The sequence below is a fragment of the Phyllostomus discolor genome, chromosome 3, assembly GCF_004126475.2.
Source record: "Phyllostomus discolor isolate MPI-MPIP mPhyDis1 chromosome 3, mPhyDis1.pri.v3, whole genome shotgun sequence".
Taxonomy (NCBI): Eukaryota; Metazoa; Chordata; class Mammalia; order Chiroptera; family Phyllostomidae; genus Phyllostomus; species Phyllostomus discolor.
This window is the reverse complement of record NC_040905.2, coordinates 113,638,371-113,754,715: the sequence shown is the minus strand read 5'-3', so window position 1 is coordinate 113,754,715 and position 116,345 is coordinate 113,638,371. Positions and strand designations below refer to the sequence as shown.

At 48.3% G+C, this 116,345-nt stretch overlaps 2 protein-coding genes, 3 long non-coding RNA genes, 1 other non-coding gene and 1 pseudogene across 8 annotated transcripts; 4 read left to right on the top strand and 3 right to left on the bottom strand.

Annotated features, from left to right (window-relative positions):
* The first annotated feature begins 1,861 nt into the window (after positions 1-1,861).
* LOC118499277 lies at positions 1,862-21,859 on the top strand. 2 transcript variants are annotated; one of them, XR_004901803.1, is made up of 3 exons: positions 1,862-1,909; positions 19,853-21,640; positions 21,721-21,859. It is a non-coding gene; the product is annotated as an uncharacterized LOC118499277 (long non-coding RNA). The 2 variants fall into 2 exon arrangements; XR_004901802.1 differs by having other exon boundaries at positions 19,853-21,859.
* Positions 16,296-18,376, top strand: LOC114509103 (annotated as a pseudogene).
* Positions 21,860-25,664: 3,805 nt separating the features above from the next.
* On the bottom strand, positions 25,665-105,158 carry PDPK1 (3-phosphoinositide dependent protein kinase 1). 2 transcript variants are annotated; one of them, XM_036019961.1, is made up of 14 exons: positions 104,993-105,158; positions 73,155-73,424; positions 70,468-70,510; positions 70,068-70,205; positions 64,655-64,799; positions 63,772-63,869; positions 53,663-53,738; positions 47,705-47,773; positions 47,378-47,474; positions 46,145-46,318; positions 42,504-42,721; positions 32,660-32,717; positions 31,603-31,755; positions 25,665-31,210 (listed from the first exon to the last, which is right to left on the bottom strand). In XM_036019961.1, exons 1-14 carry the CDS (start codon positions 105,014-105,016, stop codon positions 31,094-31,096), a joined length of 1,680 nt encoding a protein of 559 aa, XP_035875854.1. In that variant the 5' UTR covers positions 105,017-105,158; the 3' UTR covers positions 25,665-31,093. The 2 variants fall into 2 exon arrangements, with proteins under 2 accessions (XP_035875854.1, XP_035875855.1); XM_036019962.1 differs by lacking the exons at positions 63,772-63,869; positions 64,655-64,799; positions 70,068-70,205 and having other exon boundaries at positions 104,993-105,157.
* Positions 65,531-70,057, bottom strand: LOC118499282. Its single transcript, XR_004901809.1, has 2 exons — positions 65,818-70,057; positions 65,531-65,778 (listed from the first exon to the last, which is right to left on the bottom strand). It is a non-coding gene; the product is annotated as an uncharacterized LOC118499282 (long non-coding RNA).
* LOC114495652 (U6 snRNA-associated Sm-like protein LSm4) lies at positions 74,905-75,267 on the top strand. Its single transcript, XM_036020002.1, has one exon. It carries the CDS (start codon positions 74,941-74,943, stop codon positions 75,265-75,267), a length of 327 nt encoding a protein of 108 aa, XP_035875895.1. The 5' UTR covers positions 74,905-74,940.
* On the bottom strand, positions 89,353-94,643 carry LOC118499287. The gene is made up of 3 exons (XR_004901815.1): positions 93,977-94,643; positions 92,374-92,378; positions 89,353-89,403 (listed from the first exon to the last, which is right to left on the bottom strand). It is a non-coding gene; the product is annotated as an uncharacterized LOC118499287 (long non-coding RNA).
* Positions 105,159-112,357: 7,199 nt separating the features above from the next.
* LOC114513794 lies at positions 112,358-112,464 on the top strand. Its single transcript, XR_003685873.1, has one exon. It is a non-coding gene; the product is annotated as a U6 spliceosomal RNA (small nuclear RNA).
* Positions 112,465-116,345: the final 3,881 nt, after the last annotated feature.

Here is a 116,345-nt window from a genome sequence, read left to right as displayed (position 1 = left end):
TGGCAAGAGCTGACATCTACCTTGAGCTTGTCTTCGTGTCCACTGAGGGTGAGAATATCTGGAGAGGGGCCAGCAATGGGCAATTATCAGCATGTATCAAAAGTCTTGAGGGGAATGCCTGTGCTTTGACCCAGCATTTCATCTGCTAAGAAGTTAAAGTAAGGAAATAAATAAGGGTATGGCTGTATTTAAGCGCAGGGCCTTGTTCATGGGGGAAAAGGCTGGGAACCACTTCACTATAAGGTAGGATAGAGCTTTATCAACACATGGATCTATAAGCTTTGGGCTGCTTCCAGTAGAGTTCTCCTGGATGATACTTTGTTAAGTGAAAGGGTGAGTATCAAAGGAGCAGGAGACCTTCTGGGGACAGAGGTTATCCCTGCCTTTTGTTTATTTTTATTTTGTTAAGATTGTATTTATGTATTTTTAGAGAGGGGAAGGGAGGGAGGAAGAGAAATATCAATGTACAGTTGCCTCTTGAGCACCCCTACTGGGGACCTGGCCTGCCACCCAGGCATGTGCCCACACTGGGAATTGAACTGGCGACCCTTTGGTTTGAAGACCAGTGCTCAATTGACTGAGCCACACCAGCCAGGGCATTTTTATTGTTCTTAAAGATAAGTAAATGCCAAGGACTAGAAGTTTGGACAAACACATAGTGGTCCAAGGACAGCCTCTGGCATGTGAGTATGAAGATCCTGGGTCTGGCACTCCAAGACCTAGGGCAAGGCACAGAGCTGCTCTATGCCTCAGTTTCCTTGTCTGAAAAGCTGGACAAGGTAACTGGATGCTTATTTAGAGTAAATGAGATCAGACATGAACATTCCTTACCAAGACTAAGTGCTGCTGAGTAGATGTTAGTGAGGCTATTACTGCTACCCAACAATTGATGCTGGCCAGTGTGAATTAAGGACTCAGTTATTTTATAGTTACTTCTGTATTCCCTAAAGTGTTCTTTTAAAAAAATACATAGAATTTTGGATATGGAAAAATAAAGGTTATTTTAAAATATGCATACACTCAGGTAACAAAGATGACTCTAGTTTTGCTTAAAACATCACCTTAGCCCCACAATATGAATGTAGTTAATGCCACTAAAGCGTTCACTAAAAACGGATATGTGGTAAATTTTATGTGCATTTTACCACAATTTAAAAAGCCAATAGCATCATCATCAACAATAACAACTTTCAAAGGAATTCAATATCATCAACTACAAAAAATGATGAGTAAACCAGTTCTGAAAGTGTTCCTGGGACTATTAGGAGAGACGAAATGAGGCTTGTTTCTGCCTTATAAATACGACTTGAGAGCCTAAATTTCCTACAGCGAACACTTCTTAGTTTGGAAACTAGTAAAGGTTCGTTTTCCGCTGTTTACGCAGAGCCCACCTTCTGAGTCCGAGAGGAGGGCTGGAGCCCAGCCTCGCCTGTTACTCGGTTATGACCTTGCCCAGCCCGGCGGGTCCAGGCCCCTGCGAAACTCATTTTCCCCGCCTGGGAGCCTGGGATGACAGCTCGCCTCTTCCACAGCCCGGCACCGCCCAGCGGCCCTGGGATTGGCTCCCACTGGGTCGTGCCCCCGGTCCAGCGGCTCCAGCCCGCCGGCCTCGACCCGGAAATGGGGCTGGAGGTGTCAACCAGGCCCACTGGGGCTGCGGCGACGCGACAGGCGGGCACCGCCAATGGATGCTGTTGGCAACGGCGGTTCGGCGGAAGTCCCGCCCAGCGTCGCGCGGGGAGGGGGCGGTGCCGGGGGTTGTGAGCGGCTGGGCGGGCGCAGGATGAGGGCGGCCTTTGCTGGAACTCCGCCGCGGGAAGGAGGACGCTGAGGAGGCACCAAGCCGCGCAGCGCTGCGGTGAGGTGCCCGAGCAGACGCGGATCCTAAGCCAGGACCACCAGCCAGCTGGTGAGCGCGGCCGCAGCAGCCCTGGCGCACCGGCCTGTCACCTCTCCGAGCGCGGCGGACGCTTGGGTCCAGCGAGGCGAGGCGGGACGGGGTTCCGAGGGCCGGGTGGCGCCTCGTCTGGGGTTGGGCAGGAGGGCGGAACCGTGAGCACCGTGGGGACGCCGCTCAGCCGCCGAGGGGAGCCCGGTCCGGGTGCAGCGTGTGCCGGGGGCAGCTGGGGCCTTGACAGCGCACGGAGGGCGGGGGAGGCCGGGGAGTTGTCACAGGCCGTTGCGGTGGAAGTGTTTGGAAAGTTTGTTTTCGGCGCGACCTGGAGCCGAGCCTCCGGGGTTACCTTTGGTTCTGTGTGCGGGGTAGCCGCTGCGAGCCTTCGCCTGGGAAACGGAGTCCCCGTGCCTGTATCCGCAGCAGAAGCGGGAGGTGCGAGCTCTTGCTCGAAGCACCAGGTGCCCCGGGCCTTCCAAATTCCTGGTTAGCTTGGATTCCGACACTCCGCGTTCTGCCCGGTGGTGCTTTCCTGTCTCGAGTCCGCGCTCCAGCACCGGCACAGGTGTTGTGGGAAGCCCCTGGGAGGCTGGCTTTGCTGGAAGCTACTGCGGGGGTAGGAGGTTAGCGGGGAGAGGGACAGTGACAGGGAGGAGGGAGTTTAGGGGGAAAGAAAAAGAAAAGGCTTGTGGGGTTCAATGTTTTGTTAAAAGTATCGCTAGTGTTTCTGTGTTTTCCCTGTGTTGCTAATTGTATCCCTCGTGTTTTTATGGTTCTTTTTTTTTTTTTCTTTTTTGTTACTCCACTAAGTTTTGGACTCTTGGGAAGACAGATGAAAGATTTATACCTTGTGTGCGAATGTGAGGTGAGTGATGGAAGGATGTCTAGACAGCTTGCCAAGTTTGGTTCGAAAGGCAAATCCCTTAAATGAAGGAAGACCCTTGAATGCACGTGACCCCTTCTCTTTTGGGAGGAGTTAGGAGCCTCTTTGAGAATCTGGTGGAAGGTGTGCATCCTGGCCTGAGAAAAACACACAGCTGCACCGAGTTTTGTAATTACCCCAGGAAGCTCTTGAACCTTCTGCAGCCCGTCGGTGAACTTCATGTTAAGAACACTTGGCTTGTAGAGATGGGTGATCTCTACAAGCCAAGATCCAAAGTCTAAGAATGGGACGAGAGGACCTGTTCTGTTGAGGAAGATGGTGAAAGGCAAGAGGGATATCTTCGATCATTGCTACACGTGGTGCCTGAGCTAACAGGCAAAACTCGATTTCGGATGCTTGGCCAACTGCAGTGGAGGCTGAGGCCGAGGATAATCCTGGACGTTTGTAAAATAAACTTTGCACAATGATATTGTTGCAATGCAGCGTGTGCACTTTGATGGCGTCCATCGAAAGAGGAAAGGAACACATTTTCTCCTAGTTTTGGTAGTTCCATGTGATGCATGTTTGTGTGGAGCATTCTTCCCATAGGGCAGCTTTTTAGTGCAAACAACGCTGGAATCCATACGGGAAGAAATGAATTACAGAATAAAGGGTAGATCTCCTGTCAGGAAAGTGAGAGGAACGAGGTTTCTGTGTCTGGAGCTGGGTTCATCACATGTACGTTTGTGTGTGAGGGTATGCCGTGTTTACCACCTGTTTCCGGCAGAGACGCCCCCAGTCTTGGCTTCTTCACGCAAGGACAGGTAGAGTTGCATGGTTCAAGTGAGTTTCCTGTTCAAGTCCGGAATTTAAGTGTCACCGGTGTGAGAATCCCCTGTCCAATGATGAATTTTCCCATTTTTTGAAGTTGGTGTACAGCCACAGGGGGTCACTAGGAGTTGTGAAGTCTGAAAATGGCCTAGCCCAGCTTACAGGAAGGTGAGCCCGATGCTGTAGTACTACTGATTGAGCACTTCCCTTAAGGCAGGCACTTGTCTGGAGAGCTCACATGTGTGGCTTGGCTTCTGCCAACAGTGTTGGAGGGGGGTCTGGTTCCCGCTTTACAGATGTGGAAACTGAGCCATGGCAGAGGCCCAGCTGCCACCCTGCCCCTCAGGTGAGAAGAGCCAGGGGGAGTGTCTGCTGGGCAACTCAGTGCAGCATTCCAGTCTAAGGAAGTCCTCGGGGCCACTGCCCAGGAGGTCTTTCCCGGGGATTGTGCCTGAATGTGCTGACAGTGCTGAGGCCGGAGGGACATCGTCACATGGAAGGACCGCACATGTATTCTTTGGACAGATAGCTGAACTCTGTGACCCCCGAACCTGTTGCAGCTCACACTGTCAGAAAGCAGCTGTTTGGAAAGAGGTTCTGGTCATGCTCATTTGAGGGCTGATATTCTGAATGGGTGAGGCTTGACATCTTCCCTTTGGAGAAAGAACTATGGAGTTGGACAGTTTTGTTAAATGTAAAATCGGCGTCTGGACCGGGTGGCTGTGTGTTTGCAAGGATGGGTGTAATCTGTGCAGACCTGTAGCGGGGAAAGCAGAGAACATGGAAAGAAGTGGGGTCTGACTTTCACTCTCCCTATTAGGTAGCTGCTTCTCATGTGGCCTCATGTAGCGTGAAGTATCCCTGTCCCCGTGACGCCCCTGCAGCAGTTTCCTGAGCCAGGTCCAGAGCTGGCGAGATGAGGGCCCCATGCTGACCAGAGGCGGAAGTGTATGTTTGTTCCACTGTGCAGACGTGAGTTTCCTAAGAGGGGTCACAGCAGCAGCCTGTAGAGATGTGGGGCCTGGAAAGAGGCTTGGGGCAGCTGGTTAAAGCAGCTCTGTGTCTCCAGGCTTCCTTTAGCACAGTTCGGGGAGGAGAAAAAAGCCATGCTTGGATGTGTCAGCCTTGAGTTTGTGCCCTTGTCTCCTGAGCCACCTGATACAAGGTTTGGGTGCAGGTAGGGCAAGGGCGTGTGACCTGGGAAGCACTGCAAAAATGGCTGGGGGCCAGGGGACAGGAAGGTTTATTCGTTTTGAGCTGATGGTGTGTCGAGAGCCTTCACTGACCCTCCTCTGTGCCCCATTCTCAGGGGTCACCTTCTGTTCGAAGTGGACTTTGACTAGAGGAAGGAGCTGATGCTGAGGACACTTGAAGCAAAAATGACTCCCCCAGCAAGTGCGGGGGCTAGGGTCCCTGTTTTGTGCCTGCCTCTGTGATGTCAGCTGGCTGGCCATAGGGGGTGTGGAGTGCAGTTGTTTTGAAGGCAGGTTCAAAGGGCAGATGACCAGGGAGGAAGTTCTGGTGTGGAAACTGAAGTTTTGGATGAGTATCAGGAGCGCATTTGTCTTTGACCAGGTAGCATTCTTTACTTTTCCAGTGTGACATCAGGCCCTCAAAAATTTTTTTCAGTATTGAGAACTGATGTGCATCCTCATTAGCTGAATCAACACAACCCGACAGGCAGACTGCGGTTTCCCCAGAGTAGTGGGCAATATGTTGTGATGCTAGAGTTTTAGAGGGGAAAGGCCTGTGGGTTCATGATGGTTCTTCTTTTTTTGAAATTGATTTTAGGGAGAGAGGAAGATGGAGAGAGAGCAAGAGTCAGACAGACATCATTCTGAGGGGGAATCACGGATTGGTTGCGTCCTGTACGCACCCTGACCAGGGATGGAACCCACAACCTAGGAACGGGCCCTGACTGGTAATCCAGCCTGCAACCTTTTGGTGTATGGGGCCACACTCCAACCACCTGAGCCACCCAGGCAGGGCCATGATGGTTCTTGGAGTCTGTTTTCAGGGCTTGATGCTGGTTGCACTTATATAGTTGCGCAAAGTCTGTTTCCATCCTTTTAGTCTAGGAAAGTTTTCAGATTTAAACTGAAAGTGTTACTCCAAGAAATTCCACTTTGTTTTGATTTTGTTAGGGGGACAGTTCATTCTGAATGATTTACACTTACGGGCTTCAGATGCCTTAGCAGAGCAACTGAGTCCGGTTTCGTTTAAACAGTTGGGTTACACACAGGCCTGCAGAAGCGGAAAGCGACCACACTGTAACCCGTGTGCGAAAGACGGATGGTCCGACATCAGAAGCCCGTGACCTGGCGCATGGCCCACAGACAGACAGGCACGTGCACCTCCCATCGGGAATGTTGCTGAGGGGCCTGACAAAGGTGGTCGCGTAGTTGCTGCTCCATCCACAGACAAGGTCGCGTGCCCTCTGGACCAGCCTGCAGGGTATGGAAACATTTGCAGGCACCGTTCGAAGGAAGGTCGTGCTGCCGAGAAGTTCTTCCAGAGGTCCTCGTCTTCCCAGTGTTTGTGGAGCTGGTGGCAGGCCCGCCCACGTTGGAGAAGCTGATGAGAGGCTGAGTGCAGAAGGCCTCGTGTGTCTCTGCAGTCTTACAGTCAGAATTCATCTGGCTGAACGCTTGGCTTTTATAATGAGTTCATTGTTAAGGTCTCATCCTCCAACCTGTTTTTTCTCTCTTGGAATTAATTTTCCTGCAGCAGGAGCTGTATTCAAAGTGACAGCTGTGTATTGGATGTTGTTGGGGAAAGCTAATAAGGTTGGTAGGGAAGCTGGAATGCAGCCTCCCTGAAATTTCATGAAGTGCTTTGACCTGCAGTGGAAACCTGTGGGGAAAGGGGTTGGGAGTTAATGTTTCCGTCCTCCCTCCCCGTTTTTGGGAGATTGGGAGGACAGCACCTGCAGTGGACCTGAGAACTCTGCCCCACCCAGGAGGAGAAGGCTGCATCTTGCAGACCTTGTTCTTGAGCCTTGTTCTGCAGTGTGGTGCCTGGGCTGGGCGTTGCGTGGCTGTGGGTGCCCTCCTGCAATAACGAAACAGCTACATCTGGGCAGGGACCGCCCCAGTGCATGGCCTGGTGGAGCTGAAAACATGGACACACGGTCTTTCTTGTTCCCCCTTTCCTGGTGAGGGGGGAAGCAGGGTTAGGATTTTAGGCTTGCTGCTGTGGTCCCCAGGTTCCAGCACTCCTGTGACTTCCCCCTACCTTTCCTGGCTTGCCACTTTTGCTTTTCCTTGGTGAGGGTCCCTTGTCAGACGCCCCTGCCATGTGGCCCCTGTTTCCAGCCTACATAGCCCAGGACAGGGCCAGGATGTTCCTGGCTGCCAGGCTCTCTTTAGGCCCTTTCTCTTTGCCTGAAGAAGTTCCCCTCAGTGCAGTCTCCCTCCGCTCCCCCAAGCTGGCTGTGAGGTCTCTTCTGACCAGTCTGCTTCTTCGTGACACACCCCCACATCTCCACCAGGTTTGTCATATATTTAGTGCTCTGTTTCTCTCAAACAGGTTCTGCACCTCACTTTTCTAAACCTCGAGTCCCTACATGGCTTCTGTTACTCCCTATCACACTTTCTCCTCCTGCCTCTCCTAGCTGGGCTCCTGTGGGTGTATTTGTCACATGTCTGTCCATCTTACCATTTGCGAGTTTATTAACAAAACCCTGTCTGCATACTGCGTGTCTGTTCCGACTCCCATGCATTCTGAGCTGTATTTGTTATTTGTTTGAGGGATGCAGGGTCTCATGCTAAACTGTTGGTTGCCAATTTCATGCCTAATATGAAAGCATTGCAAAGCAGAAAAGAAGTCAGAGGGTTGAAAACATGGACCTCTTGTCCACTTCTTCATTGTCTAGGAAAGAATTTAAAAGGGGGATGGGTCCTTTTTCTGTACATGCATTATCTGACCCTTGAGAGCCTATGTTTCAAAGCCATTGGTTCCTTTTTAGGCTGCAGCCCTTCCTGGGAGTCCTGGCGATCACATGTTGGGTGAAGTCTTGTTTAACCAATGGTTAGTATCAAGCACACAGTATGTGGGCTGGAGCTGTCCGTGTTGGCACTGCCACGTGGTGGGTGAGGCCTGCTTGCACCACTGTCCTCACATAGCTGGAGCCTGGGTACCTAATCTGCAGAGGAGCCAGCCCTGGGGATGCAGACCTAGCATAGGAGGCGGCCCCTCCATGGCAGCTGTTTCCCATCTGGAGCACTGATTCTTGAAGATCCCCGAGCTTCAGGATCACCCTAGCAGTCCCTGAGACCAGAAGCCAAGCTGCTTTTTTCTTGGGACAGAGGGACGTGAGGGGAAACGGTCCCCATGATGATGTTTGGTCCCTTTGGCACACCTCTCTCTGCTACCTTGGGCAGGGTCAGAGAGGGCTTTTCCCTGGCCTCAGCTTTGCTCTAATTTCTAAGTGCCCTGTCCAGTAGGGGCATGTGCTCCATGGGTGGGCACCAGCCACATACAGACCCCGGTTGCACCCCCAGGTGTCAGAGGCCTCAGGTGCTAGAGGTGCCACCCTCCTGAAATGGTTGTGTAGCTGGTCATCCTGGGGACTTCAGGACTCTCGGTCTCAGGAGTAGCCCACCTTTTCTCCGGGTTTCCCGCATGCATCCATGCAAGGACATGCAGTGAGCGAGCATGGTGAGCCAGAGCACCCTCAGCCTGGCTGAGAGCAGGAGTAGAAGGGAGCAGTAGACCCGTGTGTGCTGGCACTGGCTGCCAAGCAGTGCTTCGTGGATTCTCCTTTGGGAACTGATGGGAAGAGCCCAGGTTTTGGCAAAACTGCCCGAATACTGGCTTTGCTCATCCGAGTTTTGTTTTTTGGTTTTTGGTTTTTGTTTATTTTTAGAGAGAGGGGTAGGGAGGGAGAAAGGGAGAGAAGCATCAGTGTGTGGTTGCCTCTTAAGGAACCTGGCCTGCAACCCAGGCATGTGCCCTGACTAGGAATCGAACTTGTGGCCCTTTGGTCACAGGCTGGCACTCAGTCCACTGAGCCACACCAGCCAGGGCTCATCCGTGTTCTTACGCTCTGTTTTCACACATCCATTGTCTTTCCATGTTCTGGAAAGGCACGGCAGCCAGATGCTGGGGAAGCAGGTAAGTTAGCAAGCTAAGAGGCTTGATAACTGGTCATTTATGAGGTCTTGTCATTATTAACTAGCTTCCTTCCTTGAGGGTGGGCCCTCAGCCATTCTGCATTTTTCTTTCCCAGTGGCCTGTGACTTAAGCTGGACTGGAGGAGGAGAGAATAAACTGTTCTCTCAGTGCGCAATCTCAGAAGCTTAGCGCTTACTACCCTTGTTTTCATTGTAAGCTCCTTTTTTCTTCCTGCAGTTTGGCATTTTCTTTCATTGGTCATAATTATAGTCTTCTGCTGATTGTAAGTACCTAGCTGGTTCCTATCAGATACGCAGCTTCAAATTTAAAAGTATGCATCTAAATACAAATTTTATTTGTGAACATGTTGCGTTCCGACTCCCTTAAGAAATAGCAAAAGTTATCATCTAAATGCCTTCTTTCTGACTCCCCTCCACCGCCACTTACAAAGGAAAGTCTTAGAAAGGTTTCATCCCAGAAGCTGCTGCCACTGAGCCTTGTGGCTCTGGGGTAGGAAGGCGTGAGGATGGGCTGGTGGTGGGTTAGGAGAAGAGGCATGAACAGAACAGGGCTCCACACTCCTGGCCTGAAGGAATCCTTGGGTGAGGAGGACTGAATCCACAGCTTAGTGGGTGGGGCACAGCCCGTATGCGCTGCCACCACTCTGTCAGCCCCACAAGCACCACCCTGCTCCAGGGGCTGAGGGGAAGCAGTCAACAGCATGGCCACTACAAACGGTGCCTGAAGGGAGGGCAGTGCCCTGCCAGGAGGGTTGGCTGGCCTTTGCGGGGCTGCTCCAGAGAGGAGCCAGAAGAACCTGGACCCAGAGTGTACCTGGCAGGGGCCCCCAGAAGGCAGGGGCCCCCAGAGGGCAGGGGAGCAAGGAAGTAGCCAAGTGTAGCAGGAGTGCGAGAAGGGAGGCAGCTCCTCTCCCCGGGGCGACGAGGGAGGCCAGCCTTGACCAGTAATGCTCGCCCAGGGAGACTTGCTCGGCTTCATACACGGAGGTCTTTTGGACAGTGTGAGCTGGCAAAGGTGGTGGAGTTAGGAAGTTTATACTAAACTTTTACTGTGTTCGGCTCTTTGCCCTTTTCAAGTGTACTATTTTCCTTTGGTGGCCTTCTGTTTTTCAAATTAGTGTTGAGCAGTGACTGTGATTCAGGGTTTTAATGACACAGGATGTTTTCAGGTCCTTTAAATGTGCTCGAAGCTATCAAAATGGCCTCCAAACAAACTTACTTTTACCAAGAACTTGATTTTGGAGTAAGTTTAGCTATATAGAAAAGTTGCAGAGACAACACAGAGTTCCCAAAATACCCATCACCCTACTTTCCCTCACGTGAAATCTGCACAACCACCTGTCACCTGTCAACACCAAGAAGTTGTCATGGGCACCACTGTTGACTAAATTGCAAACGTGTTTGGGGATTGTACCCGTTTCCCCCTCAACATCCTCTTTCTATTCCAGGGTCCCATCCAGGGACCACATTGTGTTTGGTCGCCATGCCCCTTGGTCTCCTCTGGTCTAGGACGATTTTAGACCTTCCTTGTTTTTCACAAACACGATGCTTCGGAAGAGTAATGGTCAGAGGTATTTCGTGGACTGTGCCTCAGTTTGGGTTTGTCTGATATGTTTTGGTGACGAGGCTGAAGTCTTGGGCCCAGGAAGGACCGCCTTGGAGGTGGGTGCCCTGGTGCCTCCTGTCAGGGTGCCTGCCTGTCACTGCCCTGGTGAAACAGGATTCGTGCTGATTGCCTGGAATTGGGCCCAGGGCCCTGACGTGTTGTTTGGGGTCCTAGCATGACCCCAGGGTTCTTATTCTGGGAGGACCTTCATGCTCGTTACCCTGTTAGATTCTTCCCGTTTGCAGATGAAGACACTTGGCACCTGGAGGGCTTCGGACTTCCATGTACTGGGTCACTGGGTCAGAGGCGGAATGGGGCCCAGGTGCCTGCGTCTCTGGCCCCTTTTTGCACACACGGACACTCCCGGGAACTCTGCAGGGACAGAGGTGTCCCCAGGTGCTAGTGGACCTGAACCCCCTGATAGAGCTGGTTTCCAGCCAGCAGTGGACTGCGTCCTTCCAGAGCATGTGATCCCCTCGGCATTTGTGTGGCCTGCAGCTCAGGTCTGCATACCTGGTTTCTTGGCACTTTCTGTGCAGGTGGGAGGATGCGTTTGTGCTGCGGGTCTTTGTGAGAGTAGGTGGTAGGCTCTCAGATGTTGTTCTCTTCCAGCTCTTTTCTGTCCCGTGAAGCTACATGTTGTTTATCGTCTGAGGGCCTTTGCCTCCTGCCACAGAGTAAGCTGTGGGCTGGTACATTGCGGCTTTTCGATTGAACCAAGAGCAGAGTATGGAGTTTCTGCTGGCCTGACTTCAGGAGCTAGGCAGTTTGGGAAAGTCGTGAGCTTGTTTGTTTTCCCACCCATCTACAGCTTTGCCCTCCCGTCTCCTTTCCGCACCACCCTCGGAAAAGCAAGCGGTTATGAAGCTGGGAATGGTTGGAGGAAGATGGGACACTGACACAAGGGGAAAAGCATTTGGGGAAAATGATGGTGACGGCTCCTGGCAGTGGGCAGAGAGTTCTCAGGCTGTTGAGGGCTCACCCGGGACTGGGGCCAGTCTGCAAGCGTGTGTCAGGTGCTCGGAGTTGGCCAAGACGAGGCAAAAGATAGGCTGGCTTGGCTGCCAGCCCTGCTCATCTTCCTCTTCCTCCTCTTCTTGGTTCTGGCAGGCAGGCTCGAAATTGGTGAGCGGTGGAGGTGTGCCTGAATGTCATGTTAGGCACAATAGATCTCTCTCTGCATGCTGATGACGTTGGGAAGTTTTCTTGTGGGAGGTGGCCGTTAACATTGTGACAAAGTCTCTGTGTCTAAGAAAGTCATTCAAAACTTGTGCTGAAGGAGTGCAGGAAAGGAAAGCGTCTCTGTTTATGGTGCCTTTTCAGGTGTCAGGATAGGCATCCTTGGTTAGAAATCCTCGGTCTTCTGCATTGCAAGCCAGGGAAGTTTACATTGCTTGGAGGGTTGTTCCTGCCAGATGACATTTATTTCTATGGCCAGTGGCATTCTAGGGTCTGTTTGTGTGTTTTTCATTTGCTTGTTTGTTTGTTTGTGTTGTGTTTCAAGGAGAGAGAAGCTTCTGATTTTTAAAAAGGGAAAGTCTGGCATTTTCCCTACAGGACAGCCGGTTGGGCTTATTAGAACACTTATCCGTGTCACCGTGGGCATAAGTTGATGTGTGGGAAACGTTGATGCAGGGGAAGGGAAATCCAGGGCCTTTGAGGGCAGTAGGAAGTTCCCGCAGGTCCCTGTGCCGCTCTCAAGGATCTTGCACCTTGCCTGGGGAGCTGCCGTTTCTTCGGGGGTACACAGGCCGTGGGCCAGCAAGGGCAGAGTGCAGCTCAGTCCACACTGACGTTGAAGCACACAGGAGGACAGGGCAGAGCTGGTGCGTCAGGGTCAGTGAGGGGAAGGTGATGGGGCTGCTGCAGCAATGGGAGGGGTGGGAAGTGCCGAGGGTCCCCAGCCCAGCAGAGGGGACCAGAGAGGGGGAGGGGTGCTGGAGAGGAGGGGTTGGCAGGGCTGGAGCCCCACAGAAAGACTCTCATTTCACTGGAAGTACCACGTGCTTTAGGTTTCATTTTAGTTTTTGGCCTTGTAGTCTTGGAGGCTGAAGAGGGTTTCCTGTAAGGTGCTGGGGTCAGAAGCTGGAGAGTGGGAAAGAGGAGGGAAACGTGTTGGCCCAACACCTGGTGGCCTCACCTTGTCACTTACTTACAGATAATCTATTTTTGATCAGGTTAGGTGTTGCTCAGATTCCCAAACTAGATCATGGGGGAAAATGTTTGCTGCATAAATGTAATTCCCAAGGAAAGGTTTGTGTTGAACCGATGTGTAATTTACACGACTTAGGTTAGAAACTCAGTTTCTCCTTTAGTTGTCACCTTTAATATGTTATTAATTTTAGCAAAAGAGAAGCACGAGACTGTCTATAGTATTGTTTTCTGACTGATAGTAGATTTTACTGGGTAAAGCTTTTTATGCATACGGGAATCTTCAGTGTATGGATTGAATTAATTACCTTTGAAGTGCTGCTGCTTTTTTCTCATGCAGCTCCAGGATGACAGGCTTGAAAAGCATAAGTAGGATTTCCATGCCAGGTCCCCACTGATTTCTGCTCCTCCCGTAGGATCCGTGTCTGACATTACTAATTTAGTTGTCTGCTTCTTAGCAAAAACAAAAACAAACTAAGCCAACAACTAGAGCAGGAACAGGACCACAGAAATGGAGATTGCGTGGAGGGTTATCACCAGGGGAGCAGGAGAGGGAGAGAAGGGGAAAAGGTACAGAGAATAAGAAGCATAAATAGTAGGTAGAAAATGGACAGGGGGAGGGTATGAATAGTATGGGAAATGTAGAAGCCAAAGAACTTACATGTACAATCCAAGGAGATGAACTAAAGGCGGGGAATGAGGATGCGAGGGGGTGTGCAGGACAGAGAGGAATAAACAGGGGAAAATGGGACAAGTGTAATAGCATAATCAATAAAATATATTTTAAAAAAGAAATGGATGTGTAAAGTGAGTGCATATATTTTTCTGAAATAACAGGAAAACCATGGCTTCAGAGAGTCAGGTGTTCTCTGAGATGTCACTCCACAGCCTGAGCTGTCTGCTGGGCGACTTACAGTCTCAGGGCTGCCCTTGACCCTCCCAGGACTAAGGATGCGGAGTTGTGCGGCATGCTGGAAACTGTGGCCAACAACGGAACGTGCCTGCCAAGCTGGGTGCAGGGGAGGGACTAGAGAGATTCCCAGGGTGATTCTCGGAGTCGTGGGAGTTTGAGGTGGCGCCTGATGGTGGCTGTGCACCATGGGTGCTGCCAGCGCCCTCTCCCTGCCCTCCTCTCCTCCTGTCCAGGGTGCCACCTCCTCCCCCTCCAGCACCTCTGCACTCACTGTGGTCTCTCCCCGGACTCTGGTCCCCTGAAATCAAAGCAGGCAGGGCTCTGCTCAGACCCCAGAGCATTCCGCACCTGCAGAGCATGCTGATGGTGTGGGCCAGCTGCCAACAGCAGAGTAAGGTGACTGACTAGTTTATGCTAAATTACAGTAAGGTGGCCTGTGTCCCTTAAAGGAGAGGCTTATTAACGCCTCTGAACCTCTTGCTGGAAATGTGCTTTTGGGCTGAATGAACTTGCCAGGCATCTTGTAAAGTAAGAGTTAGCATCAGGTGTATTACCGTTTACAGGTGGGGAAAGCCTTGGCTTAAACCTATCTCATGGGGCAGAGTCTAAGACGCACGGGTGTCAGGCTCATTTTCACTGGGGGCCACAGCAGCCTCACAGTTGCCTTCAAAGGGCCGAATGTAATTTTAGGACTGTGTAAATGTAACTACTCCTTAACTAGGGACAAGGAGCTGGGTGCTGCCACCAGGTAGAAACAGGGTGCCGGGCTGGATCAAACAAGGTGGAGGGTGGATTCGGCCACAGGCCTTGTGTTTGCCACCTGTGCTGTGAGAAGTACGCAGAACATGCAAGATCTCAGTCCTAGACCACCCACAGGGGACAATGCTAGGAATAAGGACAGGGGATTAAGTCTTAATGCTTTTTACCTGCCTGCTGTCTGGGGTGGGGGGGGACTCCTTCCTAGAGAGGTGCTTCCCCATGGGGAGGGACAGGGTGCCTGTGCTCAGACGCTCCTCCTCACACGCAGTTTTCCCGGCCGGGTGTGTTCTCGTTCTGCAGCGTGGCTTGCTGTGTTGTGGAATGATCAGGGTGTCCCTCGTGGCAAACAGAGGGGCTCCTAGTTGTGTCTTTGGAATCCTCATTCTTGTTTAAGAGCTGTGTCATTAGTAAAAACAAACTAACTAACAAACAAAAAGCTTAAATCAGAGAAATTATTGGGTATACTGTCACAGCAAGTGAAATGTCCAAAGCCGGCATTTGGAAACAGCCACGTCAAGCCGAGTTCCAGCCCAAACTTGTGGGTTTCGAGGCAGGAGTCCAGGGAAAACTGAAAAGGGGAACAGGTGCGGTCCTTGCACCTTGATGGCGTGTCTGTGGGCCATGACTCTGGGGCTGCTGTTGGGGTCAGGGTTTGCTTTCCAGGAGCAGGGGGTTGTGCTGAGATGTTGGGATGAATGCATCTTCACCCCGTTGGTGCCTTACCCTCTTGGGAGTTGAATGTGGATGTGACTGCTGAGGAAGTTGGGTATCCCCTCACCTCCAGTAGGTGTGCCCACTCCCCACGACCCCTGCCCCCTTGCATGACCATTTGGCTCGGGAGGGCCATGAGTACTTTCTTCTGCTCATTCCTGTCTCTCAGTGTAAAGTCACAGCCCTGGTTGGCCGTCTTAGTGTGAGGCCTCATTAATACTTCCATTTTATACTGATTAGGTCATAGGTGTGTTTTTTAGTTTTTCCCACACACAGCACTAAGTCCAGGTCACCTCTGTGCCCTTTTCTCCCATAGGCCGGGCACCCAGCCCAGTTTCCTGCCACCACCTGCTCCTTTCTGTTCCCTCACTGTCCCCCGGGGCTGTATTCCAACTTCCCAGATTCCTCCTTGGTCTCATTCCTCCATCTAAGGAAGTTCTGGCCACACACTGTCCCCCAGGCCCCTTCTTTTCAGCCCCATGTCCTCGTTTTGTTCTTCAGGCAAGGCAAAAGAGTCCACAGACCAGCTTGTGGACAAATATCGCTTTAGCAGCCACCGTACTGGTGAAAATATATACCATTTCCTTTTAAGGGGCCGAGGTCTGGAGCAAGCAATGGTGCTACCATGACGTGGAACCAAAAGGCTTTGCCCCACTGCCGACTAGACCCAGTGTGTGAAGAGAGCTGAACCATGACGTCAGCATATCACCAAGCTCAGGAATTATTTATCAGCTCGCTGCTACCTCACAGGCAGCTGGGAGAAGGTGGGGGAGGAAAGATCAGATGAGACAGCCTTATCTCCACCCTGAAATATCCCACGAGCCTCCTCTGTCGCCAGGTGCTGAGGCCTCAGGGCCAGGCTAGTCAGGTAGGACACTGGCCTCCACGCCACACAAGCCACAGTCTATGCATTGCACTTGGAGCAGGGACCTGGCAGAACAAGAAAAGGACATTTATTGAGTGCCAACAGTATGTCGAGTAGCATGATATACACAAAGGTCAGCCAGATCTAAAAAGCTTGGAGGGACAACGGGATGGGACAGAGGGAAGAAGGCAGGTGAGCCAGAACAAACTGCGATATCCAGGTCCAGAGGAACACCAGCCCAGAATGAGGGGAGGGCACGTGGGGGCGGGCCCTGCGCTGAGTGAGGCTCTAAACATGAGGATGATCCAGGGAAGGGCACGAATGGGGAGGGCTTAAAGGGACACTGCATGTCCCTTTCTGAGGCTCAGCAGCTTCAAATAAGTGAAAGCAGTGCCCTGTGTGGCTTACCTTAAAAATCCATGTGAATTTGCCCTGGCTAGTGAGGCTCAGTGTTTCGAGTGCTGGCTTGCAAAGGGGTAGGGTCACCTGTTCAATTCCCAGTCAGGGCCTATGGCTGGATTGTGGGCCAGGTCCCCAGTCGGGGGCATGTGAGAGACAACCACTCACTGATGTTTCTCTTCCTCTCTTTCTCCCTCCCTTCTTTCTCTAAAAATAAATGAATAAGTCACAAAAAAATCCATGTGAATTTTACACTAGAATCCTTGTTCTATTTTTAAAAGAAAAATGTTTTTCGCAGAGGCTACACTGAGAGACTAAACACATTGATTTTAAAAACTTGGGCCAAGGCCACCTCTAGAGAGAGGTGCCCAGGGGCCGGGCGCTCAGACACACACGGAACCCTGACCGCCCAGAGCTGGGCACGCTTCCACACTCCCGGAACGCAGGCCAGCACTCTGGGGCCTCCAGAACCTGCCAGTCACTCCAGGCACACCTGCTGCTGGGCGGGCCTGTGTGAGGACACGCGCAACCACAGTGGGCCTCAGAAGGGACCCTCGTCATTCTGCGCGTCTCCCACGTGGCACAACTCTCAGCCGCAGGTCTGCCCAGCCATCACCAGGCTCTGAGGGCAACACACTCAGCCCAGAAGCTGCCTTCACACTGGTCCCAGCAACAGGGGCCGCAGCATTCCCTCCCAGGAGGGATAAACCACAGAGCCCACTTCCCAGACCTGCCTCGAGGCCCACCTGCCCAGGCCCGGGGCTGCAGATTCACAGGGGACCCTGGAGATGCCAAAGAACAAGTGGCCTTGAGTGACCCGCCGCACCATCCCCTGCCAATGACAAGCCAGACTGTCCAGCTTTGACTGATGAGCAGTTCCCCTGGAGTCATGTCAGCACGCGCCAGCTTCATTCTTCCTGGGGACCTGTTGTGATTGGATGGCCTCATTAAGAAACAGGGCCGAGATGGCAGGGTTAGGACAGAACACGCAGCAGCCTATGGGAGCTGTGCCCTCATCGCTCAACTGCCAGAAGGAGATTTGACCTCTGCAGGAAGTGCCAGGGCCCCTACACCAAGACCCTGCAGCTCCGCAGGCCCTGACGCCCAGCTGCAGCCCAGAGGATGGCAGGCTGGCTGTCACGTAGACGCGCGTAAGCAGCACTCTGTCAGAGCCACGTGTCCGAGCGTGAGCAGCGTGCTCCAGAGTCGAGGAGCGCTGGCAAGGGTGGGCCGGGGACAGGCGCCCTTGGGCATCGCTGCCAGCGAGCTACCAGACCGAGACTGACACGTGTGCCAGGCCTGGGCCCCCTCCGCACCTCACGTGCTTGTGCTGCTCAGGTGGAAATAAGGAAAAATACAGAACACAGAAACACAAAAACCCCCAAGTCAGGAGTCAGGCTCACATGTGCGCAGCACAGAGAGGACCGTCCCGGTGGCATCTACACTAGCGACCGGGGCGTGACTGAGGCACAGCTGTCGGCAGGCTGCGCTAATGTTACTCCCTGACTCCACGAGTCTGCATCAGCCCCAGGAGGAGACCCTGATGATGTACACTTGAGGTGGTCACACTCAGACAGCAAGGACGTGGACCAAGACTTAACAGTGGCCAGCTCTGGCTGCTGTGGCTCCGTGGATTGAGTGCCGGCCTGCAAATCGAAATGACGTGGGTTCAGTTCCCAGTCAGGGCGCATGCCTGGGTTGCAGGCCAGTGTTTCCCTCAGACGAGGGCTGGGTTGGCGGCATAGCCTGCAGCGGTTGCTCCTCGTTGCAAGGACTTTGCCTCTCAATCCCAAACCTTTCCTCAGTGGATTAACGGGAAAGCCAGGAGTGGTGAAATTTAAGTGGGGAACAGAGTACACAGCCTGCCCGCTATCTGCGGAAGCTGTATGGACCTGCAGCTTGCAGACAGAAGAGGACATAGCTGGAGCAGTCGGGACACCTGGGTGAACTTTGAATAAAGTGTAATAATGTCCTTTATATCAGGGGTGTTGGAGAGGAGGAAGAACATGGGGAAATGAGATAATAGCATCCCTTTATGGGGAATGTTTTAAATATATATTTCTAGACAATAAAAGTTTGTTTAAAACAAACAAACAAACAAACAAACAAACACTGGCTGGGTGGCCAGACTCCTGGATCTCTCTTTCTCCCTCTTGCTGTCCTTTCCCAATTTACATAATGAGCCAGTGCTCTATTTACAGAATGGTAAGTATAGGATACCCCTCCCCTCCTCTCCCCTCCCTCCCCTCCCTCCCCTCCCTCCCCTCTCCCTTCCTCCTCCCTTCCAGTTCTCCTTTCCTTTCTTTTGGTAGAAGAGCCACAATTAAGACCGCATTCTCCACATAACTGCATTCAGGACAAATCATTTCCCTCTGCTGACCTTCCCCACTTCCCAGTGGATTAGCATATGACCTACTTGTGAAGCACTGCCTTCATGTCTACCCTAAAGGCATAAAAAAACATAAATGCTCTCTCTCTCTCTCCTTTCCCCTCTCTCTCTAAAATCAATAAAAAAACATTCTTTCAAATGAAAAAGATAAATGCTGGATTTGGCTCTTGAATATTTAATGGAGGCCAGCACACTGCCCCCTCCAGTCCACATACTGGGGAGTGGAGGGTGGCTTCCTGATGGCAGGCTGACTGAACGCCCGAATCCCACCCCAGGGGGCACACAGGGGTGTTGATTGCAAATGTTTGTGCATAGAAATTCCTATGCCTTTGCGTTTAGATTTCATTGAGGAAATTGGACAGAGAGATTCTATCCTGCATTGAGCTCAGGACACCCAGCCCCCTTAATTTCAAGTCTCCAGTGGCCATCCCTGTTCTGTTGGCGGCAAAGTAGTGGTCCTGTCTATTTTCTGGTGTGTTTGTGGAAATCCAGTCCAGCCACCAGGACACAGAGATGAGGCCTTGGCCACAGCCTGGAGCACGGTGTCTGTGCTCACTTCTCAAGAGGATGGGGTGGGCAAAGGCGGGGCGGAGCCCAAGTCCCTGCTGTCTCAGAAGACCCCTGACCTGGGTTCCCAAAACTGAGGGAGGACGAGCAGACAGCCCTGACTGGGAACCACGGAGTGAGCCCCGCCCCACCATTCCTCTGAGCCTGCCCAGTGATGCTCTGAGGACCAGTAAGGCACCCGGGCCACTCCAATAGCCCCCGACCGAGGTTCCCTGCCCACGCTGCAGGCCCAGCAGTCAAACCCGCCCTTACTGGGAGGCAGGAAGCAAAGGCAGAATTGAATGTACTGCCCAGCCAAGCATCGTGGACAAACTGGGGACCACTTGTCCCTAAGGGCTGCCACTTAGGGACAAAACTGCATGGTCTTGAAAATGGCAAGGGATAGGGGTTGACAATGTCAGGCTCTCCTGCAAGATTCCAAACAAAATAATTGTTGCCAGGTCCCACTCTGCCTCCTAGGTTTACATTACAGGGCGTATGCACTTGGCTCCTTCCCATCCCTAGGAAATGGACAAGACCAATACTTTGTTGCAACAGAACAGGGATGGCCGCTGGACACTTGAAATTAAGAGGGCCAAGCATCCCTCCTGAGTTAAATGTGAGACACACTCTCTGCCAGATTTCTCCCGTTGAAATCTGCATGCAAAAGCCCAGGATTTTTGTGTACACAAGTTTGCAGCCAAAGTAACTGGAAACACTCATTTTTTATTCTGAAATTATCTATTTTGAATTTGCACGCAAAACCTTCATCTCTGCCCTGTCTTCTGCAGTTTCTCAAATCTTCGACCCGGAAGAGGTGGCAGACATCACCAACTACAAATGAGGAGGACATGGAGGCCCAGACACCAGAGGCTTGTCCCAGGCACCAGACGCGCAGAGCGGCGCTGTGACCTCACACAACAACTGTGTGGCACACGTACAGGACTGTCAGCTGGTTCTGAGTCAGTTGTACCTACAGGAGGCCCCACGATGCTCCGTGTGCACCGGGAGATCTGAAACCTTTCAGCACATTTGGACAATAAAAGGAAGGCAAGGGCTCTGGCAGAGACGGGATGCATGTGCCAGGGCTCTGGGTCTATTCTGACCCTCAGCACTGACCCTGGACACCTCCCCTGGACACAGCCCCTCAGACATCAGGACCCTGACCGCCAGCCTGGCTCCTCAGCCCCAGACAGACACCATTCAAAGGACTGCAGCTTAGCCAAACAGGGACGGACTCACAGATGGAGAGCAGGTGACAGCTTGTGGGACGGTGGAGGTTACGGGATGGAGGGATTGATCGAAAAGGAAAGAGGACGCATGGACAACAATGTGCTGATTGCTGGGGAGAGGGGCGTATAAGGGGACTAAATGGTAATGGGAGAAATACAATAAAGCTCAAGTAAAAATGATTAAAAAACACTATTGTTGCTTAGAAATCCAGAATTTAGCATGACACATGTGACTCAAAGGAGGCTCACCAGAAGCAGAGGCACCCACCCAGGAGGCTCCTGAGGCTTCTCCTGGAGCAAATGTGTCTCAGACTCACCTGAGGGGGTCCCACCAGGACAGGGCCTAGCGCACATGGTTCACAGGGCCCGTCTATTCGGCGGGACCAGACCCACTTAGAGAAGGCCGCCCCGAGCGGGGACGGGCCGTCAGCAGAATGCTGTGGTGAAGCTGCAAGCTCCAGGACACCTGCCCAGGTCACAGCTGTTACGAACATTCACGTCACAAGGCAAAGGGGACGTCCAACTGCCCCGTTTTCTCAGGTACTTCCCTCCCTAGAGACACTGCAGGGACAGAACAGCTGCACCTAAATCCCCCACAGATGTCACACTGCTTATCTGGGTGGTGTGGGTGTGGGTGTTTACCATAAAACTGCCGGCATTAGAAAGTCAACTAGAGATGGGAGCAGGCGAGAACTATGACCCCCAGGGCAGAGGCCTCAGCTGGAAGAACCCAGAGTGGTCCCGGCCGCACACACTCTGTGGGGCTCTGCCAGCCTTGGGTGAGGCCTCCTCAGGGCCAGAGTCTCCAGCCCCCTGGGCACTGGAGCACAGCAGCCAGGATGCCGGCCAGGGGTTCAGATCTGGCCCACTGCTCCCTCCAGGCACCCGGGCCCTCACCGCCAGCTGTCTCCTCAGCCACCGCCCTGCTGGCTCCCAGGTGGCCTCTGCTCTCTTCCTGCGCCCGGCCCTGCCAGCAGATCAGTGCAGAGGCCACCCTTCCTGGGCTCTGGGGCTGAAGGGCAGGCCCTCGGCTCCTCTGCTCCCCAACGCCCTCTCCCCGAGGACTGCCTGGCACTCAGAGCCCCTCCATCTCCCGCTTTGAAAAGCCTTCCTCAGACCACCTACCGACAATGAGTGGCTGGTTGGCCCAGCTCAGCCTTCTGGAACCATCCCCATCCACCCAAGCTGACTTGCAAAAGCCGGCCAAGACACTGGAGGCCCAATGCTGAGGAAACCAGAGCCCACAGGACCTGGGGGAGGCAGTGGGTACGCCCCTCACTTAGGTGCCTCGAGCCCGTGCCCACACACATGACGATGGCATGTGGACTCTGGGGCAGTGTTCTCCGGGTCCAAGGCATCCAGTTTCTTGCAAGAAACTTCAGTGACTGCACAGGCTCTGGTGCCCACAGTGGGAGCTGGCCCTCCAGGGCCAGTCCTAAGAGCAGCCGGGGGCTGGGAGTGGAGCAGGAAGAGGCAGCCGGGGAAGTGAGGAAGACTGGGGGCAGGCACCTCGAGGTCTCAGTGAGCCAGTGAGCCGGTGGGTATGTGTAAGAGAGAAGCAATAACCCAGCACCAAGCACTGGGCGGGACAGGTGTTCCATCCACCATCTTCCTGACGGCTCACAGTGCCCCCTGACTCAGAGAGGCACACAGCCAGGTTAGCGGTGGGCGGAGTCAAAGTCAGGACCAGAGTGCCAACTGGGAAAATGCTCCCAGCCACCCAATAACCACATCCCACCAACTCCAGACTGGAGTGTTCTGGGTGCTCTGTAGTGTGGGGAGCGCTACCCAGTTAAGGCCAGGTGAGAGCACCGGTGCCCCAGGTGGCCTGCCTGCACCCTGGCCACACGCACCTCCCTTGGCGCCAAGCATCAGCTCTTTAGAGGACTTGAAAGACTGCTGGCGCAGGGACCGCTTGCCTGGAGAGTCCCTGGGAAGGAGCCGTGAGCACCCACTCACAGGTGAAAGCAGCCACTGACACCCTGGCACAGGTGGTTGTCTGTGTCCCCTATAACTGTCGTTGCAAAAGCAAAATCAGCCAGACCCCAGTATTCTGACTGCTGCTCTAAACCAAGACCAGTCACTGTCCTGCTGGAGGACAGCAGCAGGAGGGCGCGTGTGCATTCTGCAGAAAGAGGAACTGCTGTGCAGCTGACACCACTTCCTCCAGGGCCACCCTCAGAGGACTGAGGGTGGGACAGCTGATGGCCTGGGGGGCTGATGCCCTGAAGCAAACTCTTCTCACTCTTCCTTAGGACTTTCCCCAGTGGACTCTGAGGCAGGCTCAGTCCCAGGAGCCTTCGAGATAGGCACCTTGTGAGGAGTGACCCTGGCATTCACTGGCAGCAAGCACTGCTGTACTAGGGGGAGAAAAGGGTTGGAGCCCAGCAGGCAAGGGGACCGTTTCTTCAGGTCCTGAACAAACCGTGATGTGTGGTCGGCGCTAAGAACATACCCAGAGCCACATCCTCAAGCAAAGTGTGAACTAACACCCACTCGTGGCCCCAGACAGGCTGGTGCGGCTCTCGTGGGCGCACGAGACACTCGCAGCAGTTCGGCAAGTCGGCCCTTCACCTCTGATCTCATTGCACCAAACACAATGTGCTGTTTCCACTCAAAATAACCCCCACTCCTCTTGCCAAGGGCCTTAAAATTTCATACTTCCGCCCCACTCCCCCGTCACTTAGCCCTTTAGCCGTGTCTAGAAAATTCCTTTCACTGCCTTTCCGGTCCCGAGACTTGCCAACACCAACTCCACCTGCAGTGAGCACGAGCAACGAACTGCAAGGGGCACGTCAGCAGAAGCACCCCACTGGTCCCGCTCCTCAAAGACCCATCTGCCGCCATGACTCTGCAATGCCAAAGGCAGGAAACCAGCCCTGTCGGAGGACAAAAGCCAATGGGCAACCCACACTTTTCTCCAGGCCTGGCTCAGTGGCAGAGACCAAACCCCCTCAAATCCTACTTCATCTGAGTGGTTACCCACCAAGTAGCACTTCCTGTTGCTCTGAAACGCCTACAGCTTCTCCACACTGACACAAGGGCTGATTCAGCTCTAAACAAAGTCTAACCTGTTCAACAATACCTATGGGCCAGGTACCACAGAGTACAGAGACAGAACCGAAATGAGTCACACGTCAAGGATTTAGGAAACACTTCCGGGAAGGAGTACTGCAGCCTGCCGGCCCCTAAGGGAACATGGCAGAGAAAATGACCCAGGACAGCTGAAATGAGGGACACAGACTCAGACCCAGCCCCCATGCAGAAGACAATTCACACTTGCACTGTCTGCAAAGAGAACTTCATGGTAGCAATGGGCCAGAGTCAGAACTTGAGATAACAGGCAAGAGTTTGGAGGCTTGGGACATGGCAGTGGGTCCCAGGCTCAGTCCTGAGACAGGGAGTGTGAAGACTGAAGGGGAGGGGGGACCATTTCAAACCGTTTCCCATCCTCCCCAACAGCCTGTCTGTTGACTTCTTCAAAACACTCAATGTCCATGTCCTGTAACTCCACCTCCCCTGCTCAGCTTCCCCTGGCTGAGCTCCCCACCAGATATTCTGCGTTTAGCAGCAAGCCACACAAGCATTCTCCCAGTGAACTCCAAACCCATCAGGTTCCTGAAAGGTTCCAGGTCTTCCTGGAACTCCTCCCTTTTCAATCGCCCCACCCAACCCCTATCCAAGCACCACCTTCTGCAAGCCCGGGTGCTCAGTCAACACTAGTGACATACCCAGCAGGAGACCTTCCACCAGGCCAACACTTGGCTTCACCCCTAGGATTATCTGCCAGGTGTGCTTTCAGGAATCTTAACTAGGAGGCCAGGGCTGAGAGTTTTACACGTGAATCAACATCCTGTTTGTCTTCTGTTTTGTAATTAGGAGCAGAGCCAGTGTCCCACTCCAAACACCCCTTTCCCTCCTCCCTACAATCCTCAGATTGGTCACTCAGGGTCTAATTATCTAAGAGTCAATTTCAGGGGCATTCTTTCATCAGATCCAGGGGTGGGGAGCGGGAGGCGGGGACCTGAAAAGACCTAGTATCATATGTGCTCTCATTTGAAGTAAAAAAAAACCTACAACTATGACTAAGGTGAATTAGCATTACTCTTTCTGGCACATTTGCATTATCTGTGACTAAAACTACTCTTAATCTACTATCAACTATTTATGAGACAGAAACTGTAACTGCTACCTTACCTTCATGTTCTAAATTTGTCTTACATTTTAGAAAAAAAATATGGTTAAGTGGATAATAATTGAGAAAGCAACAATGTAAATACATTCTGATAGATTAATTGCCCTCTCCCAGAGGATTCCTGGTACAGTGAAGCGTAATTTTTTAAGTTGTCTTGAAACAGTACAATGAAAGGATGAATTGTCTTAACTGTAAACTAGTTAATTGGGTCTGAACCAATTGTTTAAGTGTTGAATATCCAGTGATTGGCCTAGAAGAGCCCAATGGCCAAGAGCAATTTGAAAGACAACTCAGTATATTGCCCCAACCATTGTGACTGTTGTTTGGGGATGGTCCTGCAAAGGAAAAGGTCACTCGTTCAATCCCTGGTCAGGGCACATGCCTAGTTTGTGGGTTCAGTCCCCAGATGGGGCACGTGCAAGAGGCATCCAGTCAATGTTTCTCTACCATTCTCTCTCCCTTCCACTGTCCATAATATAAAGAAATATTTTAAATAAAATCTGAATATATAAACAGTAATGCTGGAGTAGAAATGCTAGTGGATGAGCAGTAAGACCCACTGTTTTAAAAGAAAAAACAGTGAAAACACCCACGCTGAGAAAGGACAATCGTAGCTCATACAAGTCTATCTCCATCCTGGAGATGACATCTGCGAGCGCGGGGCAGGCCGTGTGCAAGCTAGGGGTCCTGGGTTGGGGGTGTGCACCTGTCCTGTTGACCCTCCCTTTCAGAGTCCAGGTTGGCGTGGGCCTGGAACAGATTTACAGGGAAGATTTCAGGACCTGGGACAGTGCCGCCAGTTTCTAAGGAAGTAGATGCCCACAAGGTTGAGCTAGACACACTGGGTCCTGGAAGCAGGTCGCCAAGATTCTCCGCCATGATTTCAGCGAGACCTGCCGCAGCTCCCTTGCACTGGAAGCACTGGCCTTTCCTAAGGCCCTCTGTGGTGCCCCACAATCATGAAGTGCAGCCTTGGGTAGCAGTCTGACAGGCTGTGCTGTCCCCACCCCCACACCCCCTAGCCACGTGCAGCATGGCCTTTGGCTTTGGGCTCAATAGGATCTCGCTGCCTCAGCCCAGCCTGTGGGGTGCACTGACACTGGCTGGGCCCAAATCTAGGTCAAGCCCACCGCAGACCCCCAGCAAAAGAACTATGCCAGCCAGCAACCCACACGCTACATGCTTTTTTATTACAAGACTACCGCGCATTACGTGTAAAATTCATCATCTGGCAACTACAGCTAAAGCACAATATTTGAAAAAAGAGGAACAGATTCATTAAATTATGATATGATTAAATCATTGACCACATAGAAAATTTATATAATAAAGCCAGAAAAAAGTTGTAAAATATAGATTACAATAATTATTCACATTCAAGGCTGTACATCAATACATATAACAACGTGGCCCCGAACATGAATTCAATCCAAACAATTCATATATTAGACTTTAAATAACACAGACTGAATTAGAGGCCAACAGTAGCCAGCAAATAACCTTATATAAGAATAAAAATACAAAAGTGTATATCCTAATATCATTGCATTATTTGTTTTCATAAGTTTTTTTTTAAAACTTCTTGCTTTGCCTGTACATCACAGTTACAGCTACAGACCAGGTAGAGAATATTATGCGTGTTCTAACTGACTGCCACCAACCTGAAAGACAGCTACCATCCCACCAACTCATCCAACTTCGTGATCAGGAACAGGTACGGCAGCTCTAAATACTGCAAAATTTGATTCTGTCAACATCCAATCAATCTTAGGATGGTAATAGAGGCTTTTCACCTGTAAAATGACTGCTATTTATAGCCATTCAGCCAGATGGGTTAGACAAGGGTGCATTACACAACTAAAAAAGGTTTGCCTGCACATCAATTTGGTGTTTCCTCATATTGAAGAAATGAGTTACGGGCACAATTCAGGCACACACGTAGGCTCGTTCAGTGGCACACCACAGCCGTCAGAGCCTGAGAGAAACTCTCTGTCTGCTGGACCGCTTCTGCCCCAGACCAGTCATCCACATGCTGCCTGATCGACAAACACCTGCCTGTGCCCCCCAGAGGCTCTCGGAGTGACCCTTGCCCTGATTTAAAGCACTCTGCAGGCAGGCTGCCCAAGAGCCAGGGCCACACCCGCTTGGGTCACCATCAATTCAGATTAGGTTTGGGTAGGAAAAGAAGCAACATGGAAACACGCATATGGCAGCATCTCCAAGAACAGTACCATCACCAAACTCTCCCCAGCGGCTGCGCCCTCTGCCGTCTGGGCAGAGAGCACCCTCAGTCCATGGACTGACCGTGAAGGAGGGGTTGCTTATCAGAGGAGGGCAGGAGACCCGACTCTGTGCAATTCAGCCACAATCTCGGCAGGGGCAAGTGGCACTGAGCACGGTACCTGGAAACACCTCTCGTGCATGTTTCCCTTTGGAATTGATGGGCTAAAAACTGAAAGTGGAGAAAGTAAGAATGAAACCAAATTTGGTGGTCTGGACTTGACAGTAGACGACCTGCAACACTGGGTGAGGAGTGGGACGTCTTTAAAAACCTGTACCAGCCAGGACAATCACATTCTCCCATGGAAAGACCAGCCAGGTGCTGTACTGAACCAAGTCCCCATGCCAAACCCCAGGGTCTGAAGGCACCAGGGCTGGGGCAGGGCACACACTCGGTAAACCCAACTGGTCTAGGTGGTTTCTTTTCAAGTAGGGCCTTTGTCCCTTCACTGATTCCAAATGGTTCAGCATTCTTTGAGTCTATAAACTTAACGAAAAACCCTCCTCCAAGCATGTGGCAAGAACAGTTCAACACATTTTCTATCTGCTGATTGTGCAGATGCAAATTCAGTACCATTGTGGACACAAAGTACAAGATTCTGAAATATCACCAAAGCACTTGAAAGCTGTAGCAGCCGGGGTGGGAAGTAACTACATGCAAGTACACCAGATTCTTTCAATGAAAATAAGGAAATTGGCTTTTGAAAAAAATCTGTCACAAAATAGACTGCAGTGATGACATCATTTTTAGCATTTAAAAAAAAAAGAAAGAAAAAGAACAGTCTTATTCAAACAGTGTTTGAATAAGAGTTTGAACAGAGTTTACCAAGAATTCATTTCTTTAAAACCTGAAGGAGTAACAGCAGAGCTCTGAGCATCTGAGCATCAGACCCAGATGGAAATAGACCAACACCACCTTGTACACAGATGCACTCACTGAAAATACCACTTCTGGGAAGGGGGGATTGGAGTAAAAAAAATCAAAGATTTAGGAGGATATTCATCACAGCATTATTTAAATAGTGAAAAACCAGAAACCATCTAAATGTTTTATAACGGAAATAAATTATGGTAAAATTTCTAATTAAAACTCTACAATTAATAAAAATATTTCTGAATCATTGTTCATGACACGGAGAAGTGCTTAAGATAAAATTATCAAGTGAAAAAAGCTGGATGCAAAAGAGTGTATGTTGTATGTTCCCGGTTTAGATAAAAAAGCAAACCTGCTGGGGGGTGGGGGGGAGAACCTGCTCTACACCGACACGGTCACAGTGGTCTTTTCTGGGTGGTAAGCCTAGGGTGGACTATTTTTTTAGAAGACAAATGTTTCAGAAGTAGAGTCACTGGAGCCCCCAGTGCTGGCACACTGTCCAGGGTGGGTGCGGGTGGTGTGTGTATCGCTGTGCCACGGGGCCATCTCCCACAATCCCTTCAGGCCTGGGCCACAAATACCACAGTGTGTCCCAAGGGCCTGGGGTGGGTGCAGCCCCTGCCAGTGTCGGCATGACCACGGGAGCTGTGTTTCCCAAAGCAAGCCTGTCACGAACTGCTGGAGAGTTGGTTTCGGAATCGCAGGCAGCCGGAGGTGCTGGTCTCCAGTGGGGCTCCGCACTCCACGGGGGCTGCCCACTGCCTACGGCCAGCCTGACAGAAAGAGGGAAGGAAACCTACGCAACCCAGGTTCCTCGAGTTCCCAGAGATGGGCAAGGCACAGCGGGGACTACAGAACCTCCTGGTAGCCCTCCCTCCCCTCCGTGCCGAGAGGCAACATGGTGTGGGACTGTCTCCAGCTGGCGGATACTGGGTTTGGCACTGACACTTGTCCTTGCCCTCTCACAGTGGGACACACTGCTCCTGGGTCTATTAAACAGAGCATTTTCTTTCTCACTTTGGATAAATCCGTGTGTATATTTCTGTGTGTGTCTGTGATGTACGCAGACCAACACCCTCATCCACAGCTCAGAATGTAAGGCACCTGCATGCCAAGATGATGGTTATAAGGATAAGTTGGATAAAGCTAGAGTTCACAGAAGTGCAGGGTGAGAAAATATGTATGGGCCAAAAAAAAAAAACCAACCCAAAAAACAAAAAACAAAAACCCAGACTCTGAGTGAGCGGAGAAAGTTGACTTACAGAGAAGGGCTCAGCTGTCACTGGCTCAGCTTTGAGCTCAACCCTGAAGCCCTTACTCTCTGGTTTCAGAGGTTAAGATGGAGCTTGTTGGTTAAGCCCGGGAGGTAGTGGCGCTATCCAGAGGGCAGAGTGCTAGGGGAGGACTTGTCTCCTGAGCAGCCCAGCTGAGTGCTCCTGATAAAGACAAAGACCATCCACGCTTGTTTCCTGCAACCAGACACCGCGAGAAACGCTGCACAGGAGTGCGTTTCCAACTCTTCTAACTGCACACGTAGGTGGGTGTTTTGAGAAGAGTAAAATGTAAATATAGGAGTAAGCCTGAAGTGAAATTCTCGAAAGGGACAAGTCAGGCTCACTTTTTGAAAAGCAGGTGAACACAGGCAAGCCTATCAAAAAGCAAGGAGGAGGAAGAGGAGGAGGAACAAGGAGGGAGCTAGGTCCAAGGGCAGGCACGCTCCAACACCTTGGAGCTCACACATAGACCTCACGGAACGGAGGGCAGGCCCGAGCAGAAAGCAGCACAAACCTGGCTACTACGTCTGCCCCCACATAAACCGCTCTCCCTGCCTAAACAGTGCACCTGGGCCACACCCACACTTTTTCCTAGTTTAAGAACAGCCACTCTGATCACTTAAACAGTGTGAAAAAGGCATCTTTCCTCTCCATTTGGACCACTGGTCACACAGGGTGACGGACCAGTAGGCCTGAGACAGGAGATGGGGCAGGGAAGTGGTGAGGGGGCCTTTCCTGTGTGAGCCATTGGCTGGTGCCTTGGTGATAATCTAAAGGGAAAGGGTGTTCATGCCCTGGGCACAGGGCCAGCTCCTCTCTCACCCGGCACCAGGGACTACCCTCCAGGGACACCTGGCCAGGATGAGGAACGGCCAAGACCCCCTGTCCGGGGAGCAGCAGCAAAGAATATGGAAGGACTAGTAGGACCTGGACCATGTGTACTTTACAGTAGGGCGGGCGCTGCCTGTAAGCAGCTCAAAGAGGGAACCTGAAACAGAAGGAGAGCAGGCCAGGCGCTTGGGTTCCCGCGTGGTGCCCCTGCCCCTCAGGCAGGGTGCGGAACCACTCGGTGGAGACCACACGGTCTGGCCCCACGAGGAGGTGTTTAGATTCTTACAGTTGGGATGTAAAAACGTTAGACTGCGAGAATGTTCAATCACATGAAAAGGATGCATGTGCTGGCCAGGAGCCTGCACGGAGTGCCATCCAATTTGTGAGGTCAGGAGTCTCTCAGCTCCTATTTAACTGACCTGGGGAGGCCTGCACACTTCACCTTTGGAACCAACTCTCCGGAGCGGCCCATCTGGACTCACTCCTCCACACGGAGGCTACCAGGCCCTGCTGCCCCGGCCTCACACAGGGCAGGCAGTGCCATCTCCCGGTGCAGCCGGTGCCCATTAGGCCCACTGCTAACTGCACTCCCTTCAGGCGTGTGCTCGTTTCCAACCGCAGAGGGCACACTGCTCAGAGGGATGACGGACTGGAGGGAACCTTGCTGGCGGTGGCTGGTATTTCACCTGGCAGCTGGTTCCACTTCTCACCACTGGGAGCCTGCCTGGCAGTCACAACATGTGGAGCACTCACAGACAGCAAAACCACAGAAATCCTGCAGCAAGAACTACTCCAGGAGGAAAGCGAGGGGCCCACAGCACAGGGGATGGCCCCGAATGAGGGACGTGAGGAAAAGTGCACGTGGACAAAAGCCAAGAACCCTCCCACCCCATGGATATCAGAGGCTGCCCCCCCACAGAGGCGCGCTCAACTCCCTGGTGACAAGTTCTGTGATAACCTAGGGCAGAAGGAGCCCGGACACACGCCCTCCTCCCTGGGCCACAGCAGAACCGGCAGGTGGCTGGGACGTGCTGTGGAGAGCTGGTGACACTGGTCCACGGCCCAGGTAGGAATCAGGTGGACGCGCTGATGGCAAGGACAGCTCGGGGCATCCTCCACAGAGCACAGAGAGCAAGCAAAGCGACCCTGAATTCCTGTTCATTATTGGTTTTGTTCTTTGTGTGGTTGGGTATTTTTTTCTTCTTTTCTTTTAAATAAAAAAGCCGCAAGGTTCTGCTGTCTGCATTCCCCTTGGGATGGCTGGCAGGTGGTCTGGAAGCGTCCCGGACGGCGGTGAGCTTCGCTGGGGCGCATGTCCTGGCAGCGAGGGCAGCAGCTGCAGGCTGTCACTGCACAGCGGCATCCGGGTGGCTCTGGTATCTGTGCCTCCACACCTCCTGGATCTTTTTGCACCATTTGTGAGCATTCCCGCTCGGGTCCATCAGGTAATACGTCCTGTTTGGCTGCAGAGAAAGAAACCGTTTAATGTTCTCAAGGGAGCCTCCCCAAGCCAGGGGTATACAGAAAACCGCTGTCCTATGGCAGCCATTGCAGGCACCTCCTGGAAGCACATGAACATGTGGATTTCCTCCTTCCACACATGTGCAGAGGTTAAACATGCGGGGGATGGCCTACAGATCACTCAGGTCACCCCCAAAGTGCAAAACAAGCACAACTGGTCTCCCAGCCCAACTCAGAACTGAGACATGGACGTGGGGCCCTGACACAGGGAAAGGGGGAGACGACTGCCTTGACACCAGCCTCCTCCTCAGGCTACAGCGTTTGGATGCTTCGGACAGGAAGTATAAAGGCTTCCAACTGCCCTGCAAAGAAGAAACCATAGAGACCAACTCACTGTGTGAACAAAGAAGGTTTTAAAATTCTTGGCCTCTGGTCGGAGTTCTTGTGACCACGGAATTTCACCTTTCAGAACTTTGTTGACGGGATCCACGTAATATAAGTGTGGCCCTTCTGTGAGCAGTAACTGTCGTCGTCGTGCAAACAAACCCTGGTCAGAAAACAAAAAAGAGGACCCTGCTTGTCAAGGCCCAGGGCACAGGGACCACTGCCAGCCACCCATCCGCTCGCCTGGGACAAAGGGAGCGTGCACACCTCCTCCCCCGTGTGCAGCCGGCCTCGGACCGGAGAGAGTGGGAGCACTCACTGCGTGGTTCCGGTGAGCCGGATAACCTCCCTCCCAGCCTGGGCCTCTCGGCTGCCACACGGGGGAGTGGTAGCACAGGTCCCCGTGGCGGGGCCAGCTCTGACGGGCCCACTGTCAGTGGGCAGCCCCCACTGCTTCCTGTGTCTTCTGCTCCACACCGAGGCACAGAGCTCTGCCTGCTGGCCGCTCACACCTCGTCCACCTTCAATGGGGTTCTCATCCGCTGAGGACGCCCCAGGGTGGGTCAGGAATGGGGGACAGGAGCCTGAGCTTAGATGGACCCATATCAGCAGATGGAGAATGTTTATGGATTCTGATATGTTCTGATAAAATTAATCTATTTGATTAATCAATAAAACATACTAAATAACAAGTTTCAAAAACAATTCTTATGAAGTGATAGGTGACTTGTGGGGATGTCAAGCGGAGCCTCCTCAACAGGACAGAAACTCTGACATGAGTGACCCCAGCCTTGTGGAGACACTGGAAGCCTGGCTCCGAGAAGGAGCGAGAGGCTCCACTCCTCTCACTACAGCTCACCGGTGTGGTTTCACACAGCCTCCTGTTTGACTAGCTGAAATCCTCCTTAGCTGTCAAACCTAGGGATGATCTCTGAAAGGGAACCAAAACGAAGGATGCTCTGTGCAATGAGTTACGGCAGGAGCCCGAGAGGAAGACGTGATCTTGAGTCAGAACCAGGAGGGAGACGGGCAGACGCACAGGCAGGAGGAATGGGGGTCTGACTTACCTTTCGCTTATCTACTGGGCCCATTTTTAGTATTAAATTATTTTCTACAAACTGATGCCTACAAAAGAAGAGAACAAGAATGAGACGCTCACACAAGTCAGAGTCAGAAATTCTCCGAACTCCTCCCTCCAAAACAAATTCCCCAATGGCATTTGTGAACTTTGCTTTGACCGAGCCTCTCCCTTCACCGCTCCAAACTCACTTCAGTAACAGGAGGAAACTCCGAATGTAACTGAGCACGAGAGCACCACCACTTTACAGAACTTTCAGTCTGTACTTGGACCGGATGCCAGAAACACCGCCCGCTGTCCCGTCTCATTCAGCAGCCTTTGCACAACCGAGGAAAGGTAGAGGGGGACAGGGCTACAGGGCTGAGCCTGCCACGTAAGTCCTCATTATTTTAAACAAAGTGGGACCGAGACACAAAACCCCTTTAAAAGGGCAGAATCCACTGGGAGTCAACTTGAGGATGAAGCGGGCTGTTCGTGTGTCACCTCCACAAACTGGGGCCCCAAGTCAGCGCTCGGAATCTACTGAGGCCACTTAGAATCATAAATCCCTAAAAGAACAAAGTTGGACTTGGTTTGAGAACATCTCATCTGGTGTTTCTACTATGGTAATAAAGCACTTTTACTCAAATGTGGCAGGAATTTGGAAGAGAAAGCTTCAAATACAGCTTTTGATTTAAAACATACAATTAGCAAAGTATATGTCACTTTAGGAGTTTTTTTTTTAAATACATAAATTTTATTATGTATTAGAGAGAGAGGAAAGGAGGGAGAAAGAGGGACAGAAACATCAATGCCTGGTTGCCTTTTGCACGCTACACCAGGGACCTGGCCTGCAACCCAGGCATGTGCCCTGACTGGGAACCAAACTGGCAACCCCTTGGTTTGTAGGTCAGTACTCAATCCACTGAGCCACACCAGCCAGGGCTGAGATTGTTTTAATGTCTGCAGGCTATCTCTTTTGGTTAAAGCTAACAGTTACTGGCTTATGTTCTGATTTTACTATTTGAAATTCCTGACCCAAAGTTCTGGAATTTCAAAATTCCAGAAACACAAAATAGTTCATATTTGAAAAACATGTAAGACAGCTGTCGTTTCAAATAGCAACAACTTTACCACATAAGTATCTAAGCGCATCCACATGCTACCCTGGTTCCTTTTGGGACCTAGTGTGTGTGCAAGGAGACTAGTTGAGCGGGTGGAACCATGTTCCCCCACTGAGTGTGCCTGGCCCAGCCTGAACCAAGCAGACCAATACCCACACCCTGGAGCCCACTGGGCTCGCCTGCTGAGACCCCATCACTGAGAAAGAAGCCTCAAGCAAACTGATGTAGCAGCATGTGCATTTTGAAAGCAACTAAAAAGAATTTTAAGAACAAAAGTGACTGTGACCACCTGTTCAAGGAAAAGTATAGTATACCACGCTCAGAGGTACTTAAAAAATAATAACAAGGCTTGAAAAAGAAAAACAATCAAGGAGAGCCCTGGCCAGTGTGGCTCAATTGGTTGGATCATCGTGCCGTAACCAAAAGGTTGCAGGTTCGATATCCAGTCAGGGCACATGCCTGGGCTGCAGGTTCAATCCCCAGTCTGGGCATGTATGATCCCCGGTCTGGCGTGTATAGGCGGAAACTAATCAATGTTTCTCTCTCTCCCTTCCTCTCTCTCTCAAAGCAGTGAAAAGGTGCCCTTGGGTGAGGATTGGCTAGAACCCCAAAACAACCAAAAACAAAACACAAGGAGATTTTTGGAAAGGCTCTACCGCAGCACAGGGTTACTGCACTCTGCCATGTAACCATTATGCCCAAGTATAACGTGCATCCTCATTTTCCCCTCAAAAATTTGGGCAAGAAAGTATACATGCTATGTGGCAAATACGGTACATGGAAAAAACAATGGAGCCTGACTGCCTCTTTCAACCCACAGGTCCTGTTAGGTGAGAACTCAGTTTGCAATGAAGAATCACAAATTAATAATACGGGGAAAACTTACACTGGGGCAGGGAGAAGGGGGTCAGTATAAGCCCAGGCCGGCTGAGAAACTCAGTTGGCCGGGTTGCTGGGGCACTGGGCCAGGGGCACATGTCACCAGGGAAGCCTCACGGACAGGCAAGAAAAGAAGGGATCTCCTGGCATTTCTGCAGCCTCAGATGGATTAACAGGAGAGACCGTTTTAAAATATTAAATCAAACAAGAGAAGAACTGGAAGAAAAAGAGAAGGAAATATTGGTCAAGCTTAACTGGGAGGGGTTACTTTTTAAGCTAGAAATAAAACAAGTCACTTAACATAGAGTAAACAGGCATGACTACATGACAACAAGAGGAACCTCTAACTGCAAAAATAATCAAAATTAACAAGAAAACGTACTGGAGAAGATTTTCAGAAAACAACCAACATCTATGAAGTGATTGACATAAAAGGCTTAAAACCTCAATAGCAAAGATACAAACTGGAAATTCCCAAAAGAGGAATTAAGTAACCCCAAAAATTCTCAATAAAGAAATGAAACCGAGCCCCACTTCCACATGCTCCGTTGAGACGCGCTGGTGTTCGGGTGAGCGCCGCACAGATGCTGTGGGAGGGGTGGTCCCACTCTGCACTGGCACTAGCAGACTTGAAATTAGGAGGACTTGCTGAAAAAGCAATTTGGAAATAATGTACTGACAAGGAGTCCCACTCTCAGAAATCTACCCTGAGGAAGAAAAGATAAGCAAAGACCAGGAGCACCCACATTCACTGTGGTTCAGCAACAGAACATTCTGGCACCACATGGAAACAGGCAAGCCCCTTCCTTGTTTCTGCAGAGTGAGGACCCCAAATGACAAGTACCAGTCCCTCCGAGGCTCATGGATGCACATTCCCTCTCCCTCTCACAAATGCCCACCAGCACACTGTCCCCTCTCCCTGCTTCTCTGATGACAGGACACAGGAGAGCCACTGGTGTCCCAGCTGGTGAGGGCTGACCCAGGCCCCTGACCAGCGGCTGGGGTGGGGTGAGCTGAGGACTCAAGGGAGTGGACTGAGAGGGTCAGAAGCTCCCTTATTAGTACCAAACCACAGTCTATTCATTCAGTTAATTATCCAACTAGCTTAAACAGGCTACTAGGTATTTATCTACTTTAACAGGTAGCAGGTACAGTCTGCAGATTCAGAGCTGAAAGCAGACTTAAGTCAGAGACATGCTTAACTCTTGGCATGTAGTTAGTGTGTATAAGAGGCTTTACCACTGCCCTGGGTCACACACAGCCTCCTGCCTCCCCCACAGGCCACATTTATCATCACTTCATTACAGATGTCAACACAGGGGCTGAGGGCCTCATTCCTGGCCCCCTGGCCCGCAGTCACTTCACAAGGGGTGACAGTATGAAATCCCCCTTGAGGGATTTCCTGATCCAAATCAGGGTCTTCTCCTCATCAACCTATCCTGCCCCACCCAGATTCTAAGAAGACCAGTTTCAAGGATGCAAGCCTGAAGCCACCATCAAGCCAGGTCCATTTCAGAATGCAGCCACCCCCAGGCAAGCCCAGCGAGGCTGCCAGAGTCCGATGCGGCCGCCCCAGGAGGGCGCTCCATACTTGGCTTCTACACAGGTGAGGGAGAGCCAAGTGACCAGTTTGCTCTAAAACACCAGCTCTCAAACCTTCAGGTCTCAGAACCCCTTTATATTTTTAAACCTTACAGAAGATGCCAAAGAGCTTCCCTTAAATTGGGTTATATCCATCGATACTTACTATAAGAAACTAAAATAGATATTTTCAAAAAATTTAATTCATTAAAAAATAATAAACCTGTCACTCAATGAATTTAATAAAAAGGAAAAAAGAGCCTTGGCCGGGTGGCTCGGCTGGCTGGAGCATCATCCCATACACCAAAAGATGTGGGTTTGATTCCCGGTCAGAGACCACACAGTAGGCAACTGACGATGTTTCTCTCTCTCTCTCTCCCTTCCTCTCTCCCTAAAAAGTCAGTAAACAGTATATTCAGGTAAGGATTTAAAAACAAAAAAGAAAATAAACAAAAATAAATAAATCCATTATGTATGACTACAAGTAACATTTTCATTCAAAAAATTTTTCTCCAAAACAATTACTGAGAAGCATGACACTGCCACACATCTGCAAATCTCTCTGCTAGGTGGCTTCACAGCAGACAGCTGGCCTCTCCCATCTGCCTCTGCCGTCACTCTGACGAGATGTGTGGTCTGGGCCAAATCACATGAGGCAACCAGCCTCACTCAGTTAAGTCACTGGAAAAGAGAGGAGTATTTTAACAGCCCTTTCAGATATTTGTGGGAATTCTTTGATATGACACCCAAACTCGATAAGCATAGCTTCTTAAAAGTTAGCTGCTGTGTGGAATCTGAACCCCCAACAATGAATTTTTCATACTCTGTGACATTGGAATCCATCAAGTGATGGATTCACTTGCACTTTGAACAGATCTTCCACTCTGTGACTGTGCAGCGCCATACACTGGTTATCTGGAAAACTGTGGTTCACTGAATTATGGAGATCTTCCAAACATTGACAAATTCCACGCTATCATATCAACAAATCCATTACCATCACTACCTATTCTCAAAAAGGTCTGTAAGTGTTGGGGAAATATCAAGCTTACAGTGACAGATAAAGTTTCCCCAAATTCTAATTTTTACTCAAAGATTTTGATTTATCATTGGTAACAAATACAGGCTCATTTTCCAGAAAAGTGTCGGCCAGATAGCCAAGTCTGAATAACTGGTTCGTCAGTCAAACTACCAGTGAAAGTGGACTTCTGTGAAAACAACCCCGACCATCACGCGAATGCTTTACTTGAGAGAACTGCCACACTTAGGCTAGCAGAAGTGCCTTATGCCTTCTTTGCATTTCATTATACAGAATATTAATAAAATCAATACTTTTTAATTATTCATTAAGTGAGCCTGGCTTTTCTTTTCTCCCTGTGAGCATGTGGCCGTGAAGAACCTGTGTCTCCCAGCACTGCTTGGCGCCGTGGCCTGGACCCGGGACCTGGCGCTGGGGTCTCACCCGCCAGTGCTTCTGTGCATCGGCGCACAGCAGCACACCTGCTCCAGAACTAACCACGAGGTGCTTGCCACTGGCTGTTTTGGCACCATTTGTACTTACTGCCTGCCACGTACTTACGTAAAAGAGCTTTTTTTCTGTAGTGCAAAGTAAATTTTTATTTGTTCACAAACACAAGCGTCTTGACATTTTGGCACATTCCAAGGACAGCAAGTCCTTTTGATTCCAGTTCCCACTCACTGAGACTGTACCATTTTCTCTTGTGGTTCATGTTTAAGGCATCTAATGTGGATTGTTGGACATGTTTTTAAGATCAAAGTGGAAGGTTTAAACCTTTTGACAAGAGATGACTTTTTAAAATATAAAAAAGCAGTCCATGAAAAAAATCTGTTTTTCAATGAGGGGACCCTTTATTTATATGCCCGATCCAGGATTAGGTTATAAAACTAGATTTATGTCAACCAGATCTGTTCCTCTGTAATGTATTTGTGGTCCATGAAAGTCTTGTGGAAAGTAATCACTGATTCTTCCTAGTGCAAGATGCCTGGCTGCCTCTTCGATAAGCCAGAGTATCTGCCGTGCAGAGCAATGCCATTCCCTCCTGTCCAAACCCTGTGTCCGGGCAGGGAAGAGAGGAGGGCTTGGTCTGGTGTGGGGTACCTCAGACTCTCATGGGTCTACTCTATAATACCTGTTCCAATGGTTCAACTAGCCTACTAAGCCCAGAGGATGAACAATTTTGTGGCAATGGGAAGGGAAAGGAAACAGGGAGAAAGATCTGCCTTCATTAACTCATTTCAAGGGCAAAAGCAGTTGTGGGCACAGGTGAATCGACTGTCCCAGGCAGATTTCCGGTGTAGCTCCAGTCACTCTTTCCTTAGGCGGGTGCATACAGATCTCGGGACAGCATGAAAAAAGACAGGAACAGCACCATCCCCGGGCACATCAGGGGAAACAAGCCGCCTGGGGACAAGAGTCACAGCAGCAGCCCAGAGGCCAGGCCCCAACTTCAACTGGTTCTTTTGCTGCTAGGGAAAAACTTAATGAAGTGCAGTCAATTCCTTTGCAATGGGTCTGGGCAGGGGGAAGAGGAGGAGACAGCTTCTTTTATGGTAAGCTGGGGCTGATCCCAGGCAAATACAAGCAAAACAGCTAGTCTAGCCCCATCTGGAGATTCACCCACTCTTAAGGCAAGAGTACAAGTCAAAGGGAGAGATACCAACTCACTCTTCCTGTCACTCCCTGTCAACTCACTCTCACTCTTTTATCCAGAGAGTTAGTGTATCATGGGCCGCGGAAATCCCAGGATTTTTCCCACCGACTTCCACCCAACAGGCACAGGGCAGTGTTGACAGCCCAGAGCTTTTCAGTCTCCCAGCTACTGTGTGCTTTTCTCCAACCTCAACAACATCACTCCTCTGTGAGACGCTTCAGTGACACTTTGCTATTTGGCTTTGAAAGAGCTCATCATGGGTATACTTAAAATATTCAATTCCTTTATCTTTAAAAACTCTAAATGGTATCATAATACCATTAACTGGTATTCAATTGGTATCATAATAGCATGCAAAATATTAACTGGTATCATAACAGCATGCAAAAACGTTCAGTTCATAGACACAAAATGGCAAAGTATTAATACTATAAAGCCAAGGGAAAGATAGCTTTGGGCCCATTTTTGTTTCATATGTACAGTCCCCAGTGTTTCTGGAGCAGATTCCTCCCTTCCACAAGGCAGAGAGAGAACTCAGGTATGTCAGTGTCTTCTTCTCAGCACCTATAGACTCAGGTGGGGCTGCTATGGGCCGAGGAAGCAAGTCTTCTCCTTTTTCAAGTCAACGATCCAAACTTAAATATGAAACTATATTATGAATGTTCTTTTAAAATAGCTCATTAAAATCTAAAGTAACAGCTGCAGATAACATTTAGAAAGGTTTTTTGGAAATTTTTAACATTATTGTAAAACAAGTCAACAAAGTATACTTCTTGTTGTATTTCATGTTAGTCACAAGGAAAACTCTAGGATTTCAAAGAAATGATTTACTGAATGATACAAAGTTACAGTAATCAGAGCAGGTATAACTGAAGACAGCTACTATGAGCCTAGTAGCAATACCAAGAACTTAATACTCTCTAAAAACACACTGTCGAAATTTATGACAGACTTAAGCAAGACAGGAATGGGTAGGTCCTGTGGGAGGAGCTCTCTCACACCTTTTGTCGGTTGCCCAAGGCCCTACAGGAAGGAACTCCGGGGCTCCAGCAGAGCTCTAGGGTTAGAGCGGTCCCTGCCCTCACCCCCATACCCTCTGTACAGAACTGCCTGGTTCTGGCCAGCAGCTCTCCAGGTCTGCATGTGTCAGACTGCAGTCCTTCTCTTGATCCCCTCCCAACCCCGTGAACCCCCTGTGCAGACAGAGTGCCTAGCTGACTTTCTGTTTAGGGTAGACAGCAAATTATTTATACCATAAACCTACTTCTTTACAAGACTCAAAAAAACAAACAAACAAAAAAAACAAGAAAATAAATTCCTTAGCCATCAACGCAAAAATGTCATCCCTACAGTGTGTAGCCTCTGAAAAACTCCTCTACTTATATTCATAGAGAGTAAAGGGAAAAAAGCAAATATCATTTTAATAGTATTCAGAGTTATTCTTATAGTCTGTGGGCCACACACTGAGAACCACTATTCTAAAGAACAAAGTACTTGACAGATTTCCCACTGGCCAAATGAGTGATGCCTCAAGCTCTCTGCAATTCATCAGCCTCCAACAGGGCCTGAACCACAAAGAGGAGCCCAGAACAAAAAGAGGAGGCAAGAGGCTGCACATTGTGACCTGCCATCAGTTGCTCCTGCAACTCAGCCCAAAGTGCAGGCCGAAGGGCCTGTGCATGAGGGGCCTCTTGAAAACGCCCAGGGCAAAGGTAAGTGAGCTTCTGAGGAGTCCCCCCACATGCCCACACCCGCACTTCTCCAGTGCTGTGCTCCCGGCCACACCCTTAGGAAGGGACTAAGCAGTTGTCCTAGGAAGCTCCTGCCGACCCATGCACAGACCTACCTGGAGTGCGTGGCCACCAGTGCTTAACTGTTTTGGTCACAGCCCCTCTCCTCCTTCTCAGTACATATTAATACTCCTAGTAATACCACTTTAGGAAATACAGATTCCTGAGAAGTGCAGAGTAGTTCAGCTGGCAACCATCAATACTCGTATTTTCTAGACACGGTAATTTCTAATGGCACACACCCTACCTTCCTTCACCCATGTGCTGCTTTCCCCCTGCAAACTCTCTTCCCCTTGCTTTCCACGTGACTGCTCCGAAGGTCACACACACCCTCTCTCATGCTGAGCCAATCCCTCAAACCCTGCCCTGCCTCTCCTTCCAGTTCAAGCAGCCTATCACTCCACCACGACTTCCTGGAAGACACTCCCCACGACCTCTGGCCTCGAGCTCCTCTCTGCCCATGCGGAAGGTGAAACCACAAAAATTCATGAGGAAAATGTCAGGGTGGAGAAGCTCTTTTCAATATCACCAAATGGAAAACAAAATAAAAACACAAACAGGTTTGCTTTGTAAGAATTTTCAACTTCCATACAAAAACATACACAAACAGATCAAAGAGATTAACTGAAGAAAAATGTTTGCAAAATAGATGACAGAGAAATATTCTTGTCAAAAGCTCTTAAAAGTCAATTTTTAAACAATACAACACAACCCTGCCTGGTCTGGCTCAGTGCATTGAACACCAGCCTGAGAACCAAAGGGTCGCTGGTTCGATTCTGAGTCAGGGCACATGCCTGGGTTGTGGGCCAGGTCCCCAGCAGGGGGCACATGAGAGGCGACCACATGTTGATGTTTCTCTCCCTCTCTTTCTTCCACTCTTTCTGTCTAAAAATAAATAAATAAACCCTTAAAAAAATAAAATAAAATAAATGCAACACTTACAAGAGGAAAAACAGTCAAAGGAACACAAAGCACCCTGAAAAATAAAATACAAGTGGCCAACAAATCTAGGAAATGTTCTCCTTGATAAGAATATAAACGTGCCCTGACTGGCGTAGCTCAGTGGATTGAGCGCGGGCTGTGAACCAAAGTGTCACAGGTTCGATTCCCATCCCAGTCAGGGCACATGCCAGGGTTGCAGGCCATGACCCCCAGCAACTGCACATTGATGTTTCTCTCTCTCTCTTGTTCTCCCTCCTTTCCCTCTCTAAACATAAATAAATAAAATCTTAAAAAAAAAAGAATATAAACGCAAATTCACATGGATCTGTTTTTAGAGGTCAAAATGCTCAAGGGCAGGCATAGCCACTGGGGAAGCGGGGCTCTCAAGCGCCACAGTGCAAAGTACTGCCTTCTTAAACGCACACACCTTCACTCCACCTGCTACCCCAGGACTCCGCCTTAAAAGAAATACTCAGACAAGTGGGAAAAGCTATGTGCAAAGGATAACTTACAACAGCAAAGACTCTGGAACACCCCAAACATCTTACCATGGGGCCATGGTTATTTAAATCATGTTGAATTCATGTCCAAACAGATGCCAGCATGCCTGGCCTGCTGAATCCCAAGAGCCAGGGCCTGGGCAGTCCCAAACACACTCACTCCTGGCCCAATGCCTCTGAATACTCACTTCCAGTTGTACCCTTTGCGGAGCCTCACCACAGTATTAGTGGTAGTTGTGGGAGGCCTGAGGTGGTACAGAGCCTCACAGGCAGCGGTGATGAAGGCTATTTATCACATCTCACATTCCCATGTAATTCCACTCTGCATTTCTAAAGGAAGCACTGATTTTGCCTGTAAATTCTTACCAAGGGTTTTCCACTGGCCTGCTTCTCCAATAATAGCTTCTTTTCATCTTCGGAAAACTGTAAGTCCAGTTCAAAGAATTAGTGTCCCAGTCATGGATATACTGCTCGATGTTGCTGCCTGCTCTCTGTGGCAGACCCGTGTCTGAAGCAGACAGGGAGTGGGAGGAGGATGACGATGACACCTGCATGCAGCCGAACTGGCTCAGGAGATTGTCGTACTGCACAGAGAAGAGGCAAAAGTGAGAACAGTGCCTTAATTTTCCTAGGGTTCAAAGACACAGACACACTCTGACCTACCCTGTACCAGCAAGCTCACAGTCTAAAGGCCCAAAGCCCAGGTGGGAGATAAGCCTTGAAGCCCCAGCCCAGCTCTGCTTCTCCCGGTATGTGGGCAGCTTTGGTCTCTCCTTCACTGGATGGCTGGCCACTGATCCAAGGGCTGGATCCTGCCTGGCCTGGGTCCCCCTCCTGAGGGGAACATCCGAAGATGCTTGCCCCAGAGAGTGGCTAACCCTCAATCTCCATCTCTAGGAAGGGAAGACTTCTGTGAGCCCCCGTGCAGCCCCACCTAGAGGGGTCAGGATGCCTTCTGGGAAGAGGAGGACTGGGCATCTTGTGCCCTGTAGGACTCACCCTGCCGGATGCAGAGGCTCAGTGGCAAGACCCTGGGAGCTCAGAGCCCTCCTCCTTTGACCCCGTGGTCCCATGTCTCTGAGTCTGTGGCTGTAACTACATATCCTGACTTGACTGTGTTCAATTTTTAAAAAAAAAAACACTCCTTTTAATCTCAGCAAATATTAATTAAGCTTGATATAGACAAAGTTGCCTGCTATTCCAGAGAGAGCTGAAAACCACTGGGGACACAGAAGATGGAATGCCTCACAAATGTGCCAAATGGGCAGGGCCTGTGCATCTGAACACTCCTGGGCTGCTGGGTGGGCCAGAGAGCCCAGCACAGACCTGGGCAGAAGTGGTCCCCTGGACAGCCCGCCCTCCCACGGCTGTCAAAGAGGAAAAGAAAAGACGCTACCAGGAACAGTGACAATGAGAGAGCAGTGTGTCCTTCCAAGCCCCCTGTGCCTCGACGGGTGGCACCCTCCCGCACACCCTGTGCCCACCTTCCCCATGTGTGCCCACGCAGCCTGCTCCCATGTGCACACACAGCTCCCTCAGCCCTGCCTCACTGGTTCCCAGGTGGGAGCAACCCAGGACACTCCTGTGACCCCTCCATCTAAGGCTTGGCACATTCTCCACTTCCTGTCTGAAAACTCCCTGACCAAGGCCATCTCTGGGTGGCGTCTTGCAGTTTACAGAGGCTTCTCCAAGTCCTCTCTGGGTGTCCTCAATGAGACTTTGCGAAGCCAGCGAGACGACTGTTACCATCATCCCCATTTTTGAAATGGGGAAATGAAGCTCAGAACTGACCCGAGGTCATAATCCAACAGCCAATGTCGAATTCAGAGCTAGTCCTCTGTGTCTTTCTAATGCAGTGACTGCCTCACTCCCACGGCAGAACCACTGGATGACCATCATTGACCGCTGCTTGCTGGGTGAGTCCTGCCTTGGGCTTTCCATTGTACTGTTTCCCAAGAAAAGTTCCAGATGCTCTACCTCTGCACTCTACTCTCCTTGCCATCGGCAGCACCTAGTACAGACCAGCAGCACAAAACCCCAAGCCCAGAAAGGACACATGACAAGGGATGACACCGGGCTGAAGTGGAGGTGTTCCCCAACGCACAGTAAGGAACACCTGACTGCGCCGAACACTGAACCTGCCCCCGGCAGCACCGCACCCGGCCCGGCCGCTTGGGAGCCCGGACACAAGCACCGCTGTCAGTCACCAGCACGGGGTTAGGAGCATAGACGAGAATAGCGCGCCTGCTCTCTTCATTCCGTGAATTAAGACAGTTTCTGCTCCTCTCATTCAGAGGGAAGTCCCCTTCCTGCTGAAAAGGACGCTGGGCTCTCTTGGAGATGAGACTGTCCCCTCTGTGACATAATGCCAACCCCTGCAGGAAGGGAATGAGTGTTTCCTTGAGCAGGTTTCCTTTGTATTTGATGCCTTTCCAGGCCAGTCTTGTTCAAGGCTCGCAAAACCATCCAAATGTGAAGTGTGGTATAGGGGAATCAGCCTGAACATCTTCCAAGGCTTTCAAACCAGACAGCTTTCAGAGCTTGGGGTGAGCCGTCTAGCGAGAGTAAGCTGCTCACACGCAGAGCCAGTTTTAGATGGCAACACTTGAGTCCTGAGAAGCCAGAGCTCTCACCATGGTGAAGGCAAGGGGACAGCAGACAGTGGGCTTGAAAAAGACACTCAAGTGTGTGTGTACCCACATACACACAAACACACACACACTCACACACACGCTACCTGAAGCCGAGCTCCCCAGGCACTGAGATCTGAGACAAGTGGGGCCCAGTCAGCTCTGTCCGAGCTCAACGAGCAGAGTGCACTGCTTCCTTGGGGACATCCCTACCCAAGGCACCGGAAACAATGACATGCTCCTTCTGGCTGTGACTTAGGAACGACAACTGCGGGGGAGCTGGGGCTGAGCCCTCTGCAGTTTGTGCCACACATGAAGGCTGCAGAGCGCTATGGCCACTGCAGTGCAGAAGCAGACCAGGCTCCCTTCAAGTCTGGGCACAAAGGATATTTCGGGACAGGCCAAGGGGGATGTGTTGCTTACAACAGTAGGCAGTAGATATAAGGAGCTCTTGCCCTCCGAGAGATGATACCGGTAATAATAATTTTAACTCTTAGATACAGCCTAGAATTTCCATTTCAACTAAAGTTACACGCTACACACAACTGGCTGCAATAAGCACAATGACAGGTCTCAAACCAGAAAAACAGACCATCAATGATAACAACACCTGAAGATGGGCGGTGGGTGCACTGCAGCCCATGGGGCTCCTCTGTCCACTCCCATCTGCTTCACATCGTTCATAAGAAAAATTGAGGAACAAAGGGGACTCAGACCCTACTTCTGAGATCAAGCTGGGGACTACACCTTCCCATACACACCCAGGTGCTGCACCCCTGGGCTTCTACCAGGCACTAAAAGCTGACACTGACCAGTGTCCAATCTCAGTGCTATGCCCCCAGAAGTTCCAAGCAGCAGCATCCCAGGCTTCTCTTGGAAAGATCAGAAACATTCCAGAATGTCTTTAGACACACGATTATAATAGTACCAGCCAAGAGCATAAGACAGATGCCACCAGGAGACTCGGTACCCAGGGGCCCAGAAGGGAAAAGTGGAGGAAAGAGGATGCTGCTCCCACTAGCTCCAGACTCCCCCACCCGACACCCGGCTCTGGTCTGATCCCTATAGGTAAAAATTAACTAGAAACAAGATAAAGGGACTCAACTACCCCAGGGCTGGGTGACCTACACTCAGGGCAGAAGTGTAGACAAAAGCCTCCTGGGGCCAATCCTGGTGAGAGACTCAGGCTTGGGCTGTAAACTGTTCAAATACCACCAGATCTATGCCGGCTTGCCCTTGAGACCTTCATCCCATGAATCAAAGTCCCGGAGCCCATGGGCACAAACTTCCTGTGCGCAGAGGAAGCACTTTCACAAAGCACGGCGAGCAGAATGCAACTCTGTCTGGGCTATCCCCGACATACACGAGCCAGCTTACATTTCCATAGCAGTCTTCGTCATCTTCTGACATGGCTGGTAAGTAAGCCGTGAGTTTTGGAGGTGTCTGATGATGCAGATTCTCCCACGTGATGGACTCAAAGAATGGGTGAGCCTTCAGAGGGCCGTACCCTTCCATTTCTTCACAGCCTAATCGCTTCGTGGCATCTAAAACCTTAAAGGAAAATCGAGACAAGTCAGTGTCAGGGGTAAAGAGTAATCCTGATAAAAGCTCTTTTTGAGTAGTTCTTTCCCGTTCCCAGTCTCTTCCAGAATTAGAAAGGGCCCATGGCCCATCCCACCTAGTCCCGCCTTGGGCCAGGGACAGAACGAGTCACTCTCTAGGAGTCCTTTCACTTCTCTTCAGTTTCTGCTCCTTTTCCTCTCACAGATAAAAAGGAATCACAACCTCAAAATTTAATAAATAGCAGCAAGTATTACTTTAAAATATAGAGTTGAAAATCCTAAAACAAGAAAAAATGAACTTCCTGGCTTTAATAACAAAGACAACAAAGAATTTATCTGGACGGTGATATATTGCAACCAGGGAACACAGAGCCGTGTCTCCCACCAGCGCTTGATCTCACGGCCCCATGACTATCTCCCCCAGGATCCAGCTGCATCTTCCCACTCCTCTACCCAGAGAAGATCAAGTGCACTCTGCCACTGAGGGGACAGACGCAAAGAGGCAGACTACAGTGTTCTCCCACTGCTGAGGCAGGACTGACCCTGCTTCCCCAAGATTACGTTAAGGAACATTCTAGAGCCAAAGCACCCCACAGGTAGGGACAGTGCAATTTCTAGAACCTAAGACACAACTTTTCTGGGTAAATCTGTTTACCTTTGCTATATTACCTGGATTGATCTTGAAAATCTCATGTACTCTAGAGTTGATATCCACAGATATCACTAAGCAGGACTTACAGTCATCTGCTACTGCAATGCACCACCTGCTCCAGCATCAGGTAACTTGAAATGCTATACACATTGATGAGCAAATACAAAATGATACAGTAATTTCCTGTCTGATTAAGGTCAAGAATCAGGCATTTGCAACTGGAAAGAGCTTATGATGAGAAGAGATAAGAGATACAAATCTAACCTCTATCAATCCTAAAATAGCCTTTTATTAAACACAGTTGCCTTCAAGAAAGCCTCTCTGACCACAGGCTCAGAGGGACTCCGGGTAGGGCTATTCAGATCATCTCACCAGAAGAAAATTCAAAATATTTACCAAAAGTTTTTCCACAAGGTCTCTTGCCTTAGGGAAGAATTTTTCAGGAAAGTCATACTCCAACTTTATGATCTTCTGAAATATAAGATATTCATTTCTGTAAAATAAGATAAACCATTATGCTGGGCAGGGTCACGCAAACCTCTCAGAACAGAGCTAGACCTTTTCTGGGACAGGCCTCCCTCTTTCCCCACAGAGCCGCTGTATTCATTAAAGACTCGTAAAAGTCCTCCCACCGTGTCCCCCCACCCAGCTGCTCCAATGGGTAGAAGTGTCGGGGTGGGTAGAAGGTTGGGGCAGAGGGTTGGAGGGGGTGGTGTCTCTTACCCAGCTCGGAATGGTGGCAGTCCTGCCACAAGCTGGTATATTATACATCCAAGAGCCCAAAGGTCTGAACTTTAATGGAGGGAAAAAACAAAGAATGGCATTTGTAAAATTCAGTGACATGCACAGGCCCTCTCCATCCCCTCTATTCATACCACCCCATTTAAACCTCCAATTTATTGCTTTCCTGTAAAGAAAAGGAAACCCGCGTGAGCGTGGGAACCTGCTCCAGGCCCTTCTTAAGGGGAACCTGGGCCCACAGGATCCTGCCCACACCTTCTTTCAGTGCCAGGGGTTAGGGGAGCGCTTGGGGGGTGGGGGATGCTGAGAGATTCATAACTCACTCAGTGTTTATCCCTAGGACGCAGGCACAAGCTCACATACACCAAGGAGCCAAAGGAGACAATGTATAGGCTGTGCACTAAGTAATCCCTTTTTGGACTCCCAAACCCTGCCTCGTCTTTATTAACATTTTAATTATACGTTTCAAAAGAAACACACTGCAGTTCTAAATTGCCCTAAGTCATTTCCAGAACCAGCCGGCAGGAACCCTAGGGGTGAGGCGGCACTGTCCTCCTTGCCCTGGACATCACACCTCCTTCCCACCTGCACTCGTCCATGCTCTGTCCCCTCAGTGCCATCTTGGAGCTCACAGCTGACGTCTACTGCATGTTTGATTTCCTCCGTGGGTGTTGCATTCTATTCCCACCTCAGCCTGAGGAAAGCACCAAGCTGCTCCTTGCCCTGCACTGCCAGCTGCCTCTCCCTGTCTGCCAGCCCGAAATGTAGGTAGGGCTCAGGGGTGGCTCAATAGAGTCAGTTTCTGAAAGAGGCCACAGCCTGGTATCTGGAAAATGAACTCAAAGGGTGTGGGTGAAGCCAACAGGCCAGCTGCGGTGCCAGGATTTGCCTGGGGCAGGTGAGGCTCTTGATGTGAGTTCGAAATGTAACAGGTCGGAAATCTGAGCCACAAAACACAGATGGAGTGAAGGACATTTGAAAAGTGAATCTACGTTTTACACAGCAACTAGTTTTTACACTTGATTTTCTGCATTGTTTAGTCTAATTAAAAAGAAGCTACACAAGAAAAACACCTACAGCAAAGCACTGACCCTTCTGTGTGGACGCAGCCAGAGAGGACGGGCAGAACTGTGGGGCAGCGCTGCCTCGGCTGCCTCTCAGGGTCGTCCCCAGGGAGGAGGAGCGCCAGCAGAGCCTGCTTGGGGGTAACTTTTTACTTGTGAATTATTTGAATGTCTTACCATCAATGGGTATCTTATCATTTAAAATGTTTTTTTTTTAACATAATAAAAGCTAAAGGAGGAGCCAGTATAACATTCCTAAAAACCAGTATGTACCAAAGACTTTTAAAATGTCCAGGTAGGCCACGTCATTCTACTTGAAATTCATGAAATTCTTGAAATTCAACAGAGGAACTCGGGGCAGCCTGGAAGCAGCCCTGGCGCCGTCAGGAAGACAGCCCGTCCCTCCTGCTGGACAGGCAGCAGGGCTCCCCAGCCCCACGGCACAGAACAGGCGGCGCACAGCAGGCGTGCCAGACTGTGCCGCACAAACAAAAGCACTTCAATATCCAGTGACAAAGAAAGACTTTGATAAACAACAGTAAATCATATACTGGAACACCATGCAGCTGTTAAAGACGACTGTAAATAATTTTAGTGACATGGGGAAATGTTCATTATATAATCACAAGTATTAAATATTTAATAACTAGATAATAACCATTATATACTTAATAGTTATTAACCATTCAAAACTGTATATTCATTCAATATGACCCCAAGTTGCATAAACATTATATAAATATATATAAAATCCATAGAAAAACATAACTGGGAAGATATACCAACTCATTATCTGCAACTTTAAGTAGGCTGGAGACTCTGAATGATTTTGTTTTTATTCTCTGTATTTTCTAAGAATTCTTTTCAATGAATATCTATCACCTTTAAAAATATATTTTATTGATTGTGCTGTTACAGTCGTCCCCATTTTCCCCTTGTGCCTCACCCACCACAAGACTCCCCACGCCCTTTGAGCAATCCCTGCGTCACTGTTCATGTCCACGGGTCAGGCCTATAAGTCGTTTGGCTACTCTTTTTCCTATACCATACTTTACATCCCCATGGCTATTCTGTGACTATCTATTTGTACTTCTTTATCACCTCACCTCTTCTCCCATTCTCCCACACCCCCTCCCATCTGGTAACCATCAAAGTGCTCTCCATATCCATGATTCTCTGCTCCACTTGTTTGCTTAGTTTTTTCCATTCAATTGTCGATAAGTATTGCCATTTTATTATTCATAGTTTTGAACTTCTTTTTCTTAAATAAAATCCCTTTACTATTTCATATAATAATGGTTTGGTGCTGATAAATTCCTTTAATTTTTTCTTGTCTGGGAAGCTCTTTATCTGCCTTTTGATTCTAAATGATAACTTTGCTGGGTAGAGCAATCTTCACTGCAGGTCCCTGCTTTTCATGGCTTTCACTATTTCTTGCCAGTCCCTTCTAGCCTGAAAAGATTCTTTTGAGAAATCTGATAGTCTTATGGGAACTTCCCTGTAGGTAACTAACTTTTCTCTTGTTGCTTTTAAGATTCTCTCTTTATCTTTAAATTTTGGCATTTTAATTATGATGTGTCTTGGAGGGGGCCTCTCTGCATCCATCTTATTTGGGAATCTCTGTGCTTACTGAACTTGCATGTTTATTTCCTTCACCAAATTAGGGAAGTTTTCTTTCATTATTTTTTTCAAATAGATTTCCAATTTCTCACCCTTTCTCTTCTCCTTCAGGCACCCCTATGATGTAAATGGTACGTTTGTAGTTGTCCCAGAGGTTGCTTACGCTGTCCTAGTGTTTTTGGATTCTTTTTTCTTCTTGTTGCTCTACTTGGTTTTAGTTTCCTTGTGTTCCAAATCATTGATTTGATTCTCAGCTCCATCCACTCTAATGCCGATTCCCTGTAAATTGTTCATTTCCTTTAGTATATCCTTAATTTCTGCCTGGCACTTTTTTATGCTGTTGAAGTCCTCACTGAGTTCCTTGAGCATCCTTATAACCAAGTCTGCATCTGACAGATTGCCTATCTCCATTTCCTTTAGTTCTTTTTCTGGAGTTTTGATCTGTTCTTTCATTTGGGCCATGTTTCTTTGTCTCCTCATTTTGGCAGCCTCCCTGTGTTCGTTTTTATGTATCAGGTAGAGCTGCTCTGATTCCTGTCTTGGTACTGTGACCTGTAGGGTCCAGTGGCACAGCTTCCTCTACCACCTAAACTGGATACTCGAAGTACACCCTCCATGTGGGCTGAGTACACCCTCCTCTTTGGTTCACAGTCCACGCTCAATCCACTGAGCTACACCAGCCAGGGTCTTATAGTTGAGCCTTGACTGCTGTTGGCAGGTCTATTCGAGGTCCACTGGGTGCACAGCCTCTGGGGTTCCCTGGAAGGTGCAGGTCAGAGTCAACCACCACCTGTGTTTGGCCCAGGGCCACCCAATGTGGGCTAAAAAGCAATCTGCAGATGGCTGCTGCTACTTGTACTGGGCTTGGGGGTTCCCAGGGGCAGGGCCAAACTGTGATGCTAAAGCTGGTTGCTGCTAATTCAAGGCCTGGGGCTGCTAGCAGGAGGGTTGGGGGTAGCCTGTAAGCTGGGTGGGGTAGAACCTCAGGTAAATGCCAGAGTGAGGCAAACAGTGTAAACCAGGTTGACAGAGTCTCAGATATGGCTCCCCCGTTCCTGTTCTGTGGCTCTGCTGGGGGAGGGCTCAGAAAAAACTCAATGGCCTCTGGGAATTGAGTGCTTTCTGCTTTTTTGTCTGGGACAGAGCTGTCCCCAGCTGTTGCTCTGATGCCAGACACTTCAGTTCCTCCCCATAAGCCACTGGTGCCTTTCAAGCTGCTACCCCAGTGGTGCTGGAGCTCAGAGGGAATGCGTCTGAGTCAATTTTACACAGTCCCTTTAAGTGGAACTGCCAGGACGTCCAGTAGCTTTTTTTCTGACTTAAATCCCACTGGTTTTTACAGCCAGAAGTTATGAGGACTTATCTTTCTGCCACAGGAACCCTGGGCTGGGTGGCCCGGTGTGAGGCTGGAGTCCTTCACTCCCGAGATATTCCTTCTTAATTTTCACCCACCACAAGTGGATGCCGGTACCCATCTGTTCTGCACCTCTGTGTCTCCTACTCCTCTGGATTGATGTGGTTTCCTTAGTTCCATAGTTGTCAGACTTCTGTTTGACTTGGTCTCTTTAGTTCTGAGTGATTGTTGGTCTGTAATTTAGTTGTAATTTTGATGTGGTTGTGTAAGGAGGCGGGCTGTGTTTATCTATGCCTCTTTCTTAATCGGAAGTTCCTTGTATCATTTAAAAAATCATTTCAAAAATCTTAACTATTTTTGCATATGATGTGTTAAAAAATTTAAACGCATAAAAAGGTATACATTGATATCTTCCTCACAACCCTGTTCCCTCACCATCACAGACAAGCACTGTTACCCATCCCTTGTAGACTTCTAGAGTTATAAATGCATGAACAAATGGATCTAGGTAGACATTCTCCCTCCCATTTTCACACAGAAAGTGGTCATTCTGTGTCTTCCTTATCTCATTCAGTGGAGCTTGGAGATCTTCTCCCATCAGTGCCAATGTGCTGCCTCATCCTACAAGTAAACCCCAAAATGAGAAAAAGCTAGTTCTTAGGCAGCAATGACATACACATTGAGAATCTGGCCAATAGCACATACCCCCCAGAGGAGGGTGTTTCAGCCTCAGCACTGTAGCCATCTGGGGCCAATCGTTCTCGAGGTGGGGACTTCTCTGCACTGCAGGATGATGAACAGCACCCATGGCCTCCACCCAATGGATGCCAATCGCAGTCCTTCCCAACCCTCACCAAACTAACACCAATACTGTTCACACAAAGCCAAATGTCCCCTGGGAAGAACTGCCCCACCTAGGAAGCCCTGGGCTACAACAGCATCTGGCCCTCAGACAGAGCTCAAAATCAAAGAGCCTGGAGACCCAGTTGAATCTTTCAGAGCATCCTTCATCATGTTTCTGCCCTGTGGCTCCACCCCTTAAAAGAGTTGTTTAAAAGCTGTCACACTCAGAAACACAGAGCTGTGGTCCCTGGAACCACTCACTCCTCTGCAGCCTCTGGCATTGTTACTTTGTCATTCTAGGATGGCAGCCTGCCAATATAGGTCACTGACCCTATGACCTTCTGTCAACTCAAGGAAGGGTGCCAGGAGTCCACGTGCCTGGCTGGCCCGGGCAGGAAGAATCCAAGGACAAGCTTTAACCACAGAACCTGTCACTGCCTGGAATTGCTCCCCAATTGTGAAATTCCAGATTCTACTGCCACTTCAGTCTTTCACCCGCCTCATGCCTACCCAACAGCTCCCTAGGCTTTTTCCCACTCCTGGCCATCAATGCCCCTACCTTCCTTTCCTCCACTGCCTGGCTGCCCTGCTAGCTCTTTTCCACTCTTCAGATTTCTGCACTTATGAGCAAAACCCCAGCCCCAGTGTCCTCTACACTGTAATTTACTCTACAATTACCAATGCCCTCAAATCCCACAGCCACTCCCAGGCCTGTCCCAAGTTCAAGCACGGAACAGGGCTGGCTTGTCCTGGCTGGGCCCCAGGAAAATGGCTCCATCCCCTCTCACACACACTGCCTTCTGGGACTCTTTCTACAGTCTACAGGGTCTGTTATACTAAGCAGCTGACCTGCGGTTGCTACCAATGCCGGGATGCCAGAACTGGAAGCAGCACCAATGATCCCCCGGCTCTGGGACAAGCAAGAAGCCTCATTAAATAATACAGACCTGTCTGCCACACTTCTCCACACTGAACAGTTGTTCTAAGGGAACAAGATCCATTCTCACAGCATACAAAAATGGATCAAAAAAAAAAAAGAACAAGAAAAAATCAGGTTACCTTTTACAGGCCGATTTCTCTGTGAGCAGCTCTGGAGAAACATACTGGGCTGTTCCTACAAACGAGTTGGCCCTGGCTGATGAGAAGAGGAAATGGTCATGCTGAGACACAAAGCATTTACAATATGGACATTCATCTACCAAGACACGATGGCTGGCATGGACACCAACTGGAGCTTTTTGTCAGCACAGCACTGGTCACTTGGAATCAGACTGTACAATCCCAAGAGCCTATCTCATCCAAGGCCCACCCTTCACACTGCATTCTGAGACCCTGTCCTCCCAAGGCTGGCTCAAAGGCCACCTGCTCAGTGACACTTGCCCTGACCACCAGGGTAACTCCTCCTGACCTGCTCCCTGCTCATGCTATCCTGACACCCCTCCCCAACACTAGAGTGAGACTAACCCAACAGTCTCTCAGCTGGAGTATCTCAAGGAGCCTGTGGTGGCTAAAATAGCCCTAGACATAGAGCAAGACACAGCGAACATGCGCAAGATGCTGGAAAGGACGGGATCTCCTACAGGCTGTGTACAGGGAAGGGCTACTTTTTCCTTTTACAAACTGTTTAGGGAGATCAGGAGCTATAAAGAGAATGAGACTCATGTGTCCTGGCTGGGGACCCAACATCCTGCCACCTCTCGTACTGGACTGTGTGAAGCAAGGCTCACAAAGTTCAACTGCAGACCTGGGTGGGGTGGCAGCAGTACCCTCTGGAACCACCCATCAGCCGAAAGGAGGCACTGATACCCGTGTCACCCCAGTAGCCCCCAAGGACCTCCAGGACTTCATCAGTGCATCCCTGACAAAGAACCACAAGCAAGAGCCACCTGCCCCACCACAGTGCGCCTGAGGCACCCTCCAAGTGGCATCCTCTGGCATTAGGGCCTACACAGCCGCTCTCGGCCTTTCCCCATGACCAGAGGATGAAGGATCGTGGATTCTGATGTGAGAGCCACCCACCACCCGAGAGCAAACCGATTCTCTAAGGAGAGCAGCCACATGTCACTGAGAGCAAACTTCCTCCCATGACCTTCCAGGCTAGCACTGTGTAACCAGCACAGACATTTGTTGCCTACCTCCATGACTGAAGGAAATGTTCAGTTTCACTGAAAGTTTAATAAAAATCAGTTAATTTTCTTCTGGCTGGCTGGCTTCTGCGACACCAAGGTAAAAGCTCCAGAGAGAACATTAGAAAACCACAGAGGTCAAACAGTCACCTCCCCCTGGAAGCTTAGGGACACACCAAAGGTCAAACTTCTCCAGCCATTGGAAAATCAGGCCCAGAACCCACCGCTGGTCAACATGGGTCCTCTGTGCCACTGAGCCACTCACCTGTAGGCCACACAGTCAGGGGAGACAAGGATGTTGGACTGGGTTGTTGTCTCTACCCTCAAACTGGTTCAAAGGAAGTGACCAGCATCTCGGGCCATGGACTACCCGGGCCACCAGAGATCTATAAGTCAGATTGAGAAGCCAGTGGGGAAGAAGGGACCTGAAGATGTGTCTGAGGTCAGGACATACCCACACTCTTTTCAAGCCAACACTGCAGACTGCTGGTGTCTTACCCATACACCTACACATGAAGGACAGCAAACATTCACAAAATGTGGTCAACTTTTGGACAGAAGATGAGAGAACGGAATACCACAACACATAAAAAGGAGTCTGCAAGTAAGATTTATCCCAGGAATGCAAGGCTGATTCAACATATAGAAATCAACCAAAGTAGTACATATCGTATCATTAGAATAAAGGACTAAACCACATGATCACCTCCAGAGACATAGAAAAAGCATCTAACAAAAATTCAACATTCTTCATGATAAAAGTACATAAAATAGGAACAGAATGCAATTTCCTCAACCTGATAAAGGCATGTACCTATGAAAGCTAAGACGAATGTCATAATAGCGAAAGATTAAAAAATTTCTCCTGTAAGATGAGGAACAAGACAAGGATGCCACTCTTGCCATTTCTATTCAATGTGGTAGTGGAGACTCTAACAGTTAGACAAGAAAATGAAATAAAAGGAATCCAGATTAGAAAGGAAGAAGTAATCACAGAAGACATGACCTTGTACACAAACATCACTGTGTGTTTAAACACTTGCAGCAAGCAATCTGAAAATTTAAAAAAACCTTCCATTTATAAGAGCCTGAAAAATATTTAGGAATAAATTTAACAATTGTAAAGCTTATACACTGAAAACAGATTTTTGAGATAAAGAGTTTTGAAGAAATTACAGAAGATCTAAATAAACAGAAAGACATCCCACGTTGAAGGATCAGAGACTCAATATTGTTGAGATGATGACAGACGGCCCCTGACTTAAGATGGGTTGACTTATGATATTTTAACTTCATGATGGCACAAGACTGTACTTTGAATTTTGATCCTCTCCCAGACAAGCAGTATGTGGGACACTGGGCAGTGGGCCACAGGTCCCGGTCAGGCCCACAACCACAAAGGTAAATAACCAATACTCCAGTGTCCCACACTGACAAAATGTCTGGATATTGTGTTCTGAGCATATTTAAGGTATGCTAGGCTAAACTATGATGTTCAGTAGGTTCGGTGTATTAAATGCATTTTCAACTTCCAGTATATTCAACTTATGATGGGTTTATCTCGACATAGCTCCATTGTAAGTGAAAGGGCATCTGCACTCCCCAAACTGATCTATACATTCAACATAATTCCAACCCAAATCCCAGCTAGCACAGTATTTTCAAGGTTCATCCAGACCGGAGCACGTATCAGGACCTCGTTCCTTTTCACGACTGAATGTTATTCTGTTGTATGGATAGACCACATTTTATCTATTCATTAATTGATGGACACTTGAGTTGTTTCCACTTTTTGACCATTAGGAATAAAGCTGCTATGAACATTCCCACACAACTTTTTATGTGAACATACACTGAATTCTCTTAGACATATGCTTAGAACTGTGGAATTATAAGGTAACTATGTTTAACTTCTGATGAACTGCCAGACCGTTTTCCAAAGCCAACTGCACCTTTTGACACTCCCACCTGCCATTTCTCCACATCCTCGCTAATACTTATCTTTTTGATCATAGCCACCATGGTGGGTATGAAGTGGTACTTATAATGGTTTTGATTTGTATTTCCCTAGTGACATTGAGCACCTTTTCACGTGTTTATTGGCCATTTGTTTATCTTCTTTGGAGAAATGTCTTTTCAGACTCATTGTCATTTCTTAACTTTTTTTTGTTTGCAATTATGAGTTCTACAAGTCCTTTATCAAACATGATTCAAAAATATTTTTATTTCCTATTTAGTTGGTTGTCTTGTTATTTTTTAAAAAAGATTTTATTTATTTTTAGAAAGAGAGGAAGAGAGGGAGAAAGGGAGAGAAAACATTGATGTGTGAAAGGAACATTGATTGGTTGCCCCTTGCACATGTCCCAACCAGGACCGGCCGCAGCCCTGACCAGGAATTGGACTGGCAGCAAACTCCCACGTTGTGGGACAATGCTCAACCACCAGAACCACACCGTCAGGGCTCTTTTCACTCTTAATAGTGTCACGGCACAAAGGTTTTACAACTTGATGTGGTCTAATTTACATATTTTTTCCTTCTGTTGCTTGTGCTTTTGGTATTATATCTAAAAATCCATTTCCTCACCCAAGGTCATGAAGATTTACTCCTATGCTTTCTTCCAAGAATGTTAATAGGTGTAGATCCTACATTCGGATCTTCAATTTATCCAAGTTAACATCTGAGTTAACTTCTGTGTATACTGTGAGGCAGGGGTAATAATGTTTTCGATGATTTGGTCACCACTGGAGGATGATGGGGAACCAATTCATGGTATTCAAAAGTGGCAAATAAAGAGAAAGGAGCAAGTATTTATACTGTTTTGTCTCCACAATCAATAATACTAGCTAAGCAGACAGATGCTATGGGGAAGTTTCTCTTTAAGGAAGAATTCCGTCTCATGAAAGAATTAGACTATAACCATTCTGTATTCTCTACTGACCTAAAGGATCTAAGCCACTACTGTTTTAAAGGGTTGTTGACATCACACAGGGAGAGACTAATGGTTGTCAAATGCTTCCTAATAAAGAAGGCACCACCACCAGACTTTGGCGTGAGAGGACTGAACTCAAATGTGGTCATGGTGGCCAGCTCCAACTGCCAGCGTACAGCACATACAGAGAGGAGAGGAACATGTTACATGACTCCACAGAGAGGCCGCCAGCGAACTCTGGCAAACCCTGTAAGATAAATGACCTGGTTTCTTCAACAGCCTACAAGGGAAAAAATTAAGATGGAAGGGAACCTACAGATTAAAAGGAATTTAAGAGACAAATTAGCTCAACTCAAATGTGGGAACTTTATTTGAATCCTGATTCAAGTAAACCACAACCAAAAAAATTATGATACAAAATTATGATTGGAAATTTAACACTGCTTTGAAATATTAAGGAATTACTGTTATTTTTATATGTAAAGTAGTATGATATTATAGTTACTGTTAAAAAAGATGCATAAATTTTAATGATAAGTAGTAAAATATTTACAGGGAAAACAAATCAATGATAATGGGAAATGGGTCACAGGGATGGTTTAAATTTTTACAAAAAAGCAGGTACTCTGTGTTTAAAAATGAAAACTCCATGCATCACAGCTATGACTATATCAATAAAAATATGAAAAGACCAGAGTAAACCATTCCTTAATGGTTAAGAGTTGTTTTTGGTGGTGTAAGTATAGAGACTTGACTTTTTACTCTGTCATGAGGGCTGTTTTTGTGGTGGAAGAAAACGTGTTTAAAAGCAGCTCCTCCATAAAGGGAAGCAGGTGGCCCTGCCTGTGCTGGGACAGTGGCAAGGCAGAGGCACTGTGAGAGTCTCAAGTCTATAAGACACCTAGAGAGGGACTGGTGCTGGTCTGAGGGTCTGGACAAGGGCTTTCCACAAAGGGGTCATGCAGAGAAGGTACAGCTGGAATGACAGAATGACTTCAGCTCTGAAGCCTTCCCCCTTTGTCCCCTCTCCAGCTATCCTGCACTGCACCCTGCCAACCCACCCCTTCTATTTGGTGAGTGCAGCCTGCATACCTGGCTGTATACCAGAAAAGCCTGCACAGATCAGGATGCAGTTTCCCAGGCACAAACCCCAAGTCTGAACCTCCAGAGCCCCCAAGCAACCCAAGCCTCTTGTAAAGGGGGCAAATGCCAGGGACACAGCCACACACGAGGGGCTTCTCCATGTGATTAAGTTGACACCCAAAATATGTCTAGGGGACCCTTGTGCAAGGTCGGAAGTCACAAGCCCTCTGTGCTAGAAAGTTCTCATCAACCCTGCATGCCCTCCACAGTCCCTGCTACCTCCACGCCTTGCCCATTACAGGCACGGAGGCCACTCTGACCCAACAGACAGCAGTGAGAATTGCAGGGCTCACGCCCTTGACAGGAGCAACCCACTGGGACAGATGTCTGTAAAGGTGGACAACCTGCCTCTCACTAGGAGGAAGGTGAAACATGCTAACTAAAGAGCTAAAGAATCTGAGCTCCCACTGACATTTTCCTTCTGGAAGCTTTAAATGTTTACAGGAAACCAACTCTGCACAAAAGTTTTTATAAAGAGCTAAGACTTCAGGCCAAGATGGAGCTGTAGGTAAATACACTTTGCTACCTCGCACAACCAAAAGAAGGACAACAACAAATTTAAAAACAAAAAATAACCAGAACTGCCAGAAAACTGAACTGTATGGAAGTCTGGCAAAGAAGAAGTTAAAGAAGAAACAGCCATTCAGACTGGTAGGAGGGGCGGAGATGGGCAGCTGGGGTGGAAAGGATGTGTAGCAAGGCAGTGGCTGGAGGACCGAGCGGGTGAGGTGGTGGCTGGCAGACCTGTGGTCCCACATTTGCATGTGGATAAACGGGGAGGAGCAATTTCGGAGCAAGATAGACACACGACCTAGGGTTCCAGCATGGGGAAATAAAGCCTCAAAACCTCAGGCTGCAAAAATCTGTGGGTGTCGTGGTAGCATGAGAAACTCCCAGCCTCACAGGAGAGCTTGTTGGAGAGACCCACTGGGCCCTAGAACGTACACAAATCCACCCAACCAGGAATCAACACCAAAAGGGCCCAATTTGCTTGTGGGTAGTGAGGGAAGTGGCTGAAAGCCTGTCAAGAGCGAAGCAAGCAGTGTTGTTTCTTCTCAGACCCTGTCCCTACATACAGTACCACAACCCAGTGATGTGGGTTAACTCTCCCTGGCGAATACCTAAGGCTTCGCCCCTTACAACATAACAGGTGTGCAGAGACAAAAAAAATATGGCCCAAATGAAAGAACAGATCAAAGCTCGAAGAATAGAACTAAGAAATGAAGAAATAGCCAACCAACCTATCAGATGCAGAGTTCAAAATACTGGTAATCAGAATGCTCACAGAAATGGTTGACTATGGTCACAAAATAGAGAAAAAAGTGAAGGCTATGCAAAGTGAAATAAAGAAAAATATACAGGGAACCAAGAGTGAAGGCAAGGAAACTGGGACTCAAATCAATGATTTAGAGCAGGAGGAAGAAGTAAACATTCACCCAGAACAGAATGAAGAAATAACAATTCACAAAAATGAAGAGAGACTGAGGAACCTCCAGAACAACTTTAAATGTTCTAACATCTGAATCATAGGGGCACCAGAAGGTGAAAGTGAAAACTTATTTGAAAAAATAATGAGGGAGAACTTCCCCTATCTGACAAAGGAAACAGACTTTCAGAAAATCCAAGAGGCTCAGAGTCCCAAAGAAGTTGGACCCAAGGAAGCATGCACCAAGGCACATCATCATTACATTACCCAAGATTAAAGATAAGGAGAGAATCTTAAAAGCAGCAAGAGAAAAGGAGACAGTTACCTACAAAGGAGTTCCCAGAAGACTGTCAGCTGATTTCTTAAAAGAAACCTTGTAGGCAAGAAGGGGCTGGAAAGAAGTATTCCAAGTCATGAAAGGCAAGGACCTATATCCAAGATTACTCTATCCAGCAAAGCTGTCATTTAGAATGGAAGGGCAGATAAAGTGCTTCCCAAATAAGGTCAAGTTAAAGGATCTCATCATTACCAAGCCCTTATTACATGAAATGTTAAAGGGACTTATCTAAGAAAAAGAAGATTATCAAAAATATGAATAGTAAAATGACAACAAATTCACAACTATCAACAACCAAACCTAAAAAAAAAAACAAAGCAAACAGCTAGAACAGGAACAGAATCACAGAAATGGAGATCACATGGAGAGGTAACAGCTGGGAGTGGGAGGGGGAGAATGGAGGAAAAGGTACAGGGAATAAGAAGCATAGATGGTAGGTACAAAATAGACAGGGGGAGGTTAAGAATAGTATAGGAAACGGAGAAGCTAAGGAATTTACATGTACGACCCACAGACATGAACTAAGGTGGGGGAATGCTGGTGGGAGGAGGGTGCAGGGAAGAGGGGAATAAAGGCCAGAAAAAAATGGGACAACTGTAATAGCATAATCAACAACATATATTTTTTAAAAAACTTAAAAAAAAAGCTAATACAGGAGTAAATTCCTAAGTACTTCAAACAGAAAATGAGAGTAAGTCACTAAAATGAATCATTCACATCATTACATGTTTTTTCCCTTTTCCTCTAGGAAGGAAAAAAAGTCAACTCATCTCTATTCAAGCAATTCTCCCTGGTTTACAATATAAGGACTTTTAACCTCCTGCTTCCAGAAAAAAAGAAAAGCAAGTTTATTTCATTATTTCACCAATGCATTTAAATTCTTTTTTTCAATGACTATAGGGTAACAGGACTAGCTTGTGCCAAATACCAGATTCTGAAGAAAATCTACATGAAGGAAGAAAGGACAGAGTAGACCTCGAAGTGGGCATCTTCCAAAGCTTACTTGGGGGACCCATGGCAGAAGTCACATGAGGTGATGAGCAGCCTAACAAAAACTTCTGGGGACATAGCTATTTCTGTTTGGTTTGCATCTGTCATGGACAATGCTACAGTTACGAGCTATACCATATCCATAAAAACATGGTTACTGGTCAATAAGATGTTACTATGTAATAGGCATGGGTAGACTAGATCAAGGTTTTGGGGTATCTCCAGATGGGAGGCCACCCATCCTCTGATACCTCGTGTGGGAAGGAGGGTAGGGAGCTACAAATAACAGGCAAGTGAGGCCAGGATTAAGACTTGTTGACAAATAAGAACTTGTTCTATGATGGCAAGTTTTGTTTCAGCCCCAAAAGGGTGGTGCTTTAGGATTCTCAGGGAAGTTCCCAAATTCATGATGTTGTCTTGGTAATGCAGTGTCTGTGCAGAGATTAAAGCACTAATTGAATCTTTTTTCAAGTGTATTTTATTATTTATGCTATTACAGTTTTCCCAGTGTTTCTCCCTTTATCCTCCCCCCTGCCCTGCACCCCTCTGAGCCTTCTTTTTAAAAAAGATTTTATTTTATTTTATTTATTTATTTTTAGAGAGAGGGGAAGGGAGGAAGAAAGAGAGGGACAGAAACACTGATAGGCTGCCTCTCACATGTGCCCAATTGGGGAATGAACTTGCAACCTAGGCATGTTTCCTGACTAGGAATCAAACTGGTGACCTTTCGCTTTACAGGATAATGCCCAAACTGCTGAGCCACACCAGTCAGGGTGAACTAACTGAATCTTGACTACAGTCTTCACAAGAACCCTCTGCTTGAAAACGTGGGGCTGGAAAAACACCAGAAAGGAAAGACAAGGCACCGTGCAGTAGGAAACACGTGGAGGCCCAGCCAGGCTCACCAGGTACCTCCCGGCAACACAGGTTTGTGTCTCTGCTCACACTTGGCCGGGATGAGCAGCACCAGGGGTCAGCTCAGTGGCTGCCCAACAGGTTGTTAATCCAGCCATGATTCAAGTTCAAGCCAGAGGAGGCCAGCCCAGCTGAGCTAGAGGGCTTTCTGAAAAACCAAGCTCTTCCCCACTGCTATGTGATGCTCATAGTCTGACTCTTCTGTCAACAAATCCTGTACTCACACCCAGCACATCCATTAGCCCAAGCACTTTTCATCAAGATCTTCTTCTCATGGCAGAGAGGCAGATGCAGTATAGGGAGGTCCCTGCGACCTCTTGGGTAAGGGTGGCTCTGACAGTCACAACTGTCCCAAGACCCCAGTTCATTCTCAAGGTCATTTATTGACTTGCACAGTGACCCTCAGCTTCCCTCAAACCTCGCCATAAAGAGCTTTCTTTATCCTCTCTCTATGTCAACACTTGACAACAATTTTCAGACATAAAATTGCCTTCTTTATAGTTCCAGTGTTTGATTTCCACCCAGAAAACACCTGAAGGTCAGGGAGAGCCTCTGCTGGAATGCCCCCTGGCTAGCTACAATACCCACGACACTCTTCTGGCCCAAGTTAGCAACTCCTCTTAAGGTGACAGAGCTGTCACACTATGTAATCCAATGCTAGAAAGCACCCTAGGGGAATAGTGATTAGGACAGTTTACAATCAGAAACACACTTGACCAGCAAGTAAAAATCAGCCCCTGCTGTGTGATTCTGTAGAACCTTACACTACAATGGGTGTGTGTAGGCCACCACTGGCAGCTGCACACAGGAGGCAGGGAGAAAGACAAAGCCAGCAGGCACCGGGATACAGAGGCAGTTCACCCCCACCTCCCCAGTTACAACCTGCAGTGCCAACAGGAAATGCTGAGAGCTGATCACACTGACCCCATGCCCTTTCGAGGGAGACCAGGAACAAATACAGCACCCCGGCATCTTCTAAGACTAGGGAGGGTGAGCCAAAGAGCCCTCGAGGGTACTCAAAAGGACCTGTGATAACAACATGCAGAGAAAGCCTGGTGACCCAGCACCCCCACTAAAGGCCAGGCAGACCAACCACAGGCAACCTAGGAAGCCCCTCTTCCCACCACTATATGGGGAACACAGCTTCTCCTGGGGAAGCTCACACACCTATCTTACAATAACAAAGATGTGACAAAGACCTGTCCCTGCGATGATCACAATGCACTTCACTGCACTGCTAAGCGGTTGCTTTCAATCTAAACACTAAGCAAGGATTTGCTGGAAATAAAGCACTCACACACCTTGTTTACTCTCTGGGGATAATACTTTTGCTGTTCCAAAATCTGTGATCTGGATGTGCATATCTTCATTTAACAAAATGTTTTCTGGTTTCAGGTCCCTGTGAAAGCAGATTTTTTATATTTGAGAGAAATATTCAATAGTAACGTTCTTACTATTTATAGTTATTACTATAAGTTTTACTGAAAAGAAAATGAACTGGTTAATACATATAATCTTTACAGACTAACAATAAAGAATATAAGTCTAAAGTTCACACTGAATGAATATCAACTACATACAATAAAGATATTCAAATTACATTACTTCATAATTGCATCTATTATTTTTAATAAACTTTATTGAAGTATAATCCACCATTTTTAACCCATTAAATAAAGAGCTTTTAAACCTATTATGGTAATCATTTCACAATATATGTATATCAAACCATCATGTGGTACAACTTAGACTTATACAGTGATATATGTCAATTATTCCTCAATAAAACTGAAAAAAGTATTAAAATGGTAATTTTTATAGTATGTGTTTTCTACCACAATTTTTAAAAAATCACTAAAAAGTGGGGATAGCTTATTTGAATACTTTAAATCTGACTTTATCAGAAAATCATGAAAAGTTCTGGTCTAGTCTCACTAGACCAGAACAAGTACATACAAGAGCTACAAGGGACAAATAAAAGCGGCAGTCAAGATGGTGAGAAAACTGTTAGCCTAATAAAAGTCACACGAGGAATTTCATCTGAGAGTTGAAGGTCTGTGAGGCTCTCAATCTCAGGGTGATGAGAACTCTTCTCAGTTCCCGCATGAGGCATCCCACCCTCCATTAAATAAACCAGAGCTGCCCCCAACCTTGTAAGCAGAGCCCGAGGCCTGAGCTTGGTACCTGTGAATGATGCCCCTGCCGTGCAAGTACTCTAGAGCAGACACCATCTCGGCTGTGTAAAATCGGGTGCACGTCTCATCGAATGAACCAATTTTGCGAATGTATTTAAGTAGCTCTCCATTTTTGGCATAGCTAAGGCCAAAATCTAAATATTGCAGAGTTAAGGAAGAATGCAAAAGTCATTTTTTAAAAATGTAATAACCCAATAGAAATTTTTAATAAATATTTTGCTTTATCCATTTAATTTTAGAGAGAGGGGAAGGGAGGGAGAAAGAGGAAAGAAACACCGACGTGCAACAGAAACACTGATAGGTTGCCTCTTGCACACTCCCCAACTAGGGACCAGCCTGCCACTCAGGCCCATGCTCCGATTGATTGGGAACTGAACCAGCAACCCTTCACTTTGTGGTAATGCTCAACCAACTGTCACGCTGGCCAGGGCAGAAATTTTTTTTTTTAATAAAAATTTAAGGTATTTGCAGCCTAAGACTACCGCCCTTTTTCAAGTCAGACTCTGCCATGGTCAGGTCCATGGCCAATGGGAATTCTGGACCCCAGCTTCAGAGAAAGGCCCTCTCACCAAAAACACAAAGACACAAGTCTCTCAGCCCAAGTGCCCCTTCTGGACCCCAAAGGCCCCAGAAGGGACCTGTGGCCCCAATGAAGGAAAGCTGCCAGAGATGCCAATCTAATGTCTTTTTGCAGGCTTCAGCCAAGGTGTATGTATGGGGGTGCGGACTCTCCATCATAATCCAGTCTCCACACCTGCACAACCTTACACATTTACTGAGTACCAGCTGCCTTCCACATGCTGTGCTAAGAGCCGACTCATATAAAGGATTCTCAAGTGAACACTCCTTTTCAAGCATAAAGTGACAAGTCTTATAAGGGAAATGCCATTTTATTAACTTCTTGATTCAATCTATTTTTTGGGCATCCACTGAAGAGAGACTCAAGGAACAAAACCATCTTTTCTTTGGACACCATTACAGTGTGATATTTTATTTCTATTCTCTTTTCCAAACAGGATTGCAACAATAAATGGATCCCATATAACTTCTTTCTTCTAGAAACACCAAACAGCTGAGCCCATTAATGGAAATCTACAGGTACTTTGCCACTCCCTCAAACAGCTGAGCCCATTAATGCAAATCTACAGGTACTTTGCAACCAAGGACAGGAAGGGGTTGGCTTGTGCTCAGGGTGTTCCATCTTGCTCCTATTTCCAAGGCACTACCATCTCCCACCATGGTAGGAACTTGAAGCTGCACTACAGTGAGGACAAGCCTGGGAGGAAGAGATCGGCCACCAGAGCTGCCCAAACCTGTCCTGCTTCCAGTCCCACAAGCGACTACCCAAACCCTTCCAACTAGGATGTTTAACAGGAACCTGAAGTAAGGTAAAAAACAAACCTTACTTCTAAGGAATGCAAAGGGTCTCAGCCAGGCCTCCTTCCCTCTTTGCCCTGCTCTGTCTCCTCTACAGGGAAGGCTACAGACTCTGGCCCGCCCAACCCTAAGCAGGAGTTCAATGCTGCCTGGGCAGGTGGCCCCACCTGGACTACTAGCCAAGTAGCTTCACCAGTTAGGAATGCTGTTTCCCAGGAGCCTGCAGCCCAGAGGCTCTTCCTGCTTCACAGGTTCTGTCCCTTATCTGACCATTCCGAGTTCCTGTTTCCTATGTGAGGGAAACTTCTAGTTCTCTCCTCAGCTAAGGTGATTAACAGGTTTTAGATATGACAGATGTTGAAGATCACAGTTCCAAGCCTGTGTTCCCTCCAACCACACACATTTCTCATCCTCCAGAAGCACTTTTTCAGACCTCATTGGTCCATTTCCCATCCTAGAATGTTTCTACCTCCCTCAGCACAGTCAATGCCCCAGGGCACTGAGAAGTCTGTGCTAATGCACGGAGAGGGTAAATTCCTGAGAGGATTAGCACAGACCAGGCCTATACCAGCACCTGGTGAGCCCAAGGCCTGTACTTTGCAGAGGAATGTGGCCCAGAGAGGTTAAGCAAAGAAACTGACTCAAGGCCACAAATCCTTCACAGGATTGAAGCCCAGCCTCCTGAGGCCTAGGTACACTGCCTCAAGCTGCAAGAGGGGACACACAAGGATGAGCAAGTTGCGGGTGGAGGAAACATACAGACTAAACAAATAACAGCCTCTGAAACCCCTCAGTCTACATCCCAACAGGAGGGAAGGGCATCCTTGCTATAGCCTGGGAGGAAGGGTGGGTGTGTGCTCAGGAGTGTCTTGGAAGTCAGCTCCACCTCCTGGGAGCAGGGACTGAGTCTGGTCAGAATCTCCAGAGCCCCAGTTTCCAGGCTGCCACAGGGGTGTCCCCAGGATTTGCCTCACCTGTCTCAAGGGGAGTTTGCTCTTGCAGTTGCTCTAGTCTCTCTTCAACGCGTAAATTATGGCTAAAGGGAGAGTGGTATGCATATTGAGGCTTTTCTTCAGGCAAAGAGTTTCCTTTTCTTTCTCTCAATACAATGTATGCCACTAAGGTTTCAACTGGTGCAAAAGTCCCTGGGTTCAAGGGCCTTCACAGGTGTTGCAATTACCCTTAACATTTAAGAGCAATAGTTACTACTGGACAAAGACCTAGAGTCCCCGCCACCTGATCCTGTCTGAAGTCAGACAGCAAGTTTGCTCATCTAGACTCTGAGCCACCTAATCCCACCACACGTGACCCTGGGAGAAAATAAAGCCAAGTGCATGTGATCTGTTGGAGCTCCCCAACCAAGAAGACATATTGTCACGGGCTCTACAGAAAGCACAGCCTGGGCCTCCAGAAAATCTGGCAGTCAGACTCCCCACAGGCTCCAGGAGGAATGTAGTCACAGCAGTCCCAGGGAGCACAAGGAGCGAGAGGTCAAGGTGGCCTCAGAGGTAAGATACAGAACAGACATGAAAAAGACCCGTCAATGTCTGTCCTCAGTAGGCCACTAATGGCTGCTGCATAGCATGGCAGCAGAGTGGAGGAGACAAGGAGTGAGGCTGGAACCAGGTGGAGAGACAAACGTTCCCTAACACCTAAAATAGACCAACAAGGAACCCCCTCCCTTCCCCACAGACCCTTGGCTATCAGACCGCTGCTCCCCTTTATAGTGAATCCACTGGGGAGAATCTGCCCTGTGCACTGTTTGCATTTCCTCACCTCTCTCTCAAATCCCCCTCCCACTTCCAAACTGCCACTGTCAACAACAACTTGGGGACAAGCCATAGGTCAGGCCCAGGCCTAATGCACTAGACCACTCAGCAGCATCTGGCCAGGCTTTGGCATCCTCTGTCAGAAACAGTTTGGTCCTGTGGCCCTCAGGTCTATGTCCTCTCAACTCACTGGCTACGAGTCCCCTTCTCTGCCTTCCAGAACAGTTCCTTCCACATGCCAATCTCTGTGAGCGGGGATGACCCAGGCTCAAGTCTCTGACCACTCCCCTTACTGAGTGCCCTCTCACAGTGGCTGTCCAGGCTGCTAAGACTGTCCTAACTCCTCCCTGGGCTGTGCTGGCAGCCACCCAGCAGCTCACTTGGCCTTCAGCAGCAAGCACCTATGGATGTGTCAAATGCTAATCTGACCTCCACCCCTGGCCTCTCTCCAGTCTCCTTCTGCTCAATTACAGCACCACTGCGCACCCAGGTTCTAGGTCCACACCTAAGATCCACTTTGACTTCATTTCCCCTCGATCATTTATTTATAAGAATCTTCACTGAAGCAGCAGCCAGAGTGAACAGCTGCTCTGCTGGAGACCTTTGTGGGCTCCCTGCCACACTCAGAAGAAAATCCAAAATTCTAACGAGGCCTCTGAAGCTCAAAGAGCTAACCCCTGCCAGCCTTTTCACTCACTCTACCCACACATATGTGCTCCTGTCCTTGTTCCATACAGGTCTCTGCCTGACACTGTCAACTCAGCCCATCGAGCTAAAACAGCAGCATGCTCTGACACTACTTTACCTGGCTTTACTACTCTCAGTCCCTCAGAGTCTACCATACAGGTATTGATCACCTGTGCTAACTAATTCCTGCACGAAAATGTAAGCTCCATGAAGCAGAGCCCTCACATTATTCATCAGTACATTATTCATCAGTACATCCCCATCACCCAGAGCTCAGCAAGGTCTTCTCAATAAACAAAAAGGCAAAGTCAGCTGACAGTTGACAAAGCCAGAAAATAGTGTTAAAGGGGGAACAGAACTGAGCAAAGTTTTAACCCAGAAGGATCTATGTGTAGACAGGTGGGGAAAGGAAGCCTGAACTGGTGGGGAGAGGAGATGGGGTAAGTAAACCCTCAGACACTGGATCAACTTTCCAAGTAGTGTGGTGAGGGGGAAAGGGCTCTGGAGACCTTGAGGACAGGAGAAAAAGAACAGATGCAAAGACTGAGGTTTAAACGTGAACAAGCTCTGAACCAACTCCATTTGACAGTCCAATCTCTCTCAGCTGAGTAGGAAATAAGATCATCTGCAGGGATTGAGAACAGAGTCACTGGGCAAACAGGGTCTTGGTTTAGAAGAACAATGGCGGGAAAGGGTCTGGGGAGTGAGGAGAAAGCGGTCAGCCTGGCTGCACAACGGGCAGGCCCAGAGACAAGCTGCATGATGTAGATGTGCGGCCCATCCTGACTGCCATGGTGCGCTGCCTTCCTGATCCCTAACCAAAGAGAAAAGAGAAAAAAGACAATACTCCAAGGATTAGAAGAGAAGTCAGAGAATATAAGATGCCCTCAAATAAAGCAAAGAATCAGCAGGTATGATGTCTCTGATGGAGATGCAGCTGCACAGCTGTGGAGAGTCAGAGACTGAAACAGGCAGTAAGAGCAGACTCGAGTGATGCCACAGGAAGCAGGAGGAAGGAGGGTGAAGACCCCAAGGAGGGGACCCATTTAGGTACAGGGAGAAAGGGTTTGGGATCCTATAGTTCACTCCCTGGATTTCTAACCTGAATGCTGAGACTGGTAAAGATATCCCTTCCAACCAAACCTGACACATCTGAGCCAAAGAGGGCAGATAGGTGCCCACCTTTGAGGAGCCCCAGGTGCCCAAGATCATTCCTCCTCTCTCACTTCCCTGCTTTGATCACAGGACATGACACCTGACAGATAGTCTATGAATGCTGGTTAGAGGAATGAGGGAAGCCTCTGAATAAATGTATAGCTACCATGTTAAATAACAGTCTTTTGGATACAATGCTTATCCATAAAAAAAACTAAAAAAATGTTTGTGATGGTCTCCCTTCAGGTAATCCCAGGGGTCCCAGCCATGCTGAGAATTCCTTTGTATTTAGAATACACAACCCTTTTCCTTCCTCGGAGAAGGGGCTACTTGCAAACAACAATGGTGTCATGAAGCCAAAACAATAAGGTGTCACTGTGTGATTTCAGAACGCTTTGACTATTCAAAGGATACACAGCTTTTCATCATCCTGAAACGTGAAGTAAAGTTTAACAAAGAAGGGGTGATCCAGGCGCGACATCACGTCTCTCTCTCTGGTTACATACGGGACCTTGTTCTCTTTGATAATGTGGCGTTTCTCTAGAATTTTAACTTAAGGTAAGAGAGAAGTGAGTTACCACAATTTGAAATGGTAAGAAAATACTAAAGATACAATGCATAAAGGTAACTGGTATAAATTAAAGTTTTTCACATAATGAAGCCATTGGCTGCATGGTCTCTAACACAGATTGACAGTGTCCTGTCCCCTAAAATCAGCACAGAAACCCCTAAGCACTGGGCAGCCAGGTGGCCGTTAGCCCAGATGTGTGCTGTTTCCGAGTCCCAGAAACAGCTTGCTGGAGTCAGTACTTACTAGCATATTCCCTTGAGGTTGCCAGTTCTCGGGCCAGGACAACCTGGTTTGAGAAGAGGGGAAAGAGAAGAGAAAAAACACCAAATGTAACCAGGGCAATGAGTCTCACAAGTTACCCCACAACCAATCACACAGGCTACCCTGCCCCCATTGTAAAGTTACCTTTAAATATTTTTGGTCCTGTGTTAACAAATATAGCTGAATATAATGATCAAGTTAATGCACTCTAATAGTTAACAGCAAACGCATATCTCTCTCCAATGTTTCCAAGAGGTTCTTCATCAGCTGCCAATAGTCCCCACTGTGCACCAAAGTACACACACAGAAACATCCAGGGCAGCTCCCTCATCACAGGCCACAGTCACACTCCTAGCTAGCTGTGTCCTCTCTGTGGTATACCCAAGTTGGTGCTCAAACTCTACTTGGGGAACAGAGCTGCTAATGGGTTATTGCACAACATGGGAAAGGCCTTTCTACACAAGCAAACCTGAGCACAACCTGCAAGTGCCCCATGAGCCCAGTTTGGAGGTATGCTGGGCAGCCCCCACCACTTCCAGCTAGTACAAATGCCTCCCCTAAGACACCTGCAGGGGGATGGCCCAAAGACCACAGAGGAAATGAAAACCTGCCCAAATCCTGGGATATCCTTGGGCCTTCTGGGAACACCTCGGGAGGCGCCTACGTATGAATTATATGCCACTACAGAATTATTCACCAGGATTCATCAAAAGAAATCCTGGAAAAGCACTGTGTGAAATGCCCTGCAGTCATTAAGAATGAGGTTGGATTGTGCATACTCAAGGAGAAAGATCTCAAAGATCTTTCTAGGATGTACCTGTGTGGACTATTCTCAGGTGCTGGGAAGTGCTGGGGGAGTCAGCTGGTTATACACTTATACATTGTTAAATTTCTTCACAGGAGCATATAATAGCTATGTAAGTGAATAAAAAGAATTGTTAAAGAATACTAACACTTAATGGAAATCTTTCTGAAAAAGACGGTTATGTCATCTTTCTATTGTGCTAATTTAGCATTTCACATTCAGGCACAGGGCAGGGAGTGCCCCGCATCCACAGTAAAAGGTATGACACATTCTGCTGATGGCAGAACTAATCTGAACATCATGATTATCCTCAGGAAACCAGACATGGGGGGAATTCACAAGTCAGCCCTCATCTCCCAGTCAAGATAAATGGCCAATGAAGTGAAGTTGAGAAAGGAGAGAATGCTTCTTCTTTTTTTTTTTTAATGATTTTATTTATTTCTTTTTAGACAGAGGGGAAGAGAGAAAGAGAGGGAGAGAAGCATCAATGTGTGGTTGTCTTATATGCACCCCCTGCTGGAGACCTGGCCCGCAACCCAAGCATGTGCCCTGACTGGGAATCAAACCAGTGACTCTTTGGTTCACAGGCCAGTGTTCAATCCACTGAGCCACACCAGCCAGGTCCAGAGGACTCTTTTTTTTAACTGGACCATTGTAAGATACCGTGAAGAGCACCGAGGTTCTCTTCAAAACAGTTTCTTCTTCCTGAAAGGATCTGTAAGTACCAGAAGGAACAGGGCTATCCTCACAGTTAAAAGTTTTCATTCTAAGGACACAATTCTTTTCATAATTTAAATAAAAACTGCCAATTAAAAAAACCTAACTTAAAAGTGTAAAGGGAGCAAAAACTAACTAACGTTAATTAGAATAACATTGAAAACATGGATGAGCTTTAATATTTCATGTTCTTCTTTATATTTTGAAATATTTCATAAATGTAAATAGATAAACCAAATTTCACATAAGGTTTCTCCACAAAGGCCAGGCAAGAAAGGCTCATTATTCAGAAACCCTGCTATATTAGGGGGCTCCAGCACCACTACCTGGTGTGTCCACAATGAACACTTGGAGACCACAGAAGCATGAAGCTGTCTTTTTATGAAGGCATAGATTTAAACTGTGCACCCCAGCTGGGGAGCAGATACTCAGGCCCCCATCGAGCCTACAGCAAACCCCCACCACCACCATAGCCACATGGGGCTGCCATCTCAACAAAGGGGCTGCTATGAACCTTTACTTCTTTGCTTTTAAAGTAAAAATACCACAGGACAGACACAACTCACTCAAGTAGTAAAAAGAGTTACCCTGAGTGGGACTTGACAGTGTTGTGATATTTGTTTATGACACTGAGGACACAAGAATCTGGCGGTCAGCAAGTCTTATGCTGTAACTCTAGCCAAGTGTCAAGAATGTGAAGTCTTACATAGTTTTAAAAATATAAGAAAAATAATAAAGGTAGTTACATATTTGCCCCAAACTCCGAAGAGATACTAATACCAATACTAACTTTTAATCTAAGGAACAGAAACCTCCCCAGAGCCTTGCCAATGTGATAAAAGGACATGGAATGTAACCTGCTGATCCCTGGTTAGAATTAAATGAATGGCCATTTTTTAAAAATAAGATAAAAAGATGCTTTTAATGCTCTCATCTACAAAATCATGGCTTAGATATTTAAGCCACATGATGTGCTTGGTGGCCCCAAGTCACCCTCACAACAGAAGAGAAACCCCCAGGGGCCTGATACCCTCCTCCAGGGAAAGAACACTACCCTGGTATCTGGGTCTCCCAGCTCCAAGCCTGGAAGGTCAGCCTGTCTGAGGAAAACACACTCATTCAACAAACAGCAGCAGCTTGGACTCACTGTTGAAAAAGAGCCTTCACCAAGAATTTTCCCAAATTTGAAGTCTTCAGGCCGTTTCTTCCGAGGCTGTGGTGGTGGTTGTGCGGCATGTTGCAGTGAGTTGGCACTTGGTCGGGACTCAGCTGCAGTGCTGTCCATGGTGGTGGGGCCCTGCCTGCTACCACCACTGGGAACAACAGGGACCGTGCCGGACTCAGTCTGGGTCCTCACCATTGATGGAGATGGGCAGGAACATAACACCACGCTGGACTGAATAGGAACGGTGTCATACTGGCAGACACAGGAAAAATAGGTAAGACTCAAGGCAGCTCCCTTTTCCTAAACGCATGAACTAAAGTATTGACATTGTTGAAACACAAATGCCAAGTACCAGCAGACCATCTGACATTCTGCCACACTGCACAGGCTGCTGTCTTCCTCTTTCAAGTCCCTTCCCTGCTCAAATCCCAGCCCTCCTTGTCCTGCTTTCCCACTGACTCCACCATCCAGCACCTATCTGCCCTCACTCTCCTCCCTTAGCACTGCATGAATCCCCAACACTCCCACCCCACCCAGTAGCCAGTGAGCCTGCCCATCATCGCCAGCTTAAATGCCATCTGCAGCCAACCCCTGTCCATAAAGGAAGTTGGTCCACAGAATGGATGAAAGTATCTGCAAATCATATATCTGATAAAGGACTTGTAGCCAGATTATATAAGGAACACTTACAAATCGATTAAAAACACACACACAATTAAAAATAGGCTATGGTCCAAATAAACACTTCTCTGAAAAAGAAATACAAATGGCCAATAAGCACGTGGAAAAATGCTCAACATCATCAGCCATTACAGGAATGCAAATCAAAGCCACAATGAGATTCCACTTGGACCCACTAGGATGGCTAGAATAAACAAGACAGATAATAATGAGTGTTAGTGGGAATGTTGAGAAATTGGAACCCTCATGCAATACTGCTGGGATATAAAATGGTGCAGGCACTTTGGCAAACCGTCTGACAGTTCCTCAAGAGGAATGGGGTACCCTACAACCCAGCAATTCCACTCCTTGGTATATACCCAAGAGAGATGAAAATGCATTTGTACAAGAATGTTCGTGGCAACATTACTCATAGTAGCCAAAAGGTAGATACTTCCCAAATGTCCATCAACAACAATTAAGTGGATAAACAAAATGTAGTATTGTCATAAAATCAAATTTTATGCAGCCATAAAAAGGTAGGAAGTATGGTTACATGCTACAACATAGATGAGCATTACAAACATGATGCTAAGTAAAAGAGGCCAGGTACAAAGGGTCATACACTATATGATTCAATTGATGAAATGTCCAGAACAGGCAAATCTATATGGACAGAAAGTAGTTAAGTGACTGTCAGGGCCTGAGGGAAGGGGAGAATGGGGAGTGAATACTAAGGGGCCTGTGGCTTCCCTTTGCAATGATGAGGTTTTGGAACTGGATGGTGGAGATGTTTGTACAACTCCAGGAACACACTAAAAAACCACTAAAATATACACTTTAAATGAGTGAGCTGTATGGTATATATGACTTAAATCTCAATGAGCTGTTATAAAAAATAGTTGTATCACACATGACTGCATTAATTTATATATAAGAACTCATTCAGATCTATAAATCACTGAGGCTTTTAATGAAGAAATGGGCAAGGGATAGGTACCAAATACTTCAAGTAACCAGAGATAAAAATGTACACAGCAGGCGGCAATGGAAGTGACTGTGAGCCAGGTCCCCTGCCAACACCACACTTCTGTTGTCACTGCTGAAGATGGCTCAGTATCACCCAATATTGGTGGAGCTTAAAAATGGGGAGACACACAGCAGGCACCTGGTAAGTTGCGATAACTGGCTGAACATCAACCTGTGTGAGGTGATCTGCACATCCAGGAACAGGGACAAGTTCTGGCAGATGCCCAAGTGCTACATCCATGGCAGCACCATCAAGTGCCTGAGCATCCTCAACAAGGTCATCGACATGGTCAAGGAAGAGGTGGTAGCCAAGGGTCGTGGCTGTGGTGGCCTGCAGCAGCAGAAGCAGCAGAGAGGCCAAGGCCTGGGGTGTACAAGGCAAAGTGTGTTTGGTGGCCAGGGTTGAGGCAGGACCCCAGGCACCAGCAGAGGTCATCCAGGAAGGAAGCCAGGCAGACAGGCGGGCAAACAGCGAGCCAGCCCTGTAGCCCCTAGAGACTTGCGCTCTGCCCACCCAGACTGCATGTCTGCTCCAGTCCATGAGTATGTTCAGAATAGAAATAAGAGGCAAGTATTGGGGGGGGCCCCCACCTGTGCATTTTGTGATCCTCCTCTTTATGTAAAGTTGTTTTTTTTAAGCCAGCATTCTACAGTTGGAAATGTTATTTGGTGTTTTTGATTTTGTAAAGTCGCAGCCAACTTGATTCCTGGACAGTTCTTTGTGTTAACGCATCCTTAGAGCCCTGGCCCTTTTGTTAAGGGGGCATTTTCCAAACCTCTTGTGGATCTTTGTGTGACAAACAGACAAAAGGTTTTCATTTTAACCTCTCTGCTCTAAGACTGACAGTCCAGGAAGTTTTTCTGAAACACAGACCTGAAATCGTCTTTTCAAAACAAATCCAGACACACATGTGCCTCATAAGCTGTTGTGGGGATGTGGCTGGGCCCTGACACTTTGCCTTCTCCCTCTCTTTTTGTGTTACAAAAATAAAAACAAAACACAATTACAATAAAAGAAAAGAAAAGAAAATGTACACAGTATTCAAAGACAATTTAAAGCAACCAGACACAGCACAGAACATTTTCAACAGGGGGGAGTAAATTAACAGGTAAAAATGATTAAATATGTTTTCAATACACAGAGACATCCAAAGCTGGCAAGACTAGGACAAATCAAGTACGAGATTTGTTCAGAAAAAGTCCAACCATTGTTAATATAATGAGAAAGGTTTGCGCGACATTGCTATAACCTGGCAGCCAAGGAGAGTGGACTGGAATTCACATGCATGAACGGTAACGACTTCGCTGTACTAATTAGTCAGTGGAAGTGGTAGATGTCCTTGAGTGAGCATATGTACTGTGTGGCCATTGCATTCAAAACGACTGAGCAACTAGAGCAACAGATCTGCATCAAATTTTGCTTTAAGCTTAAACATTCCTCTACAGAAACCATTTGAATGATTCCGAGGGCAACAGCTATGGGTAACTGGTGACTGGCAGCTTCATTATGACAGCGCACCTGCCCACGTATCATGTCTCATGGAAAGTTTTTTTTGCAAAACATCAAATCACACAGGTGACTGAATCCCTCTACAGCCCAGATTTGGTACCCTGCAACTTCTGGCTTTTCCCAAAATTAAAATCACCTTTGAAAGGGAAGCGATTTCAGACCACCGATGGGATTCAAGAAAATAGAATGGGCAGCTGATAGTGATTAAGAGAACTGTGTGAGGTCCCAAGGTGACTATTTGAAGGGGACTGAGGCATCATTATATCTTCTTCAATAATGTCTCTATTTTTCATATTACATGACTGGATACTTTCTGGACAGACTTCATATATACCTACAACTGCAGCTGGCACCACAAACCTATGTTGCTGTTAAAATGTTTTTGGAAGGCAATTTGGTAATTTGTCAACAAAGTGACAACAGAACAGTTATCAATAACTGTTCTGAAGAGAAGTGAGTATAAATACAGTTAAAAATTTAGTTGGGTATTAAGAAAGGATCAGCCCTGGCCAATTAGCTCAGATGGTTAGAGCGTCATTCTGATACAAAAGGTTGAGGGTTCAATCCCCAGTCAGGGTACATATAAGAAAAAAATAAATGAATGCATAAATAAATGGAGTAACAAGCAATATTTCTCTCTCTCTGTCAAATCAACTTAAAATTTTTTTAAAGATTAGATAGAATCAAATCAGAAATATATACAAGTTGTATGCATAACCATTAAAAAATATTTTCTGGCTCTGACCCTGAAGTGTTTGAGTAGTGACATCATTAGCCTGCTCACCCCAGGCTGTGGTAGAACAACACAAAATGAACTCAGAGGACCCAGATCTGTTTCCAATAGTACTGCCCACTAAAAGAACCCAGGAAAGCACCTGACTCCATGTCTTGGAATAGAAGACAATATGATCCAAGAATCCCTTGCTGGGTCTGAAAAGGAGGTGTCTTCACAAGTTGTGAAGCAGAAAAGGGCAGGGAAGCTGCTGTAGGGGCTGCTACTGGCCAAGTTGTGCTATAACAACTAAAAAGAGATCAGTAAGTAAAGCTTATCAGAATAAGCTGAAACTGGGGAAAATCACAAGTCTGTAATAATACATACAGGTGTTAAAAAGCATATCAATATTATAACATAATAACAATTGAATGCTTAATTTAATAAACTTGAATAGCTAAGGGAATGCAGCCATATAAAGCTGTTTCTTATACTGTATATATATTTTTCATAAAGGATAGACAAAGATTTTCTCTCTCCACTTAAATAGATAAAGGACACACAGAAAACTATGGAGAAGCCAGAATCCTGTAGAAACTGCACCAGGAACTGGAAAGACAGATGGGCACAATGTAGTCACAAGACAAGATAATCATCTTGAGATTCACAAAATGCACAACTACCATAAGTCAAGAACAAATCTAGAAAGAACATCTTGTAACCCAAACATGATAAGCATGGAGGTGAAGTGAGGCAGCAGATGGCAAGAACAGGTGGAGACCTGAGCAGTCCCCTCAGTTAGGGTCACCCTGGAATACATGCCACATTCCTGTTTCCAACCAAGGAATCATCATCCAGAACTCTGAGGGCCCTGGCCAGATAGCTCCACTGATTAGAGAGCATTATCCCGATAACACAAGGTTGCAAGTTCAATCTCCAGTCAGGGCACACAGAAGAAGCAACCAATGAATACATAAATAAGTAGAATAACAAATTGATGTGCCCCCTCAAATCAATAAATAAAAACTAAAAAAAACCCCAAAAACCCCCAGAACTGCACCATAGCCAAGAGGAAGCAGGCTTCTTTTACTTAAGGCCTACCAAGATTGTTATAACTCTAGGCAAAATATAAAGCAATTAACCAAACATACAGTATCAATGAAATATTAGAGGAATATGACTAATTGACTTTGTAAAAAACATTTAAGAGAATCTGATATTTTTTAAGTGTGGCATGCAGTGGTGCAAATCCTCTAGCTGGAGTGGGAGCCCAAAGCACAACATCTACTTATAGAAAATGGCTGTTTTCTCCAATGCCCTATAGCTGGCAGTACGTTGTGTGCCTTACACATTTCATAAATACTCCACCTCACAGGAGGTACCAAGAGTTTGGACCAAGCTCTGGGGTTCAGCCAGTACTTTAATAACTTGTCCCTGTAAGCAAAGTATACAATCATAACAGAAGTACATTCAAATTCATTACTTCCCCAGAGATTAGTAAGAACATTTTTATTCTCAGGGGCAGTGGTAAATGGAGAAGAGGTCACAGTCGCTAGGCTGAGGCCCAGCAAGAACCACAACAGGCCTGGGCTGTCTTCACCAGCACTACCAGTAGTATCCTCACCTTTCACTAATGAGGGCTGTGCACAGAGTGCTGAGCACCTCACGGGGTTCCCATTACACAGCCAGCAGAATGTTCTCTGAGTCTCCAGGTCACCCTAAGTACAGACCCCAGGCCTGGACCAAAAAAGCAGTAGAATTGTGTGACCTGAAGGAACACACGCGACAGAGGATCCAGCACTTCACACAGCACAGTCCTGGGCACTACAATACTGCTGCAATCTATCTGGCCCCTGCCCACTGGGTGGTCATCCACTCCCCTGAGGGATGGAGGAAGGGAGAGCACCACCTGTCTCTGTCATGCCCCGCCCTACCGCACCTGTCCCACCAAGTGTGTGAACCAGATTGACATGGGCCTGTTTACAGGCCTCGCCTAAGCTCACCTGAGTGTCCAGCCAGCTGCTAAGCAAGGCTCAAGGAGACAAGTGAAGAGGCACACAGGACAGTGACAAGTAGTGCTTTTAATTCAAAACTGACATGTGAACTACAGAATAAAATGTCAAACATGAACTTTTTAAAAATTATAAAATATAATGAGCTGATTCATGGATCTGGAAAAATGTTATTGTACACCACATGTTTCTCAAACAAAGAAAGACAATCCAACAAAGGTACCAACAAATCTGTCACATAATGGTTTTTAGCACAGGCAGAGGACAGCCCATTGTTTCTTCTCAGTGGGCAGAACCTCAACTCTGCGAGGTACCATAAGCAACACCTAAGAGCAGTGGAGGAGTCTCCCAAATGGTCAGCAGCAGTGCCTGAGGAGGCAGGGCCCAGCTGGCAGAGGTTGTTTTGAATCCAGAGGAAGCAAGAGAGCACTAATGACCTGGGTACAACTTCCCCTTAAACAGACAACCCTGACCTCAAACACTCTCGGAGGGCTTTCATACAGTGAACATGGCTTCAGGAACACTTACCAAGACAGGCTTCTTGACTGCTAACTGAACAAGTGTCCAGCCCATGGAGAACAATCCCTCAAAGACAATGAGAAGGTTAAATCTAATGAGACTCTGGTTTATGAGTATGTGTTTCTGAAATATTTCTTTCTTTTTATCAAAGTGGTATCTTTGGTAATAAAAAGTCTCCAGAATAGATCTTCAAAGAAGAGCACTGACCCTTAAAAAATGCAGGTTTGCAATCAATCTGGGCTAGGCCAACCCTGAGTGCAGGTGTCAACCAGGTGGGTGGCCCTCGGCATTCACCTCTGCCCATTCCCAGGCTCCGTGGCTAGACCTGACCCAACAGACTCAGTAACACAGAGCAGCACCTGGCTACCCGCTAAAGAGGGAGCAAGTAGAGCATTGTGCTGGCTAAAACCTGCTGTCACCCATCCAAATGTGAGGATGGTAAGCATCACAGAAAAGCCCCAAAACACCTGAGCAGATGAGAAAGGAGATAGGAGGTAAGATGAGCACTGAGATTTGAACGACAAAAAGTGAGTGCTTTGTAGTTATTAGTGGTGTTTGTTCATGTGGTAGACAGTAAGGCATGATTCAAGCATAAAGAACAACATAGCCCTGATCAGTGTGGCTTAGTTGGTTGGGCATCATGCAGCAAAACAAAAGGTTACCAGTTCAATTCCTGGTCAGGGCTCATGCTGTGGGTTTGGTTCTGGGTTGGGGCACATATAAGAAGCATCGGATCAGTGCTTCTCTTGCATCGATATTCCCTCCCCTTATTACTCCCTTCCTTCTTCTCTCTCTAAAAATAAATAACAATCTTTAAAAAAGCAACAGAGATGGCATTGCAGAGCTGCCCTTGTCTCTGCAGAATTTAAGTATCAGATGTGCTGTTTCATGCCCACAACATGAGGGATGTACAGGAGTTCAAGGCTGATGCTGCAGCAGCCCAGCCCTGAAAACAACCTGGTCAGACAAAATGTGCTACCAAAATCCTACCCAGGTGAGTGCATGTGTCCAGCACATGAGAGTGAGCCTTAGAACAGGCAATGGGCTCAGTCCCTGTGGCTGGTCTGAGCGTGAGGTTCATCCTGGAAGCTGCCAGGGCCTACACCTAAGTACAGTCCACTAGGAGAAAGCCCACACCATGAGCTTGGAGCCTCAGAAAGTTTGGGGTCCCTGATACATATTCTATCCAGTGGTTCTCCACTGAGGCAATTCTGCCCTCTTCCCACCCTTGCAATGCCTGGAGACATTTTGGGTTGCAATGACCAGGGGAGGAAAAGTTTTTACTGGCATTTGGTGTATAAGGGCAGGGATACTGTACTACCCTACAATAAACAGGACAGTTTCCCATTTGAGAGGCTCTGATCTACCCTCGTAGACTCTACCATCCCTTCTGCAAGAAGATGCCCACCAGTGTTTGGTGATCGCCCTCAAAGTACTCAGCAGTAGGGCAGGCCCTGTGTGCAGTGAGACCATGCACTGCTGTTTAGAGAAGGAGAGAGAGAGAGAGAAGCCCAAGCATACGAGCTGGAATCCATGAAACTGCAGTACCAGCCTTAAAAGGCATGTTAAAAAAAAAAAATCATAAGATTGTGTTTGGGAAACAAGAAACTTATACCTATGACCTAATCAGTATAAAATGGCAGTATTAATGAGGCCTCACACTAAGACGGCCAACCAGGGCTGTGGACTTTACACTGAGACAGGAATGAGCAGAAGAAAGTACTCATGCCCTCCCGAGCCAAATGGTCATGCAAGGGGGCAGGGTCGTGGGGAAGTGGGCACACTACTGGAGGTGAGGGGACACCCAACTTCCTCAGCAGTCACATCCACACTTCAACCTCCCAGAGGGTAAGGCACCAACAGGGTGAAGATGCATTCATCCCAACGTCTCAGCACCACCCCCCTGCTCTGGAAAGCAAACCCTGACCCCAACAGCAGCCCCAGAGTCATGGCCCACAGACACGCCATCAAGGTGCAAGGACACCACCTGCTCCCCTTTTCAGTTTTCCCTGGACTCCTGCCTCGAAACCCACAAGTTTGGGCTGGAACTCGGCTTGACGTGGCTGTTTCCAATGCCGGCTTTGGACATTTCACGTTGCTGTGACAGTATACCCAATAATTTCTTCTGATTTAAGTTTTTTGTTTGTTTAGTTGTTTTTACTAATGACACAGCTCTCAAACAAGAACAGGGATTCCAAAGACACAACTAGGAGCCCCTCTGTTTTGCCACGAGGGACACCCTGATCATTCCACAACACAGCAAGCCACGCTGCAGAACGAGAACACACCGGCTGGGAAAAACTGCGTGTGAGGAGAAGCGTCTGAGCACAGGCACCCTGTTCCCCTCCCCATGGGGAAGCCACCTCTCTAGGAAGGAGGTCTCCCCCCCCCCCCACCCCAGACAGCAGGCAGGTAAAAAGCATTAAGACTTAATCCCCTGTCTTTATTCCTAGCGTTGTCCCCTGTGGGTGGTCTAGGACTGAGATCCTGCATGTTCTGCATACTTCACGGCACAGGTGGCAAACACAAGGCCTGTGGCTGAATCCACCCTCCACCTTGTTGATCCAGCCCGGCACCCTGTTCACCTGGCGGCAGCGCCCAGCTCCTTGTCCCTAGTTAAGGAGTAGTTACATTTACACAGTCCTAAAATTACATTCGGGCCCTTTGAGGCACTGTGAGGCTGCTGTGGCCCCAGTGAAAGTGAGCCTGACAACCCCTGCTTCATAGACTGCCCCATGAGATAGGTTTAAGCCAAGGCTTCCCCACCTGTAAACGGTAATACACCTGATGCTAACATCTTACTTTACAAGATGCCTGGCAAGTTCATCAGCCCAAAAGCACATTTCCAGCAAGAGGTTCAGAGGCATTAATAAGCCTCTCCTTTAAGGGACACAGGCCACCTTACTGTAATTTAGCATAAACTAGTCAGTCACCTTACTCTGCTGTTGGCAACTGGCCCACACATCAGCAATGCTCTGCAGGTGCAGAATGCTCTGGGGTCTGAGCAGAGCCCTGCCTGCTTTGATTTCAGGGGACCAGAGTCCGGGGAGAGACCACAGTGAGTGGCAGAGGTGCTGGAGGGGGAGGAGTGGCACCCTGGACAGGAGGAGAGGAGGGCAGGGAGAGGGCGCTGGCAGCACCCATGGTGCACAGCCACCATCAGGCGCCACCTCAAACCTCCCACGACTCCGAGAATCACCCTGGGAATCTCTCTAGTCCCTCCCCTGCACCCAGCATTGGCAGGCACGTTCCGTTGTTGGCCACAGTTTCCAGCATGCCGCCAACTCCGCATCCTTAGTCCCTGGGAGGGTCAAGGGCAGCCCTGAGACTGTAAGTCGCCCAGCAACAGCTTAAGCTGTGGAGTGACATCTCAGAGTACACCTGACTCTCTGAAGCCACGGTTTTCCTGTTATTTCCAGAAAAATATATGCACTCATTTTATGCATCAGAGTTTCTTAAAGGAGGTAATCAACTAACGTTATTACCCAGCTACTCAACAAACACAGCCACTGTGCCAGCTAGGGTCCGGGGACATGGCTTTAGGCAAACATGGTCACTGCCCTTAAGAAGTGGCATCTTAATGGGGTGACCAGCCTGATATCATTCACAGAACTAGCTGGTTAAAGCTGTGAGGGTAGCTCTTGGCAGAGCCGGACAAGTGTGGGGATTACGGCGTAGACCCCTGGCTGCTATGATCCAGCATGGGCTGACGAGGGGCTCAGAGGGAACGGTTGGAGGGCTGTGGCACTGTCCAGGGGCGGGGGCGATGAGGCTTGGCTGGGAGGGAGATACCAACATAGAAGAAAGTGAAATGTAGGGCAGGGCAAGCTAATCATACATCACACATTTTAAGTTTCACTTTCCCTATGTTTCAGATTCAAAATACAGCAGCCTTCATGAATCAGAAAAAAAAACCATCATTCTGAAATCAACATCCACGTTGAATACAGAAAAAACTCTGGAGTTTGGAAATGGCGACAATAGATGATGTAATAAAGAGATACATGGACACGCACACATGCACACACACACACACACCTGTCTGTCCATCACAAGCTTTATGAGAAATGACAGGCCCTCTGCAAGCACCTCATGGCAGCTTTAATGGTTCAAGGCAAGTGCAGTACTCTTGAGACCATGCTGCCTTTTTCCCTTCCTCAAACAAAAGTTACAGTGTGTCCTACCGTGATAATCACTGTGAGAAAACAGCAGGGAAGGGAGATAGGAGTATTTGCATGGGGATGGTGTAAATTTAACAATCAGAGAAGTCCTCACTGGGAAGGTGACATCTGAGCAAAGACCTGAGGAATGGGAGAGCCGTAAAAGACACCTAGGGGGAGTTGTTCCCAGCCCGGACTGGACAGTGCAAAGGTCCCAACGCACACAGAGGGTCCACCTGGCCCACGGCACAGACCACCTCCAAACCTTGGGTGCCGAGCAGGGACCTGGGCACCTCTGAAACATCCCTTCTGGGCACCTCAAACTGCAGCGTTGGGGCCCTGAGAAATGGAGCTGCCCATGAGGACCCAGGCACCTCCTGAACCAGAGTCCCTCATGACAGCCTAACCAACACTGTACTGTCCAGCATCAGCCCAAGGCTCTGAGATGCTGGTAACAAACCACTGCCACTCCCAGAGCAATACAGCAGCATCCCCTCCACTCCAGCACGTGGGCACGATGACACAGAAAACTCATCAGGAGCAGCTTCCTCCTTCGTGGAATTGTGTGATTTCCTTCCCACCTTGGCCACATTTGCCAGCCAAGCACCTCAGGCCACAAGAGCAGTCAGGCCCTCTCCCAGATGGAGATGTTCAAAGGGTCAACTCAGTGCTCGGGCTTTCTCTTCCCACAGGCATAATTCACTGGCATGCGTTTCATAAATAATTTTACTTCTGCATTTAAAAAAACGATGGTTGCAATATTACCTTGTAAAGCATCTTAAAGCATCAACTGTGAAATGAAAAGTGAATGAAAAAAGCCCTCTTCCAGTATGAAAAGTCCACATGTTTATTTGTACTATAGCTGTTATTCTAAGGGCTAATTTTGGAAACATCTTGAGGCAGTATCCAAGCTGCACAAACAGCATTCTGACACCTCGAGGATCTGGAAGACACTTGCTGACCGGACACCAAGTATTGGGGTGGGTGGGATCTGGTCAAGCTCCTGAGGAGCCCCCTTCCAGCCTGTCAGCCCTCAGCCCTGCAGGCGCCAGCACAGTCCGGGGAGCCTGGAGGACCCAGGGCTGCAGGTGAATCACTCCCTCCCAGCACAGCCCACTCATTTGGCCGCCTGTTTGGTGACCTGAAATTATGGTAAGTAAACACTTTTGGTTATTCAACAGCTTCTGAAATTTCAATCTCTAGAGAAATTTAAAGCAACAAAACCATAGGTGTGCCTGTCCTTCAACCCTGTCCCCGCTAACAAACGGAGCTGGTCACAGAGATTATCTCAGCATGGCTCCCTGCCCAGTCCACAAGTTACGACAGTTGGCCTTTCTTCACAAAGACGTGCATTGCACTTTCCTCACACTCAAGGGAAGGCTGTGGTTATCCATGCTCCCCGTGGCCAAAGCGCTACATCAATGCTTTTCCTTTCTCACAGGCTGTGCCCCAGCCCCCACTCTTCCTCCCCTACTTCCCCACTACCAGCACACCATTCATCTCCCACACCTTTTCACAATGGACCCCTTCTGTGCTTCTCTCTCTTTCCTCTGTGTACTGTCAGGACAAACTCCATACCTGCATTGCCAAGGAAAACTGGGGAAGGTGTGGCCCCCAGCACAGCTCTATCAAAACAAGGAGGACGATTGCTGCCAATGAACTTGGTCAGGAAGAGTCAGCCATCAAACCGGCACCTTTGGAGTCTCTGGAAAAGTGGGTCTCACCATGGCCACTCAACTCAACCAATGTCAACCTCCTCCTATACCTGTTTAGCGTGTCATGGTGAAATTGGAGAGTGAAACCTGCCACCTGCTGTGCCGCCAGCCACACCTTTTCAGAGCCGGCGCACGGGGTTCTGGAGAAGACTACAACCATCCCTTCGCACAGCATCTCTGACAGGAAGATAGGACAAGTTTTAACCCACTGACTTTCAAAGGAACTTGGAAAATACAGCCATCTATATAACCTGTAGACGTCAATATAGTTCCTGTGTAATCTGTAGACTTCAATTTGTTCCACATAATTTGTATGTAAGAACTTCAGAGTTCCAGCATTTTGGACTTCATGAGTACTGGGTCCAGCAGTCTCCTTTTAGAAGTAGAAACTCTCAAGGGAAAATTACTCTGAGATCAAATTACACTTTCATAGCCACCAAAAAACATATCAAGCTCCATTTAACTATGTAGTACCTTGCTTGGCCACTAAGAGAGTTTTAGGAACATATCAGCATCAAAATATTCAGTACCCAATACGCAATCCTGTTCAACGTGCCAAATATTCGATTGACAAATAGACTGAAATGCAAATGAATTTGGGGCAAGGAATAAATGACCTGTGGATTTTTTTGGATTTCTTTTCCCCCTGCCATCAAGCCTCACAGCAGACACCTTGTGTCCTCCAAAGTGGCGCACAACAGCTTCCCTACCTGTCAGTAGATGGGAGCTGATTTTTAAAATACAGAGCCAAGTTTTTCAAGCATACCTCATAGTCCTTAATTACCTGGTGGCAGGAGAGTGCTGCACTGAGCAAAGGAGAAGTGGAGAAGTGAGACAACTCCTTCAGGTTTCAGGAGGCCACTGCAGGGGTCTGGAGGAGAAGCCCACAGGAGGTTGGCAGGGCAGCTCTTGGGGCTCCTGCATCTGTCTACACAGGGAATGGGGTTTCAGATGAAGAGGAGCTTTCTTCTCCAAAATGCTTTACAGAGTTGTGCTACGATGGGAGACTCGTGATTTTTTCTCATCCCCCATTTTGAAATGAAAATACTTGACAATTACAGGTGATTTACCCATTCATATCCACTAACATAGTTACCGAGCACCCCACCGAATGCCCAATCCTGCCTGAAACCCTTCGGATTAGGAGAAGAGACCCTGAGTCAGAGCCACGAGGCCAACGAGCAAACCTGAAGCTTGAGTGATGTTCCTCAGACCCTTCTGGATCTGACTTTATCTGTCTCTTTATCTCTTTAGAAAGGATGAAATGCAAACCAAGTAAGGATTCCATGTGAAGACTGAGCTGGGGGAGTTTGCAGCTAGAATCTGGGTCAATATGATGAAGAAGTGTCTTTCCTTCTGAAGGGAGACCTTAGATCTGCACAGGGACCAAGATTCAAAGCTGGGGGCCTATACCCCATATTTCAGCAGCTACAACTGAATTCTTAAATGTATGTTGGCTCTTTGAGATTTTTGAAGTTTCCACAAACCTGCTGAGGAAGAACCTTAATTCCAGGATATCACAAGAATAAATAGCCAGACTTACAGCAAGATGGGCATAGGTGGACACACCGTACTTCCACGCACAACTAAGATTAGAACAACAACAACTTAGAAGCAGAATAACACCCAGAACTGACAGAGAATTTATCAGAATGGAAGTCGGACAGCCAAGAAGCTGAAGTAGACCCGTTCATCCAGACTGGTAGGAGGGGCGGAGAAGAGCAGCCGGGCTCGGAGAACAGGGAGAACTGGGCATATAAGGCAACCAGGAGCGCATAAGGCATCTGGGGGGCACAAGATCGCAGCGGGTGGACCCAGTGAGGCAGCGATTGTGGACCAGGGCAGAGCTCGTAACCAAGGATCCCAGGGAAGGGACTGAGGTCCCAGGAGAACGGAACTACCCCGCCATTGTTCCCTCCCACCCCCACCCCCACCTACAACGTCACAATCTAGCGACTGGGGTGCCCGGGCCCTGGTGAACACCTAAAGGCTTCCGCCCCTCACAATAACAGGAGCAAACCAGACCAAAAAAGAGAGAGAGAGAGAGAGAGAGAGAGAGAGAGAGAGAGAGAGAGAGAGAGAGAGAGAGAGATGTCTCAAACAGAACAGATCAATGCCCCCAGGACTCATCCTTTTGAGTGACCAAGAGATAGCCAATCTATCAGATGCACAGTTCAAAACACTGGTGATCAGGAAGCTCACAGAATTGGTTGATTTTGGGCGCAAATTAGATGAAAAAATGTAGGTTACCATAAAAGAGATGAAGGAAGATGCACGGAGAACCAATAGTGAAGGGAAGGAAAACTGGGACTCAAAACAATAGAGTGGACCAGAAGGAAAGAAAAAACAACCAATCAGGAAAAAATGGAGATATAAGAATTCAAAAAAATGAGGAGAAGCTTAGGAACCTCCAGGAACATCTTTTAAATGTTCCAACATCTGAATTATAGGGGTACCAGAAGGGGAAGAGGAAAAGCAACAGATTGAACACGTATTTGAACAATAATAAGGAGAACTTCCCCATTCTGGCAAAGGAAATAGACTTTCAGGAAATCCAGGAAGCTCAGGGAGCCCCAAAGAAGTTGGACCCAAGAAGAAACACACCAAGGCACATCATAATTACATTAGCCAAGGTAAAAATGAAGGAGAGGATCCTAGAAGCAGCAAGAGGATAAGGGGACAGTCACCTACAAAGGAGTTCCCATCAGACTGTCAGCTGATTCTCAAAAGAGACCTTACAGGCAAGAAGGGGCTGGAAAGCAGTATTCCAAGTCATGAAAGACAAAGACAGACCTATATCCCAGATTACTCTATCCAGCAAAGCTCTCATTTAGAATGGAAGGGCAGATAAAGTGCTTCTCAGATAAGGTCAAGTTAAAGGAGTTCATCATCACCAAGTCCTTATTTTATGAAATGTTTAAAGTGACTTTATCTAAGAAAAGAAGATAAGGAAAAAACATGTTATAGTAAAAGGACAGCAAACTCACAATTATTAACAACCACACCTAAAGCAAAACCAAAAGAAACTAAGCAAACAACTAGAACAGGAACAGATCCACAGAAATGGAGATCACATGGAGGGTTAGCAACAGGGAGTGGGAGGAGGAGAGAGGGGGAAAAGGTACAGAGAATAAGTAGCATAGATTGTAGGTTGAAAATAGATAGGGGGAGGGTAAGAACAGTATGGGAATGTAGAAGCTAAAAAACTTACAAGTATGACACATGGACATGACTAAAGGGGGGGACTGTGGGTGGGAGAGGGTGTACAGGGTGGAGGGGAGTGAAGAGGGGAAAATGGGACAACTGTAATAGCATAATCAATAATATATATATATATATGAATAAATAGCCAGGCTGGTGTGGCTCAGTGTGTTGAGTGCCGGCCTGTGAACCAAAGGGTCACTGGTTCTATTCCCAGTCAGGGCACATGCCTGGGTTGCTGGCCATGTCCCCAGTTGGGGCACCTGAGAGATAACCACACATTAATGTTTCTCTCCTCCTCTTTCTCCCTCCCTTCCCTCCAAAAATAAAGTAAAATAAAATAAATAAAATAAAATAAACCTTTAAGGGGAAAGAAAGAATAAATCCAAAATCTTTTAAAATATATTTATTGATTATGCTATTACAGTTGTCCCATTTCCCCCCTTCACTCCCCTCCACCCTGTACACCCTCTCCCACCACAGTCCCCCCCTTTACTTCATGTCCATGTGTCATAAGTTCTTTAGCTTCTACATTTCTCATACTACTCTTACCCTCCCCTATCTATTTTCAGCCTACATTCTATGCTACTTATTCTCTGTACCTTTTCCCCCTCTCTCCTCCTCCCACTCCCCTGTTGCTAACCCTCCATGTGATCTCCATTTCTGTGGATCTGTTCCTGTTCTAGTTGTTTGCTTAGTTTCTTTTGGTTTTGCTTTAGGTGTGGTTGTTAATAATTGTGAGTTTGCTGTCCTTTTACTATACATGTTTTTCCTTATCTTCTTTTTCTTAGATAAGTCACTTTAACATTTCATAAAATAAGGACTTGGTGATGATGAACTCCTTTAACTTGACCTTATCTGAGAAGCACTTTATCTGCCCTTCCATTCTAAATGAGAGCTTTGCTGGATAGAGCAATCTGGGATGTAGGTCCTTGTCTTTCATGACTTGGAATACTGCTTTCCAGCCCCTTCTTGCCTGTAAGGTCTCTTTTGAGAAATCAGCTGACAGTCTGATGGGAACTCCTTTGTAGGTGACTGTCCCTTATCTCTTGCTGCTTCTAGGATCCTCTCCTTCATTTTACCTTGGCTAATGTAATTATGATGTGCCTTGGGTGTGTTTCTTCTTGGGTCCAACTTCTTTGGAGCTCTCTGAGCTTCCTGGATTTCTTGGAATCTATTTCCTTTGCCAGATTGGGGAAGTTCTCCTTATTATTTGTTCAAATACGTGTTCAATCTGTTGCTTTTCCTCTTCCCTTCTGGTAACCCTATAATTCGGATGTTGGAACATTTAAAGATGTCCTGGAGGTTCCTAAGCTTCTCCTCATTTTTTTTTAATTCTTATTTCTTCATGCTTCTGCTTGGTTGTTTCTTTCTTCTTTCTGGTCCACTCTCTTGTTTTGAAGTCCCAGTTTCCTTCCCTTCACTATTGGTTCTCCGTGCATCTTCCTTCATCTCTTTTATGGTAATCTACATTTTTTCATCTAATTTGCGCCCAAAATCAACCAATTCTGTGAGCTTCCTGATCACCAGTGTTTGAACTGTGCACCTGATAGACTGGCTATTTCTTGGTCGCTCAAAAGGATGAGTCCTGGGGGACTGATCTGTTCCTGTCTGTTTGGAGACATATCTCTCCCTGTTTCTCCTTTTTTTTCTTTTTTTCCCTTCTGGTCGCTCTTGTTCAGGTGAGGGGCGGAGCCTTTAGGTGTTCACCAGGGCCGGGCTCCCCAGTCGCTAGATTGTGACGTTATATGTGGGGGTGGGGGTGGGCTGGGGGCGGGATGGGAACAATGGCAGTAGTTCCGTTCTCCTGGGATCTCAGTCCTTCTCTGGGATCCTGGTTTGCAAGCTCGCCCTGGTCCACATCGCTGCCTCACTGGGTCCGCCAGCCACTGCTTGTGTACTCTGGGTCCACTGCTTTGTTCTTGCGCGCCCCAGATGGCTTACACGCCGAGTTCGAGCCAAGTTCTCCCCGACCTCCTCGCGCCACCTACCCACGCCCGCCTGCCCGGCTCCTCCTCTCCGCCCCTCGTACCGGTCTGGATGACAGGGCTACTTCACTTCTTGGCTGTCTGACTTCCATTCAGATAAATTCTCTGTCAGTTCTTGGTGTCATTCTGCCTCTAAATTGTTGTTGTTCTAATCTTGGTTGTGCGTGGAGGTATGGTGCATCCACCTATGCCTCCATGTTGCCGGAAGTCCCGATCCAAAATCTTAATCATTAGTGTCTAAACTGTGTAAACCTTCTGCATATGAACTATTCATGGGCCTCGGGTAGACAATTACAGTTACAGGTACCAGTAGAGAAGGGCTATATTACAGAACTTAAGAACACACACTCTGCTGGGTTGAGCACTGCCTCATCGCTGTCCTCACCTTGAACAAGTCATATCACCTCTCTGTGGCTCACACCCTTTACCTCCCAGTCAGGGATAAGAAGAAATGGGAACTCTGAGGCTTGCTGTGAGGATTTGATGAGTAAATGTATGAAAGCACTCAAGCTAGGCATGCCAGGAGCACGTTTACAATTAAATGACACAGAAGATAACAGACAGAAAGTTTCTCCAAAGCAAGGGGCCATCAAATCATAAGATAGGCCCCTCAAGCCCTTTCCAGGTGCTATTTATTCATCTGTAACTAAAACTGAATTAAGTATATACTGTATCACCAGGCTCAGTTCTAACTGTGAGTCAGATAAAACAATATAGGAAGGCTGAGATCCCCTAACACACCAGCAGAGGAATCAAGATCAAAACCAGGGCCTTGTATGGGCAAGATGCTGTCACAAGGCCTTAAGGCTCCAGCCAGCAAGAGAAACGATCCCAAACTCAAAAAGGAAAGATGCCTTTAAGTGCTGCCTGGGCAGAGTGTGCTCTGGAGCTCTGAGGGTACCTGGACAGGTACCCTCAACATACCACACAGAGGGAACACCTCCCCCCCAGACCCTGTGTAAAAGGGGTAGGAGGCCACCATCAGACCCAACCAGCTCATCCCTAAAGGGACTCTACTCAGGTCAGCCTGTGCTCACCGACAAATGACATTCTGCTAAGAACCTCCTCTTATCCCAAGAAAATTCACAAATCTAGGCCCACCACAGAAACCAGTCAGAGGGTTGGGGCAATAACCCACAGCAGCCTCTCCCACACCCAGACTCCCACCATGAAGAACTAAAGTAGAACAGCAAAACTAAGGACCAAGTTCCAGGTCTGTGACATTGACCCCACCCCCTAAGGGCTACTGGGTGCACCAGCAACAGACACACATGGAGGCGCTTTGTGAATGAAGTATGCTGTACACTTAAGGGGAAGACAGGACATGGTCTTACTGACTAAGGTGGCGGGAGGGGATTCTCAGGCCAGGGATCCTGCCTGCATGTGCTCTAAACAGGGACATGCCACATGCTCTGCCCACTTTGGCCTTTGACTGAGGGCAGATAGGAGCTGTTACACATGAGACAAGTGGTCCTTGATGCTCTTATGCAAAAACAACCAATAGCAAAGTATAGCTGTCCTAACTAGCGTGAACCCACACTTAGGAGCTGAAGCTCCAGGTGGTGTCTGGCCGATTTAAATGAAGACCAGACTAAGACTTCTTGTTCTGGACCATAGAAGAGGGTGACGAAAGGACAAGAAGGGAAGGAGAAATGTTCAGTGAGTGCCCTCCACCTCGACCCCATCAGTAGTCACCTAATCTGTCCTCCCACGGTCTCCTCCAGCCCCTTGGAGTCTCTCACCCAGCAAGAGGCAGGCAAAACAGGCAGAGTACACTAGGTTCAGCTGCCAGCACCTGGACATCCAGTCCTCAGGGTTAACTGGTCTCAGGACTCAGTAAACACCCATGTCTGTGCATTTACTAACTGCACCATCAACTTTGCACATGTGTCACCACAAACATACTATGAAATGCTCAAGTACAAGATTTGTGGCACGAACCCAGATGCTCTGCTCACTTCCTATACTTTGAAACTGTCCAACGGTATACTTTACACACCATGAACCTGATTAACACGGACATCAGGATGCAGGTTACCTCAGGGCCAGAGAGGGAGAGATGACAATCAGGAAGGCCACTTGGCAGGGCTCCTAAGAACCTAGCAAAACCTTATGTTTAAAGCAGGGTGGTGGGGCACATGCAAGTTCATACTCATTCTTTAAAATTTCTAGCCCTGGCTGGTGTGGCTCAGTGGATTGAGTGTTGGCTTGCGAACCAAAGGGTCGCCGGTTTGATTCAGAGTCAGGGAATAAAAATAAAATTTCCATATACTTATTTACATCCCTTATAGATGCAGCTTTAAATACCACTGCTCAAAATAAAATTAATGTCATTTTTTTCTACTTCTAAAATCATAAATAAATTTAAGTGCTTACCATCTGCTATGCACTCTTCTGACCATTTTACATGTGTCATCATGGCTACTCCTCCAAACAAATCTTGGTGTGTAAACCACTAGCATTCTTTTCACAGGTGGGGACACTAAAGCACAGAGCAGGTCCTTGTCCATAGTCACACAACCAGCAGTGAAGCTGTATTCAAACTCCTTGCTCTCAACACTTCTCAGTTAGTACCAGTTAGTACAGGGTGCATGTGATACTGATACTCCCTGTCAGCCGGAGACTGAGGAATAGGGGTGGTGGGGCTAAGTTGGCAGGACCTTCTTGGGAAGCAGTTAGTAATCATCACCATGTAATACCTTAGACTTCTCTGCCCTTCTGACCTGGCACATTTATCTACACAGAATCTGGCAGGAACCATCAGAAATTCAGAATAAGATTTATATTAAGAAAACATTCATTGAGAAATGACCCCTAACAACTGAAAACAGCCTATGTAAATGTCTACCAATAGGACCATGGTGACTCTGGTTCACCCAGAGAGGGAATACTAGGCAGTGTGGAGCGTGCAAGAAATGCCCCTGAAAAATGTGAAGTGAAAAGAGCAGGAAAAAAACTGTCAGGTATACAACAGAGGGCCTAATTTGTTTAAAAGACAGAAAGGAAACAATGGTGACCTCTGGGTGAGGGAGAGACAGACCATCCAGTTGGTTCACTGTAACTATTAATCTTGAGAACGACAAAGGACAAAAATCTCACATAGACATGGTCAGCAGAAACAGCAGGGGAGCTCCCTAAGGGTGGGCACCTGGGAGGGACAATCTCATTGCCCACCTGCTCACCTACCAAGAGACATTGGTGATACCACCTGGGGCCTAAAGACCTTTTGAACTCCCTTCCAGGTTCACCAGCTCCTACATTCAGGAAGGACTCAGATGTATAAGGAGTATTTGCTAACAAGCAGACTAATAAACTAGTAATGTCAGACACGGATCCTATGGGAGGAGCAGAAATCAGTGGGGACCTGGCATGGAAATCCTACTTATGCTTTTCAAGCCTGTCATCCTGGAGCTGCATGAGAAAAAAGCAGCAGCACTTCAAAGGTAATTAATTCAATCCATACACTGAAGATTCCCGTATGCGTAAAAAGCTTTACCCAGTAAAATCTACTATCAGTCAGAAAACAATACTATAGACAGTCTCCTGCTTCTCTTTTGCTAAAATTAATAACATATTAAAGGTGACAACTAAAGGAGAAACTGAGTTTCTAACCTAAGTCATGTAAAATACACATCAGTTCAACACAAACCTTTCCTTGGGAATTACATTTATGCAGCAAACATTTTCCCCCATGATCTAGTTTGGGAATCTGAGCAACACCTAACCTGATCAAAAATAGATTATCTGTAAGTAAGTGACAAGGTGAGGCCACCAGGTGTTGGGCCAACACGTTTCCCTCCTCTTTCCCACTCTCCAGCTTCTGACCCCAGCACCTTACAGGAAACCCTCTTCAGCCTCCAAGACTACAAGGCCAAAAACTAAAATGAAACCTAAAGCACGTGGTACTTCCAGTGAAATGAGAGTCTTTCTGTGGGGCTCCAGCCCTGCCAACCCCTCCTCTCCAGCACCCCTCCCCCTCTCTGGTCCCCTCTGCTGGGCTGGGGACCCTCGGCACTTCCCACCCCTCCCATTGCTGCAGCAGCCCCATCACCTTCCCCTCACTGACCCTGACGCACCAGCTCTGCCCTGTCCTCCTGTGTGCTTCAACGTCAGTGTGGACTGAGCTGCACTCTGCCCTTGCTGGCCCACGGCCTGTGTACCCCCGAAGAAACGGCAGCTCCCCAGGCAAGGTGCAAGATCCTTGAGAGCGGCACAGGGACCTGCGGGAACTTCCTACTGCCCTCAAAGGCCCTGGATTTCCCTTCCCCTGCATCAACGTTTCCCACACATCAACTTATGCCCACGGTGACACGGATAAGTGTTCTAATAAGCCCAACCGGCTGTCCTGTAGGGAAAATGCCAGACTTTCCCTTTTTAAAAATCAGAAGCTTCTCTCTCCTTGAAACACAACACAAACAAACAAACAAGCAAATGAAAAACACACAAACAGACCCCTAGAATGCCACTGGCCATAGAAATAAATGTCATCTGGCAGGAACAACCCTCCAAGCAATGTAAACTTCCCTGGCTTGCAATGCAGAAGACCGAGGATTTCTAACCAAGGATGCCTATCCTGACACCTGAAAAGGCACCATAAACAGAGACGCTTTCCTTTCCTGCACTCCTTCAGCACAAGTTTTGAATGACTTTCTTAGACACAGAGACTTTGTCACAATGTTAACGGCCACCTCCCACAAGAAAACTTCCCAACGTCATCAGCATGCAGAGAGAGATCTATTGTGCCTAACATGACATTCAGGCACACCTCCACCGCTCACCAATTTCGAGCCTGCCTGCCAGAACCAAGAAGAGGAGGAAGAGGAAGATGAGCAGGGCTGGTAGCCAAGCCAGCCTATCTTTTGCCTCGTCTTGGCCAACTCCGAGCACCTGACACACGCTTGCAGACTGGCCCCAGTCCCGGGTGAGCCCTCAACAGCCTGAGAACTCTCTGCCCACTGCCAGGAGCCGTCACCATCATTTTCCCCAAATGCTTTTCCCCTTGTGTCAGTGTCCCATCTTCCTCCCAACCATTCCCAGCTTCATAACCGCTTGCTTTTCCGAGGGTGGTGCGGAAAGGAGACGGGAGGGCAAAGCTGTAGATGGGTGGGAAAACAAACAAGCTCACGACTTTCCCAAACTGCCTAGCTCCTGAAGTCAGGCCAGCAGAAACTCCATACTCTGCTCTTGGTTCAATCGAAAAGCCGCAATGTACCAGCCCACAGCTTACTCTGTGGCAGGAGGCAAAGGCCCTCAGACGATAAACAACATGTAGCTTCACGGGACAGAAAAGAGCTGGAAGAGAACAACATCTGAGAGCCTACCACCTACTCTCACAAAGACCCGCAGCACAAACGCATCCTCCCACCTGCACAGAAAGTGCCAAGAAACCAGGTATGCAGACCTGAGCTGCAGGCCACACAAATGCCGAGGGGATCACATGCTCTGGAAGGACGCAGTCCACTGCTGGCTGGAAACCAGCTCTATCAGGGGGTTCAGGTCCACTAGCACCTGGGGACACCTCTGTCCCTGCAGAGTTCCCGGGAGTGTCCGTGTGTGCAAAAAGGGGCCAGAGACGCAGGCACCTGGGCCCCATTCCGCCTCTGACCCAGTGACCCAGTACATGGAAGTCCGAAGCCCTCCAGGTGCCAAGTGTCTTCATCTGCAAACGGGAAGAATCTAACAGGGTAACGAGCATGAAGGTCCTCCCAGAATAAGAACCCTGGGGTCATGCTAGGACCCCAAACAACACGTCAGGGCCCTGGGCCCAATTCCAGGCAATCAGCACGAATCCTGTTTCACCAGGGCAGTGACAGGCAGGCACCCTGACAGGAGGCACCAGGGCACCCACCTCCAAGGCGGTCCTTCCTGGGCCCAAGACTTCAGCCTCGTCACCAAAACATATCAGACAAACCCAAACTGAGGCACAGTCCACGAAATACCTCTGACCATTACTCTTCCGAAGCATCGTGTTTGTGAAAAACAAGGAAGGTCTAAAATCGTCCTAGACCAGAGGAGACCAAGGGGCATGGCGACCAAACACAATGTGGTCCCTGGATGGGACCCTGGAATAGAAAGAGGATGTTGAGGGGGAAACGGGTACAATCCCCAAACACGTTTGCAATTTAGTCAACAGTGGTGCCCATGACAACTTCTTGGTGTTGACAGGTGACAGGTGGTTGTGCAGATTTCACGTGAGGGAAAGTAGGGTGATGGGTATTTTGGGAACTCTGTGTTGTCTCTGCAACTTTTCTATATAGCTAAACTTACTCCAAAATCAAGTTCTTGGTAAAAGTAAGTTTGTTTGGAGGCCATTTTGATAGCTTCGAGCACATTTAAAGGACCTGAAAACATCCTGTGTCATTAAAACCCTGAATCACAGTCACTGCTCAACACTAATTTGAAAAACAGAAGGCCACCAAAGGAAAATAGTACACTTGAAAAGGGCAAAGAGCCGAACACAGTAAAAGTTTAGTATAAACTTCCTAACTCCACCACCTTTGCCAGCTCACACTGTCCAAAAGACCTCCGTGTATGAAGCCGAGCAAGTCTCCCTGGGCGAGCATTACTGGTCAAGGCTGGCCTCCCTCGTCGCCCCGGGGAGAGGAGCTGCCTCCCTTCTCGCACTCCTGCTACACTTGGCTACTTCCTTGCTCCCCTGCCCTCTGGGGGCCCCTGCCTTCTGGGGGCCCCTGCCAGGTACACTCTGGGTCCAGGTTCTTCTGGCTCCTCTCTGGAGCAGCCCCGCAAAGGCCAGCCAACCCTCCTGGCAGGGCACTGCCCTCCCTTCAGGCACCGTTTGTAGTGGCCATGCTGTTGACTGCTTCCCCTCAGCCCCTGGAGCAGGGTGGTGCTTGGTGGGGCTGACAGAGTGGTGGCAGCGCATACGGGCTGTGCCCCACCCACTAAGCTGTGGATTCAGTCCTCCTCACCCAAGGATTCCTTCAGGCCAGGAGTGTGGAGCCCTGTTCTGTTCATGCCTCTTCTCCTAACCCACCACCAGCCCATCCTCACGCCTTCCTACCCCAGAGCCACAAGGCTCAGTGGCAGCAGCTTCTGGGATGAAAACCTTTCTAAGACTTTCCTTTGTAAGTGGCGGTGGAGGGGAGTCAGAAAGAAGGCATTTAGATGATAACTTTTGCTATTTCTTAAGGAGTCGGAACGCAACATGTTCACAAATAAAATTTGTATTTAGATGTATACTTTTAAATTTGAAGCTGCGTATCTGATAGGAACCAGCTAGGTACTTACAATCAGCAGAAGACTATAATTATGACCAATGAAAGAAAATGCCAAACTGCAGGAAGAAAAAAAGGAGCTTACAATGAAAACAAGGGTAGTAAGCGCTAAGCTTCTGAGATTGCGCACTGAGAGAACAGTTTATTTTCTCCTCCTCCAGTCCAGCTTAAGTCACAGGCCACTGGGAAAGAAAAATGCAGAATGGCTGAGGGCCCACCCTCAAGGAAGGAAGCTAGTTAATAATGACAAGACCTCATAAATGACCAGTTATCAAGCCTCTTAGCTTGCTAACTTACCTGCTTCCCCAGCATCTGGCTGCCGTGCCTTTCCAGAACATGGAAAGACAATGGATGTGTAAAAACAGAGCGTAAGAACACGGATGAGCCCTGGCTGGTGTGGCTCAGTGGACTGAGTGCCAGCCTGTGACCAAAGGGCCACAAGTTCGATTCCTAGTCAGGGCACATGCCTGGGTTGCAGGCCAGGTTCCTTAAGAGGCAACCACACACTGATGCTTCTCTCCCTTTCTCCCTCCCTACCCCTCTCTCTAAAAATAAACAAAAACCAAAAACCAAAAAACAAAACTCGGATGAGCAAAGCCAGTATTCGGGCAGTTTTGCCAAAACTGGGCTCTTCCCATCAGTTCCCAAAGGAGAATCCACGAAGCACTGCTTGGCAGCCAGTGCCAGCACACACGGGTCTACTGCTCCCTTCTACTCCTGCTCTCAGCCAGGCTGAGGGTGCTCTGGCTCACCATGCTCGCTCACTGCTTGTCCTTGCATGGATGCATGCGGGAAACCCGGAGAAAAGGTGGGCTACTCCTGAGACAGAGAGTCCTGAAGTCCCCCAGGATGACCAGCCACCAACCATTTCAGGAGGGTGGCACCTCTAGCACCTGAGGCCTCTGACACCTGGGGGTGCAACCGGGGTCTGTATGTGGCTGTGCCCACCCATGGAGCACATGCCCCTATGGGACAGGGCACTTAGAAATTAGAGCAAAGCTGAGGCCAGGGAAAAGCCCTCTCTGACCCTGCCCAAGGTAGCAGAGAGAGGTGTGCCAAAGGGACCAACCATCATCATGGGGACCGTTTCCCCTCACGTCCCTCTGTCCCAAGAAAAAAGCAGCTTGGCTTCTGGTCTCAGGGACTGCTAGGGTGATCCTGAAGCTCGGGGATCTTCAAGAATCAGTGCTCCAGATGGGAAAACAGCTGCCATGGGAGGGGCCGCCTCCTATGCTAGGTCTGCATCCCCAGGGCTGGCTCCTCTGCAGATTAGGTACCCAGGCTCCAGCTACGTGAGGACAGTGGTGCAAGCAGGCCTCACCCACCACGTGGCAGTGCCAACACGGACAGCTCCAGCCCACATACTGTGTGCTTGATACTAACCATTGGTTAAACAAGACTTCACCCAACATGTGATCGCCAGGACTTCCCAGGAAGGGCTGCAGCCTAAAAAGGAACCAATGGCTTTGAAACATAGGCTCTCAAGGGTCAGATAATGCATGTACAGAAAAAGGACCCATCCCCCTTTTAAATTCTTTCCTTAGACAATGAAGAAGTGGACAAGAGGTCCATGTTTTCAACACTCTGACTTCTTCCTACTTTGCAATGCTTTCATTTTAGGCATGAAATTGGCAACCAACAGTTTAGCATGAGACCCTGCATCCCTCAAACAAATAACAAATACAGCTCAGAATGCATGGGAGTCGGAACAGACACGCAGTATGCAGACAGGGTTTTGTTAATAAACTCCCAAATGGTAAGATGGACAGGCATGTGACAAATACACCACAGGAGCCCAGCTAGGAGAAGCAGGAGGAGAAAGCGTGATAGGGAGTAACAGAAGCCATGTAGGGACTCGAGGTTTAGAAAAGTGAGGACATAACAAGGTGCAGAACCTGTTTGAGAGAAACAGAGCACTAAATATATGACAAAACCTGGTGGAGATGTGGGGGTGTGTCACGAAGAAGCAGACTGGTCAGAAGAGACCTCACAGCCAGCTTGGGGGAGCGGAGGGAGACTGCACTGAGGGGAACTTCTTCAGGCAAAGAGAAAGGGCCTAAAGAGAGCCTGGAAGCCAGGAACATCCTGGGCCCTGTCCTGGGCTATGCAGGCTGGAAACAGGGGCCACATGGCAGGGGCGTCTGACAAGGGACCCTCAGCAAGGAAAAGCAAAGTGGCAAGCCAGGAAAGGTAGGGGGAAGTCACAGGAGTGCTGGAACCTGGGACCCAGCAGCAAGCCTAAAATCCTAACCCTGCTTCCCCCCTCACCAGGAAAGGGGGAACGGGAAAGACCGTGTCCATGTTTTCAGCTCCACCAGGCCATGCACTGGGGCGGTCCTTCCCCGGATGTAGCTGTTTCGTTATTGCAGGAGGGCACCCACAGCCACGCAACGCCCAGCCCAGGCACCACACTGCAGAACAAGGCTCAAGAACAAGGTCTGCAAGATGCAGCCTTCTCCCCCTGGGTGGGGCAGAGTTCTCAGGTCCACTGCAGGTGCTGTCCTCCCAATCTCCCAAAAACGGGGAGGGAGGACAGAAACATTAACTCCCAACCCCTTTCCCCACAGGTTTCCACTGCAGGTCAAAGCACTTCATGAAATTTCAGGGAGGCTGCATTCCAGCTTCCCTACCAACCTTATTAGCTTTCCCCAACAACATCCAATACACAGCTGTCACTTTGAATACAGCTCCTGCTGCAGGAAAATTAATTCCAAGAGAGAAAAACAGGTTGGAGGATGAGACCTTAACAATGAACTCATTATAAAAGCCAAGCGTTCAGCCAGATGAATTCTGACTGTAAGACTGCAGAGACACACGAGGCCTTCTGCACTCAGCCTCTCATCAGCTTCTCCAACGTGGGCGGGCCTGCCACCAGCTCCACAAACACTGGGAAGACGAGGACCTCTGGAAAGAACTTCTCGGCAGCACGACCTTCCTTCGAACGGTGCCTGCAAATGTTTCCATACCCTGCAGGCTGGTCCAGAGGGCACGCGACCTTGTCTGTGGATGGAGCAGCAACTACGCGACCACCTTTGTCAGGCCCCTCAGCAACATTCCCGATGGGAGGTGCACGTGCCTGTCTGTCTGTGGGCCATGCGCCAGGTCACGGGCTTCTGATGTCGGACCATCCGTCTTTCGCACACGGGTTACAGTGTGGTCGCTTTCCGCTTCTGCAGGCCTGTGTGTAACCCAACTGTTTAAACGAAACCGGACTCAGTTGCTCTGCTAAGGCATCTGAAGCCCGTAAGTGTAAATCATTCAGAATGAACTGTCCCCCTAACAAAATCAAAACAAAGTGGAATTTCTTGGAGTAACACTTTCAGTTTAAATCTGAAAACTTCCCTAGACTAAGAGGATGGAAACAGACTTTGCGCAACTATATAAGTGCAACCAGCATCAAGCCCTGAAAACAGACTCCAAGAACCATCATGGCCCTGCCTGGGTGGCTCAGGTGGTTGGAGTGTGGCCCCATACACCAAAAGGTTGCAGGCTGGATTACCAGTCAGGGCCCGTTCCTAGGTTGTGGGTTCCATCCCTGGTCAGGGTGCGTACAGGACGCAACCAATCCGTGATTCCCCCTCAGAATGATGTCTGTCTGACTCTTGCTCTCTCTCCATCTTCCTCTCTCCCTAAAATCAACTTCGAAAAAAAGAAGAACCATCATGAACCCACAGGCCTTTCCCCTCTAAAACTCTAGCATCACAAAACACTGCCCACTACCCTAGGGAAACCGCAGTCTGCCTGTCAGGTTGTGTTGATTCAGCTAGTGAGGATGCACATCAGTTCTCAATACTGAAAAAAATTTTTGAGGGCCTGATGTCACACTGAAAAAGTAAAGAATGCTACCTGGTCAAAGACAAATGCGCTCCTGATACTCATCCAAAACTTCAGTTTCCACACCAGAACTTCCTCCCTGGTCATCTGCCCTTTGAACCTGCCTTCAAAACAACTGCACTCCACACCCCCTATGGCCAGCCAGCTGACATCACAGAGGCAGGCACAAAACAGGGACCCTAGCCCCCGCACTTGCTGGGGGAGTCATTTCTGCTTCAAGTGTCTTCAGCATCAGCTCCTTCCTCTAGTCAAAGTCTACTTCCACAGAAGTCGACCCAGAGAATGGGGCACAGAGGAGGGTCAGTGAAGGCTCTCCACACACCATCAGCTCAAAAGGAATAAACCTTCCTGTCCCCTGCCCCCCAGCCATTTTTGCAGTGCTTCCTAGGTCATCACACCCTTGCCCTACCTGCACCCAAACCTTGTATCAGGTGGCTCAGGAGACAAGGGCACAAACTCAAGGCCGACACATCTGAGACATGGCTTTTTCTCCTCCCCGAACTGTGCTAAAGGAATCCTGGAGACACAGAGCTGCTTTAACCAGCTGCCCCAAGCCTCTTTCCAGGCCCCACATCTCTACAGGCTGCTGCTGTGACCCCTTAGGAAACTCACGTCTGCACAGTGGAACAAACCTACACTTCTGCCTCTGGTCAGCATGGGGCCCTCATCTCGCCAGCTCTGGACCTGGCTCAGGAACTGCTGCAGGGGCGTCACGGGGACAGGGATACTTCATGCTACATGAGGCCACATGAGAAGCAGCTACCTAATAGGGAGAGTGAAAGTCAGACCCCACTTCTTTCCATGTTCTCTGCTTTCCCCGCTACAGGTCTGCACAGATACAGCCATCCTTGCAAACACACAGCCACCCTGTCCAGACGCCGATTTTACATTTAACAAAACTGTCCAACTCCACAGTTCTTTCTCCAAAGGGAAGATGTCAAGCCTCACCCATTCAGAATATCAGCCCTCAAATGAGCATGACCCAGAACCTCTTTCCAAACAGCTGCTTTCTGACAGTGTGAGGCTGCAACAGGTTCGGGGGTCACAGAGTTCAGCTATCTGTCCAAAGAAGTACATGTGCGGTCCTTCCATGTGACGATGTCCCTCCGGCCTCAGCACTGTCAGCACATTCAGGCACAATCCCCGGGAAAGACCTCCTGGGCAGTGGCCCCGAGGACTTCCTTAGACTGGAATGCTGCACTGAGTTGCCCAGCAGACACTCCCCCTGGCTCTTCTCACCTGAGGGGCAGGGTGGCAGCTGGGCCTCTGCCATGGCTCAGTTTCCACATCTGTAAAGCGGGAACCAGACCCCCCTCCAACACTGTTGGCAGAAGCCAAGCCACACGTGTGAGCTCTCCAGACAAGTGCCTGCCTTAAGGGAAGTGCTCAATCAGTAGTACTACAGCATCGGGCTCACCTTCCTGTAAGCTGGGCTAGGCCATTTCCAGACTTCACAACTCCTAGTGACCCCCCTGTTGGCTGTACACACTTCAAGAAATGGGAAAATTCATCATTGGACAGGGGATTCTCACACGGTGACACCTTAAAATTCCGGACTTGAACAGGAAACTCACTTGAACCATGCAACTCTACCTGTCCTTGCGTGAAGAAGCCAAGACTGGGGGCGTCTCTGCCGGAACAGGTGGGAAACACGGCATACCCTCACACACAAACGTACATGTGATGAAACCCAGCTCCAGACACAGAAACCTCGTTCCTCTCACTTCCTGACAGGAGATCTACCCTTTATTCTGTAATTCATTTCTTCCCGTTGGATTCCAGCGTTGTTTGCACTAAAAAGCTGCCCTATGGGAAGAATGCTCCACACAAACATGCATCACATGGAACTACCAAAACTAGGAGAAAATGTGTTCCTTTCCTCTTTCGATGGACGCCATCAAAGTGCACACGCTGCATTGCAACAATATCATTGTGCAAAAGTTTATTTTACAAACGTCCAGGATTATCCTCGGCCTCAGCCTCCACTGCAGTTGGCCAAGCATCCGAAATCAAGTTTTGCGTGTTAGCTCAGGCACCACGTGTAGCAATGATTGAAGACATCCCTCTTGCCTTTCACCATCTTCCTCAACAGAACAGGTCCTCCCGTCCTGTTCTTAGACTTTGGATTATCACCCATCTCTACAAGCCAAGTGTTCTTAACATGAAGTCCACCGACGGGCTGCAGAAGGTTCAAGAGCTTCCTGGGGTAATTATAAAACTCAGTGCAGCTGTGTGTTTTTCTCAGGCCAGGATGCACACCTTCCACCAGATTCTCAAAGAGGCTCCTAACTCCCCCAAAAAGACAAGGGGTCACGTGCATTCAAGGGTCTTCCTTCATTTAAGGGATTTGTCTTTCGAACCAAACTTGGCAAGCTGTCTAGACATCCTTCCATCACTCACCTCACATTCGCACACAAGGTATAAATCTTTCATCTGTCTTCCCAAGAGTCCAAAACTTAGTGGAGTAACAAAAAAGAAAAAAAAAGAACCATAAAAACACGAGGGATACATTTAGCAACACAGGGAAAACACAGAAACACTAGCGATACTTTTAACAAAACATTGAACCCCACAAGCCTTTTCTTTTTCTTTCCCCCTAAACTCCCTCCGCCCTGTCACTGTCCCTCTCCCCGCTCACCCCCTACCCCCACAGTAGCTTCCAGCAAAGCCAGCCTCCCAGGGGCTTCCCACAACACCTGTGCCGGTGCTGGAGCGCGGACTCGAGACAGGAAAGCACCACCGGGCAGAGCACGGAGTGTCGGAATCCAAGCTAACCAGGAATTTGGAAGGCCCGGGGCACCTGGTGCTTCGAGCAAGAGCTCGCACCTCCTGCTTCTGCTGCGGGCAGAGGCAGGGGGCCCTGTTTCTCAGGCGAAGGCTCGCAGCGGCTACCCCGCACACAGAACCAAAGGTAACCCTGGAGGCTCGGCTCCAGGCCGCGCCGAAAACAAACTTTCCAAACACTTCTACCGCAACGGCCGGTGACAACTCCCCGGCTTCCCCCGCCCTCCGTGCGCTGTCAGGGCCCCAGCTGCCCCCGGCACACGCTGCACCCGGACCGGGCTCCCCTCGGCGGCTGAGCGGCGTCCCCACGGTGCCCACGGTTCCGCCCTCCTGCCCAACCCCAGAGGAGACGCCACCCGGCCCTCGGAACCCCGTCCCGCCTCGCTTCGCAGGACCCAAGCGTCCGCCGCGCTCGGAGAGGTGACAGGCCGGTGCGCCAGGGCTGCTGCAACCACGCTCACCAGCTGGCTGGTGGTCCTGGCCATAGGCCCCGCGTCTGCTCGGGCACCTCACCGCAGCGCTGCGCGGCTCGGCGCCTCCTCAGCGTCCTCCTCCCCGCGGCGGAGTTCCAGCAATGGCCGCCCTCATCCTGCGCCCGCCCAGCCGCTCACAGCCCCCCGGCACCGCCCCGCTCCCCCGCGCGACGCTGGGCGGGACTTCCGCCAAACCGCCGCTGCCAACAGCATCCATTGGCGGTGCCCGCTCGTCGCATCGCCGAAGCCCCAGTGGGCCTGGTTGACACCTCCAGCCGCATTTCCGGGTCGAGGCCCAGCGGGCAGGAGCCGCTGGACCCGCCTGGCGGTGGGGGGGCACGACCCAGTGGGAGCCAATCCCAGGGCCGCTGGGCGGTGCCGGGCTGTGGAGGAGGCGAGCTGTCATCCCAGGCTCCCAGGCGGGGAAAATGAGGTTCGCAGGGGCCTGGACCCGCAGGGCCGGCCAAGGTCATAACCGAGTAACAGGCGAGGCTGGGCTCCAGCCCACCTCTCGGACGCAGAAGGTGGGCTCTGCGTAAACAGCGGAAAGGGAACCTTTACTAGTTTCCAAACTAAGAAGTGTTCGCTGTAGGAAATTTAGGCTCTCAAGTCGTATTTATAAGGCAGAAAACAAGCCACATTTCGTCTCTCCTAATAGTCCCAGGAACACTTTCAGAAATGGTTTGCTCATCATTTTTTTGTAGTTGATGATATTGAATTTTTTTGGAAGTTGTTATTGTTGATGATGCTATTGTTGGTTTTTTAAATTGTGGTAAAATACACATAAAATTTACCACATTAACCATTTTAGTGAAGGTTTCAGTGGCATTAAATACGTTCACATTGTGGGGCTAAGATATCTTAAACAAAACTAGAGTCATCTTTGTTACCTGAGAGTTTGCATATTTTAAAATAACCATTTTTTTTCTATATCGAAAAGTCTACAACTCAAGGGTGTCAAACTCATTTTCACTGGGCGCCACATCAACCTCGCAGTTGCCTTCAATGGGCCAAATGTGATTTTAGGACTGTATAAATGTAACTACTCCTTAAAAGTTAAGCGAGAGCTCGACGGTGCCACCGAGTAGAAACAAGGTGCTGGGCTGGAGAAAACAAGGTGGAGGGCTGGATTCGGCCCTCCAGCCTTCTGTTTATCACCTGTGGTCTACATGTTTATTTTCTTAAATAACACTTTAGGGAATACAGGAGTAACTATAAAATAACTGAGCCCTTAATTCACACTGGCCAGCATCAATTGTTGGGTAGCAGTAATAGCCTCACTAACATCTACTCAGCAGCACTTAGTCTTGGTAAGGAATGTTCATGTCTGATCTCATTTACTCTAAATAAGCATCCAGTTACCTTGCCCAGCTTTTCAGACAAGGAAACTGAGGCATAGAGCAGCTCTGTGCCTTGCCCTAGGTCTTGGAGTGCCAGACCCAGGATCTTCATACTCACATGCCAGAGGCTGTCCTTGGACCACTATGTGTTTGTCCAAACTTCTAGTCCTTGGCATTTACTTATCTTTAAGAACAATAAAAATGCCCTGGCTGGTGTGGCTCAGTGAATTGAGCACTGTTCTTCAAACCAAAGGGTCGCCAGTTCAATTCCCAGTGTGGGCACATGCCTGGGTTGCAGGCCAGGTCCCCAGTAGGGGGTGCTCAAGAGGCAACTGTACGTTGATATTTCTCTTCCTCCCTCCGTTCCCCTCTCTAAAAATACATAAATACAATCTTAAAAAAAATAAAAATAAACAAAAGGCAGGGATAACCTCTGTCCCCAGAAGGTCTCCTGCTCCTTTGATACTCACCTTTTCACTTAAAGTATCATCCAGGAGAACTCTACTGGAAGTAGCCCGAAGCTTTTAGATCCATGTGTTGATAAAGCTCCATCCTACCTTACAGTGAAGCGGTTCCCAGCCTTTTCCCCCATGAACAAGGCCCTGCGCTTAAATACAGCCATACCCTTACTTATTTCCTTAGTTTAACTTCTTAGCAGATAAACTGCTGGGTCAAAGCACAGGCATTCCCCTCAAGACTTTTGACACATGCTGATAATTGCCCATTGCTGGCCCCTCTCCAGATATTCTCACCCTCAGTGGACACAAATACAAGCTCAAGGTAAATGTCAGCTCTTGCCACCATACCAAGGCACACCCAACATTTGGGAACATTGGGCACATTAACCCACATCAATAACCCCTACTGTGGAATATTTATCTGATAAGCACCTTTGCTCAGAAACCTACTGAAGGATGTGCTTGTCTAAATGAACAAGTAAGCCCAGAGAAAAGGCATGAGATCCAGGAAGCAGGAAGGAGAACACACAGGAGGAGGAGGATGGAAGTCCCAGGGTTTGTCTGTTCCGCAAATAAGTGTGAGCGTTCCCACCATGCCAAGCACTGATGGGTATCAGCTATTTGTTGGTGACAAAACACAAAAATCTCTGCCCTCGTGGGACTCCAGTACCACTGGCTTATGGTTGGGGGTGGGAGTGAAGACAGCAAGCATAATAAATAAATCCTATGGGATGTTAGAAGGTAGTAAGCGCTGTGGGAGAGATAGAAAATCAGCGAAGGGAGGACTCAGGAGCTCGCAGGGAGTCAGTACAATTTTACAAGATAATGAGGAGAAATCCCGAGTAAGAATGGGGAACATGCACACTCAAGGGCTCCAGAAAAATACTGAAACTGATAGATTCTCTAGTGGGTTTCACCACATAAAGGTTTTTAAATTAATTTATTAATTGACTGATTTTAGAGAGAGAGTGAAAAGAAAAGAGAGAGGGAGAGTGAGAAACACCCACTGATGCCTTCATTGGTTGATTCCTATATGTGCCCTGACTGGGGATCAAATCCAAAACCTTGGTACATCAACATGATGCTCCAACAAACTGAGCTACCTGAACAGGGCACCACGTTAAAACATTGAATTGTGAACCTGGCAGGGAACTCTGGCTGGTGTGGCTCAATGGATTAAGCATCGGCCTTTGAACCACAAGGTCTCTGGTTTGATTCCCAGTCAGGACATGTGCCTGGGTTGCAGAGATATGAGGAAAACCTCAGAAAAACAGCCATACTAGAAAATAAGCACAAACACAGTTTCCTAGGCATCCCAACTCATCTCAGCTGTCAGAGATATTTACTCATAGTACAGATGCACTGATTCAACCAGTAATTATTGCACTCTACCTTGGTAGGACCTGGAGATGGAGGGAAGTTGGAGTGAGTTGACTCCTCACCCCTTTTGCCAGAAAGGCAATAGGAAATGACTATAAGTGATGCACAGTTCAATTCAAAGATACTGTTTAGGAGTGCTGGCCAAGATGGAGGCATAGGTAGACACACTGTGCCTCTTTGCACAACCAAGAGAAGAACAACACATTTTAAAACAAAAAACAACCAGAACTGACAGAAAATCAAACTGTAATGAAGTCCAACAACCAAGGAGTTAAAGAAGAAATATTCATCCAGACCAGGAGGAGGGGTGGAGATGGCCAGGCTGGAGAGGACTAGTGGCAAGGCAGCGGTTGGAGGACTGGGGCAGGCAAGGCAGCAGGTGGTGGACCAGGTGAGACAGTGGATTGGGGACCGGGGGTTGGGAGGGTGGGTCCCACACCCTCATGCAGATAAACTGGGAGGATCAGCTGGGGGTCGAGACAGGCTGAGCAACCCAGGGTTCCAGTTCAGGGAAATAAAGCCTCAAAACTCTGAGTAAAAACACCTGTGGGGTTTGAGGTGGCAGTGGGAGAAACCTCATTTCACAGAAGAGTTCCCTGGAGAGACCCACAGGGTGCTAGAATGTACACAAACCCACTCACCTGGGAATCAGCACCAGAAGGCCCAATTTGATTGTGGGTACTGCGAGAAGTGACTGAAAACCAGCAAAGAGCAGAGCAAGCGGCACTGTGGCCTCCTGAACCCCTCCCCCACATATAGCGTCACAACACAGCGACGTGGGTTGCCCCACCCTGGTGAACACCAAAGGCTCCACCCCTTTGACGCAACAGATGCGCCAAGAGAAAAAAAAATGACCCAAAGAGCTGGACAGATCAAAGCTCCAGAAAAAATACAACCATGCAATGAAAAGATAGCCAACCTATCAGATGCACCGTTCAAAACACTGGTAATCATGATGCTCACAGAATTGGTTGAATGTGGTCGCAAGTTAGAGGAAAAAATGAAGGCTATGCTAAGTGAAATAAAGGAAAATGTACAGGAAACCAACAGTGACGGGAAAGAAACCAGGACTCAAATCAATGGTTTGGACCAGAAGGAAGAAAGAAGCGTTCAACCAGAACAGCATGAAGAAACAAGAATTCAAAAACATGAGGAGAGGCTTAGGAACCTCCAGGACATCTTTAAACGTTCCAACATTCGAATCATAGGGGTGCCAGAAGGAGAAGAGGAAGAGCAAGAAATTGAAAACTGAGGACTTCCAACCAAGATGGAGGCATATGTAGACACACTGTGCCTCCTCGCACAACCAAGATAGGAACAGCAACAATTTAGAAACAGAATAACAACCAGAACTGACAGAAAATTGAATGTATGGAAGTCAGACAACCAAGAAGTTAAAATAAACCCATTCATCCAGACCGGTAGGAGGGGCAGAGTCGGGCAGCTGGGTGCGGGGCACAGTGCAGAGAGCATTGGGACCAGGCACGCAAGGCATCCAGGGCATGAAAGACCACAGCGGGTGGACCCAGAGCACGCAAGCGGCAGCAGGCAGACACAGCAAGGAGGGAACTGTAAAGCAAGGCACTGCGCGCAACCCAGGATCACAGTGCTGGGAAATAGAGCCTCGGGACACTGATTGAAAACACCTGTGGGGGTTTAGGTGCAAGGAGAGACTCCCAGCCTCACAGGAGAGGTCCTTGGAAAGTCCCACGGAGTGCACAAGCCCACCCACACAGGAATTGGCACTGGAGGGGCCCAGTTTGCTCAGGGGAACCAGCAGAAGGGACTGAAGTCTGACGGAGAGCAGAGTAAGTGCCATTGTTCCCTCTTGGACCCCACCCCCACATACAACATCACAGCCCAGCGACTGGGGTGACCAGCCCTGGTGAACACCTAAAGCTCCGCCCCTCATATGTGACAGGTGCAACCAGGCCAAAGGGGGTGGGGTGGGGAGATGGCTCAAACAGAATTGAAAGCCCCACAACCAGTTTTTTTTAAGCAACCGAGAGATAGCCAACCTATCAGATGCACAGTTCAAAGCACTGGTAATCAGGATGCTCACAGAGTTGGTTGATTTTGGTCGCAAGTTAGATGAAAAAATGAAGGCTACAATAAGTGAAATGAAGAAAAATGCACACAGAACCAAGAGTGATGGAAAGAAAACTGGGTTTCAAATCATGGAATGGAGCAGAAGGAAGAAAGAAACAACCAAACAGAAAAGAAGGAAGAAACAAGAATTCAAAAAAAAAATGAGGAGAGGCTTAGGAATCTCTGGGACATCTTTAAATGTTCTAACATCCGAATTATAGGGGTACCAGAGAGGAAGAGGAAAAACAAGTGGAAAAGTTATTTGAACAAATAATAAAGGAGAACTTCCCCATTCTGGAAAAGGAAATAGACTTCTAGGAAGTCCAGGAAGCTCAGAGTCCCAAAGAAGTTGGACCCAAGAAGGAACACAGCAAGGCACATCATAATTACATTAGCCAAGATAAAAATGAAGGAGAGAATCCTAGAAGCAGCAAGAGATAAGGAGACAGTAACCTACAAAGGAGTTCCCATCAGACTGTCAGCTGATTTCTCAAAAGAGACCTTGCAGGCAAGAAGGGGCTGGAAAGAAGTATTCCAGTCATGAAAGGCAAGGACCTATATCCAAGATTGCTCTATCCAGCAAAGCTTTCATTTAGAATGGAAGGGCAGATAAAGTGCCTCTCAGATAAGGTCAAGTTAAAGGAGTTCATCATCACCAAGCCCTTATTTTATGAAATGTTAAAGGAATTTATCTAAGAAAAAGAAGATAAAAACATGTATAGTAAAATGACAGCAAGCTCACAATTATTGACAACCAGACCTAAAACAAAAACAAAAACTAAGCAGTCAACTAGAACAGGAACAGAAACACAGAAATGGAGAACACATGGAGGGTTAGCAACAGGGGAGTGGGAGGGGGAGAGAGGGGGAAAAGGTACGGAGAATAAGTAGCATAGATGGTAGGTAGAAAATAGACAGGGGGAGGGCAAGAATAGTATGGGAAATGTAGAAGCTAAAGAACTTATGACACATGGACATGAACTGAAGGGGAGATGTGGGTGGGAGAGGGTGTGCAGGGTGGAGGGGAATGAAAGGGAGGTAATGGGACAACTGTAATAACATAATCAATAAAATATATTTTAAAAATTGAAAGCTTATTTGAAAACATAATGAAGAACTTCTCTAATCTGCCAAGGGAAATAGACTTCCAGGAAGCTGAGAGAGTCCCAAAGAAGTTAGAACCAAGGAGGAACACACCAAGGCACATCATAATTACATTACCCAAGATTAAAGATAAGGAGAGAATTTTAAAAGCAAGAGAAAAGGAGATAGTTACTTACAAAGGAGTTACCATAAGCCTATCAGCTGATTTCTCAAAAGAAATCTTCCAGGCAAGAAGGGGCTGGAAAGAAGTATTCCAAGTCATGAAAGGCAAGGACCTATATCCAAGATTGCTCTATCCAGCAAAGCTTTCATTTAGAATGGAAGGACAGATAAAGTGCTTCTCAGATAAGGTCAAGTTAAAGGAGTTCATCATCACCAAGCCCTTATTATATGAAATGTTAAAGGGACTTATCTAAGAAAAAGGAGATAAAAAATAAGAACAGTAAAATGACAACAAATGCACAGTTATTAACAACTGAACCTAAAACAAAAACAAAAATGAACTAACCCCCAAAAACTAGAACAGGAACAGCATCACAGAAATGGAGGTCACATGGAGAGTTATCAGTGGGGAAGTGGAAGGAGGAGGGAGGGTGAAAAGGTACAGAGAATAAGTAGCATAGATCGTAGGTAGAAAATAGACAGGGGGAGGTTAAGAATAGTATAGGAAATGTAGAAGCCAAAGAACTTATATGTGTGACCCATGGACATGAATTAAAGGGGGGAATGTGGGTGGGAGGGGGTGCACAGGGCAGAGGGGAATAAAGAGGGGGAAATGGGACAACTGTAATAGTATAATCAATAAAGTATATTAAAAAGTATTATTTAGGAAGGTGGACATAAATCACAAGAAGAACATTCAAACATGTAGTAAGTAGAATATGAGTATGGAGACTGAGGCAGGGCTGCTGTTTCTCATTACAAACCTTTTTAGAACCACTGGGCATCTGTAACACTGATGGAAATAAAAAATAATAAAATGGGTGCTTACTTTGGCAGCACATACACTAAAATGGAAATGATACAAAGAAGATTAGCATGGCCCCTGTGCAAGGATGACATGCAAATTGGTGGAGCATTCCATATTTAAAAGATTAATAAAATGAGCCTGTCCTCTTTATGGAAACTCTAAGAAGCTCTCAGTCATGAATGTAAAGCTGTGCATGGATCTTCCCAACATCATAGTTTTAATGTGACATAAGAAATGAAGAAGAAACATCCAAAATTCTTATCAACAGGAGAATGATAAGTGCTGATACATCCGTGCTGGAAAATTCTATGTAATTACTGAAAAGAACAGGGCAAAGCTCTGAAGGCAGAGCAACAAGTTGCAGAAGATGGACTGGAGTCTTTTAACTCTTTTTTAAATCAGAGCCTATGGCACCAAAGATGGCCATGCAGTTCCTGAGTAACTCAGAGTACAGGAAGGGGAGAAAGAACACGGTGAACACTAGAGCCTGGTGGGGCAGCAGGTGAAGCCCCCCTCAGGGAAGGGGGGAGGGGAGGGGTGGGGTGGTCCTGAGAAAGGTAGCTGAGCAGAGAGCAGGAGCAGGGCAGGGAGTGGCAGCTGAGAGAGGAAGGCAGGGCCGTTCTCAGTTCTTGTGGGGCCTGAATGGCAACCAGTGTGCAGAGCCCAAGCCAGGCCAGTCCATCCTCAGTCCTGGTGAGAGGCAGGGTACCCCTTGGTGGGTTGGCTCTGGATGCCCCTCCCAGGAGAGTGGGCAGGAGGGGAGATGGACTCACCTGGCCCAACAGAGTTTGTAGGCATCCTGGCTGGAGGAAGGGGAGGGACAGCCCCCAGCTTTCCTCTCTTGCTTCCTCACCCAGAGCCGCTGTCCGTGGTGAAGAGTGACCTTGGGCCAAGAGTGCATGACTTGGCCTGAGATTGGGAGGTCAAGTTCCACCCAGGGAGGGGCAGGAGAATTACCATAATCACCCTGGGAGGGGGCTGAAAGTCTGCCATATATACATGGCCCATTAGTGTGCTCACTGCAAACCAGATTCCGTGCTTGCATCAGGCTGTGCTATTCCTGTGCTATTTTACGTTTCTTACTTGTTCCCATAACCCTCATGACACACGGGAGGAAACAGAAACTAGCCTGATGTTGCACAGCCAGTGTATTAGTTACCTAACGTGGATCGAGTTACCCCAAAACTTAAAGACAGAAAACAGCAAACATTTATTATTTCATGGTTTCTGACAGTCAGGAATCCAGGAGCATCTTGAATGGTTCTGGCTCAGTGTCTTTCATGATGTTGTAGTCAAGATGTTTGCCAGGGCTGAGTCATTTAAAGGCCTGACTGGTGCCAGAGGATCCACTTCAGAGATTGCCCATTCACTCAGCTATTGGTAGAAGCCTTAATTCCTCACCAGTGAGGAAACTCTTTACAGGACTATCTGGGTATCTTCATACCATGACAGCTGGTTATCCCCAGAGTGAATATTTCGAGAGAAAGAGAGCGCACTTGAGATGGAAGCTGTAGTGACATTTATAACCTAATCTCAGAAGTCACACATCATTACTTCTGCCACATTCTAGGCATCACAGAGAACAGCATTAATGTTTTTGTTCTGATTTTGATGTTAATGATTTTGAAAGAGAGAGAGAAAGAGAAAAACATCAACTTTTTGTTTCACTTATTTATGCATTCATTGGCTGATTCTTGTATGTGATCTGACCAGAGACTGAACCTGCAACCTTGATATATTGGGATGATGCTCTAACCAACTGAGCAATCTGCCAGGGCAGCATTAACATTTTTTACCATGCCCTTTCCAACATGGGCACAGCTACCTCTGTGGATCCCAGCTTCCAGTACTTGGGCTTCTTTCTCCCTCCTGCTCTAAGGGGTGGGTGGTACAGTGCTTGGCTTAACACAGGGTCTGTCCTAGTCCTGAATGCTTTGAGGGTGGTGACTGTTCACTGGGTGGGGTTTTTCCTGGGGGAGGGAGGACCGAGATTACAAGCACCTCTCAAATGGAACTGTCCTGTTTATTGTAGGGTAGTACAGCATCCCTGCCCCTATGCACTAGATGCCAGTAACACTTTCTTCCTTCCCTGGTACTGGGAACCCAAAATGTCTCCCAAGAGTTCCTTGGGAGGGTGGGGGGCAAAGGGCAGAATCACTTCAGTTGAAAACCACTGGGATAGAATATGCATCAGGAACCCCAAATTTCCTATCCCTGGAAGCTCATGGTGGTGGGCTTCCTCCTATCAGACTGTACTTTAGTGTTGCCCTGGTAGGTCTCAGGACAAACCCCATGTTGGGGCAGCCACAGGACAGCCTATTGCCTGTTCCCAGGTTCACTGCTCATGGACTGGACACATGAGCGTTGGTAGCACATCTGTCTGACCAGGTGTTTTGGGTACTGGGCTGGTGCAGATCAAACTTGAAGTCTTCTACATCCACATGCATGGATGCTAAGTAGCACATCTGACATTTAAATTCTGCAGAGAGAAGGGCAGCTTTGCAGCACCATGTCTGTGGCTGTTGTCTTTTTTCCCCTAAATGTTTTTATTTTTATTTTTTTATTCCAAAGAGAGGAAGGGAAAAAGAAAGAGAGAGCAGAGACATCAATCGATGGGTTGCCTCTTGTATGTGCACTGACTGGGCATGGATCCCACAACCTAGGCATGTGCCCTGACCAGGAATTGAACCTGTGACCTTTTGGTTTAGAAGATGATGACGCTCCAACCAACTGAACCACACTAGCTAGGGCTGTGGCTGTTGACTTTAAGTCCAGACCACCCAAATTTGGTTTCATTCTTACTTTCTCCACTTCAGTTTTTAGCCCATCAATTCCAAAGGGAAACACGCACGAGAGGTGTTTCCAGGTACCGTGCTCAGTGCCACTTGCCTCTGCCAGAGATTGTGGCTGAATTGCACAGAGTCGGGTCTCCTGCCCTCCTCTGATAAGCCACCCCCTCCCTTCGCCGGTCAGTCCATGGACTGAGGGTGCTCTCTGCCCAGACGGCAGAGGGCGCAGCCGCTGGGAGAGTTTGGTGATGGTACTGTTCTTGGAGATGCTGTCATATGCGTGTTTCCATGTTGCTTCTTTTCCTACCCAAACCTAATCTGAATTGATGGTGACCCAAGCGGGTGTGGCCCTGGCCTCTTGGGCAGCCTGCCTGCAGAGTGCTTTAAATCAGGGCAAGGGGTCACTCCGAGAGCCTCTGGGGGGCACAGGCAGGGTTGTCGATCAGGCCGCATGTGGATGACTGGTCTGGGGCAGAAGCGGTCCAGCAGACAGAGAGTTTCTCTCAGGCTCTGACGGCTGTGGTGTGCCACTGAACGAGCCTACGTGTGTGCCTGAATTGTGCCCGTAACTCATTTCTTCAGTATGAGGAAACACCAAATTTAATGTGCAGGCAAACCATTTTTAGTTGTGTAATGCACCCTTGTCTAACCCCTCTGGCTGAATGGCTATAAATAGCAGTCATTTTACAGGTGAAAAGCCTCTATTACCATCCTAAGATTGATTGGATGTTGACAGAATCAAATTTTGCAGTATTTAGAGCTGCCGTACCTGTTCCTGATCACGAAGTTGGATGAGTTGGTGGGATGGTAGCTGTCTTTCAGGTTGGTGGCAGTCAGTTAGAACACACATAATATTCTCTACCTGGTCTGTATAGGCAAAGCAAATATTAAAAAAAAAAAAAAACTTACAAAAAACAGCCCTGGCTGGTGTGGCTCAGTGGATTGAGTGCCAGCCTACTAGCCAAAGGGATGTTGGTTTGATTCCCAATCAAGAGTACATGTGTGGGTTGCCCACCACCTCTCTAGTAGAGGGTACTGGAGGGGCAACCACACATTGATATTGCTCTCCTTTCTCCTCTTTCCCCTTTTTCTAAAATTAAATAAAATCTTTTAAAAATTATGAAAAACAAATAATGCAATGATATTAGGATATACACTTTTGCATTTTTATTCTTATATAAAGTTATTTGCTGGCTACTGTTGGCCTCTAAT

What these genes read in the sequence shown, in the direction of transcription:
- LOC114495652 (XM_036020002.1), top strand. Translation starts at nt 74,941, where the DNA reads ATGGCTCAGTATCACCCAATATTGGTGGAGCTTAAAAATGGGGAGACA.
- PDPK1 (XM_036019961.1), bottom strand. Translation starts at nt 105,016, where the DNA reads ATGGCCAGGACCACCAGCCAGCTG. An exon ending in AGGCCAGTGGAAAACCCTTG is followed by an intron (nt 32,718 to 42,503) that starts GTAAGAATTTAC and finishes CTTCTTTTGTAG; the next exon opens with GCATCAGTTTGTAGAAAATA. An exon ending in AAACCTTCTTTGTTCACACA is followed by an intron (nt 31,211 to 31,602) that starts GTGAGTTGGTCT and finishes CTTTCTCTGCAG; the next exon opens with CCAAACAGGACGTATTACCT.